This window comes from Peromyscus eremicus, chromosome 2 (genome assembly GCF_949786415.1).
Source record: "Peromyscus eremicus chromosome 2, PerEre_H2_v1, whole genome shotgun sequence".
NCBI classification, from domain to species: Eukaryota; Metazoa; Chordata; class Mammalia; order Rodentia; family Cricetidae; genus Peromyscus; species Peromyscus eremicus.
Window position 1 is genome coordinate 68,632,163 of NC_081417.1, and position 144,179 is coordinate 68,776,341.

The 144,179-nt window shown below is 43.2% G+C and overlaps 2 protein-coding genes, 1 long non-coding RNA gene and 1 pseudogene across 3 annotated transcripts; 3 read left to right on the forward strand and 1 right to left on the reverse strand.

Annotated features, from left to right (window-relative positions):
- Window positions 1–2,157: 2,157 nt before the first annotated feature.
- On the forward strand, window positions 2,158–85,375 carry Tmeff1 (transmembrane protein with EGF like and two follistatin like domains 1). Its single transcript, XM_059254338.1, has 10 exons — window positions 2,158–2,364; window positions 20,694–20,803; window positions 27,451–27,580; window positions 30,807–30,833; window positions 33,507–33,603; window positions 57,920–58,068; window positions 59,839–59,904; window positions 73,512–73,635; window positions 81,547–81,705; window positions 85,215–85,375. The coding sequence occupies exons 1-10, from the start codon at window positions 2,190–2,192 to the stop codon at window positions 85,297–85,299; spliced, it is 1,122 nt and encodes a 373-aa protein (XP_059110321.1). The 5' UTR covers window positions 2,158–2,189; the 3' UTR covers window positions 85,300–85,375.
- Window positions 47,831–48,410, reverse strand: LOC131904424 (Golgi-associated plant pathogenesis-related protein 1-like; annotated as a pseudogene).
- Window positions 85,376–86,492: 1,117 nt separating the features above from the next.
- Cavin4 (caveolae associated protein 4) lies at window positions 86,493–94,214 on the forward strand. The gene is made up of 2 exons (XM_059255754.1): window positions 86,493–87,221; window positions 93,378–94,214. Exons 1-2 carry the CDS (start codon window positions 86,814–86,816, stop codon window positions 94,035–94,037), a joined length of 1,068 nt encoding a protein of 355 aa, XP_059111737.1. The 5' UTR covers window positions 86,493–86,813; the 3' UTR covers window positions 94,038–94,214.
- A 37,138-nt stretch (window positions 94,215–131,352) lies between these two features.
- On the forward strand, window positions 131,353–134,706 carry LOC131904698 (uncharacterized). Its single transcript, XR_009377801.1, has 2 exons — window positions 131,353–132,604; window positions 134,531–134,706. It is a non-coding gene; the product is annotated as an uncharacterized LOC131904698 (long non-coding RNA).
- Window positions 134,707–144,179: the final 9,473 nt, after the last annotated feature.

Below are 144,179 nucleotides of genomic sequence, written 5' to 3' on the forward strand. Positions count from 1 at the left end.
ACCATGTTTCCAGTCCCCAGGATTTTCTTATGCACACTCATTAGTATCCCCTTCTCTATCCCATTACACATTAACCCAATCATCATCAAAAACTGTACTCAATACCTACAAAGACAATCATGCTTCAGGTCTCACTGCTGATCACTGGGGCTGTGTTTTACCATGACATAAAGTCTGTGATAAACATCTTTATTGATTCATTGTTGTGTCCTGTAAAACCATCTTTAAAGCATACATTCCAATATTTGTATTATTAGGAAAACACATTTAAAGCCCCCCCCCCCACACTTAGGTTGCCCTCCCTCCCAAACGTATTCACGAATAGTACTAAGTCTGTCAATCTTTTTAACTCTTGTTAATATTCAAAGGGGACATTTTTCTGTGGTTTAACTCTTTCCCTCTATTTCTAGTGACTTTACATCTTTTGTTTTTCGAGACAGGGTTTCTCTGTGTCACAGTGCTACCTGACCAGGATGCCCTCAAACTCACAGAGATCTGCCTGCCTCTGCTGGGATTAAAGGCATGTACCACCACCACAGCTGACTTTCAATCATTTTTTTAAAATAAATTTACCTGTGTGTAATGTACATAGGTGTTTTGCTTGCACGAATGTCTGCACCACGTGCCTACACAGCCCTTTGAGGCCAGAAGAGGGCCTAGGATCCCCTGGAACTACAGTTATAGAGGGTTGTGAGCTGCTGTGTGGGTTCTGGGAAGCCAACCAGGGGCCTCCGCAAGGGCAGCCAATGTTTTCCTGTTCGTCAGCTTTCTCTTCTTGACTTTTTTTTTTTTTTTTTTCCGAGACAAGGTTTCTCTGTGTAGCTTTGCGCCTTTCCTGGGACTCACTTGGTAGCCCAGGCTGGCCTTGAACTCACAGAGATCCGCCTGGCTCTGCCTCCTGAGTGCTGGGATTAAAGGCGTGCGCCACCACCACCCGGCCTCTTCTTGACTTTTATATTCAGTATTTGTCTTATATTTAGATTGAAACTGTCTTAGAGTGGCTTTTTTTTTGCATGTTTCTTAATTTTACAATGGGATTCTAAAATTCCTTCTGAAGTGGGTAACGTAATAGACAGAAAAAAAAAAAAAAAGCAGAAAATTTCCAAGAATTCGGCCTGTGATCTTACTGCCTGTGTCCGAGTAAAGTTATCACCTAGCAAGGGGAGGCAGACCCGCAAAGCACTCACTGGGCCTGGGCGCCAGATCGCTGGGAGACTCTCGGTCTCAACTTCCTCATTTGGGAAAGATCAGAATGAAAACTCCTTTGTAAGGCTGTGAAAAAGAACTGGAGAGAAAGCAGGCTAAGAGCTTCCTCTAGGCCTCGGATATAGCAAATCCGCTCTAAGTCTTTGCTATTACGTGTGGAAAGGGTAAGGCACTTTTAAGATTCAGCCAGGGGATGTAGTTATCCAGGAACCCGGTGGTCCGGTGAGTCTTGGGGATTAAGCCATTCCCCTGGAGAAGTGCACAGCTGGAGTGAGAACTCGGGTACCAATCCCGATCCTGCCCATTTCTTGGGATGGGACTGACCTTGGACAAGTCACCTTTGCCTTTACCTCCACCTGGAAAACACACGAAAGACCACCTGAGCTCGTGCAGGGTTAGAAGGCGCGTGGGAAAGGCTCACAAAGGGCTTCTGAGACTCGGGTCCCGGAGCGCTCTCGGCGGGCATCCTCGGCACCGCCCGGCCAGCCCAGCCGGAGGGATCGGCGACCCCGGCCCGCGCCCCCGCCCGCCTCAGGAACAATGGCTCCCCGGGAGGGGCGGAGCTCGGCGCCGGGGGTGTGCGCGGGGCGGGGTCGCCGCTCCCTCCCCGCCCGCGGCTCCGTCACGCGCCCCTCACCGGGCGGGCCGGGGTCTTTGTGACGCGGCGGCGACGGCCGCGCGGACACAAAGGGAAGGCTAGCCTGCGAGCGAGAGGCTGTGCCCGTCCCCGCCCCGCGCCCACCCCCCCCCGCGCGCGCCCCAGCTCCGTGTCCCCCACGCGGCGCGCTCCCTGTCCTCGCGCGCCCGCGCCCCTCGCCCGCGCCGGGGTCCCCCAGCGAGGCCGTCCGGAGCGCGGAGGGACGGGGCCTGGCGGGGATGCTGCGAGGCTGCCCCGGGCGGCAGCGCGGCTGCTAGGAGGCGGCGCGGGGCCGGTGCGCCCGGCCTGCCGCTCCCTGCGCTCCCCGCCGTGCGGCCGCGACAGCATGGGCGCCCAGGCGCCGCTCGGGCTACCGGCCGCGCCCCCGCTCGCCGTCTGCGGCTACACGTCGGTGCTTCTGCTCTTCGCCTTCTGCCTGCCCGAGAGCCGCGCGTCCAACCAGCCCGCCGGCGGTGGCGGGGACTGTCCCGGAGGCAGAGGCAAGAGCATCAACTGCTCAGGTAGGGGCGGCGGGCGCCCGCCCCTGGGGCTCCTCCCTTCCGCCGCTCTGGGCCGCGGGAGGACCCGGTGTGGATCTGCGTGCTGGGGAGTCCCGGGAGCCGGGCCGAGGGCAGGACGCGAGTTCGTGGTGCGGGCTTGGGGACCTGCGTTGGGGATGGGGAGTGGCCGTGCGTGAGTCCGTGGGTGTCGAGTGGCCGGCCGAGGGCGGCCCCTGCGGCGTGGTGAGCAGGTGAGGCTCCGCCAGGCGGAGCAGTGATCGTGGGTGTGCTCGTGGAAGCGCGTGTTGAGTGTTGTGAAGCCTCGAGGGAGGGAGGACGGCCAGGCTTCAAGGGGAGTGTGTGTGTGTGTGTGTGTGTGTGTGTGTGTGTGTGTGTGTGTGTGTTGGTGATGATCTGGGGGACTGAGGATAAGGGCCTGAGGACTGACCATGTGTTGGGTGGGTGGGTGGGTGGGGGTTCTTCCTTAGGGCACCCGGGGTCTCCGAGAGGTCATATGGGTAAAAGGAAGGAGTGGTTATGTTTGTCCTTTGGGTTGAGGGGCGCAGTGGTGCTTGCGCTGTCCACTGTCCACTGTGAATCTGGGCAGTAGGGAGTCCCAGGAGGACCCAGGAAGTGTTTTGTATGTTGTGTATGGACAAAGCCTGGGGCTCAGGTATCCACTCTGGAGTACGTCTTTAGGAGGGAGAGAGTCCAGTAGTGAACCCAGTTTGACAGAGGGAGGGAGCTAGGGAGTCATCTTGAGTGGGATTTGGGTATGAAAGGTAATTAGGTCTCAGAGAGTGCCCTGTGTTGCTAGTGTAACCCCGGGTTAATTAAAGTGGTGTCGAAAGAGAGAGAATGGTGCTGTGTGTGTTTTGCAGGGCGGCCTGGAGATTGGCAGCCAGGGGAGCCAGGGAGTGAGTGACCTCTCCCCTCTCTCCGAGGCTGCCTGCCCTCCCACAGCTGTTGGAAACAAAGAGCTTGCTGGGGTTTTAATGGATGACACCGGGGAGGAGGGGGCCGGGCAGTAAAACTTCCCCCATCCTTTCTGAAGGAGTCCCTGAGGAGCCAGGAGATTCAGGCCCCGGGGCAAGGAGAGACTTCCAGGTTCTCTTTGGGGGAGGGTAGGTGCTCCTGCAGCTGGCCCAGCAGACCTAGTCAGCCAGCCCCTGCTCACTTGGGCTTTCGTCTTCCTCAGCCCAGCACTTGTTCTTTTAACTGGGGTTGAGGTGGGGAGGAGAGCGCACCTGAGAGCCACTGTGAGCCTGCTTGCCTGCCTGCCAGACAGCCTTGTCCCTGGGGGTTCTGGAAGGGGCTTTGTTTATGGGACAGTGATTTAGGGACAAGAGGGTTTATGCTGGCCTGCTGTTTAGGTTTATTTTATTTTATTTTTTAAGGGGGGGAAGCCCAAACACCAAGCACCTTTTTAGTAATTTTCACATGGTAAGTTTTATGAAGGGGGAGGGGCTTGAGAACTGTTAACAATGGCATATCCATTAAAAGCATTTCCACCCATAAAATCTCTTCTATTTTTCTAATAGCCATTGGGATGAGATAATGCTTTATAGCAAGCAATCAGTCTTTATCTAAGAATATAAGCTGTTTGTAAATCAGAGTGGCTTTTTTGAGGCAGCAAATAATGGTTATCATTTGTAGGTGATCACACTATGTCAAAATATTTTACTTGTGGTGTGTTATGGTTATTTGTGTGTGTGTGTGTGTGTGTGTGTGTGGTGTTGACTAACCTCATTTGTCCTTAGCAAAGCATAGTATTTGTTGATGGGTGTTTTTGTGTGCTCTTTCGGATTCTTTAGTGCATAGGTAAGTGTTTAGAAAGGGCACAGGGGACTGGACACTCACATGGTGTGGGGAAAAGGGGCTCATCTGAAGGCCATAGCCATTGCTGCATAGCTCGCATTTGGGGAAAATTGCTTGATTTTTCTTAGTTTCTTAAATTAAAACAGACTTGGATTTAACAGCTTCCTTTAGAAATGTTTGTCACTGATATAAATGCAAATAAATTAGACTGTTCAAATGTTTTCATGGGATAGTGTATACTTTAATAATATTCTAGATCTAAAACTAGTTTAACTAAATGATATATGCAGATTCTTTTTTATGAACCAATATTTTATTTTTATTTTATATGTTTTACCTGCATGTATGTACATTATGTGCATGCAGAGCCTGAAGAGGCCAGAAGAGGGCAGGAGAAGATGATTCCCCTCAGCTGAGCTATCCACCATGTGGGTGCTGGGAACTGAACTCAGGTCCTCGGCAAGAGCAGCAAGTTCTCCTAATGTCTGGGCCATCTCTCCATTACATATTTGCAGATTTTTGTTACAACTGTCTGGGATGAAGAAAAGATTCACAAGGGAAATGCACATGTTAGTTGACAAATTTGAGAACTGTAGCAATCTAGTATGGGCACACTATACATATGTGTTAATACAGCTTGAGATTGCACACCCTGGTGTTATCATGTAAACTGTAGGGTATATTTGAGCTTTAAAATCTGAATACTGGCCTTGGACTCCCTGTTGTTTTTCTTTGGTCTCTTATTTCAGACTTATGTAATTTTTAATGGAGTCTGAGTCTGTCAGGCTGTATGTGCTGGGTTACTCAGAGTTTTGTGGCATTTGTAAATATGAAGATGAGTCTATTTTTTTTTTAATCAAAAGAAGTTATATAGATTATGGGAAGGATGGGGTCCTGCAGGGTTTTACTGGAAGTTTGTTGAGTGTTAGTTAACCCAACTTTCAAGCTGTGCATCCCCTTCGTGAGTTTAATAGATTTTCAAGCTTTTGGTGTTCAACATTTTCCATCTTGTTAGACTGTGCCATTCTCCATTTTTCCATTCTAGTGGAGAAGCAAATGCCCTATATATAGAACATGCTTTCATAAGGTATTTAAACGCCCCCCCCCCCATTCTAGAAAATTCCAGCATCTGGGTCACAAGTTTACCCAATGACAATTTTCTGTATCTGTGTGACCCTCCCCCTTTTTTAAATGGAGTGTGTGTTCTTTAATTTCTGGTCTTCTGGCTTCTTATTAAGATAGTGTAAATATTTAGCAGTATTTTTAAAGTATGGTCTGAAAGTTTTTCTCAGTATCACTGAGCGTGGTTGGTTTGCCCAGGAAATGTATTTTGGAGTGGGCTCTATGTTCTGTGGCTGTTCAGGGTGCATGCCACTTACCTTAGGTGTTCTCCCCTTCGTCAGAGTCCTAAGCTCGGAGCATGCTCCTTTAAGGCGGCCTGTGTGGTCCTGGGAGCATCTTCCCTCAGCTGCAGGCCTTTGCCTGGCTCATCTGTGTGAGCTCTTTTTTTTTTTTTTTTTTTTTGGTTTTTCGAGACAGGGTTTCTCTGTGTAGCTTTGCGCCTTTCCTGGAACTCGCTTTGGAGACCAGGCTGGCCTCGAACTCACAGAGATCCGCCTGGCTCTGCCTCCCGAGTGCTGGGATTAAAGGCGTGCGCCACCACCGCCCGGCGAGCTCTTTTTATTAGTCTCTGCACAGTGCTCCACTCACTCCGGACTTTAGGCTTTAGTGTTTTGTTTTTTCTTTGATCTTACATCTTTTTATTTATAGTTACCCTTTAAACATCTAATTTATGAGGAAGCTCTCTGTTTATCCAAAGAGAAAAATTGTAGCCATTATGTGACATTTGTGAAGATGAACTTAAGCTCAAGAGACTAGATAACCTTAGATAACATTTACCCCCCCCCCCCCCCCCCCCCGTACTTGTAATAGGAGCATGTGGTCCTTTTTGGCTTTGCGGGCTTTATGGGTATTTGGAAAAACACATGAGGCTAAGTATATGAAACATTTCTAGATCAGGGAGTGTGATTAAAGAGGGAGAAAGCACAGACCAGCAAGTCACATTCATTGATAGACAGAAGACAGAGAATTTGAACTGGGTGTAAAAAATGTCAGGAAAGTTAGACGTGGGTCCTCTAGATGGTATGTGGTGTAAGAGCCTTACAAATAGACTGCGTAAATGTCAGGTTAACAGAAGGGCCTTGTCAGTGGTCATTCAGAGTCTTGGGGCACAGACAATGAGTTTTCTAGTTAGTGTACTGTTTGAGGTCTCTGATATAAAATATGGTTATTAATTAATTAATTTACTTAGTGAACCTTGAGTGAGTCTGGGTAGTTTACATACCAGATATTAAGGGAAGTATATGAGAGGCCATCCCTACCCTCAGAGTAGTCAGAGTAGGGGTGATGATCCTCTTACAAAACATGCATGCTGGAAATTCCAACTAGTACATCTGGATCTACCTCTCACCCTGTCAGTAAGCATTTATTGACTACTAACACTAATTAGAATTAAAAAAAAAGTACAGTAAGAATAGTATAGTAACAAAATCGCCACTAATTCTGTAACATTTTTTTCATCTTGAAAAGAAACCTGCTTTTGACAACCATCCCCTCTCCCCAGCCACTGGCTGCGACCAGTCTGTGTTGGGTCACTGTGGATTTGCTTATTCTGGAACTACAAGGAAGTGGAATCACACCTTATGACATCCACTGTAGACAACTTCTTTTACTTAATACGGTCTTTTCAACATTCATCCATGTATTAGAACTACATTCCTTTTTAGGGCTGAATAGTATTCTGTCGTATGGATGTGGTAGCATTTGTGCATCCATTCCTGCTGCTCCATCTCTTGGGGGTACACTGGATGGAGTTGGTGGCTCACATAGTGACTCCTATCTTTTACTTACCGAGGAACTGCAAAACTATGCTCTGAAGTTTCTGTTCTCTTTACATTCTCACTGGCAATGCGTGAGGGTTCCAGTTTCTCCACGTGCTCCCTAGCATTTGCGTCTGTCTGTCTGATTACAGCCATCCTGGTGGGTGTGAAATTGTGTGTCTGTGTGGTTTTGATTTGCATTTTCCCAATGGCAAATGAGGTTAAACATCTTTTTATGTACATACTGGTCATTTGTAAATCTTATTTGGTGAATGGAAATACCTCTTTAAATCTTCTCCTGGCCTTCATTTTGACATCTCAAGTTAGCCAATCTCTATACTTAGGAAGGTTCACAACACACGTCCAGGTGGTAAAACTCTTTTTCATCAGCTGCATTTTTACCTGTGTGCTATTTACTTCCCTTGCCTACCAAGAATCAGGTCTGTTTGTTCTCAAACCTGTTTATACCTACAGTACATGTGAGTGTAATTTAATAACTGTTCCTCAGATTAAGAAGTACAGATATGAAAAGCTATTTTGTAAAATGCTTAGAAAGACTTGATAAAGGGAAGAGATGGAAAGGATTTGCCTTTGAATGAATTAGATTTGAGATCAAGACAACAGAAACAGTTTTGGATTCCCCAGGAAACATTACAAGTATTTTTCAGACCTCTGCTTTCCCCGAAAGGAACACAACATCATAGGTAACTGGATTGTTAGTGTGGTTTATTGAAGAAAACAGGGAACTATTTTCCCCAGAGTCCTATACAGAGAAGAGGTCTGGGTGAGCTGTTGGGAAGTGAATGCACGTTTATATACTTTGGTTAACACAAAACTATCATTGTTTACTAAAGATAGACTTTTTGCATACAATGTGTTTTGATTATAGTTTCCCCTTCCCCTTGCACCACCCAGTTCCTCCTCACCTGTCACTCTGGTGTGCCTTCAGAAAGGGAGGTCCCCCTGCACAGAATGCCTGGAGGAAGGTTTGCAAACAGAGCTGAGGAATGGCAGCCCTAATTGGTGGGGATTAGGGTGAGGGGCATTTGAGTCCGACCTTGACGGTAGGGGAAGGTCACCTGGAAACACTAGGGGCGCTTTTCCCTGGGGCCTTTGCTGTTGCTGTTCCTTTCCTCTGGAACCTTCCGGTCCCAGTCCTGTAGCCCCTCACCTCCTTCAAGTATTTGCCTTCCGACATGGCTGCCTTCAGCCCCTTCTGTAATCTCTCCCCTTCCACCCTATTGTCCATCATGCTGTTTTTCTTCCTTTATAAGTTCCATATCGAAGGTATTTTTGTCTGTTTTATTCACTTAGACCACACTGTCCCTAGAATGGCACCTGACATAGTTCAGTTGCCCATTGCATGTTTATTTGCAGAATGGTGTGACAATCAAATAAATGAGACATCTGAGGAGAGCTGGGAGGGGCATCTCTAGGTTGAGGGAATGGTTCTAGAAAAGGCACAGGATGGGAAAGTGGAGGTGGGATTTCAGGAGGATTGCCTGTGCTGTCCAATAACGATTGCCACTTTAGGAGACAAACCTGGGCATCTGTGAGGGGTTACCTAGGTTAGAGAGGCTCCTGGGTACTTGTTGGGATTTTCTCTGTGTAGCTTTGCGCCTTTCCTGGGACTCACTTGGTCGTCCAGGCTGACCTCGAACTCACAGAGATCCGCCTGGCTCTGCCTCCGGAGTGCTGGGATTAAAGGCGTGTGCCACCACCGCCTGGCTGTTGGGATTATCTTGATTAGGTTAATTGAGGTAAGAAGACCTGTCCTGAAGGAGGGAGGCATCATTTCCTAGAGGAGAAGGAAGCTGAGCACCAGCACTCACCAGACTGGAGATGCCTGTGAACAGCCCCCCCCCCCCCCCCCCCCCAGACAGAGTTTCTCTGAGTTTCTCTGTGTAGTTTTGGTGCGTGTCCTGGATCTTGCTCTGTAGACCAGGCTGACCTTGAACTCACGGAGATCTGCCTGGCTCTGCCTCCCGAGTGCTGGGATTAAAGGCGTGCGCCACCGCCACCGCGCATGAACAGCTCTCTTAAGCCTTTGCTGCCCGAACTTCCCCCCCACGACAGATGGAACCCTTGAGCTATCAGCCAGAATATATCCTTCGTTAAGCTGCTCTGTTGGGTATTTTGTTACAGCCCCAAGGACAGGAACTAATCCACTGCCCTAGATTGTGATGCTGGTACAAGGTAGGCACAGGTGGCCACCATGTCAGTTGCAGGCATTCAAGGCCTATCTGAAAGGTTGTTCTGAAGACATGGGAGTCTCATGAGGAAGTTCACATGGCCTTGTGGTTTTAGAGAGCAAAGCCTGGAATTGGCCAGGAAGACCTGGAGGAGAAATGGGCAGTATGGTAAAAAAAAAAAATATGTGGAGATTGAGACACTTGTTCAGCCTATAAGGTGTTTAAAAAAGTTGCATTGGTTGTTAACCGTTGAAATCTGGATTTCAGCCTCCTCTAGACTTGGAGATACCGGCAACTTAGGGCCCTCATTGCCACAATAGCCACAGTGGGTCAGCGGAGAAGGCATGGCACCTTCATTGTCCTTCAGCGGCTAGCCTGCTCGCTTCCTGTGTGTTGTCTGCCAGAGCCCCTGGATCTCTCCTCCTAGAGATGGATGAGTGGCGCACTTAATGTGGGATCGAGGGCCTGGAGGAGGCCGAGATCTCGGACCCTCCCTCTCACACCGTCACCAGGTTGGATGGAGATCTGCGTCTGCACTTCCCTGCCTGCACACCCTCCGGCCTGTGTGTGACCTTCCGTGTGCTGTGCGCTGCGCCCTTCACCCCCAAGCTAGCGTCCTCTCCTTACTCTTCCAAAGGAAGGAGTTGATTGTCAGTGGCCAGTGTAGTGTTTTCAGGGAGGTAAAAGCTTCGCTCGGGTTTTTTTCTTCTTCCTGTTCTTAACCCTTTTCTTGAATCCACCTCTTCTTTATCTTTGAAACTTACTCTACTATCTGGTTATAACATTTTCCTGAAAATTCCCTAAAGATAGTCTTATCATATTTATTTTCCCTGCATTTTCTTCATTTCGCTTTGGCACGTCCTCTTTTTACACTTTGCCTTTTCTTTTTTTCCTTTCTAAATTTGTTGCATTCCATTTTTTAAATACTAAGGCATTTATGGTTACATCCCACTTATGGTTATAAAGTACATGAACTTAGTTAGTTTGCTTAGTGATTTTGTGTTATGGTCTGAGAATGTGCTGGTGATTTTCTAGGTTTGAGTATATTAAAAGTAGGTGGATATTGACATCATGGTATGAAAACAAATTTTATGAAAGATTTACACTCTAGGAAAAGAAGTCTTCTCAGTTTCCATGTTAATTCTCATTTTACTAAAAATTCTCAGTTTCAGGAGGGGGAGTTGCAGGAGTGCACCCACATTCTCTAGCTGAGGTCTTACATCTTTCTGTAGTCACCCTCACTTTGTGTATTTGCTATTTTCTTACCAATTTTCCATTTGTCTGCCCTTCTGTCTCTGTTTTCTTTGTGAATCTAGCTCTGCTAAACTGGCTTCCCATAAAGGGAAAGATTTAATTTAGTTTTTGAAGGTCTGCTTTATTTTTGTTTCTATGTGTGTATGTGCACGTGCATGTAGGTGCCCACAGAAGCCAGAAGAGGGCGTGGTATCCCATGGGGCTGGAGTTACAGGCAGTTGTCAGCCTGTGGATGTGGGTGCTTGGAACTGAACTCCCAGTCCTCTGGAAGAGCAGCATGTGCTCTTAACCACTGAGCCATTTGCTTCTAATTCCCTCTTTGTAGTAGTCGGTGCATTCGTGTGTGTGTGTGTGTGTGTGTGTGTGTGTGTGTGTGTGTATGTATAGTATGATTGTGTCCATGTTCATAGGGACAGTCTGTGTGTGGAGCCAGAGGTGGATGTAGAGCGTCTCCTCAGTCACTTTCTGCCTAAGTGTTGAGACAGGGTCTCTGACCCTGGGGATCACTGGTGAGGCTGTGCTGGCTAGGTCTCTGCCTCTCCAGTGCAGTGTTACCGATACCCACCTCCACACCTGGCTGTTATGGGGGTGCTGAACCCAGGCCTTCATGTTTCCTAACTCTTTACTCACTGAGCCAGCCCCCCAGCCTCCCTATTAGTAACATATTGAAACCTCCACATATGACATAGGTCTTTCAATAGGAATTTTTGTTATTTTGTTTAGGAAATATACGTTAAACTTTGTCTCATAATTTGTAGTACTTTTTGCCTTTGTTTATAACTTATACTTTTTGTAGGACATTTTAATACCTTTTCTCGGGTTATAATAGCCAACTCTTTCTGGATTTATCTTTTAGTTTTTCTGAGTTGGGATTTGTTTCCCAGTAGGATGTGGATCACTCTGCTCTCTTAGGCCTCCAGCCTATTCACACTTGACATCATCAGTCAGGATGTGCGTGCTGCTCTTTGCCATTTGTGTTTTTGTGATGCCTGATGGGAAGGAGGACCCTGCAGGCAAGGTGCTCTGATACTGACTTACATGCATGAGGCATGGTCTCTCTGTGTAGCCAAGGCTGGACCGATTTCACCTCCCTGGTACTTACACCACTATGCCAAGCTGTCTCTGCCCCCCTCTTCCTTTTTCTTTTTAAAGTTTATACCCAGTTCTGTTAACATTGTCATCATTTTTGTCTCCCCCAAAAGAAACTTTGTATTTGTCAGTGTTCTTAGAATTTTAGGAAGAAAGCCCTGTTCTAGTAAGGAGATGAGCAGAGTGACCTTAATTAGCTTGGCGACACTGGGAAATGTAGAGAGGTTCAGTGACCTGGGTCTGGTTGTGAGGGGCAGTGGGAGCTTTCCTGTTTTATAGAAAAGGCAACCAAAAGGTAAGGGTTGGATTAGCGTGGCAGTGATGGGTGTCTGACCCACCCATCTTCCATCTCTTCAGCATTTTTATTTCCCCTTTTCTATTACAGCCAGCCATCTTCATTCAATTTGATATTTGTTATCTTAAATTTTTTCATACATATGTAGATTCTTTAATGGATTAAAAAAATTAAAGTTCTTTTTAAGTTTGGTGAGGTGGTGACTTCAACCCATTCAAGCTTCTTTAAATATGTAACAGAACTATTTTTATGCGTTACTATTAATTCTGTTATTAGCTTCTCTCTAGAGAGAGATCAGGGGTTTACGAACTTGGCATAGTGCTCTTGTATTTTAGAATTATATGTTTAAGTCATAAACTTTTTTCAGTCTATACATTTTGTTTATTAGGTGACTTCATTTACTGTTAAACTTCATTTCTATTCAGATCTATTTATTTTTTTTTAATGGTTAATCATGGCACTCAAGAAACAGAGGCAGGTGGATCTCTGTGAGTTTGAGGACAGCTTGGTCAATGTAGCAAATTCCAGGTTAGCTAAAACTACACAGTAAGACCCTATCAAAAAGTTTTCCCCCTCCTTTAAAGCAGTAAGACCCTATCAAAAAGTCTTCCCCCTCCTTTAAAGCAGTTAATACCATGCGCTCTCGTGCCAATTTGCAGTCTGTTTTTTTTTTAGATTTCTTTTTTTTGGTCTCTGTGGGTGAGTTCTTGGGTTCTGGCCACCCCCTTTTCTACTTAGTGTTACAGATGCTAAGGGACAGAGGTTAGGAATAGAACCAGATGCCAATATTTGTATGTCAGATTTACTAACTTTTGAAAAATGTTTGATGGAGGCAGTATATTAACTGCACTTGAAAAATCCTAAAACATGTATGTAAACAAATGCACTCGCAAAGAAAAATGAGAGTCTAACCATGTGTCATTTTTATCCTGCTTTTCTTTTTTTTAACTTCATGGTGGGTCTTGGTCTTTTTTTTTTTTTATGAATTATTTGCTTTCTCTCTCTCTCTCTCTCTCTCTCTCTCTCTCTCTCTCTCTCTCTCTCTCTGTGTGTGTGTGTGTGTGTGTGTGTGTGTGTGTATGTCTTTGTACCCATGGAGGTTGTGTGTGGGTGTCAGATCCCCTAGAGCTGGAGTTACAGATGGTTATGAACTGCCTGACATGGGTGCTGGAAACTGAACCCTGGTCCCCTACACAAGCCACAAGTATTCTTAGCCACCGAGTCATCTCTCCAGAGCACTGGTCTTTCACATAGTGTAATATCTGTGTAATTTTTTTAATCAGTCATTTATTTAATTAGTTCCTAACAGATGGATACTTTAGGTTGGTGTTTGAAAAGATGAGCATGTTTTGATGTTGAGGCACGTGTGGATGGACCTAGCTACTGGGAAGCTGTTGCTGGAGGATCACTCAAGCCTCAGAATTCCAGGACAATCCTGGCAACACAAGACCCTGTCAAAACACAACCAAAGACAACAGCAACAACAACAAAAATGTAGCTATGGAAAAGATTTTCCATATATTGTTTTATATTTTGATTTTCTATCATAATTTTCTAGAAATGAAATCGTTTGGTAAGAGGCTAAAACCAAGGTTTTAGTATAATGGCCGTGAGAGGTTTGCTGGATATTGGCTCATGGTTGGCTCCATGCTCTTCTTTCATATCTTTCCCAGCACAGATGCTAACAACAATGAAGTGTCTGATATTACCGTGGCATTTTGCATGTTACATGCTGCTCTAAGGTCCTTCTGTATCTTTAATCCTCTACCAGCATCTTAAGAGAGGCCCTGTCTCCCTTCTGCAGAGTGGTTAATTACTACGATCACACAGCTGATAAGTCAGAAGGTCGGGAGACTGCTGGAGGTGGAACCAGACTAAACGCCACATTGTAGTACTTGTTCGTGCTTGTCTCAGATCCCCATTTAAGTAGCATGATGGTTTAATCTGATTTACAGAAGGGTGATATCTTTTTTGCCATTTAAAACCTGCAGTTGAGTGGGTTTTATATGCCCAATATCATCATTACCTCCTATCCAAGAACATGTCCATCACTTCAGGGAGAAACCTGAGTCACAGTGGTAGTTCTGAACCACCAGTCCCATTAACCCCCCCCCTTCCCCTCATGGCCACAGAGGCATGGTTTCTGTGACTTTCTGTGTTCTGGACATTTTATATAAGCAGAATCTTGAATTATGTGGCCTTTTTGTGTTTGGCTTCTTTCTCTCAGTGTATTTTCAAGGCTTCCCTGTATTATAGCCTACAATATTTTTGATTTGAAAAGTAATATAAGGTCATAAAACTAAAAATAATATTCCAGAAAAACAGACTAATAAAGAAACTCCAGATCTCTCCATAAAGAATTGAACTTCATAGATTTCTGTGTGAGCGCACATTGATTTGTGTGTGGCATGGTTCGTTTGTGGAGGTCAGAGGGCAAAGTCAGGTGTCGGTCCTCACATTCCACCTTGTTTGAGACCTAGTGTCTTTGCTGTGTTTTCACCGTGTACACCAGGTGAGCTGGCCTGTGAGCTTGCAATTCTCGTGTCTCTATCTCCTATCTCAGTGTAGAAGTGCTGGGATCACAGAGGCTTGACTGTGTGTCTGGTTTTTATGGGCTCTCGGGGTCCAAACTCAGGTCCTCACTTGCATGGCCAGTGTTTTTACATAGTTGAGCCATCTTCCCTAGCCCTGAAAAAATTCTTCTATAGACATTACAAAAAATTGGATTAAAAAAAATTAGTTATTGTACACTTTTGGTGGCACTGGGGATTCGAACCCAGGGCTTTGTGCATGCTAGGTAACTGCACTACCATTGAACTACATGTCTAGTCTGCATGTTGCACATAAAAAAAAAAAAAGCCTTTAAAAAAGCTAAAGGTATCATGTCAGGAAATGTAGAGATTTGTCATCATTATTTTTAATAAACACCATCATTGATTCACTTTATGCATCTGTGAGAGGAAAACACACGTTTGCCAAGCTAGTGTCTGTACCCTGGAGATCAGCACCAGGAGGGAAGGAGAGAACATTGCTGGCCAGCATCCTTGGATTGCGGTCCAGCATCCTTGGATTGCGGTCCAGCATCCTTGGCCGGGACTGGGTGTTTTTACTGCTCAGCTTGGGATTCAGGTCTGTTCTCCCATCAGAACCTGCAGCGCTGTCCTCTGTCACCTTGCCTGGAACATCCTGACACAGGCATTTAGAACTGAAGGAGGCAGTGGGGAAAGATGCGGGTGTGGAGGTGGGGGACTGATAGGATGAAAAGTGTTGTTTAGCAAAGGGAGTTTGGCAGTAGCGTGCAGGATGCATGAAAAGTACTGGAGACAGATCATTGTACGGCACATGTGCGGATTCTTTCCTTTAAATATAGCTTAGAGAAGTTGTAGTCGTCTCTGCTGTTAATGCATTTTAATATCCATGTAGACTGCGTTTGCATTATGGAATACTAAGTTCATTTTCTCTGTCACCATGTCCTGAGAGAAAGATAGAAACTGTAATAATAATGTTAATTTAGCCAACAAGTTAAAGAAAATTTAATTTCTAGTTCTTATGGTTTGCTGGAACGTGACTTTAACAGTTACATCTATTTCTTGATTTACCCTGACTTATATTTTCAGCCATTGTGTCTTTGGAGGTGCCTCTCAGATGGGTTGGGAGTTGAAGTCACGTCTAGGGAGGGGGCAGATCTTTGCTGTGTACTGTGTCTGCTTGTTGGAGGCACTGATGCTTTGAACATGTTATCTCATTGACTCACAAAGGCCAAGCATGGGAACTTGGCCCTCATTGACCCCCCACATTCCTGTTTTGCCCATGATGTCGCAAACAGCCTCTGGTTTGATTTGAAATCACATTGAGGCTCCCCGACCATTAAATAATGACTACTATAGAAACCTGGAAAGGGGAACAGTCGCGCATTGTTGAACTGGTGGAAAGCAGTTGCTGTCACCATTTTTTATTTTTTTCCCAACTGGGTTTTCCTGTATGGGTATAAAAATATAATGACACGTAAGTATAGTTTTATGTTCTGTTTTCATTTAAACATTCACATAGTTACTATGAAATATTTGTGTATTATATAAAATAAATCTTTAAATTGATATATAATATTCCATGGCTGTACCACACTGTTTCAGGCAGGGGATATTGTAAATGTTTAACCTTTCCATATTTTTAATTTTCAGCATAGGTGGGGCCATGGGATTGCTTAGCTGGCAGCTGGGTGCATGTTCTAGAACATTATTTGGGGGCTGAAACTACCTATGAGGGGCCGTTGTTTGGGTGGCTGTGTTTTTCTGAAAAGGGATGTTTTCCCTGAATACAAGTAACACATAGACAGTGATTATAAAGCCGTTGAAATTGTGTTTCTGAAGACAAGGTAACATCTTGGAATATGCCTTGTGAGGAATGAGCTGGGACTCAACCAGAGATGAAGGGAAGCTTTCAGTGTTAATGAGGCTGCAGGAAGCATTCACATACATGCTTACCCTAGTTCTGCAGCTGGATGAAAACAAGGGAACTGGGCATTCCTAAGGTTGTGAAAGCTGTGCAGGTTTTGAAGTTAGCAGTGTGGTGGAGAATGCTGCCAGGGAGCAAGCCAGAAAGACGGTATGATGGATGGCCAAAGACAGAGTGTTTTTGTATGTGGTGGGAACCCTCTTGCTGTATGGTTCAGTGGGGTTCTGATATTTTTTTTTTTTTTTGAGAAAGTTTCTTTAAGTGAGGAATCACAAAATGATTCATGAATGTATGGTATATTTTATTTTAAATTGAACATATATACTTATTAAATGATATTTTGAAAACAGGTATAGAATTTTCCCCTGAGAATAGTTTCTTCCTCCTTGAATAAAGCATATTCATAATTAATTACAGATTCCATTTTTCATTCCTTTGAAAAGAAACCTAAAGATTTGTGGATACAGAATTGTAAATGTGAGTCCATTTGTTTTTGAAGTAGCTCATCTTTTAGCTTTCATGGGAACAATTGATCTTCACTCCTATGAAATGTTGAAGCAACAAAATTATAACAATGTGTATGTGGGCTTAACTAAGTTGGGTGGCATTGAAACATAAAGCCATCTTCCTGTGATGGGGGCTGATATGTTCCTGGCATTCTGCAGAGTGTCTGTAGCCTTGAGGATTTCTTGTGCCGTAGACCTTGGGTCTGTAGGCTCCAGAGAATGACATACTTTGATTAATCTCGGTAGTTAAGAATGCATTGCTCTGGACTTGACAGTATACAATAAAAAAAGGATTGATCAAATGAGAAGTGGTCAGAATTGGAGGATAATAAGGATTATTCTAGAATTGAGGGAAACTGTCATCTGCTGTAGAAGGATCAAGGAAAGAGTTGGAAGGTCATTGAGATGGCTCAGTGGGTAAAGGTGCTTGCTCACAAGCCTATGACACTAGAACCATATGATGGTTGTCCTCTGACCTCCCCATGTGCACTGTGGTATTCCCTTCCGCCCCCCACCAAATAAGTAAATACAAAAAATAAAAAAAAGGGAAGACTTTAAAAAAAAGCTGTCATATCATTAGAATGAAATTTTGTTGACTTTGAAGAAAATGCCAAGTCTGGTACATGAGGGGCTGAGGAAGCCACTTTTGCCGTAGTTAAGGCCTGGGAACTCTACTTTAAACCTTAACTTGCTGTTGAGTTGTATGTAGGTCCCTCTTCTGAAATGGCAAATGTTTCTAGTAATACACTAAGATCTTGGAGGTTACTGCTTATAGTGATTGGTGTTCAAGGTTGTGTCTTACTTGTAACTCATGGGATGCATGTGTCCCCAGGATAGCTATGAAGGTGGCCTAGTGTGGTTTATAGATGACATCATGTCACAGTGCTGAAGGGCTGGACACCCTTGTTAGAGAAGAATAAAGAGCAACACCATTGATTTCATTTTCACAGTGGTTTTCAACTGGGAGTGATCTTGTCTCCCCAGGCGACATTTGGTAAAGTCCAAAGGCATTTGGCTTGTCACAGCTGGAGTGATCACTGGCATCTAGTAAGTAGAGGCCAGAAATGTCACTCAATACTCCATCAATGCTCAAGATGGTGACTATCAATAATTTCCGCCAAACATCTAGCCCAGATTGAGAAACCCCAAGTTCTGCTGTCACATTAAGGAGTTAACTCCCTTTTGGTTCTCTATGACTGTTAGCCGAACAGATTTTTCCTCTGTGAGCTGGAAAGGTGCTAGCAAAGCCGTATCATTCTGGAGGGATGCGGGGTCCGGTCCTGGTTTGAACTGTATCCTGAACCTCTGAGTGATGCCAACAACCTGAGCTTCTGGCAGCGCTTGCTCCTGCAAAGCAGGGTTCCTGCCCCTCCTGTGCATTGTTTCCCAGCCTTGAAATGCTAATGAGATTGGAGACAGGTTTTTACATTACAGAAGTGGATGATGGGCAGATTGGTAACCAGGGCAAAGTATTTTTGTTTTAAGCCACTCTTCTGAGTGCTTTTTTTGTGTAAAATATTTTTATTCGGAGAGGTGAGTTTTGAGGATTTTAGTAACAGTGCATCCATTTTGCTGAACTTCCATTTTGGGCTCAAGAAGGTAGGTGTGTAAGCATCGTCGCCACTGACAGTGACCCCTTCTTGCCTGGTACTGTGCAGAATGCCTAAAAAGGACACTCAGAGAATCCTGTATTGAGTCTGAGGGAAGGCTTTGGTTAGCATGCTTGTTAGGAGGTAGGGACCCAGGAAGTATGGTGCTTTGGACAAATTCATACATGTATGAGGAAGCGTAAAAGATGTAAGCCTTTTGCTTAGAAATGTTTGTCTTAATTAAGTTTGCATGTAACTGTTGTTATTGGTATCCTATTTAATGGTTTGCACCTGTGGCTTAGCTGCTAAGAGAGGGCTTGATTCTTTATTTTAATGTATGCATTTGTTTATTTCCTACACTAATAATCTAAAGAAGTGGACCACTGTGGTGTGGTGACCTCATGATTCTTGGTACCGTCTTTCTTTCTGCATTCCTCTATGTGTGTATGGTGGCAGCTCTGACTACAGAGCAAGCAAAAACCACGAGAAGAGAGGCAGGAACCCAAGGCTTTCACAGCCCCAGGTAGAAGGAGCCCAGAACCAGTCTTCTGTAGGTGGAATAGTTTGTAGAAGAGCAAAACAATTGTATCAGTTGTCTTGTTTTAAGTGAAAAAATTTTGAACTTTAATCTGTTTCTGTGACCTTGAGGCCTATTTAAGAAAAAGGAAAAGTAAGTGCAGCCTACAGGTATGTTTTACACCAATGTAATGCTTGGTGCTTCATAAGGTCGATTCATGCAAGTACTGTTGACTCAGTTCCCTAACTGCCAGCTCTTAGAAGCAACGTGCCATGGATGCCCTGGCAGAGTGGTCCAAACAAATGACAAGAGAGGCCAGTGAGATGCCACTCGTGTGGCTGTCGCTGGACATCGGCGTCTCCTTAACCCGGTCCAGAAGCCCTGCTTTGAAAACCAGGAAAAGAAAATATTCAGGGATAGTGGGTTGCTGGGGACGTGGGTCTGTTTGCCAGGGCCGACCCGATCATGATGTAGAGTGCAGCCAGCCGGGGGCTAGCTTCGGCCTCTGGCTACTCTGGCTTACATGCACATGGCCGTGACTCTACTGAGATGGTTTTTAAGACAGACTCTGTTTACTGTTTGTGTGTGTCCGTTTGTGGTTGTGGCTCCAGTTCCCAATGGGGAGATAGGGAAACGCATCTCAGCGATTCTCACCCAGTCCCACTGGACTTAGCACTAACCTGGAAGGCACACATCGGTCTCTGAGGACGTTCATGCACTGCTTCCAGCGCAGGGGGGACAGTCCCAGAGCAGAAACAAATTCAGTGGGTGACTGTGCTTCCTGTGGTAAAACTAACTCAGTCCTTTAAAAGTTTTCATAGTAGAGAAATTTTAGATCTCCTTAATTTTGTGTTCATAAATGTTCCATGTCTACCTTTTGTATGAAGTTTGAGTTAATTTTATAATTCTTTGTAACTAAAATTGCCTAGAATGAATACTGAGGGTCTAAACTTTATTATTTGTTATCTTTAAAGTTAAGTTGCTCATCAAAGAATCTGAACTATCAAGACAATAGCAAAAGTATCTTAAGTGTCTAGCAAGCCGAAAATAGGAAAAAAAAATCCATAGATTTATCTTTGGAAATTATGTTAAAACCTAGCATTTTGAGATTCTTTTTGGGAGGTAAGTTCCTTTTAGGGATAGAGCTTAAGATTCTCTTTGGGGTATATTGGACATTTTGAGTCTTAAAAGAACTTGCTTTTCTATTTTTGTTCTTAAAGAATTTATGTATTTGTGTGTGAGTATGTGTGTGTGTCTGTGAGTATGTGTGCCTGTGAGTGCACACTCGTCTGTGCCTTCAGGCGGAAGCTGGGAGAGGGCCTTGGGTGACTCCTATCACTTTCTACCTATCCCTTTGAAGGTCTTCTCTACACCTAGGCTTTATGCATTTCTCAGTGGGCTGGAAGCCAGCAAGCCCCAGAGACCCCCTGTCTGTGTCCCACTTGGTGCTGGGTTACAGCTGTAGTAAGATGCCTGGCTGCTTGTGTGGGTGCTGGGATCGGAACTCCGGTCCTCATGTTTGTGTGGATGGTGCTCTTAACTTCCGGGCCATCTCTCTGGCACACAGAACTTTTTTTTAATTGTCTTACTATTGTACCAGTGAATGAGATGCATGCCCAATACATTTGTTCTTTTATTAATCTATATACATTATGTATGTGTGTGCGTTGTGTGTTGTATGTTTGTGTATGTGTGTGTGTTGTGTATATGCGTATGTTTGTGTATATACGTGAAACAATGTTTTCTTCTCTTACAGAGTTAAATGTGAGAGAATCTGATATCAGAGTGTGTGATGAGTCATCCTGTAAATATGGAGGTGTCTGCAAAGAAGATGGAGATGGTTTGAAATGTGCATGCCAATTTCAGGTGAGAAAACCAAAATGAACTATTTTGATTTTTTTCTCCCTATTTTATAATAATCCTACATTCTTCAGATAAACGGCACACAGCTCCTTGGGCCCCACAGGAAGTTCTCCTCACAGCCCACTGGTTCTGTCTTGCCAGGTGAAGTCCTGTTGTTACTTGTGCTTTCTGTGTTTGGTTCGAGAAATTAAAGGGGTCAGAGTGACTCTGCTAGATGTGAACACGGGTGGGAAGGATGTTCAAGTCATATCCGAGCGTGAGCTTTGCCACCGTCGGGAAAGGGCAGGTGCTGTAGCCGCAGCAGCCTCTCGGTGAGCAGGTTGGCACGATCTCCTTTTTCTGTTGGCCTGGCTCTTCTCCCTTTCCCCGTTAACCCCCCCCCCCCCCCCCATTGCTATTGCAGCGCTTTAGAACCAAGATGAAGTACCTCAGGGGAGTCGGTTAGAGACGGGCTGGAAATTGGAACCCTAACCCAAGAGCATGGTGCCTTAGCATTTCCTTCTGGAGTTGAGCTGTGCTGTTACTGTATGAAAAGCAAAAAAGAGAAGTGGAGAGTGTGACTTATTATTTTTTATTTCATGTGCATTGGTGTTTTGCCTGCACTTATGTCTGTGTGAGGGTGTTGAATCCCCTGGAACTGGAGTTACAGACGGTTGTGAGCTGCCATGTGGGTTCTGGAACTTGAACCCAGGTCCTCTGGAAGAGCAGCCAGTGCTCTTAACTGCTGAGCCATCTCTCCAGCCCTGTTTACCCATCTTCTTTGATTAAATTATAGTCTAGCTGTAGACTACCCTTGTTCAGAATTGGAGACGAGGTGTAGAAGGAGCTTGGCTGGTTTTCGCTGATAGTCTTGTTCTAACTAAGCGTGCCTTTTTGAGTTTTGAGGGGAGGAAGGGCTTCAGAAGGCAGGCCTACGGCTGAGTAGAGTTAGTGTTTCTGGTAACCCAGTGACCTCAGGCAACTGTGTGTCCTCATTTTCTCACGGGTGTTCCATCTGAACAAAGAAGGCACATTTCCTACATGTAGGGTGTAGTAAGAGCCAGAGGGTAAGAGCACATGTGTTGGAAACTTCTTTGAATACTGTACATCATCACGATATTCCACTAGAAGGAGCGGAGGATGGAAATGATGGGGAAGGGTAGCTGTGTATACTGCGATTGACCACCCAGTCAGGTTCTCAGGGTCAAAGAGGCGTTTCATTCCCTTAGACAGAGCGACACTTCTGTGGGGGCAGCTCACAATAACCACTTTCTTCCACGCTTGCGTCGCCTGCTTTGGCTGGCTTCACACCCTTGCTGCCCCTTGGCTGGGGACATCAGGTCCTTCTGTGCCTGCCTTTCCATGAGGCTCTTTCATTTCCGTGGAGCTGGCCTTATATTCTGCTTTCCTTCAGTTTTTGCAAGCCCTTGAGATTTTTTTTAAAGATTATATTAAAAAAAAAAAAAAAAAGGAGCCTTTTCAATGTCCTTGAAGAGCTAAAAAAAAAATCTTTCCGTGATCTGCCTTAAATCCTTTGGTTCTTAACCTGTGGCGAAGCAGGAAGAGAACGACAAGTGAGGAGGTGAGATCAGTAGATGCTTTTCCAGGCTTGCTGGATGCTGCGTTTTAGGCTGGATGCTAAAGATGTTTAAAGACACTTTCCGCGCCTTGTAGGGCAAACCGCCTAAGGGTTTAAAGCATGATTTTTTTTCCCCTCCTGCTGAGGAATCCTTCCTTTGACTGCTCTGCTGTCTTCCTATAAGATTATAGATCTGTTCATAAAACCCGAATTATTGGCAAGCTTAAAAAAATGGCTTGATATGTATATTAGGCATATCTCTGCTGTGTAAATATTAACAGTGATAATCAAATCGTTTGAAAGATTGCTTATAATTCTGCACGCTTTCCGTGCTAATACAAGCTTCTGGAGCATGATTTAAGTTCCTTTCACAGAAAGTAGAATTGTATATAACTGCAAATTTTGTTAGCTGGCTAATAAAAGCCAATGTCTTGCTCCCCATATAAACAAAGCCACTTACTAATTATATGCATAGTAAAATTAATAGTACATCTTTCCCGTAAGACTTAGTGCCTCTAACTTTCCCCTAGTTTTCTTTCTTCCTCGTTGTATTTAGGGTTCTGTGGGCTGTCTTCCTGTGTTTGTGTCTGTTTTTAATAGCTTACACGGTCTCTGTCTCTTACTAGACCTTTGTACTGGAGTTTTCCACAGAAATAGAAACAGCAGGATACCTGCACATTGTGTGAGAATTTGTGTGAGAGCGTTGGAGAAAGGGACTAGTGAGGAATTAGCTTATTTGATTATAGAGGCTGAGATCCCACAGCGTTTAGGGCTGAAGACTCGGGAAATGGAGTGGTGTGAGTCCCTGTCTGAAGACTGAAGACCATACCTCAGTCCAGCCAGAGGGAAGAGCATTCCCTCCACCATTTTGTTCTGTTTGGTTTCTCAACAAATTGGATAACGCATATCACCCGGGGGAGGGCAGCCTGCCTGCCTTCCTTGGTTCACTGATTGCAGTGCTAATTTCATTTGTAAATGCCCTCACAGACATATCCAGAAATAACTTTAAATCCCGGCACCCCAGGGCCCCGTCAGGTTGCCACATGAAATTAACCATCACAGCTATGTTCGTCCTACTTTCCTTGCTGTGACAGAGTACCCAAGCAGAGCAACGGCATGGGGAAAAGGCCCATTTATTTTCTTAGTTATTGGAAAGGCTTATTTTGGTGCACGTTTTCAGAGGTTCAGTCCATCATGGTGTGGCGGGGTAGACAGGGTCACATGATGGTGTCCAGGAAATAGGAGGAACTAGTGTTTGTGGGCTTCTTCCTCCCCGTCCTAGTCTCCTCAGGCCCCCAGTCTATTGGGTGGTACCACCATATTCAGGGATGGCCTTTCCTCTAAGGACATGTCCAGACTTGTGCTTTAGTAAGCTTCTAGGTACCTATCAGTCAATCAGGTTGACAATCAAGATGAACTCTCCCGGCAACCTACCTACTTTATTGTGACCCACATAGTTCCTGGCACACAGTAGGTGTACAACAAGTGCTTGAATCGATGTAGTTCCGGAGGTGTATAATGCTGTGTCTTTCAAACAGCTTCAAATAGCTGGTGGTATCATCACAACCTTAATAACAGAGAGGTTGCTTTCCCATCAAAGGTGGCAGAGTAGGGGTTAGAGATGGCATCAGTCTGAAGGTTTTAACATTGCTGGATCCCTTCATTTGTCCATAAGTTTACTGGGGGGGGGGGGCTCCGAGAGAGACCCAAGAATGATGACAGATCTTCTTTCCCATCTCAGGTTCACTCTGAGGTATGTGCTTGAGACTGATTGCGGTCATGTTAGGACCCTTGCTTACCATCACCAAGTGACTTATGGGTGAGACTGAATAATTTGTGTGTAGTGTCTAAAGTACATCACTCGGGAGCAAGCGTGACTCTTCCACTTAGTAGCTGTGCTCCTATGTCAGAACTCAAGACTTCAAAATGACAGCAACAGCAGCAACCACCACTAATATTTACCATGGCCAGATGTGAACGCCGTAGATAGCTTTCCCTTATTTATTTATTTATTTTTTGGTTTTTCGAGACAGGGTTTCTCTGTGTAGCTTTGTGCCTTTTCCTGGAACTCACTTGGTAGCCCAGGCTGGCCTCGAACTCACAGAGATACGCCTGGCTCTGCCTCCCGAGTGCTGGGATTAAAGGCGTGCGCCACCACCGCCCGGCAGCTTTCCCTTATTTAATCCTCATAACATTATTAGAGAGGATCTATAAGAGTTGCCTTTAGATGGCCAAACACCCTAATTGTCGTGCTAGAAACCCCATCCAATGACTGAGGGAACTTGATGCCGAGATCCACGGCCAGGCCCCGGGTGGAGCTCCGGGAGTCCAATTAGCGAGAAAGAGGAGGGTTTATATGAGTGAGAATTGTTGAGACCAAGGTTGGATAAAGCACAGGGACAAATAGCCAACCGAATAGAAACACATGAACTATGAACCAATGGCTGAGGGACCCCCAACGGAATCAGGTCCTCTGAATGGGTGAGACAGTTGATTGGCTTGATCTGTTTGGGAGGCATCCAGGCAGTGGGACCGGGTCCTGTGCTCATTGCATGAGTCGGCTGTTTGAAACCTGGGGCCTATGCAGGATCGCTTGGCTCGGCCTGGGAGGAGGGGACTGGACCTGCCTGGACTGAGTCTACCAGGTTGATCTCAATCCTCGGGGGAGGCTTTGCCCTGGAGGAGGTGGGAATGGGGGGTGGTCTGGGGGGGAGGGGAGGGAGGCGGGAGCGGGGAGAACAAGCGAATCCGTGGCTGATATGTAGAACTAAATTATATTGTAAAATAAAATAAAGTAAAATAAAAAAAAGTGGATTCTATATCCCCTTTTTTATTTTCAGAAAAAAAAAGATCCCTGAATCTAACCTCCTTTTTTTTCCTGACCATTATTCATAACAATTTGTAACCAGTCTCCCTAAAATGATAATAAATATACATAACCCATTTTGGGGGAATGTGGAAAAAAAAAAGAGTTGCCTTTAGACGGATGGGGAACATGGTGCTGGTTTTATAGGGGTGATGGGCCCGGGATTTGGGACTTCAGAGCCCTGGCTCTGACTTTGTCATGGGCTTCATTGGTTGTTTAATGTTTAAGTCCATAGGACATTTAAAGCTGCTGCCCAGTGCTTACTGGGATACTGTTTTATAAATGTTAAAGTTTCCAGTCCTATCAAACTCAAAACTCAATCACCAGTAGCTTATGTTCCATTTTTTTTATTATCTTTAAATGAAATTCATAATGTAACCCACATAAACACACGATTAAAGAAATGAATGTGGTACAAAATTTTAATATAAAAGAAAAATAAAGGTCATTTATGATATGAATATTTCATAATTTACATGCTTTGCAATGATTATGTTAGAAGAAGACAATATAGTACTCAGGCACTTATATCTACTTATAATGAAGTTAGATTAAAAATATTCATAAGCAGTTTCATATACAAAGCCTTCTAAATAAAAATTTAATTTTAATAAAAGTTTGTGTGAGATTTTGCTGATATTGAACATACAGTAAAACCAACTTGGTTGTAAGAGAGTTTGTTAGTTGGCCATTGCTGAATTGTACTGATATGCCGTATTTATATTTCATACACTGAGACCAACCACTTAAAAAAGTAGATAATAGTAAAAGTAAATCTTGTTGATTGCGGAAAAATTGAGACACACAGAAAATTTAACATATGATACGAAAATATATTGACACTTTCTTCTAGAATTTATGCGTATTTTTCTAAATTAGATTGAATGCAATGTATTTTCTTGCTACATTTCATTTTATATTATTTTGTAAATTTGCATTCAGTTTCACAGATAAATAATACTTTTTTTTAAAAAAGGACAAGTTGTGCATGATGGCACATGCCTGTTATCTCTGCACTGAGGGCAGGGGAGAGTTCCTTGCTAGCCTGGACTACATAATGAGTCCCTGTTTCAAGAACCTCCACCTCCCAATTCTCATTTTCAGTATACAACCCTGATTGCTAATGAAGGTCAATTTCTTTTATATATTACTTGGCTGTTTATAATATTTTGTAAATATTTTGTCCCATTTAAAAAGAACATTTGCACTACTTTTATTTAAGTAACAGTGATAGCTTGTATCATATTGTGATACTTTCCCCAGATTTTGAAAGTTTATTTATGCTATTTTAAAAAAGATATATTTAAAAAAAAATTTAAATTATGTGTGTGCAACTATGTCTCTACGTAAGTCTGTGCAGGTGCCCATGGAATCCAGAAGATATTGGATTGCCAGGAGCTGGAGTTACAGGCAGTTGTGAACTGCCCAGTGTGAGTACTGGGAGCTCAACTCTGGTCCTCTGCAAGAGCAGAACATGCTCTTAACTGCTGAGCCAGCTCTTCAGCCCCCCATTTGTGCTATTTTTGACAAGTAGACGTTCTAAACTTTTTTAAGCATGTAGAGCCAGTGTCACTTTTCACGTCTCATCACCATGTATCTTCATCCTCCTCATTCCTGTTTATCCTTCAGTGCACAGTTTGAATTCTACTTTCTCTGAGTAGGTTTTTCCTTTAACACCCTAGCTTTTAGAACTGGAGGTCAGGCATTGCACTTCCTGTCTGACTGATTGATTCTAAATCACGTGATTCCAAATGCGATTTAGTTTTGCAATTTTTTTTTTCCCTATTCTAACAACATTATAAGATCTCTGAGAACAGAGATTGTGGTGTATTTCTTTGTGTCTTCCTGTTCCTTTCCTGGGACTTTACTACTGGATGTATTGAGTAAAGAAATTTTAATGATAAAGTGACATCACCTAAGCAGCTCTTTATAAACACTGTCACGGCTTTCCTCTTAATATTTCTGTGGGTTTTCTTAGCAAACAAATACAGTAGGTTGCATTTATTGGCAATTGGTAGTTATTTTCATTATGAACGTGAGAAAAATCTAAGAGGCAGAGGCAGGTCCTCTTTGTTAAAAATCAAATACAGGGACAACCTGTGCTAGCAGTGGAAGAATACCATAGAATTATGCTTTGGGGTTCATGAGTGTCAACTATGCCATTAATATTCATGCCTAGTTCTGAGAGTGTATTTTTGTGTTTTTTTTGTTTTTTTTTTTTTGCAGTGCCATACAAATTACATTCCTGTCTGTGGATCAAATGGGGATACTTATCAGAATGAATGTTTTCTCAGGAGGGCTGCTTGTAAGCACCAGAAAGACATAACAGTGGTGTCACGTGGACCTTGCTACTCCGGTATGTATGATGTTAGAAATGGTTCTGCCATATTTTCCAAAAGGAGACTTGAGCCATAAGTGTTTGGCTCCCATTGCCGCGGGGATTGATTGTGATTGATGGAGTTTTATTCATATTTTATGTTACTGCTTCTTGATGGGGTGATTTTTGTATTGACTGTATGTCTGTTTTATGTGAGGATGTCACATATCCTTTGCTTGATAGCCCAAACATTGAACGTTGGAGTTGGGAACTGGCATGGGATAGGTTTATTTTTATTTATTTATGTTTTTGAGATGATTGTCTCTAGCAAGCCTCTATGAACATTTCAGATTGTAGTTCTTTTCCAAATTCTTTTCTCCTTTCTACCCAGCACCCCAAACCACCTTATATATGCATATATGTGTGCAGGTATACTCCTCCATGTGTGGATGTGTGAAAACCAGAGGGAGACATCTGCTATCTTCCTTATTACTATTTTATTTATGGGTATGAGTGTTTGACCTGCTTGTCTGTAAGTGTACCACATCTGTGCAGAGCCCTAGAATGTCAGAAGAGAGTGTTGAATCTTTTGGAACTGGAGTTGCGGTTGCTGGGAAATAAACTCAGGTCCTCTGTGATGGCAGTAAATGCTCTTAACCACTGAGTGGTTTTCCAGCTCCTGCACCTTATTTCTTTGAGATATGGTCCCACTGCATCTGAAACCCTTCTTAGATAGTTAGACTGGCAGGCCAGGGTGCTCCCAGGATCTGTCTTTCTTTCTCTGCCTCCCCAGTGCTGGTGTTACTGGAGCATGCTACCACATCAGGTTTTGTACACAGATGCTGGGTGTCCAAACTCAGATCCTCAGGCTTGATCGTGGTAGTGCGGCTGGCCCTTATCCTGTGCCCTGTGGCTGGCCCCCTCTTCAGTTCTCTTGTAGAACTTGCTCCTTATAGATACTCCTATCAGATATGCTCTAAATTACTGCCCAGAAACCTAGGTCAGATATCAGACTTCTTTGGACAAGGAGAACTTTTTTTTACTGTACACAAAACAATTAGGTGCGGAGAGAAAAAAAATACTGTGTTCTTGGGCTGTCATGTGATGTTGTTGTTAGGTGTCATGTGATGTCCGCATATACTTCTCTAAGTACATTGTGCTTCACAGGCTTGATCTAGATGTTTTTGCGAATCTTTCTGATGCCACATTAATCATTTATGAGGAGCACGTGCTTACGACACCAAGTGCTTTGATAGGCAGTGAATGTGAAACAGGAGGTAGAGTGATCTGTTGCAGAGAACCCTGGACTAGGAGTGGAAGGCCTCACGTTAAAGTTATCCAAACTTTTATTTACCATGGAACCTTGTACAGGCCACTTGGACTGTCTGAACTCCGTTTCTCTAAATCATCACATGGGGATTAGTCTTCTGGGCTTGTTAAGCTTGGGAATACCAAGGCCACGAGGTGCCGTGGTGGTGGTGGTTGCTACCTGGGCTGTGTTTTCATGTCACTTGGTCTCTCAAAGTTTCCTCTTCTGTGAGTTAGAACTATTTCCTCTTTCAGTTGCCGAGAAAAGTCTTTTCTTAGACTGGGTTTTCTCCATGTGTCCTCTGAAGTCTTTCTCCTGTGACATCTCTGGGAAGTGTGTCAATGTCTTCTATGTACTTAAGCATGTAATATGCAGCGTTTCATTTATCTGACATACTTGCCTACAGCCACGTAAGTGCTTTCTCAACCAGAAGGTGATGTGTCCTGTCTAGGGAAGCATAACACCGTGTCAGCGCTGAGATGGACTCATGGGTGTGTGTATTAACTGATAAAATTCTACAAGAAAAACGCTACTGTATTATCAGAGTGGTCATAGTATTTAATGTATTTAGGAATTCTTAATGACCAAGGAAGTTGTGAAATTTTTAATATTTATTAAAATTGGACACAGCTTGCAAAAAAGGTTTAGGGTGAGTGTCTCGTGTACTAGGAATGTGTCTTAATTATCTTTGTAGTCATAGCATTTATGCTCAGCACTTAATATGTATCCAGTTAATGTACGTTGAATGAAAGGGAGAAGGGTTAGTTTTCCTAAGAAAATATGGTCGTAAGTTTTTACAAATTCCATTCTCCTTCTCCTCCTTTTCCATTCCTCCACTCTTTCCCTCTTTCAGGAGACATCCTTAATCGATTGATTAGATCAAAACTGAATGCAATTGAAAACTCTCCACAGAAGCACACGGAGCTTATGCTCCTGTCACTGCCTGTGATGTGTGCTTTCTAATTCCCTCGGTTGCTGTGTATCTTGGGGTTTGACTGTATTACTTGACGGAATTTGGAGGGAAGGGACCAGTATTGTTCTGTTATTCAGTATTCCATTCTAGAGACTATTTGAAGAATAGAATTAATTCCCTGGAGCCAAGAGATCATTTCCCCTGCAGAGTTCTGGCTAAAGTGTCAAAATCTTTATCTGCTATCTTTGTTTTATTTTTAATTTTTACAGCTCCGTGCTGATGATATGACAGAATCCCCTATTTTCACCATGTGTTATATATTAGCTCTTTTGGCACTATAAAATAAATTTTATATTTATTTTAGGGTTTGGGATATGACTCAGTGATAGTAATTGCCTAGCATGTACAAGGCCCGGCCCTACAAAAAACATTTTAAATTTGTGCATTAATTACATTTTATGCTGTTTTCTCTCTGAGATTTATCCTGAATAGATTTCCTAGAGGAAGTTAATTTTATCAGTACTATGCAGATTCAACCCTGAGGTTCTCCTCGCTAAACCTTAGGGATTTTTTTTTTTAAAGCCTTTTGGCCTCTGGTCTGTATCCACAGATTTGATTAAGAAGACTTTTGGAGCCAGGCTCTGCTTTTATCTTTCTAATAAAAGCAGTTTGTTCAGTATTCCTCTCCAGCCCTAACAAAATTAAAACTTCCTTTTGCTTTTTAAATGAATGGGACAATGATTTCTGTTTCGCTGTTTATAGTACTTTTTAGTCATGGTGCACGGGATCTGGGTATTTCCTGGCCGTGCTGGCTTTGGAGATGTAAGAAATATATTCAGTATATAAGAAATACTGATGATTGTGTGTCTAGGTTACCTACTCAGTAGAGCCTAAAGTAGGCATATGAAAATAAACTTAGCTCTCAGAAATTTGAGAAAAGAAATATCATGGATGTAATAGTTTTATTTTTAATAAGAAATGTTAATATCTGAGAAGATGGAATTCCTGGGAGAAATGTTTACATTTGCTGTTTTTCTTCTCAGATAATGGCTCTGGATCTGGAGAAGGAGGTGAGTTTCAAATACTTGGCTATTTTGAGACAGTTTTCATTTCGTAGCTCAGGCTGGCTTGGAACTCGCTTTGTAGTACAGGTTTCTCCTTGACCTCACGTCGGTCCTCAGGTCTCAGCCTCTGAAGTGCTGGGATTCCAGGCATGACCCTTGGAGCCTAGCCTAGGTACATCATAAAGGCCTTTGTTTTCCTTTGATTTTTCTCAACAACTCTTAAGATACAATTCATACACCACAGGGCTCACTCATTTGAAGTTTACAGCTCAAGGGTTTTCAATATTTGCAGAGCTGTGGATTCATTGCCTAAACAACCTTGCAGGAAGCCCTGACCTCTGGCCACTGAGCCTACCCTGGCTGTCCCCTGCCCCCTGGCCACCTATGCCTACCTTGGCTGTCCCTCTGCCCTCTGGCCACCATGCCTACCTTGGCTGTCCCCCTGCCCTCTGGCCACCGTGCCTACCCTGGCTGTCCCCCTACCCCCTGGCCACCGTGCCTACCTTGGCTGTCCCCCTGCCCTCTGGCCACCGTGCCTACCTTGGCTGTCCCCCTGCCCCCTGGCCACTGTGCCTACCCTGGCTGTCCCTCTTAACTGCAGTCTTGATCCTGTGCAGCCTTCACTGAAGGTTTGTTTTCAGCCTAAAGGGAGCCCATCGTAGCTCCTGTTAAATTGAGGTTACACAAGCTAATTGCCGCACAGAATTGTCCACCCAAGTGATTTTTTTTTATCATGAAACAGTGTTTAAATCTCTTTTATTCTTTGCTTACAATTTTTGTTAATCTTAAGTTTTTTTTTTTTAATAACAAAGTTAAAAATTCCAGAGTAAGTTGTGCCTAGATGAGGGAAAGCTTGCAAGACAACTGGTGGAATTAAGAATTAAATTTAAACCTTTAAAACTTCCTGTGTCGGGCTGGAGAGATAGCTCAGAGGTTAAGAGCACTAACTTCTTCCAGAGGTCCTGAGTTCAATTCCCAGCACCCACATGGTGGCCCACAACCACCTGTAATGAGATCTGGCACCCTTTTCTGTATACATAATAAATAAATAAATATTTAAAAAAAAAAAAAAAACTTCCTGTGTCTTAAATAAAATTATTTCTCCTGTTTAAAAATGTCATATAATAGCATTAAAGGACCAGAACTGAGGATGACTAATCTGCTTCATAGTTTAATGAAGCTGTAAATATTACTATCTATTGCATGCAAAATATTTGAGGTACCCTGAGGATATGTTAAAAAAACACTCATTGGGAAAATTCAGTCCAAATATAAACCACAGTTATGATCCTAACCATAGAAACCTTGGGCTAGGCCACTCCTTCCTCTGTCTTTGGTAGAATCCTAAAGTTTCCGAGTTGGAAGGAACTTTGAAGGACTGTAAAGAATAGAACATTTATGGGGAAGAATTCAAGGATGGGAGTTGCAGCCAGAAAGAAAATGATAAAGGCGACAAACAATAGGATTTGATTTAAATGGATGTGTTAAGTAGGAGCTTTGTAATCATGTGTGAAAGCTAACTTCATGAATTTTAGATCTGAGAGCAAGGAAGGATTTTAAGAGATCATGTGACTCGGTCCCTGAGGTCATTGTTCTGTTAGGAGACTCAGATGTTCCCAAGATTTGCTAATACAGTACAGTCCTGGCTGTCTTACTGAGAATGTAGGTTGTTCTCGGCCCTCAAGGGAGCATGCGTTGGAAAGGGTTAGTGGTTTGCTCAGCCATTCTGGATCTCATGGTGGTTCTGAGGTCTCAAAATTATTTACCTTTATGATCATTGCAATCTGTTTAGGTATTCATTTGAGTTTGAGGAGTGTTTCCCGTCAGAAAGTAGGCAGATGGTAAACGTGGGAAGCTTAGGTGTCACCTGTGGACTTGCGTTTTGTAGTTTTCCACTGACTGGCACCCCGGTATAAAAGTCTGTGACATACCAAGTCTGGAGAGGCTGAAATCCTTCTTCAATTCTGACTTCTGGCCCTCTTTCAGAGAGCTGCAAGGATCCACTCTAGTTGAGGCCCACACTTACAGGATGCCCTTGTTTGGGGGATGTGAGTCCCTTTAGGGGCAATGACATGCGCTCCTTTTGTTGCTGGGAGATAGGAGACTCACAGATTTCTGCATCTGAGTATTTGAGCCAAGTGGGCCGAGTAGAGAAGGGGGAGGTGCTTTGTAAGAGCGCCCCTTTCCTGGTCCAGAATTGGAGACAAATATTTCTTTTAACTCTGGAGTTAGTTTTTATGTGTTTAGAAAATCTGGTGTGGAGCTGATGTGAGGGAAAGGTGATGAGTGTGTTCTAGTGTGTTCCAGCATGTCCATACCTATCAGCTTCTACTGGCTTCTTTAGGGGGAGGGTGGTCACAGACTTGCTCATGTTTTGTTTGCTCCTACTCAGTGTTAAATGGTAGTTCTTTAGAAATGCAGTTTATTAAACCTACTATATTGTTCTGTGCACACAACCCAAGAGGTTATTTTACAAATAGCGCTGCATCCCAGAATGGGTTGTTCAGTAATAGCAGCAGCAGTTTTGGACTTCAACTTTGAGGACATTTTAGAAGTGATTCCAGAAGCTTGGGTGCATTTTCCTTCAAAACAAGATAATGGTTCCTGAAAACTTGAAGTGTATCTGGAGAGGATCCATCCTAACTTTTGGTTGAAAGTTTACCTTTTCTGTTGAAACAGAGGAGGAAGGCTCAGGAGCAGAGGCTCACAGGAAACATTCCAAGTGTGGACCGTGCAAGTACAAAGCTGAGTGTGACGAGGACGCGGAAAACGTTGGGTGAGTTGTGGCAGAAGGGACTAAGTGCTTTTTAGATCCCTCTTCATCATGATGCTGCGGGAAGGCTTTCTGCCGGAGTCTCAGCTTCCGAGCACGTGTCCTTGCAAATCAAACTGTTAGTGCTAGTCTGATTGACTCTTTTTTTTTAAGTTGATGTAATACAATGGCTGTTTAAATAAGTTACGTATTCAGAAAGAGAATTCATTTAGTTTTTGAGTTTTATCTGTTCTTTAAAAAATAATTTTGTTTATATTAATATTGATTTGTTCATCAAAACTTGTTTTGAATTGTCCCATCCCACTCTGTCAGTATCTATAATGAACAGTTTGTTCTCTTGCCGTTTTATGCAAAAACTTATCTGGTTCAGTGCATTGAGAAAAATTTAAAAAATTTGCAAAAATTGAGCTGTATTAACTATTTTATATTATTGAAACTTACTCTTATAAATCTCAGTTGTATAGCTGATGTTGTTTTTCTCCTCTGTGTTCGGCCCTCACCAAGGCGACTTTAGTGGCTGACAGACTCATCCTGGAAGGAGTGCTCCTTGGTGGACTAGGACTCACACTGGCGTTTGTCAGTCAAGTTTGATTTTTCCTTTGGTCAGTGCCACATTTCCGTGGTCCCAGTCTCACTCTTCTGTTGCCCTGTGGTGCTTAATTGGTGCATATTTGATTTTCAAAGCTCTAATGCTAGCTTCAGGACCTGACAGCCAGATGTATCTTCTTCGTTTCCTGTTTGCTCTAGTGCGTATTCAGAAACACCCATTTTTAGAGATTTGTAATTTATTCCTTTTGTACATATTTTTGGTTTCAGGTCCTATGTTTTATTCAGTGCTTAAGTGTTTTTCATCAGAACAGTGTATTAATTAGCATTAATGCCCAGAGTGAGTTTGTAAGTCAAGACCATTCCATTTTCAGTGTTGGTGGCAATAATGTCAGCTGTTTGGGTGGCATTTGGTTTACGTAGTGTATATAAGATAAACAGATGCAGAAAAGTGACTTGAGAAATCTTAATGTGTTGTTTTTGCACACTGTTTACAGGACGGGCCTATGTCTATGTCCATCACAGTGGTTTGATGTGTGAGAACCTTTTGTTTTTTAATCCAAAGCAGACACTGAGAGAAATGGTAGGCACTTCCAGAATGTAGATACTGCAGTCTTTCCTCTGATGTTACTAATGATAAAGGCCTGATGAAACAGTAGTGTGTGTATGTGTGTATGTGTGTGTGTGTGTGTGTGTGTGTGTGTGTGTGTGTGTGTGTAATTACTCCTTTCATTACTTTTCCTTAGGACAGTTTTATAATAGTGTTCATAGACTACATAGCCGCCCCTGATTGATTGGCTGGGTATATTGGTCTGTTTTTATTCCTTTAACAATATCTCTATTCAGCCCTATTTTTTACTTTTCTCAGCTGTCATTTTTTTCATGCTTAAATAGAAAGAGATAGAAGATTTGAAACTGAAGCAGATTCCATTTAGTCTCAAAAGTGGCTCCAAATAAGACATCTAAATACCCACCTTTATGTGACTGCCGCTCCCTAAGATGCAGTATGTTCCCATCTGAGAAAATTAATTTTGTGTATCTTTTTATCTGCAAGTTTGCAGCCTCTGTATTTGCAGAGACTAGCTCTAAGCATAGGGGAGTGGGCACCAACCAGGGAAGGGTTTACCGACAGGCAGAGGAGCGCACGGAGCCGAGACCAGGCAATGACGGGACAATAGGAAAACACTGAGGGAATGATTGACACCTGTGTCCAGAAAACGAGTGCAGCAGCTAGAGTTCTTGATGCTACTGTAGATATGCAACAAAAGGAAATTTGATTTGTAGGCTGATCTTCTAGCCTGTAAACTACCACCAACTGTGGGTGTAACAATGTTGTTGAATTTTTCTAATTTACTTTTAAATGGGCTTTGATTCCAAGAGAGCTATCTGTGGAGGTTTTTTAGTTCCTTCAAGGCAGCTACAGAGAACTTCTGGTACAGAAAACTACGACATGCAGAAATGTAACAGTAGCTAATAGCCTTGTGTTTTAAAATATATTTTACTTTGAATTATGTGTATATGGGTGTATCTGTGTGTTGGTGTGAGAGCAGGTTCTTCCCTCACCAGAAGCCGTCTCCTCTCTCTCTATTATTTACCATTCTTAATTTATTTAGGGGGCTAGGAAAGGCTCAATGGGTAAGATTGTTTGCTCTGCAAGCATAAGCATATGAGTTTGAATCGACAGTACCCACGTAAAATATCTGGGCATGGCTGCATAATTCTATAACCTCAGCATGGCAGATGGAGACCAGGCAGATCCTAGGAGCTCACTGGCTAGCAGCCTTGCAGAAACAGTGAGCTTTAGACTCAGTGAGAAGCCCTGTCTTAGGGGAATAAGGTGGAGATTGATAGATGAAATAACCTCAGATATGGTGGCACACGCTTTTGATCCCAGCACCTGGGAAACAGAGCCAGTCAGATCTCTGTGAAATCGAGGCTAGCCTGGTCTACATAGCAAGTTCCAGGCTAGCCAGGCCTACATAGTGAGACCCTGTCTCAAACAAACAAACAATCAGCCAACAAACGAAATAAAACCAACTAAAAAAAGAAAATATCCCACATCCTCTTCTTGCCTCTTCAGATATGCGTTATGTGCACAATATGCCATCCACATACAAATTGTTTACACATAATTTCATATATTTACGGGGTATAAACTATGCAGCTTCAGTATGTATGTGCACCGTTTAAACCAGGTAATTGGCATTTCCATCACCTTGTCCTTTCCACGTTAAGAGCTTAGGTTTTATGCTCACCTTTTCATAAAATAATCTAAAGGTTGATTGGGATGATTGTGGTCCTAGTGTACTCTAGAGCAGTAGCATGGTGCTGAGGGGTGGGGATATGGACAGCAGCCAGTAGATTGTCTGTTGATTATTTTCCAGGCAGGGTCTCATTGTGTAGTCTAAGGTGGCCTCAAACTCATGATCTTTCTGACTTAAGCTGGCTTCAGCTGTGAACTTCTGCTCTCTGAAAAGATGAATCATGGTTAAGAGCTCTTGCATTTGCAGAGGACCTGGGTTTGATTCCCCACACCCATGTGGTGGCTTACATGTGTAACTCTAGTTCCAGGGGATCCAGTGCCTTCCTCTTATCTCTGTTGGCAACAGGCACACATGTGGTGAACATAAATACATGCAGGCAAAACACCCATACACATAAAATAAAATCTAAAAGTAAAAAAGAAATACACTGACATTGTTAACCAGCATGCCTTTTACATATTGACAGTGTACTTAAATATTTTGGTAGGATTCTGTGGAATGATGTTTACTTTTATTAAATGTAATGCATTGAAATATTTCTAATATTTTCAGTCTTATTTTCTTAAAGAAGTGGTGGTTGTGGTGGTTTGAATGAGAATGGTCACCATAGGCTTCTATGTTTAAATGCTTCATCCCTAGTTGGTGGAACTATCTGGGAAGGATTAGGAAGTGGTGCCTTGTTGTAGAATATTATTTTAAGCTGTGTTACTTTTGTTTATGTTGCATTTGTTTAACTCTGTGAAGCTGTGTTACTTTGCCTGTCAAAAACACCTGATAGTCTATTAAAGAGCTGAACAGCCAATAGTGAGGCAGGAGAGAGAAATAGGTGGGGCTGGTAGGCAGAGAGTATAAATAGAAGGAGAAATCTGGGAGAGAAGAACAAGTAGCCAGAGAAGGAGGAGGACCCAGGGGCCAGCCACCCAGCTACACAGTAATCCATGGAGTAAGAGTAAGATTTACAAAAGTAAGAGAATGGGAAAAGCCCAGAGGCAAAAGATCGATAAGTTAAGGAAAGCTAGCAAAAAAACAAGCCAAGCTAAGGCTGGGCATTTATAAGTAAGAATAAGCCTTGGTGTGTGATTTTTTGGGGAACTGGGTGGCGCCCCCAAAAAAGAGTAATAAACCAACCAACAACAGGGCCTTGTTGGAGGATGTGTGTTATTGGGGGCAGGATTTGAGGTTTCCAAAAGCCCCATGACATTCCTCATGATTTTGTCTAAAGATGTAGACTCTCAGGTACTGCTTCAGCCCAGTGCTCCCTGCCTGCTGACATGCTTCCCACCATGATGGTCATGGACTCTAACCCTCTGGAACTGTAGGCCCTAAATTAAACACTTGTTTTATAAATTGTGTTGGTCATGTTGTTGTGTTGGTCATGGTGTCTTACAACAACAGAAAAACAACTGTGGTAGTGGTTGTGAAGGTTAACTTGACAAGACCTAGAACCATATAGGGGACAAACATCTGGGCACATCTGTGAAGGAGTTTCTGGACTGAATTAACTGAGATGGGATGACCCACCCTAAATGTGGTGACATCATTCTTTGAGCACCAGCAGTCATCTCTCCCTGCTTCCTGACTTAGGATGCAGTGTGACCAGCCAGCTGTCTCAGACTCCTGCTGCCATGGGTTTCCCACCGTGATGACCTGCTCCTTAACTGTGGTCCAAATAAACCCTCTGCCTTAGTTACTGTTCTATTGCTGTGAGAAGACACCATAATGGAGGCAATTTATAGACTAAAGCATTGAATTGGGGCTTTCTTCGTTTCAGAGGGTGAGTCCATGACCATCATGGTGGAGAGCATGGCATCAGGCAGTCGGGTATGGCACTGGAGCAGTAGCTGAGGCTTACTTACATCCTGATCCTCAGGATGGCAGAGAGAGTCAGGGTGAGGAAGGAGAGAGACTGGGCCTGGCTTTCAAAGCCTACCCCCAGTGACACAGCCTCCAACAAGGTCACACCTCCTAATCCTTCCTAAATAATACACCATTTGGGAACCAAACATTCAAACACATGAGCCTATGGGAGACATTTTCATTCAAACCACCACACCTTCCTGGCTTAAGTTGCTTTTCTCAGGCATTTTGCCGTAGCAGTGAGCAAATAACTAATGCTGTAGTGGTCCACAAATTGATTTCATAATCCACTGTTTCTGTAATCTACAGTTTGAAAGATAATGTTCTCAAACATAACTATCATAGCTATATATCTGGCACGGTTTTAGATAGGAATATCCATTAAATGTTTTTATCTTTTCTCACTTAGTATCTTTCCTGTCAGAAGAAACGCTGCACAATCCATCTAGTTTCTTACACTTAAGTTTCTTTCTATTGTTAATCAATACACTTAAAAAAACAAACGAACAAAAAAATGGGCCTGGAGAGATGGCTCAGTGGTTAAGAGCACTGGCTGCTCTTTCAGAGGACCTGGGTTCAATTCCCAGCATCTATATGGCAGCTCACAACTGTCTGTAACTCCAGTTCCAGCAGATCTGACACCCTCACACAGACATACATGCAGGCAAAACACCAGTGCATATAAAATAAAAATAAATAAATTATTAAAAAAAACCCAAAAACAAAAAACAACAACAACAACAACAAAAAACCCCAAAGACTTTGGAAGAAGGAATCGTGCCACCATGGAAATTAATTTTCTTTTATTAAGAGAAAGAGCTATGTTTTTAACTTCAGCTACTTAAATGAAAATTTAATTACACTGTATAATTCCCTTCCCCTCTTTTCATCTCCTTTCTTTAAAGTTTTCTTTTCTTTTCTTTACTTATGATGCATGTGTGTCTGTATGTGTGTATGTGCATGTATGGATGGATGCCTTCTGAGAACACGAGGGTATTGGATCCTGCTTGATGTGGGTGGTCTGGTCCTCCGGTCCTCTGACAGAGTAGGAAGCACTCTTAACTACAGAGTAATTTTTCCAGCCAGCCACCCCCCACCCCCTTTGAAGTCTGTGTTTGTGTGTGAGATGTGTGTTTGGGTGTTTGCATACCTTGAGCCATGTGGAGGTTGGAGACAGGACAGTTTTGGGTGCCACCTCCACCTTGTTTCAGATGGGCTCTTGTGGGTTTGTTGTTTTTCTATGGGTGCATGTGCTTGCTAACTGGCTTTTAGCTTCTAGAATTCCCCTGTCTCTGCCTCTCATCTCATGGAACACTGGAATTACAGACCTGGGCTCCTATGCTTGGCTTTCTGAGGGTTCCGGGGATTAGAACTCAGGTCCTCACACTTGCTTGGCAAGCACTTTACCCACTGAGCCATGTCCCCAGCCTCCTTCCTCCTTTTTTAAGACAAGGTCTTACCATGTAGCCCAGCCTAGCCTTGAACTTCCCAGTCTTCCTGCTTCAATCTCCCAAGTGCTAGGACTACAGGCATGTGCCACCATGTCTGACTCTCCTTGCTTTCTTGAGCAGAATATGTACATTTTAACAGGTCCTTGAAGTTCCTTACCTGATTTTCCCACAAGCTTTTCTGGCTGTTAGCAGGAAGTCAAGGAAGTACTGTCTTGATTTTACAGGGGAGGGTGATCCCAGAAGCAGCAGAATTGCATAGGTCCATGACAAAGAATTTATCCTGTGTGCTGTGTATCTGTACTACTGGGCTGTTCTTAAAGGGTTCTGGTTGGCAGTTTCATTGTTATACTTGAAATGCTATTCTGTATTGTGTTTTGTGTTCTTATATTTGTTTTTAAAGTAATATTTTTGGAGGAGGCATGGGGAGGTAAAGTACTTGATGTGTTAGCATGTGGACCTAAATTTGATCCCAACGTTTATGTGAAAAGTGTGTGTGGGTGTGGTGGTGCAGACTTATAATCCTTCCCTGGAGAAGTGGAGACATGCAGATCCTTGACCTGACTGTTCTTTCATTCTAGACTAATCTGTGAGCTCTAGTTCCTAGGAAGAGACTGTCTCAGCAAACAAGGTGGATGGCTCCTAAGGAACAACACCTGAAATTGACCTTTGGCCTCCACGTGCACAAGCATACATGTATATGTGCACCTATAAACAAACAGATGCACCTGGGCACATGAACACACACACACACACACACACACACACACACACACACACACACACACACATGCACGCACATGCACACACACAATTTCTGGGTCTTGGGATAGCTTAGTTGGTAGAGTGCTTGCCTAAGTCCAGGGTTTAGTCCCCTGCACTTCACAAACAGAATATGGAGGAATGTGTCTGCAATTCCAGCACTCAAGAAATGGAGGCATGAAGATGTGATACACTGAATTTGAGACTAGCCTGGGTAACATGAGACTGTATAATTTTATTTTTTGCTCTTTGGGGGCCAGCTACCCAGCTCCCAAATAAATAATACGGAGACTTATTCTTACTTATGAATGTCTGGCCTTAGCTTGGCTAGTTTCTAGCCAGCTTTTCTTAAATTATCCCATCTACCTTTTGCCTCTGGGCTTTTACCTTTCTCTGTTCTATATATTTTTCTTTTCTTCTTACTCTGTGGCTGGCTTTGTGGCTGGCCCCTGACGTCCTCCTCTCCTCCTTTTCTCACTCCTCCCCTCTTCTCTTCCATTTATTCTCTCTCCTTGCCAGCCCCACCTATCCCTCTTCTGCCTAGCTATTGGCCGTTCAGTTCTTTATTAGACCATCAGGTGTTTTAGACAGGCAAAGTAACACAGCTTCACAGAGTTAAACAAATGCAACACATCTTTGCATCATTAAACCAATGTTCCACAACATAAATAAATGTAACACATCTTAAAATAATATTCCACAATAAGACTCTTGTCTTAAAAGCAGTCAACCAACCAACCAAACCAACCCAAAAAGCAAAACAGAAAGCTTTCTTCTCTTTTGCCAGGTTGCTAGCTGCTGCTTATGGGTACTGCCAGTGTGCCTTGTCAATGAACTTGACCGACGTTTGCTTCTCTTCCGCCTCAAACAGGAAACAATATCTGTGTGTGAACAGCATATAGTGTACGAATAACTTAAACGTCAAATGAGCTCGTGCTGTTTCTTCTTAGCAACACTTGTGACCTCTACTGCACGTCCCTCTTTCTTGCTCACTTGCTGGCTATTTTCAGTTATTTCTAACTTCAATTACTGGGGCAGGAGATGGCTCAGCCTCAGCAATTAAGAACACTTACTGATCTTGCACTGGACCCAAGTTCAGTTCCTGGCACACATGTTGGGTAGTTCACAACCACCTGTAACTCCAGCTCTAGGGAAATCTAACTCCCTTATCTGGCATCTGTAGGCATCTGCCCTCATATGCACATACCCACATATAAGCACACACACAAGTATTAATTTAAAAATAAAAATTCTCCAAATTGAATGACTTCTGAGGTACTTCTCCCTCTTCCTGAGGCAGACTGTGTTTTTCCTGGGGTGCTGTGAGCTTTGCATGTGGTAGCTGCATTCGTCATTAATTACCTTTTGAATTTATATCTGGAGGTATATAGGTAAGGTTCCAAAAACAGCAGCTCCCTTGTGAGTGAGGTTTTAGTACTCCAGTGTGACAGCTGAGAAGTGTAGGGACTTCTTAGGTGGCCGCCTCCACCTTAAAGCTTGCAATCAGCATGCCCTTTACAGCATTATATTTCTAAACCTTGTTCTTAGTATTACTCCCTGCCCATCTCCCTTTGCTCAGTGGCATTTCTAATTTGTCCAAGACTTCAGTTATTGCTGCAAGACAGCTAGCTACCAGCCATTTCTCTGAACAGTGTGGTTACTAATGATAGGACTCCTTCCCGTTGGTGCCTTTATGTACCTGACCCAAATCCCTGCCCAGGAATGGTCTGAGGCATTTGTAGATTCCCCATGCATGAAGCCAATACAGGTGAGCTATAGAAGTCCCTGAATAGTTCTCTTTGAGCTTTGTGTGCTGTGCTTTATGGAAATGGTCTCTGCTCTTCTGCTTCTTTGATGCAATCTGCTCTTTCCTTTTTACCCTTGCGTGATAGAAATATCTGAGAGCTGCTTGGAGAATTGTACAGGTGTGTGGTATGGCAGACAGTATTGATAGCAGCCTAATCCACCTGCTGTACATCTCTGTGAGCTGCCAATTTCTGTTTTGGTGGATTTCGGGCCAGTGTTACAGCATGAATACTCTCCCTTCTAGGTGCAATGAAATCTCCTGTGCTAAAAGAGAGCGATGCTAGGCATTTCCTTCCTTTCTGAAAGCTTTATGTATTTTTCATAATTTCCTTCTTCTTTTATGCTCTATTTTCACACAGAAATGACAGTGAGTATTGTCATTTGGCATTGCCTGATTCTGGAAATACAGAATAATAGACTTAAAAATAATTTAAGGGGCTCACAAGCCACCCCCCCCCATCTAGCTGAGGAGCTATTGGTAGTTAATGGCTGCTGGGTGAGAGGGAGAAGTGGCGGATTTTCTTCAGTGGTGTAGCCTTTGGTAAGTTGCCTATGATCCAGTAATAGCCCCACACCCATGCTCAGGCAAGCAACCCTAATTACACTCGGAGGTCATTAAGAAAAAGACACACAAGTGGGATGGAGCCTTCCTTAGACAAGGGCTCCAGAGGGAAATGAGATGGAGAGTGAGAGAGGTCAAGGGGATAAATACGATCAAAATGCAGTGTATACATGTAGGGAATGGTCAGCTGATAAAAGTCAATTAGTTTAATGAACTTCTACAGTTGCCCTTTAGATCATAATAGAAAAATAATTTTAACTTCTTTCTCTGCTGGTAATAGAAAAAAAATACTATTCAGTGGTATTTTGTGCGAGGTGCAGTCTGTATGCTAGCTAGCAAGGACGGGTTCTTTTCTAGAAATAACTTCTGACAGTTGCCAATAAAGGTTTCTCTTGATAGATTTGTCTTTAAGGCACAGACCTTCCTCTCTCCAGAGCCTCTTCTTGTCTTCTGAATGTTCCTTTGTAGTGTCCCTGGAGACTTTCTTTGCCTCACTTTGTTGCTCCTGGCACTCTTTGTCGGAGTCCCATACCTGTTTTTCTATTTTAAGTCATATTCCTCCTAGATTGAGATGTAGTGTGAATTAGGTAGACTGTCACCACTTCTTCTTGGAAGCATTTTCCATGGTCTCTATGAGTGCTTCCTTGGTCTTGAAGAACAACATCTGTGTGATGCTATGTTTATAGTGTGGGATCACTGGCAGGTTGTGAGGTCCCTGGGACCAGGCACTTTGCTATAAGGTTATTGCTAAGATAAGACATTGTGACCAAGGCAGCTTATAAAAGAAAGCATTATTTGGGAGTTACAGTTTCAGGGGGCTAGTCCATGACCATTATAGTGGGGAGCAGTAGCTGCGAGCTCACATTGTGAGACACAACCACAAGGCACAGAAAGAAGAGAACTAACTGGAAATGGTGTGGGCTTTTGAAACCTCAATGCCCACCCCAGTGACACACCTCCTCCAACAAGGCCACACCTCCTAATCCTTCCCAAACAGTTCCACCAACTAGGGACCAAGCATTCAAACATATGAGTCCATGGGGGCCATTCTCATTCAAACTACCACAGGTTGGGAGCTGAGGGTGGTCCTTCATTGTTTGTTAAGTTGATAGCACATGGTGGTTTGGATCTGTTATTCACTTAGAGCTGCTTGTGAGGATTTAATGTGTTAAGCTTGAGGCAGGCTCCATTAGATGTTTGTGAAATCTAAATCAGCTCACCTGAATTAATTTAAGTTAGAGTTTTCCTAACTGTTAACTAAACTACATTGAGATGGAGTAGTATTCTCTGCAGAGTTAGAAGGAAGAATGAAAAGGGTTAGATGTGTTTGAGTGATAGTAACAATGATGCCTTTCAAATATACATTCCATTTGAAATAATTTCAAAGGGTCCCCCCTTCAAAATCTTATTTGATTCTGTCAGCAGAGCTAGGAGGTATTGTTCCAATTTTAGAGACTGGGAGCTTCAATTTACCAAAACCTTAGCCCTAAATCATAGAAGTCATTTTATTTAGTCATTTATTTACTTACGTATGCAGGCATTTATCCCTTTGAAATTCACAGTGTTAAAAATTGAAAAGCTTTGAAAGGCTGCGCAGGATAAGATCTCTTCCCCTCCCGTGTTCCCAGTCACTCGGTTGTCTTCCATCATTGTGATTGGTTTTTGTTTCATCTTCCAGGGGTGTTTCATGCATGTGCAAGCAGATCCATGCACACATTTATTTTCTTTTATAGAGTTGTTGTGGTACACTGTAGCCCATTCTGTACCTCACTTGAAAATTGCATTCTAATATCTACATTACATCTATTTAGGGAACTCCTGTGTACCTGGTTATAAATAAAATAAAATACTACCAGCATTGTAGTGTCAATCACCAGGGAATAAATGGGCAATAGTGTTACTGTAAAGCTTGCAAAACAAGAAGAGCCTGGTTTTGGCTTTGTGGAGTTGACAGCATTGCTTCTTAGGACCTTAAGGAAGTTGGAGTTATTGTTGAAGCGCTCTTCAGCTGAGATATCTGACAGGATTCAAGTTTCAAAAAATTAAAAAAAAAGATTTATTTAACTTTATGTGTATAAGTGTTTGCCCGAATATATGTATGTGTACCGTGTGTGCCTCATGCCAGTGGAGAACAGAAAAGGGCATCAGATTCCCTGGAACTAGAGTTATAGACAGTTGTGAGCCACCATGTAAATGATGGAAACCTAACCTGGATCCTCTTAAAGAGCAGCCAGTGTTCTTAACTGCTGAGCCATTTCTTTAGACCCTCTGACAGGATTCTCATGTGTGGATGAATAACTCTCTCTCCCTCTCTCTCTCTCTCTCTCTCTCTCCCCCTCTCCCCCTCCCTCCCTCCTCCTTCTCTCTCTCCCGCCTGCCCCCATATGAAGCAAAATCTCCCCACACAGCCCAGGATGTTCAAACTCCTGATCCTCCAGCTTTAACCTCTTGAATAGCAGTGATCATAGGCATGCCCCACCTTGTACCAGGCACCCAGTGCTCACTGGTTTTCTGGCATCGTACTTTTGTTTATGATTGCCATCTTTCACACCTATGCATCGTAGGAGTATTTTATATAAAGGGAAAGTGTTTTTCTGTCTTCACAGGGACTCATGGGTTCTTCCTTAACTGGCTTTTCATTGTAGAGTGTTATAATTTGTTCCTTACTTACTGCTCTAGTTAGTTGGTGGTGTGAACCTGGGAGAGTAGGGTCTAAAAGTGAGGCAGACTAAAGTCTCATGCAGTAGCCAACTTTAATCAGAACACCCAACAGTCTATTCCCCGAGGGTTGAGAATGGCAACCTGAGTAAAGTTCTCCTGAATTCAAGCTGTATGTAACCACAGGGACAAGCTGCACATGGCACAAACATGTTCTTCCACAGAGGCACATGAATAATGACAGCTGAGGGAGGCTCCCGCCTATCTGCTATACCCGGGGGGAGCACAGAAGCACATTCCAAGAGCACTTCTGTGCTGTGAAGAAACTGAGGCCACAAGACTTTTGTTTTCTTAGAGTTTTCTCACAAGATTCTCACACGACTCCATTCTTGGACTGTGTTCTAACAGTTACTTTTTTTGTCCTCTCTGTGTGTGTGTGTGTGTGTGTGTGTGTGTGTGTGTGTGTGTGTGTGAGAGAGAGAGAGAGAGAGAGAGAGAGAGAGAGAGAGAGAGAGAGAGAGAGCGAGCTTGCTTATTTTGAAATACTCTTCCTACACAACCCAAGCTGCTTTCCAGGTTACAGTCCTACCTCAGCCTCTTGAGTGCTAGAACTTTGGTGTGTGCTCCCATGCCTGGCCGTATGGTGGCAGCCACATGTATGTGTATGCATGTAAAAGACTTTTTGGGGTAAACAACTAATTTAGTTTTTTTTTTCCCCTATGGTTATTGTATTGTCAACTTCTCTCTTTTTGGGGTGGGGGATCAAACTTGATAGTTGATATGTTTTTAAAAAGTTACTAATTTCACTTTGTTCCTCAAACTTATAACTGTAAAGTTGTTTCTAAAACCTTTATCATGTAAGTGTGGTCCTCACCGACTTCTCAAGTTGTTATGCTTTTCTTTTTTAATGATGGATCTTTTGGGTTTGTTTTTAAAATTTTTACTGATTTTATTTTGAGTGCGTACACGAGCATGCGCGGGTGCGCGCGCGCGCGCACACACACACACACACACACACACACACACACACACACACACACACATTGTGTATATGTGGAGGTCAGAGGACAACTTTCAGGAGTTGGTTCTTTTCACTCTGTGGCTCCTGGGGATTGAACTCGGGTCCTCAGACTTGTCATCACATACCTTTACCTATTCAGTCACTTTCTGGCCCCACTGTCTCTTCTTTTGATTACTTTTTAAGATTTTTTTTTCATTTGTGTATATGCATTTGTGTGTCTGTATGTGCAGGTGTTTGCAGAGGCCAGGTGAGGGTTTTGGACCCCCTGAAGCCAGAGTTTCAGGTGGCTGGGAGCCACTGTGTAGGTGCTGGGAACCAGCTCTGGTTTTCTGCAGCAAATGCCTTCTCTTCAGATCTTTTAAAAAAATTATTATTATTATTTTTAATTTCTGTATATGCTGTAGTGTTCTGCCTACATGTATGTCTATGCACCATCTGTCAGGTGCCCGTGAAGGCCAGAAGAGGGTGTTGGATCCCATGGAACTGGAGTGAAGGATAGTTGTGAGCCCCAGTGTAAGTGATAAGAACCAAACCTGCAAGCGCTCTTAATAAGTGAACTGTTTCCCCAACTCCTGTTCCAGACTCCTTTTGGTTAATTGAAAAGGGGGTTTTATATACATATGTGTGTCTGTGTGTATGTCTGCAGGGGGCACAAGAAGGGTGTTGATTCCTTGAGCTGGGGTTCCAGTGGTTATGAGCTGCATGATGTGGGTGCTGGGAACCAAACTCTGGTCCTAAGGAAGAACAGCTTTTTTAAAGGCTGAGCCTTCTCTCCAGCCCTCAACTGTTTTCTTTTCTTTTTATCTTCCTTGTTTTCCTGATTTGAGTCTTTTCAGAGAACTGACTTTTGATTTTATTGATCTTTTTTCGTTGTAACTTTGCCTTTTAGTGTGTGTGTGTGTGTGTGTGTGTGTGTGTGTGTGTGTGTGTGTATTTCTTTCTCTATTTTTCTTTCTTTCTCTTCCTTTTTTCACATTTTCAAGGGAAGTTTAAAACTCTTCAAAGTCTACCCAAAGGAGATTACAGTGCAGGATGATCGTGTAACATGAGCTCACTGCTCAGCATGGCACATATTCAGAATACAGAGTCCGAGGATGGATATTAGAAGTAAGAAAGATACAAAAAATGTCTGCTTAAAAACTAAAAGCCAAAAGATGTCATAATTGATCATACTCAAATCTAAGTAATTGTGGTCTAGGTAACCCCCTGGATATTTGCTTCAGATGCCCATCCTTTAACCGGAAATGAGCTCATGCGCAGCTGTCTAGAGTGTGCACAAGAGATGCTCAAGAGTACACATGCCCACAGGGACAGACGCTTGGCTGGCTCTTTGTTGTTCTATAGGCACTTTGTATGTGTGTCTCCACCTTCTCGTTACATTTGGAGAGTTACCTCTTTGGAGGTGGGACGTTTTCTTCGAAGAAGCCCTGGTTGACGACATTCCCTGCTGGGAAGTACCTGGCCACCACAAAGGAGGACCCATCATTTGCAGAGCCTTCCCCATGCCTGTCTTCTTTGTATTCTTCCATACCATGGCTGTGAAGTGTCCAGTCCCTGAAGTGAAGCCAGGCTGCTGGAAGTTGTAGTTCTTGATTTCACTGTACCACCTGTCAGCCACTTCCTTTCCTGTCTGATAGTAGGATGCCTATGCAAGGTTCTCCCCACACTGGCCACAACTGGACTCTGAGCTGTGCTTGAGGATTCTTGTGCTGGCCAGGGTCTCCGAATACTGCTGAGCTTCCTGGTTGAGCTTCTTGCAAAGCTTCAGTAGGGACACCATGCCGAGCCTGGTTTTCATTGCAGGCCTTCAGGACCTTGTTAGTAAACTGTTTGGAATCTGACTTTCCCGTGGCCAGCTGTGTGCACTCCTTGGCTCCGCAGGGCATGCGCTGTGCTGGGTGACCTATTTTCTTTTTCCTCCTTCCCTCCCTCCCTCCCTCCCTCCCTCCCTCCCTCCCTCCCTCCCTCCCTCCTTCCCTCTCTCCCTCCCTTTCTTTTGTGTGTGGTGTACGTGTGTGTATGTGTGTGTGAGTGTGATCACCAGCGTGTGTGCAGGCCGGAAGACGACATTAGGGTGTTTTCCTTTATAATTCTCCATTCTATTCTCTTGAGACAGGGTCTTCCACTCTGAAGTTTGCCCTGTTTTGGGTAGGTTGGCTGGTCAGCAAGCCCTGGTAATGCCCCTACTGCCAGTGTAGGGTCACAGCTGTTCAAGGATATGCCCAGCCCATGGGTACTGGATATCCAAACGCAGGCTCTCGTCCTTGTGTAGCAAGTATTCCTACCCATTGGGCCATCTCCTCAGTCCCAAATTACTTTTTTGTAACAGTAATTTCCTTTTCAGCCATTATTTTATGACTTAAGAAGAGACATAGAGGTTAGGGACTGAGCAGGGGGATTTCTCTAGAATAGTGTTGTGGGAGGAGAGAAAGCCCCTAGGCAGGAGTGCCCCTGGTGTATCAGAGAGAAAAGGGAGGCAGTTTGGTAGAAAGACTTTCCTAATGTGACCATGTGACAGTGTCCATGCTCTAAAATTCACTTTATGTGACAAATGAATAGAGAGCACGTCATCTTACACACTCTTCATGGATCTTACAGTGTTTTTTGGTTTCCTTTTGGCGTTTGTATTTGTCAGGATGAAATGATGTGACTGTCATGTACCAACACAGTAAATATAGTCAATGGTCGACACGTGCTTTGGAGTTTTCCCTCACAGTGATTTTTCATGCCTTCACCTCCTGGTCTCTGGGCATCACGCCCCCCCACTACTGTTGGCATCTGGGATCATCTGTAGCTATTATAGCCGGTTGTGTCTGTAGCCTTTGTGATTTAATATTTTCCTCTCCTGCTCATTGCTTCACTGAGCTGGCCTTTCCTTAAGATGCTAATTTCATTTCATTCCTTCGATGCTGCAGAAATCACTGGCAATGGTTTGTTCATAGTTCTTGGAAGTAGATGCAGTGGTTCCATCCTGCCGAGGAGCACTTGTCTCTGCCAGACATTTGTTCAAGGCAGTTCTGGTCGATCCCCATGCCCACCATAAACAATGACGCTTCTCAGTTGAGTAGTTGCTGACAAGATTAGCACAGTGTCTTGTCGCTTTTTTTCAGACCCTTTTCACAGATCTGAACAGGTCTTCAGCTCTCTCTACTTGCTGCCATTTTTATTTTATTGCTCCTTCAGTTTTTCCTCATTTTTGTCTTGTAAACCGGGCGTGGGCATACCTTTTCTGCTAAGAGCTAGATGGTAAGTCCTTCAGGCTTTGCAGTCTACATGTGAGCTGTTATGGTTACCCCTTTACAAATAAAAATACAAAAACCCTTCTTAGGGACTGGAGAGATGGCTTAGTGGTTAGGAGCGATTGCTTCTCTTCCTGACGATCAGAGTTTGGTTCCCAGCCAGCACCCATGTCTGGTGGCTCACAACTCCTGTAACTCCAGCTCCAGGGGAGACCCAATTCTGGCCCCTATAGGCACCCACATAAAATATGCACATACACACACACACACACACACACACACACACACACACACACTGGCCCCTATAGGCACCCGCATAAAATATGCACATGCGTGTACACACAAACACACACACACGTACACATACACACACACACACTAATATAGAAAATTTTTATTAGCTTGTGTACGTACAAAAAAGGCTTCAGTCTGCATTGACCCACTGCTGTAGTTTGGCAACCCTTGTTTTGAACTGTCTGTCTGTCTGTTGTCTGTCTGTCTGTGTATCTAACTATCTTTGGACAGACTCATATCCTAGGATGGTCTTGAATTCCCTATGTAGCTCAGGATGATCTTGAACTTCTGATCTTTTTGAATCTACCTCCCTAGTGCTGGGATTAGAGGCTTACACATTTTATGTGGTATTGGATATTGAACCCGGGACCTTGTGCTTGTTAGGCAAGAACTCTACCTACTGAGTTACCCTCCTAGTAAGACTATTCTTAATGCATGATGAGGGTGATAGTGAATAGTGTCTTCGTTTCTGTAGCTATATGCCCCCAACACACTTGGTTTTCATAATTTTTCCTTTCTCTTCACCTTCTTGTCCTCTGTCCATATTCTCCATCGGTCTGTCCTACAGGTAGAAAACTATTGCTTAGTGGAACTATTTGCTTCATCCTTTCCCTGGGTTGTTTCACTTCTGCCATTCTTCCCCCACACCCCAGCTGCTTCGTTTCTGCCGTAAATTTCCCTCATTCCTGGGGGGCAGACTGAAAGGAGAGAGCTCCCCCTTTTTGGATCAGTCGTTTTATTACCTTTAACCCAGTTTCCTTTTCTATTATGAGTTTACCAGAAAGTCCGTTACCTTTGCCAGATTGCTTTTGGGAATTAGTTTCATCTGTTCTCTTGGTGGCTCGGCCTCCTGTTTTCACTGGTTTTTCCTGTAGGTGTCTGTGTGCAGCAACTGTCCTTGGCCCTCAGAACAGGCATTTCAAGTGTTACTTTGCCTTGAAGGGTAAACACATGTACAAGAGTGTTTGAACTTGGGGAGTATTTAAAAAGCTTGTCTTATTTTCATATAGAAGAATACAGGGAGCATGGGCTGTGGTGGATGCGATGTTAGCGGACCAGGTCTGCATTTGTGCGAACAGTGAGGTATCTTACTTAGGGGATGTTCCCCACCACCCTCCTTTTTATGCTAAGCCTGGAGGAGAAGAAATGGAAAACAAGAACAAAGGGGGAAGGGGGTGGGGCACTTTTTATGATAAATAGTTTCACAATTAACTTAATACCCCAGGTTTTGTCCGAGTAGTGGGAAAGGCCTCTCGACATTTGTTTAATGGAAAAGCTTGGTCCTAGTCGAGTCGTGATCTTTGAGCCCCAGCGACTTCTAGCATTGGATTTCTTCTAAGTCCTCTGTTTCATTAACTTTGTTTCCGAGCACACATTGAGATTTCTAGTAACAGCATGGGCTTCCCAGGAGCAAGTCAGGCTCAAGCTAACCTTATTTTCTTTCTTTTTTGGGGGAGGTGGTAGTACAGTAAGATTTCCTGTATCAGGGCTGTGCAGAGCCTTAATTGCAGTATCTAAAAATCTTAGCAAGAGGTGTTTGCCAGCCCGAGGTGCACACGAGTCAGAAAGGAGGGCAGATGGTAGGTGCTGTCCTAGCTCGCCACTCCTCTGCTTTTTGAGACAGGGTCTCATGGAGCTCAGGCTGGCTCCAGCCTTCTGTGTAGGTGAGGATGTCCTTGAGCTGTAGGTCCTTCTGCCTCTTCGTCCCGGTGCTGGTGTTACAGGTGTGTGTCATCTCTGGCTGATGCAGTACTGGGGCTCAAACCAAGGGCTTTGGGGATGCCAGGCAAGCACTCTAGTAACTGACCCGCATCCAGAACCCACAGCTTTTGTTCATAGCTATTCAGCGGTGGATTGATTTTTCTGTAAGCTCTGAAGGTAATTTTCTAATGATAGGCTACGTGATTCTATCTTTATCAGTGTTTTATTGGTGACTTAGTAAAAATACGTAATATACTTGTCTGACTTATGACTGTCAGTCTAGGAGAGATTGAATGATAGAATCAGAGCCCAAACTATTTTTAGCATTCTGAGGTAACCTAAAATTTTGATAGAGATCCTTAGAGTCCTGGGTTCCAGAAGATATTACAAGCAGAAATGAATATGTTTAAGAACCTTGATATGAATCAAAGTTAGATGTAATCATAAGAAACATCGATGCCATCTTCCTTGTGTTTATTTACATTAGCTAGAATAATTAAGGTAATCATTTCTATACTGGATGTATGCTTTGTTTGTGGTCTCATAAGATATTGAATCTGGGTGGGGGGATGGGATGTTGGATACTACAGTAATGAGTGATCATTGAATAATCTTTAAAAAAAAAATTTTTTTTTTTTGGTTTTTCCGAGACAGGGTTTCTCTGTGTAGCTTTGTGCCTTTCCTGGATCTCGCTTTGTAGCCGAGGCTGGCCTCGAACTCACAGAGATCTGCCTTCCTCTGCCTTCCAAGTGCTGGGATTAAAGGTGTGTGCCACCACCGCCTGGCTAAAAATTTTAAGCTTTATTATAAAAATGTTGCAAATTAAAAGCTATCACATTGGTGTGTGATGAATAATCTTGAGATCCAATTTACAGAAGTGAAAACTCATATATAATATGATGATTATTATCTCTGAATTGATAGAGGGTATTCTTGGAAGATATTTTGAGGTTATTATGTGTGGACTCTGAATCCCATCCATCATTGCCTTTGTGTAGCTGTGACATAAACACCAGAGAGCAATTTCAAGAAGGAAAGGCTTGCATAGCTTATGGTTCCAGAGATTTTAGCCCACGATTGCTTAGCCTCTTGTTCTTGGGTAGAAAATCATGGAGGAGGTATTCAGGAAGGGGTGAGAGAGAGAGAGAGAGGGAGAGACAGGAGAGAGAATGGCAGAGAGAAGGAGGAGGTATAGTCATCGTGTGCATGCCTCCAGTATCCTACTTCCTGCAGCAAGGTCACACACACCCAAAGTTAATACCAATTCCCCAAATCTAAGATAGTGCCACCATCTGGGGATCAAGTGTTTACAGAGGAGCGTGTGGGGGACACTTCATAATCAAACCACATCAATGAGTCAAAGGTGGGAGACACTGGGATGCAGGTTTTGGGCCCATTCTGGGGAGAAACCAGTCAACTGTGAAGTGTACTGCCTGGTGAGATAGGAAGCTGACTGTCACTGCAAGTGGGCCGGCAGGCTGGGTGACAGCGCGTCAGATCTCAGGGGGACCCTGCACTGGATGCAAGATTGGGGGTAGATGGCTTCCTAAAGCCCTGTGCTTCACTGGCTTTCTGGAGTGCCCATTTTGTGTGTGTGTGTGTGTGTGTGTGTGTGTGTGTGTGAGAGAGAGAGAGAGAGAGAGAGAGAGAGAGAGAGAGAGAGAGAGAGAGAGAGGAGAAAGTGAGAACTAAATGTTTGTGCAAATGTTTTCACTCTCACGTAGTTGGCGGTAGTTCTCTGGACTTTTCTTCTGTATCTCTTCTCATCTCAACCTTTGCTGATTAGCTAAACTTCTAGGCACCCCACACTCTCTGGTTCTTTTCCCAACTCCTGTATTCTAGAAATTAAATAATGGCATGAGACCGTTATTATTACTTTACTTGTTAGTGGATATTGTTTATGAGTTTAATTTTGCCTTTTTCTCTCAAGAAAGCTTATATACTCGGAGTAGCACAAAAATAAAACAAGCTTTTGTGAATCTTCTGTCCCAACTAAGGAATAGAGTTTTACGGTGTTGTTCTAACCTCTGGTAAAACACCGAAGAAAAGTAACCTTAGAAAGCTTTTTGTTTTGCTCACTACTTCAGAGGCTGAAGTTTGTGGTCACTTGGCCCTGTTGCTATGGGAAACCGAGTAGCTAGCAGGTAGGGCCCAGTAGAGCCGAGCAAGCAGTTCACCTTACAGTGGATGAGAAGCGGAGAGACAGGAAGAGCTGGGGACAGTACGGATCCTTAGTGCTTCCTAACTCCCACGGTCACCTAGTAATGCTGTCAAATAAGAATCCATCAGTGGGTGAATCCATTGATGAAAACAACCCTCCTGATCCAGTCACGTCCCAAAGTCCTGCCTCTGAATCCTACTGTACTGGGAACCAAGGCTTCACACACAAGTCTTGGGGAGGTCCCTCCTATTCAAGCCATAATATTTACTAGTCCTGCCGGTTCCCTCTGACTCTTCCACTTCCCTAAAAGCCTGCACTTTGTGTAAAATGTGCCCTTGGTTTCTTTATAGTTTTATTCTAGGTGGTATATCTCTTAAAATATATATTACTTTGCTGTTGATTTATTTACTTTTTTTTAGTTAAGAAAATCTTTTCATTCATTTTACACACCAGTTAAAGATCCCCCTCTTTCCTCCTCCCGTCCCCCCAGCCTCACCCTCCCAACCCTCCCCCACTCCCCCTGACAAGAAGGTAAGGCCTCCCATGGGGAGGCATATCCAGTAGAGGCAAGTCCAAGCCCTTCCCCCTGCCTCAGGGCTGCACGAGGTGTCCCATCATAAGTAGTGGGCTCCACAAAGCCTGCTCATGCACCAGAGATGGATTCTGATCCTACTGCTAGGGCCCCCCCTCCAAGCAAATCAAGCTCTACAGTTGTCTCGCCATGCAGTGGGCCTAGTCCAGTCCCATACTTTTTTCCTTTAAAATTTTTATTTTATGTGTATTGGTGTTTTGCTGCCATGTATGTCTGTGTACCACATACATACAGTGTCTACAGAGGCCAGATGAGGCCATCAGATCCCTAGGACTGGAGTTATAGATGGTTGTGAACCACCACGTATGTGCTGGGAATAGAACCCAGGTTTTCTGGAAGGTCTTAGCCATTGAGACATCTCTCCTACCCTTTGATTTATAGTTTAAACTTTAGTTTTATGGAATGGAATTATGCTGGGTGCATTGTCTTAGCTTGCTTTCCATTGCTGTGATAAACACCATGACCAAAAGTATAGTCTTCTCGTGAAAACCACTGTGTACTTAATGTCTCCCGGTGCACACCTGTAGGAGACTTGGGAGCCCACTGAATAGTGATTTTGTTGAAAAAAATCCAAGTCTAGCTGTTCATGGGAATGAGCAGTCCCAAGGTGGCTTTTCCAATAGGCTCTCACCAGCACATGCTGTCAACTATGCTTGATATTGTCATTGTGACTTGGATATTGTGATTGTGGCCTTACTTCCCAACTCCGTGATTATTAATAGAAAACCTTGTTAGGTTGCACAACTTTATAATCTTGTGTTTATATACTTCTTCCATTCTTTGTTGTTTCTCTCCTCCTCCCCATCAACCATATATCCTTTTAGAAGCTGGTTTATAGTCATGTGTTCTGGATACTAATTTTTTGTTGGTTATATGGGCTATAATTATCCTTTTTTTATTTCAAAGTCAAATTTATCAGTTTTTTTTTTTTACTTTTAATCTTCTAAATCTTTTAGTCTTTAGTTTTACTTTTCACATCTGGTTGGTAGAGTATCAGGAATTAAAGGAATCTTCAAACACACAGGAAAGGAAAAAATATTAAAGTGGACCCTTCCCCATCTACCCATCACTCATCTTCAAAAGGCTAAGTTTGTTTCATCTTTTCTTCTCTTCTTAACTTTTTTTGGGGGAATATTTTAAGCAAATATCAGTGTGAGTATGTGCGTGCGTGCGTGCGTGCGTGTGTGTGTGTGTGTGTGTGTGTGTGTGTGTGTGTGTGTGTGTGACAGAGAGAGAGCATGAGTGATTGCTTTCATTTTCACTGGCGTTTTATGTTTGCATTATGAGTTACTGACTTACGTATTCTTCACAGTAGTCTTGTCAATATTTGCTTTGTAGATTTTGAGACTCTATTAGAATGTTAGACAATCTTCCTGATAATAAAATGGTTTAGTATTACAGGGGAACCTCCTAACTTATGTATTATGATCCTTTTTGTCCTGAGTCTTTTGTATATGACGCTAACTCCACCCACACCAAGTGTATCTCCTTCGTTGTTCATTTTCTTTTCTCTATTTTTATATCATCACATCTTAACACATCTCTCTTTAATCATATGTATATGGTGACTGTGTGGGTATGTGCATGTATGCGTGCAGGTGCCTGTGGAGTCCAGGAGAGGGCATCAGGCCCCCTGGAGAGTTACAGGCAGTTGAGAGCCACCTGATATGGGTGCTGGGAACTGAACCAGGGTCCTCTGCAAGAGCAGCATGTGCTTTTCAGAGCCTTAACATGTAGGCAGCATAGAGCTTGCTTTTGTAATTTTATCTAGCCTGCCTTTGCTATTTAATTGCAAAATTTAGTCTTCTTGAGTTTTCTCTAAGAGTGTGTGTGTGTTTGTGTGTGTATCCCTCCTTGACTTGTACTTTTTGTATGGCCTTTCTTTTTTCTACTCTGTTCCTATTTTGAATTCTTTTCTCTATTAGTGATGAAGTGACTTTGGAAGACACTGCTGTTATCTTCTATATTCAACATTTTCTTAGCATTACTTGCACACGTCTGTACCTTGGTTCTTCATTTTTTTGCATCTCAGCCTTCCTTTTGGGATCTTTTTTTCTTTATTTTGAATCCTTTCATTAGTCAATAGAAACACACTTAAGACTTTGTTTTTTCTAAAGTACTTTTATTTTCTCTTACTCTTTTATGAATTTTTATCTTTGGAGGGGTGCCTATTTTTCTCACTTTTGCAGGAGAATCACAGAGCCCTAGGATGCAGTTGGGCTTCTCTAGAGGAGATCCTATTTGCTTCTGTTACTTGCCCAGGGCCCATCCAGTTCTTAACCTCTTACTTTCTCCCAGTGTTCAGTGCCGTGGCTCAGGGCAGCCCTGTTTAAAAAGCATTTCCTGTGGCATATGGAAACTCATGCCAACTCATGTAGCTTTGTGAAGATCTCTGGATTCCATCCCTTAGGTGGGTCATTATAATGTGTCTCCTATTCATCGAATTCCAGAGCTGATAATTGGATCTGCCCATTTGGTAAACACCTTTAAGGTGAAAATCACCTTTAGAGAGGCAGAACTTCCGTCTGTCTTCATGTCACTGGTGTTTTCAACGTTGCTGGCTTTCCTTCCCACTTAGGGGGTATATCCAAGAGGAAGTTTGTTGTTGTGTTGTGTTGTTTTGTTCTCAGACAGGACAGGGTTTCTCTGTGTAGCCCTGGCTGTCCTGGAACTTGCTCTGTAGACCAGGCTGGTCTCGAACTCATAGAGATCCACCTGTGTCTATGTCTGGAGTGCTGGGATGAAGGCGTGTATCACCACTGCGTAGCCCAAGAGGAAGTTTCAAAGTGCTTTATCCAGATGTGTTTTCTGTAGGAGGGCAGGGACGTTTGCTAGAGACTGTGTGTCACCCCACTGTTAGGCTCCATTGGACTAGGGAGTGGTTCCATGGCCTGTGCTCCTGGCTTCTGGATGTGGGATCTGGATACAGGAAACGCTCGCTTGCCCAGGTAGATGTGTTGCTAGAAAGCATTTCGACATAGTTCATATCTACTATATTTTTAATGGTTCCAACTGTTTGGTGTAGGTATATTATCATCTATTACACAGGTGGGTAAAATAAGACTTTGAGGAAGATGCTGATACAAACCGTGACCTTTGGTTTAGAACACTGTCCTGTGCTCTTTCCATGGTGCTGTTTTATTTACTTTTTTTAATTAATGTTGACATTTGATCTAAAAATGAAAGTTCTAAAGACTACTGACTGAGGTAACAATATCTCCTTAATCCATACCTGAGAGACATTTTTAGTCGGGCGTTCAGTTCACTGGGGATTTATCAATGACATAGCATTGTTCTGCCTCATGTTGCAGAAGGCAGTGAGAACATCAGGAGTCACTGTTTGCTGTTGCTGTGCCGCCGTGAATCCTTTCTTTGTCCAATGCAGGTGATTATTGTCTTTCTCAACAGGTGTGTATGTAATATAGACTGCAGTGGGTACAGTTTTAACCCCGTGTGTGCTTCCGATGGGAGTTCCTATAACAATCCCTGTTTCGTTCGAGAAGCATCTTGTATAAAGCAAGAACAGATCGACATAAGACATCTTGGCCACTGCACAGGTAAAAAGCCCTTCTGTCCACCAAGAACCTGTCTTGAACATCACATGTTGGTACTCTGGCTTGGTAGTGTCTCAACCTTATGAAATGAATAATTCTTCAGGCGTGGTCTTTTTATTACTGCTTATCTTAAAGTTTCATCTGCTGTAGTTTAGACATCCATTTGTTTTCACCCTCTCCAGACATAAACCGTGTGTCTTGCTTGGTTGCTAAGCTTATCCTTGCTTGACGTGAGTGTATCTGAATCAGTTTGAGATGTATTTATAGTTTTAAGGTGACCTCAAATTCAATTAGAGCTAAAAGTTAGACTATTTTAATTACAGTAAAACTGTACATTTGCTGTATATATTCTCACTTTTCTTTGTAGCACAATGCCTTTATTTTCACAGAGTTCTCCCCCCCCATGTTATATGCAGTTATAGTTTTTAGTGTACAGTTACAGAACGTAAAGGAAAAATTCCATTTGCCCTTCTTCCTGTTTGTTCTGATTTAGGAAACATGAACCATATAATGGGTTTTCTTCTCCTACTATGAATGGTAACAGTCACTGAAACAGTGACAGGCTTCTGTCTGTCCTCATACCCTGTGGGATGGGTTAGTGAATCAGTTCTAGTAATACATGCAGGACAGACCCATCCTTGTGGACTTGTGTTATAGACCTTCCCTGCTGTGCTCGGATCAACTCCCTTTACCCTTGTTGTGGAGTGGGGTGGTGTGGTGTGGGGTGGGGGTGCTTACTAAAGGCATGTGCTTTTATCTGAGCCAATGCAACAAGGTTGTAAAGGTGAGTTTATTATTTTGTCTTAATAATGAGTTGTTCGTGACACACTTCTCATATCTGTTTTGAGCAGCTAGCAGATCCTCAGAGGCTTTCCAGGTAGGGTAGTCATGGGCATGATGGAGGAAGCCATTTCCTGGCAGAGAGATCCCATAGGTAGACATTCCTCTTAGCTTGTGTCTTGGAATACAGTTTAGTTTATTTCATGCAGTACATTTAGAGCTTAGGTGGGATGCTTGAATGCTTTATTTCCTTCCTGGAATATCCAGTTCAGAGCAATGGGCGAGCTGGAGAGTTTTAATTGAAATTTATACAGCTTTGATATAGAGTGGTGAAGCCTTAAGTTTTATTTTATTCCTCTCAGTAATTTTCTGTCCATGCCTAACTGCACCTCCCATTGCCTCTCTCACTGAGTGTTGGAGGTGGAAGCCTGCGCCTCTCAGCAGGTGTTTACGGTTCTCTTTAGTCTTCACAGTCCAGTGCAGTTCACATGACAAGGGTCTTCATGTTGTTTGACAGTATAGCCGAGATCCCATCTTGATTGTAATCTCATGTTCAGATAAATGTGGTAGGAAAAGAGAAATCTTGAGCTCAGTGGTCCCCTGGAGAGTGGGGTTCTCCAAGGGGTGTATGTTATTTCAGTTTACACAGGAATGACTTTTAAAGTAGGTGACATTTGAGCTGAAGTCTGAAGGAAATCTGTTCATCATGCAGAGATCTACCTGGGCTCATCGGAGATCTGAGACAGCAATGGTGGGACTGTTGGGGATGAGAGTGGTGGAAACTTTCCCACGGTGTTGTAGATGTCAAAGTATTATTCTTGTACGTGATAAATGCAGGCCTAACTGTTAGAAGAGTAGAATGTTTAAAAAATATGCATGAGCAGGGTAGGTGTACAGTTAAAAAGGAGCCAGAGCAACTGGGATAACTGTGAGTCCTTTGGTGTGACTTCAGCATCGTGGATTTGTTAACTTGACAACTGCTTTTTCTTGCAGACACAGATGATACGAATTTATTGGGAAAGAAAGATGATGGGCTGCAGTATCGACCAGACGTGAAAGGTACTGAATTACGATTTTCTAGATTTGAATCAAAATTTGAAATATGGCCACTAGCTGTCCCTAGTGGTTCTGTTTCCACTGTGGCCTCCCTTCAGCTTAGCTCCCTGTGGTAATACACTTGATACAATTGATTAGCAGTGTTTATTGAAATAGCTAAGGTTCCTCTCAGTTCAGAGAGTGCTCCCATGTATGCTTTTTATTGATTTAAATGATTCCTTACAATGTGAAGTTCTCTAGAATCTATGATTAACATTTTCCCTCTATGCCCAGGTCTTTGAACCTCATTCCTTCTATCTGGAAGTCTTCACTTCTTTGTCTGGCTGACTCCTGCTCATCTCCTCCAGTCTCAGTGTTGGAATCATTTCCTTTGAGAATCACTCCTTGACCCCAAATCTGGATCAGATCCCTTTACACCCTCCGCCATCTGAGCACTTATCCTGCTCTATTATAATTTCTCCCCTTTCCATCTGTGTCTGAGATCCTGAGTTCTATGTGGATTGTAAATAAGCCATCTTTACTCTGTGTTGCTAATCCTAGTAGAATGTGTGGCAAATTAGTACCTACTCCACACTCGTCAAGAGAATGGACGTGACTCAAAGAAGCCATATCATTTATTTACACAGTGTCTCATGTTGAGTAAAGATCAAAGCAGAGACTAGAATCCTTGAGCTTAATTTCCATTGCTCTTTCCTGTCTTGTGGTCACATGCATTATCTTATTTGAAACTTACAAGTAGTAATATGAAGAACACTTAACCAATGGCAGGCGTGAGACTCATTGATGTTAATCTGGTTAATCAGAGAGAAGTTATATCACTGGACTCCTAGATCACCATTTGTATATAATTGCCCCATCACAAGTACACATCCAACTAATTTGTAATTAAAGAAGGAAAGGTCATGAATTTGACAGGGAGTGAGGAGCATGGGAGGAGTTGGAAGTTAAAAAATACTAACAAAATGAATGTAAAAATGTTTGATGTTTGATATGCAAGACATTTTGGAGACTGAGGAAGGGGAATCATAAGGCTAAGGCCAACTTGGGCTGTGTAGCAAGTTCAAGGCTAGCCTGAGCTATGTAGTGAGACCCTGTCTCAACACACCAAGGGCTGAGGATTAGCTGAGCAGTAGACCACTTAACTGGCAGCCTTGGATCCTAACTGGATCCACAGACCACAGTAGGCGGAAAAAAATGTCATCTTCATTATATGTCTAATTTTTTAAGTGTCCCTGTTGCATAGAATTTCATCAAAGTTAAATAAGATTATTCATCAATGCTTAGAACAGAATCTAACATGTTTGTAAGTGCTCAGTAAATAGTAACTTCTGTAATTGAATAATATGTTACTTCCTTTACTTGAATTGTATTAAATCTGAATTTCTTATAACCCGTGAGGCCCTGAAAAACAGTTTTCTCTGCTGATACAAAGTGCTGTATTTAAAATTTGAAATCAGCTGTGTTCCCTCCAGAGCCATAGCAGACCAGCTCTGGTTTTATTCTCTCTACTGATATATACCCCAGGAAGACCATTTTTCAGTAGTTAGCAACTCATTTTTAAGGCAATTTGGGGAATTGTGTATACTCCAAACACTTGTGTAATGTTCATAAAATCACATAATAATATGACTACATATTGATAATCTTGTCTGTTCCACTTTTGAGGTACTAAAAATTCCATACACGTAAGAATTGCCATATAACTTAAATGAAATTAGAAGATATTATTTATTATAGACTTAATTTATGTCTGTCCTTTTAGCAACATTACTTGTGGAAGGATTACTTGTGGAAGGAAAGATAATTTAGTACATGGTATGTATGTATCTTTAGAGTGTGCACTATGGTATGACATGTGCTTAACCAGTGTCTGACAATTTAGAAATTAAATATTGTCATGCTTGTACTAAAGTTGGAAAGTGTTAATGGCCTTTAGAAAAGACAGAATGCTCTTTGGTGGGGGACCATGAAAGATGTGAGAAAAGTCATGGAGAAGACAGAATTTGAACGAAACTTGACCTACAGCTAGAGGATGTTTAGGAGGCTAAAAGATCATCAGAAGAGATGTGGACTCAAATGTTGTGGCAGGATGTATTGGAGAGTGCTGAGGGATTTAGACGAAGGAGGGGGAGGTAGGTGGGAAAAGTAGCTTGGGGCCAGATCTGTCCTGTTGGACAGTTGAGACTTTATTTTGAAACATAGGGATGTGGTAGTTTGAATAAGAATGGATCCCTCAGGCACATATATTTAGATGCTTAGTCATCAGGGAGTGGCACTGCTTGAGAAGGATTTAGGAGGTGTGTTGGAGTAAGTGTGACCTTGTTGGAGGAAGTGTGTCACTATAGCTGGGCTTTGAGCTTTCAAAAACCCAAGCCAGTCCTAGTGGCTCTCTCTTCCTGCTGCCTGTGGATCCAGATGTCAAACTCTCAGCTGCTTCTCCAGCATTGTGTGCCTGAAAGCTGCCATGCTCTCTGCCATGATGAAAATGGTCTAAAACTGAAACTATAAGCCAGCCCTAATTAAATGCTTTCTTATATAAGAGTTACTGTGGTCATGGTGTCTCTTCATAGCAATAGAAAAAAAACTAAGACAGGGATCATTAGTATAATATAATTGAAAAAGACATGGCTCCAACACTAACCACTTGAATGAGTGATACCTACAGGGACACCATGCTTATTGTATACATATGCAAAGGCAGAGAGTGAATTTGGCAGACTCAAAAGGGACAGGTTGTCTGCTTAGATGTGGGACAGTGAGAGTTAAAAATACCGAGACTTAAGTACAAAGACTTAGACGATTGGTTCTTTTTATAGAAATGATATACTGAGAGGGACAGGGAGAGTTGTCTGAAGTAAGGTGAAGGAGGAGTTGGTGAAGGTGATCAGTTAGTTGCCTTTTGGGATTTGATGTGATGTGGAATTCGTCTAGGATACTGTTCAGTGTAAATCTAAAGACAAACCATTGGTTCAGAGTTGATAACTGGACAGGATGGCCAGTAGTTTAACATGCTACATACAGAAAGGCATTCCAGGAAGAGGAGTCAGCCACCTTGAAAACAGTAAGGTCATTGGACCACAGTTTCTACAGAGTTAAGATGGAAGCCAGGCTGTGAGAGTTTAGTACTCAAACAGTAAGGACATATGTTAGACGGTAGCTCTGTTACATTTTGTTTTCTGTTCTCACATTGATAGGAGCACTAATAGGAGCCCTTGGTGAATACTTGTAATAGGAGCCCTTGGTGAATACTTGTAATAGGAGCCCTTGGTGAATACTTGTATCTGCAGTCCACAGCCAAGGCTGTGTAGGTAGGAGGTACTTCTGTGGAAAGCAGGAACACTGCAGAAACATGGAACTTAGAGGGGAATGCCCAGTGGAAAAGGTTTTTGTTTTTTTGGAGAGGGGCAACTCTAATTGGGTTGCTTATAGTAGCATTAGAAGATCTTGAAATCATAAAGGTCTGATGATTGAGTGTTGCAGACTTTCTCTTTGGGCCACCAACCAGCTCCCAAACAAAGACACGGAGACTTAATATTAGTTATGGGTGCTTGACCTTATCTTATACTAGCTCTTTTTCTTTCTTTCTTTTTTTTTTTTTTTTGGTTTTTGGAGACGGGGTTCCAAACTCCATGTAGTTTTGGTGCCTTTCCTGGAACTCACTCTGTAGCCCAGGCTGGCCTTGAACTCCCAGAGATCCACCTGCCTCTGCCTCCTGAGTGCTGGGATTAAAGGCGTGCGCCACCACCACCTGGCTATACTAGCTCTTATAACTTAATTTAACATGTTTCTCTTCATCTCTGTCTTGCCTAAGAGCTTTTTACCTTTCTTTCATTCTGTGTGTCTTATTTTTTTCTGCTTCTTCATGTCTGACTGGCTGGCGGCTGGCTGGCCCTGGGCATCTCCCTCTTTCTCCCTCATTCTTTCTTCCACCTACTTATTCTCTTCTCCTGCCAGCTCCACCTATCCCTCCTCTGCCTAGCTATTGGCTGTTCAGCTTTTTATTAGACCAGTCAGGTGCCTTAGGCAGACAAGGTGAAACAGCATCACATCTTTACATCGTTAAACAAATGCAGCATAAACAAATATAACACATCTTTACATCATTAAAGTAATATTCCACAACAATTGAGTATGAGGAATATGGAGTATAGATACCTTTAGGGTTTTTTTTTTTCTTTTTTTCTTTAGAGGTTTAATTTAACTTTCATTATGTGTATGCACATCCGTGTGTGAGTGTGTGTACTTGAGTGCAGATACGCACTGGAACTCAAGTTGCGAGGTGCCCAATGTGGTTGCTGGCAACCAAATTCAGGTCGTCTACAAGGGAAGTGCTAGTTCTTAACCACTTAGCCATCACTGCAGCCTTATTCTCAGTTTTTATTGCCATTTTTCTTCTATTTACTTTCAGTACACAGTATCAGCATGATTCTAATTATACAGTTTTTGAGATACAGGTTCAACCTGAAATGAATATACTCCATCGACATCACACAACCTACTGTGATTGGCAGTATTTCCAGCTACCCAGGAAGTTCCTTCATGATACAGACATTGTAATCCAAAGAGACCTTCATACAGCCGAAATTGAACTGTGGCACTTTAATTAGAAAGACACCCACACTTCTCATTCCAACCCTCACCTCCTCTTTGAACTTGTTCTTGAGAATCATTAGTCTTGATTGTGCTGGCCAGGGGCACTAGAGATGGCAAGATGCCATTATTCCTGAGTCTCATTTGCCTGATGACTGTTTATGTACTTCAATCCAGTGTCTTTTGATGTGCTCTTTTCAAGACAACGAGTCAGTGATACAGGTGCCTGAGTGTGTGTTGTGAGCAGGTGGAGAGTTGTTGGGGCTGCTCAAGGGCTCCTGAGAAGGGGCCATTTGTTATGGGGTAAGAGTGGAAGGCCTGCCTGGAGATAGTTGTCGCCAGCATGTCAGGGGAAGGTGAGGATGGAAGGTGGCCGGAAGAGGGGTCTAGGACGTAGAGTGGGTATGGTAACCTGAGGAGGATGGAAGGGCTTTTCCTAAGGGAATAGGTGAGGAGGTAGATGAGTTTATATAACTAGAGGAGTTGTTTTCCTGCCGTAGTTGGGGAAGGAAGGGTCAGGGTTGGGATAGAGAGCAGTGGATTTATAGCAGTGTGGGAGGTTTTCCAGGGAAGATAGGAGTGTATTGACTAGGTAGACACTTGCTCAATTCGGGATTTGAGGAGACTGGGGTAGGGAAGTCCGTAGAGGGATATATAAGTGTTGTAAAGGTTGAGATGTAGGGTGGTAGGGTGGCACAGTTTGGGAAGCAACACGCGATATTTAAAGTTTTAAGCTCTGTAGAGAGAGGGAACTCTAGAGTTGACGTCTGATGGAAGTATAGCTACAGCAGCTTACCCTGTAGGTACATTCTCAGTTGCTAAGATCAGTTCCTCATGCTTCATCTGGGTTGCCCACTGTGGACCAGGCTGGATGATTGGTAGACCAGTCCAGTGTAGATAGGCCACTTGATACTGTTTCTTATGACATCCTGACTTAGAATGAACTGTCCTTTGTGTGTGAAAATATGGCTGCTGATGGCAGATTTGTTTTTGAAGCTTCTGTGTGGAACAAGTCAGTGGGTGGCCAGATGTACTACTGTGTACACTGCACACACTTCAAGCATTGTTCTATACTGCACACACTTCAAGCATTGTTCAGACACCAGCAGTTGACACTGTTGTTGTTGGAGCCTGTCACCACTTACCTAAGGACATTGTTTAGACAGGATCCTCTGTGTCTACTTCTCTGTGCCAAGGCTGCATCTCTGCTTTGGTTTCGAAGTCATGCTTTATTGTGTCTTCAAAGCTTTTTTTTTTGTATCTTTCCCTTTTGGAGCGGTTCCATTTATTTGGTCTAGAGAGCAGGTGCTTGAACATTATGCTTTTGTCCATCTCCTACACACCTCCCAGGGAACGCACTGAAGTCGTAGTTTAATAGCCAAGAGCTTGTGCTGTGGAGTCAGTTACAGGTGAGCATCCCTTAAGGCTGTGAGACCCGCTTCCTCTGAGCCTCGGTGATCACATCCGGGAGGCAGTTGAGATCAGTCTGAAAAATCAGACACTGGATTCCTGGTTTCATTTTTTGATACGTGGTTATTACTGCAGTTTGCAGTTTCACTGTTGGTTGCTGACTGTGCTTACGTTCTCCGCATCTGTGAGCTCACCTGCCTTACTGATTGCTGTAGTGGCCTACAGTGTGCTCCTGTGCCTTTGAGTCCTCACAACGGCTATGCTATCCTCATTTTGCGTATGATAAAGATGAAACTGAGTGTTTTGTTCATGCTGAATGGGAACAAAGCTGGTGTCCCGAGCCCTGGTGCTCTTGTCCTTATCTGGTAAGAATCCTGTGTTCTCCAGCTGCTTTCCCTCCTGAATCTCCATCAAAACCCTTACCCTACTCTCAGCTGTTACCCAGGGAAACTTGCTCCCTAGTCTGCTCTTTCTCTTTTCACACACTCAGTTGCTTAGTGAGACTTTGTCCTTATCTTCTGTTTATTCTGCCATTGTCTCAAACCCCAGGAATCTACTATGATGCTGGGAACATGGTACTCTCTAAAAAGCACTTTTTGGATGACCATAGATCTAAGTTAATTCAGTTTACTAATCTCTCTCTCCTGGGCTGGACATCATTAGGCTCAGATTCAGAGACATTTACAAGATGCGCTATTAACATATTTAGTAAAGAGGGTGGCTCTGTCCTGTTAAATGTACTGGGTATCATTCTTTTAAAAAATATTTATATTTTATGGTATGAATGTTTTGCCTGACGTATGTCATGTACCTCATGGGTACAGTACCTGTGGACTTCAGAAGAGGGCACTGAGTCTCCTGGAATTGGAGTTACAGACAGTTCTGAGCCACCATGCAAGTGCTGGGAATTGAATCTGGGTTCTCTGCAAGAGCAGCAAGTGCTCTTAATCACTGAGCCAGCTCTCCGGGCGCTGGTACAAACAACTCTTAGAGATAGTTGTAAACCAAACGTGTTCAGATAGGAATGGGAAGTTTGACCTTAATACAATACTGGTAGCCGGAGGTAGTGTGTGAGCTGACACTAGGAAATGTGTACAAAGCTAGAGATTTCATCAGCATGAGAAATACGCAACAGTATCAGAACTTAACTGCATTCTGATGAGTTTCTCTGGAAGTGTTCTCAGGGCTGAACTAAAGGATTCCTGCAGCAGGTCACATGTCCTGTATGGACCCTTCAGGTCTGGGAATCTGAGCTCATACAGTTTGAACACCTTCCAGAGAGATTTACTTACTACTTACTTGTGCATGCATTTGTGAGTAGTATGTGGGGTATGTCCTACTGTTTATTCCTCCTGCACAACTCTGGCTTAGCTGTTCGTGTGTGTGTGTGTGTGTGTGTGTGTGTGTGTGTGTGTGTGTGTGTGTTGCTGGAGGTGGACTCTAAGGCCTATGTATGACAACTAAGTGCTCTGAGCAGCCACTTAGCTTGCAGGTCTTGCTGTGTGACCCAGGCTAGCCTTGAACGCTCCATCATTCTGCCTTTACCTCACAGGTGCTGAATTCACAGACATTTATTACATCTCACTTATAATCCACAGATTATTGATAAAGGAATTATTTATTAAGAAATTATATCGAGGAGAAAAACTCACTAAATAGGATAAGGCAAATCTGTTGCAGAGTCCTAGAAAACTGATGGCCGGTCCCACCCTGCTTCTGCGGCCCAAGTCAGTCCCACCATCCAAGCCCATGAGGGAGAGAAGAGAAGGGGCCTGCGTACGTGCCCCTCAGGTCTTAAGCTAGCTCAGAGGCCACAACCTACACTCACTTTTATTAACTTGTAACTCCGTTCTTCTCAACCTTCCTAATGCTGCGACCCTTTAATACAGTTCCTCACGTTGTGGTGACCCCCAACCATAAAATTATTTTCATTGCTACTTCATAACTGTAATTTTGCTACTGTTATGAATCATTGTGTAAATATTTTTGGAGATAGAAGTTTGTCAAAGGGGTGGCAACCCACAGGTTGAGAACTGCTGTACTTTTGCTCCTTGTTTGTTGCTGTCTAATTATTTGAATACCTTTATTGAAACATAATTCACATACAACATTAAATTCACCCCTTTAAAGCATAGGGTTTAGTAATTAAATTTTCATGCTGTTATACGAATATTTCCATAATCTAACTTGACAATATTTACATTACCCTCTAAGGCACTGGTTCTCAACCTTCCTAATGCTTCGACCCTTTAATACAGCAATTTTGCTACACTATGAATCATAATGTAAATATCTTTGTTTTCCAGTGGTCTTAGGTGGCCCCCGGGAATGAGGTTGTGACCCACAAGTTGAGAACCACTGTTCCAAGAGAAACCACGCCATTAGCACTTGGTCACTAGGTATTCCCCCTCACTGCTAGCCATAGGCAACCACCCTCAGGTGAATTTTATTTTACTCAAACCCCAGCTTTCATTGAGCTGCCCTCCAGTTAAGAGGCCTTGGGTGTTTTCCCCGTCTGTGTGGTTAAGAAAACGTGCCTTACAGGAGATTCAAGTTTTTCCATAATCTGGTTTCAGCCAGTTCCCCAGCTTTGATCTCTATGTACCCTTCTGCGGTCTGATCCCGTCCTTGCTCATGACTCGAGATGCTGTGCACACTGTATCTGCTCTTTGCGTCTGCCCTCCTGCTATCTACAGCTCCCTGCACTTTGAGGCCCTACCTTCAGTCCTACCCAGTCAACTTGTAGGTCCTTTGCAGTGGCTTACCTTGTGAATTTCCTCTTAATTGTAAACCACCCTACTGGGCCTGCCGCTGGTTATCTCTCCATGCATATGCTGATTCCTTAAGTTGATGGTAAGCTCTTGAGGGCCAGGGCCACATAAACGGTCCCTTTCCCTTCTCGGGGTAGCTGAGCCTGTGTACAGAGTAGCGTGGGAGGAGAGTGTATTGAATACTTTTGGCATGGAGTGGAATGCTGCATTTGGACTCTGCCAGCCAGACTCTCAGCTCTGTTAGATATGCCTTGTTTTCTACAGCTTCACCTCGTGTTTAGTGCAGGACCACTTTCCCTCATGAATTCATTTAATCCATCTTTATTGGTGTCACACTTTGTCCCTTAATTTCTCTGCACTATGCCTGAAATTTCCTGCCGTGTATGGGGCTTTCTTATGGTCTATTAGGACACTACCTGACCTACAGAGCCTCAGTCCCATTGTTACGCACATTACAGCATTTTACCAGGTAGTTGGTTTCACAATCTCACTCTGTGGTCTCAGGATTATACACTTTGAGAGTGTCCCATTACTTAGTTCCATGTTCTGAGAAGTGTGGTGAAGTGTGTGTGGGGGTGGCCTGTTACTTATGGCTTGAGAGGGAATGCTGAACCACATTTTGGGTTTAAAACTGAAGCAAGAAAAGTACATTTGTTTTAGTTTAGTTGGTTTCTGTTCAGCTCCTTCTCATCTGTGTTGATTGCTTGAGGCATGCCTTCTGCTTTGATCACAAGTGTTTGTAAACAAGCAGTCTGTTAATTAAGTTCCAGCCTGTGTTGTGAGACCCAGGGCAGGACTGCTAAAAGCAGCTTCTTTCTGAATGGGAATTTCAAAGTGGAAACCTTTTATTTTGTTCTTGGATAGCTTTTTAATTGGAAGCCAAAGATGAGTAAATCCATACGTTTATTTTTTTTCTTCTCTGTTGTTGGGATTGAGCCTAGGACTTCAAGCCTGTGGGGCAGAGGCCCTGCTACTGACGTACACTCCCATCGCCCGAAGCCAGATGTCTTCATACTACAGCATGTCAACAAGTGAAAGTCATAGTTCATGCCTGTAACATTTATTAAGCACAGAGTAACAGCTGGTAATATTTATTAAGCACTTACTATTTGCCAAGGACTGTTTTTAAAGTTCTGTGCAAGGGGCTGGAGAGTTGGCTTGATGCTGTTGTAGAGGACCAAGGATCTGTCTCCAGTTCCCACATGGTGGCTCACAATCATCCAAGTCACTCCAGTTCCAGGGGATCCAGTGCTCTCTTCAGCTAGCACCAGAGCACACATTTGATACACATGAATACATGCCAGTGAAACACTCATAAATAACTCTAAGAGGGCCTGGAGAGATGGCTCAGAGGTTAAGAGCATTGGCTGCTCTTCCAGAGGTCCTGAGTTCAATTCCCAGCAGCTATATGGTGGCTCACAATCATCTATAATGAGATGTGATGCCCTCTTCTGGCCTGCAGGCATACATGCAGACAAAACACTGTATATATAATAAATGAATTTTTAAAAACTCTAAGAGAAAATTGAAAGCTCTGTACAAATTCATCTACTATTAATATGCTAGCTCTTAACCTCATTTAGTCCTCAAATCAACCCTGTGAAAACTCGACGTAGTTATTATCTTCATTTCTCAGATTAGGAAGCGAAAGGCTGTGTCTTGAGGTCACACGGTTAGGGAGCGCTGTAACCAGAGTTCAGATCCAAACAGTGTAATGCCTGAGATGTCCTTGTACGTGGTACAGACTGCTTCTCAGAATTGGAAATTATACAGGGACCAACAGCAGGAATGTCTAGATTCCCAAGCAGCTCTGTCTTACGGGCTGATTTTAAAGTCCAAACAGGTGCTCCACTCTGTGGTGAGGATGTAGTGGGGAAGGGGGCTCAGGCTGTAGCATCCTAAGAGAGGTGCTTGTTTCTACCACAGCAGAAGGGTCATCTGGGAGCTGAGGGAGGCCCTGGGACCCCTTGCAGGTCAAGCTATGTCTTGTTTTATGTGTCCCTAAGACGTAGCATCATGTTTGGTCAATGGAAGGCGATCACTAGAAGATCAACCAATTTAGTTGTCAGTTCTAGACTGTTCAATGTGGGACTTACTAGCCATATGTGACTACTGTGACTTGGATTGGGGTAGTCAGAATTGAGATCTTGGAAACAACTGTAAAGTCTCAACTTTCATATTTATATATTGAAATGCTAATATTTATTAAACTGAAGGATTAAAATTAATTTGTTCCTTTTTTACTTTAGAATATGGCTAATAGAAAATAGGTTACATCTGTGTCTCATTGTGTGTCGGAGAATTAAATGGTGTTACCGACAAAGCAGCAGAGATGAGTTTAAGATTGAAGATTTGTGGTTTGAATTCTAGTTCATTTCTCTTTCTAGCATAAATTAAATTAGTATAGTGGTCGGGTGGCAGTGGTGGTGCACGCCTTTAATCCCAGCACTCGGGAGGCAGAGGCAGGCGGATCTTTGTGAATTCGAGGCCAGCCTGGTCTATAGAGCAAATTCCAGGAAAGGCTCCAAAGCTACACAGAGAAACCCTGTCTTGAAAAAACAAAAAAAAAAGAAAAAAAAATTAGTATAGTGTAGAATGTTCCCCCCCAAAATCTATATTTCGAGCTTAGCTTTCCCACTTGGCACTCCTCCCTCTATCTTCCTGTGTCCACACATGTATAGCCCCCATCTTCCTGTGTTCACACATGTATAGCCCCCATCTTCCTGTGTTCACACATGTATAGCCCTCATCTTCCTGTGTCCACACATGTATAGCCCCCATCTTCCTGTGTCCACACATGTATAGCCTCCTTTTTTCTTTCCCTTTCTTTTTATCACAGCTATTAAGCTTTATTTGTGAGAGTATATTCAAGGAACTTCAGGATAATTGATGAACTGGTACCCAGCATCCTGTGAGAGAGAATGCTGAAAGTCTTCTGTACTTAGAAGAGAATTGATGATACAGCAACAAAACATGACAAAATAAAACACAGTAAGATAAGGCAAAACCCACCACATTGAAGTTGGACATGGCAACCCAACAGGAGAGAAAGAGCACAAGAAACAGAGATCCAACTTGTTCACACACTCAGGGGTCCCGTAAAAATCTAAGCTAAGAATTGTAATGTGTACGCAGAGGACCTGGTCCACATCCATGTAGGCCCTGTGCTTGCTGCTTCAGTCTCTGGGAGCTCATGTGAGCCTTGCTTAGTTGATTTGGAGAACCTTGTCCTCATTCCCTCTGGCTCCTACCCCAAAATTCTTTCCGCCTCTTCTACTGGGTTCCCTGAGCTCTTAGGGGAAGGATTTGAAGGAGGCATCCCATTTAGACTGTCCGCATAATGTCTGGCTGTGGGTCTCTGCATCTATTCCCATCAGCTGCTGGAGGAAGCTTCTCTGATGATGACTGAATAAGGCACTGATCTATGAGTATAACAGAATATCAGTAGGAGTCATTTTATTGATACTTCTTAAATTTTTTTAAGACCAGTAGTGTCTGGTTTTACCCTAGGTTTCTGGGCTACCTAGTTTCTGGTTCTTGGCCACCCTAGCAGTGTTAGGTGTGGGTTGGGTTCCCTCTTATGGAATGGGCCTTAAGTCAAATCAGATATTGGTGGTTACTCTCACACGTTCCTACGCTACCATTGCTGTAGCTTTATAGGCAGGACAGATTGTAAGTCAAAGATTTTGTGGATGCCTTGGTATTTACATTCTCTTTTGATAGCAAAATACCTTTCCACACCAAAAGACACTAGAACATAGGGGCAGAGGCTCTGTAGTCCCCCTTCTTTTGGTCCTTCCTAATCTGTTTCCATTAACATTCTTCAGATTTTATTGCACTTTGTGTTTTTCAGAGATAAGCCCCTTACTGTTATGTGATGCGTCATATAGATTGCTGGTTATTTTATTGGCGTTGTACAGGCATTATTTATCTTATGTAATCCTTTCAAACCTGCATGAAGTATAGGCTGTTATCCCAATTTTACAGTTTATGAATCCTGAGGTTAAAGAGAGTAGAATGAATGATAAAGGCCACACAGCTAATGTGCAGAATCTGTAAGACATTTTTGTCGCATTCTGTTTTTTGAAGTTTTTTACAATGAACGTTTACTTTAAAAATACTCTATGAAAAAGCTAGCAATGGTGTCCTCCCCTCCCTTCTCTTCTCAATTGTCCCCTCCTTTCTCCTTCCCTATTTTGTTTCTGAGACCAGGTATTAACATGTGTGTAGCCCAGGCTGACCTCAGACTTGGACTAATTCTGCATCAGCCTTTTAGTGCTGAGATTATAGGTGTATGCTGCCATGCCTGACTGACACCGTTACCATTTGAAAATACATGTGCTGGATGGTTTTCATTCAAAATAAATCTTTCGCCCTAACACTTCAGAATCCCTTATCTTGCTCTCTGCCAATGGCGTTGTTCTCACAGGAATCTCATAGTCGCTGGGTAGATGAGTAGCTTCACCCCTCTAAAGCTGATATTGTGTGCGCCATCTCTGTCCCAGGGTGAACGTCCTTCTAGACCTGGCATTTACAATTTAGCAAAGATGTTTGTCTTTTTCAGATTGTTTTTAATATAGCCGTAGTTCATAGCAGTTATGTTCTGCAGCTATTTTTGTGTGCTTTCAGTCTAATTTGTCTGCTTGCTTCCTGTGTTTGTGCACACTGGGTGTTGCAAGGGACCTTAGAGCTTGCCCACCCTAGCTGGTAAGTCTCCTTTCTAAATTGCCCAGCTTGGTGATTGACAGGGTGAATTCATTTGTTTCTGAGCCTTTGGAAAGGTCTGGATTTTCCATTTTTCTTTTCAGTATTCAGTGACCTGGTTTGTGTTCTTTTAAGATGCTGGTGATCAAAGGGAAGATGTTTATATTGGAAGCCACATGCCTTGTCCTGAAAACCTCAATGGGTACTGCATCCACGGGAAGTGTGAATTCATCTATTCTACTCAGAAGGCTTCTTGTAGGTAAGTTGGCGACTCATGATCATGGTGAGAGTTTTTTCCTCCCCATCAGTGGTTGCTGCTAAGTAATACCAAAGAAATAGTGTTATCTGCAATAGATTAGTTTAAAATAAACCAACAAATCAGCCATATATCCCGAAAACTCTGGCAAGGAATATGCACAGATAAGGAACAGACTGTATTAGGGTTCGGAGGTTGTGAGCTTAACATCTTTATGATGACATTTTAATATTAATATGCCATATTCCAACACTATTTTGATCTTTCGACAATCTGTTGCAAGGTGGTTGAACGGCTGAAGAATATATTATGAACAGACAAGAAATAACTCAAATAAAACATATACTAAAATAGATTTCTAAAAATAAAGGAGTAGGGATGAAGAGCCCAGGTGTGAATTGTGAGAGGGAAGTGGAAAGAGTGTAAGTGTTCAACTCCTGTATTCCAGAGATGTTACATAACCTGCCCAAGGTCAACTGCAAGTTGGAACTAGAGCTGAGAAGAATCTAGACCTCAGATTCCCTGGCGCCCAACCTAAGGATCTCAGTGCTGTTTGTCGTTCTCTGTGTGTTGCTGTTGCCGTCAGTTGTTGTGCACTGTCTTGTGTCTGCTTAGCCAGACCAGGTTTCCACAGACAAGGGAGTCGGGCACTGCTGCCATCCCGTTCACTCAAGCTCCTGGGAGTTGGGCGGGAACCTGCTTCCCTCTCTCAGGCAAAACATCAAAACATGGGGAGGTGTTACATTTCACTTTTTCTCTATCAGCCTTCAGGGTAGGGACTCTTTGCTTTCCTGGATGTAAAAGGAAGCTATTGGCCCTGAGGTCCCTTGGGTCCCTCTTACTTAGCTCCCTTCCCCTTCCCTCCTGCATAAGATGAAAGGCAGAGCAAGTGCTTTCACTGTTCATGGCTGGAGAGCTCTTTGTAAAACCTTTGGCCTTTTCCCAACTGACCATTCTCTTTGTCTTTAAAGGAGCTAACATCTCTGTATGCCCCTCCCCAAACATTTCAGAACAACGACTGTATAAAAGAGAGTGGTCTACACAGTGCAAAGCACACATGGACTCTTTACGTTAGTCCCACAGTGGTATAGAAATCTTCACAGAAGTTCAGGTCCTGATGGCTTAAGATGGGGCCTCTTTTAAGATGTCTTCGGAAAATATTTAGCAACCAAAATACAGTGTGAACACTGCTATAATCTGTACATGTGCATGAGACAGTTTGGGGCTACAAAACAAAACAAAATATAGAGATAGCCGAGGGAAGAGGAAGGAAGGTGCAGAGTCTCCTAGGCTTCTGGCTGTGGCAAAACTGAAGAGGAGAATTTTAGAGCAGGGAAGTTTTGGGGAAATGACGTATTGAGTTTCACATGCTGGTGTACCATGCCTGTGGGGTATCCATTTACGCTGCTCAAGACAATCGATTTGAAAACTCATGGGAGGTAAAGCTGGAGAAGTAGGCTTGAGAATAATTCCGTCTCTAGCATATTCCCTCCATGTGGTTATCCCTCTCCCCACCAGGCCTTCTCCATCCTTCATTTCCTGCGGTTGATCTGTATCGCCTCTGTTCCTCTCTTGTTTCATGATATTGACAAGACTGCAGTCTAGTTTAGTCCAGCTTCCCCAGGACTACACGAGATCGGCTGCAGTCAGTCCTCTCCTCAGACAGCTGTCCGCACTTCCTCTCTCCCTCACCGGCAGCCGATGAGCTTGTTTGCAGGTGAACTGAGAAAACTGTAACGGTATGAAGAGGTCTTCCACAGGCTGTCACTGTTGCCCAAGCAATCTTTCCTCCCTTTCCTCCATATCACATGTCTTGATGTAAATGTAATTTACATGTTTATTTATGAGTACTTTATTTCTTCCGTGAAGAAACTCATCACATTCCTTTCTTTCACAGAAGAACTTGCGTTGTCTGTGGTCTGTCTCCAACTGTCATTCCTGGTCTCTCTTAAACCCACTCCAGAAAGCTGTTGTCTGCAGCATCCCGCAGAGCCTCTGAGTCGGTGGTCAAGTCTTAGTGTTAAATTCACATTCAGGTGGTTGGAAGCATTTCCCTTGTGTCCTGGGTTATCCTCTTGGCTTCTAAGATGAAGCTCTCTTGTTTCTCTCCCATCTCACTGACGTTCTACTCTTGGCTGGTTTCCCCTTTGCTCCCTGACCTCACTGTGTTGTAGTGCACTGCGATCCCGTCTTGTGCTCTTTCTAAGTGACTGGATCCACTTGGCGTCTTTTGTAGATGTCATCCAACTTACGTAAATCCCAGTCCTTTCTCTTGAATCTGAGGTTCTTGTCTGTGATTCCTTTTCATTGCCGGTGGATGTCTGGCTCAGTCTCAGCTAAACTAAACCTGTTCTGCACTACACCCTCCCCCTCCCCGTGCCCTGGATCCACCTGCAACTTTTTGCTTCCCAGTGGATGCCAACTCTGTCTCTTGAGTTGTACAGACAGGATACCTCAGGCACACCTCCGATTCCCCTCTTTCTCATGTTCCCCGTCTTATTAGTTGGGTAGTCTTCTTAGCTCTTCTCTTTCAGAATATATCTTAACCAGAATTTCCTTCACTGTTCACTGCCATCCTCAGTCCAGGCACGTCACCATCATGCATGCGCGCGCACACACACATTTTTAGTATTACTGTTTAGTTTACTTGTTATGCCTTTGGACTTCTGCTAGAGGATAAGCTCTTTTCGAAAAAAATAACTTTTTAAAATATTTGTGTATGTATGTGTGTTGACTGCAGGCATGTGCAGGCTGTGGCCCCCATGTAGAAGTCAGAGGACCATCTCAAGTCTCCTTTATCTTTACCTTTCACCTCCTTTGAGACAAGGTAGATCAGGCTAGCTGGCCTGAAGCTTCTAGGGATTTTCCTGTCTCTGCCTCCCATATCCCCATGGGATCTCTGAGAAACAGTTTACTGTGTCTGGCTTTATGTGGGTCCTCACATTTGCATGGCAAGTGCTTTACCCATGGCCCATCTCCATAGCCTGGGATTCTGTTCCTTTGTTGCCTTGTTGCCACGAGTGTGAAGCTATAGTACCTGAAACCTGGCAGTTACTCAGTAAAGGTGCTAGATGGATGAGTGGATGAATCTGTGTGTGAAGCCATGGGAGTGAATGAGATTCCCAGTGGGGCTGAACCCCTGGATCTGCCTTCAGTAGCAGAAGAAGCAATGGCAACTTAGAACTCCATACTCCAGATGTTTGCAGAGTATAAAAGTCAGTTGTGGAAAGTAATATCCAGGGGGATAATGTGAATGATATGTGGTCTAAAGGTCCTTTTTGATATTCTGATTTTAATCTTTGAATTAAGTTGGACTATCTGAGAGCAACCCATCTAGGGTATTGTTATAGCTCTCTATGGAGCTGTTTTGATTTTACTGAGCTTTGACTTTGAACCATTAGCCTACCATGAAGGACATTGTTTTAAAAGTCCCATGGGTCTTCATTATAGTATTGGATTTACTGCTGCTGGGTTGTTGAGGACGATATTCTCTATATTAGCAGCTGCCCTCTTTACGTGAGGACCGTGCAGGGAAGTTCCCTTGAGTTTAATAACAGTAGTAACTGCTCCTTTGAAATGACTTGTTTGATTTTATTTTATGGAGATTGCTTTTTGTGGCAGTAGTCTTTCCCTCTCCCCTGTCCCTCCCCTCTTCTCCCTCTTCTCTCTCCTCCTCTCTTTTCTCTTCTCTTCCCTGCCCCCTCCCTTCCTCCTCCTCTCCCTTTCTATCCCTCCTTTCCAATCCAATAGTTTTAATACAACACCACCACAATCAATTGTAACACATTTTTTTTGAATTCTCATGCACTTTACCCTTTGGTCCCAAATCTTCCTATTGACCCAAGCATTAGGCAGCCAGGAATCGATTTTCTGTCTCTATAGGTCGTTTATTCTAGACACTCCTTACTCTTTCTTGAGTCAAGGGCTTATGTATCCCAGGTGGGTCTTAAAGTCACTGTGTAGCAGAGGCTGTCTTTGAACCCCTGATCATCCTGCCTCTACCTTCTGAGTGCTGGGAAGCCATGCGCTCCACTGTGCTTGGTGTAGGTGGTACTGGGAATCAAACTCAGGGTCTCATGAAATGATAGCCACGTGGTCTACCCACTGAGCCACATTCTCAGCCCAATTTTGCACGTTTCGTGTAAATGCAGTGATATAGTATGGTCTTCCCCGTCTGGCTTCTTTCATGGGGAAAGCTGTTTCTAGACCTCCTCGGTGTTCTAGCTATCTGTCTGCACTTGGCTCTTTCCTGTGGCCAAGGAACAGTCTGCTGCAAGCACTGGATCACGTGTTTAAATCCACCTGTCAGCTGATGAACACTGGATTTATATCCACATTTGGACTGTTTTGAATGATGCTGCCCTGAGCACTGGTGTTTTTGTGTGGACATCTGCTTTGATTTACTTGGATAAATGCTTAGGAGTGGAATTAGTAGGTCAAATGCTAATCTGTTTCACTTTACAAGGACTGTAAGTCTGTTTCAAAGCGTCTTCCTGTTTCCCCTCCTCCACAAGACCTTCACTGGCATTTGTAGTCACCTTACTTTCTGATCCAGGCGGCGCTGTGGCTGTGCAAGGGTAGCCAACTGTGTGTGCTCGTTTTGTTTGAAATCCCCCTGTCTCAGCCTCCTGAATGCAGGGATTTCAGGTGTGTGCCACCATATTTGACTCCGTTTTTGGCCAACTGTATATCTTCTCTCAAAAATGGAGTTCAGATCCTTTGCCCCTTTCTTAATTAGTAGTTTTTTTTTTAAGGATATATGTTTTAAATTATATTTTCTTTAATTATTTTAGAAACAGTTATTGTGGGCTGGAGAGATGGCTCAGTGGTTAAGAGCACTGGCTGCTCTTCCAGAGGCCTTGAGTTCAGTTCCCAGCAACCACATGGTGGCTCACAACCATGCCCTCCTCTGGTATAAAGGCCTACATGCAGATAGAGTGCTCATATACATAAAAATAAATAAATAAATAGATAGATAAAGAAAGAAAGAAAGAAAGAAGAAAGAAAAAAAAAACAGAACAAGTAGTGTGTGTGTGTGTGTGTGTGCGCGTGCGCGTGCGCGCGCACATGCCCTTGTAGAAGTCGGCAGACAACTTGTGGGAAGGAGTCACCTCTCGCCTTCCACCTTGTAAGGCAAGGTCTCCATCGTTTCTGCTTCTTTGCTGTGTATTCCAGGCTGGCTTCAGGACAGTCTGTCTCCACTGCCTGTCAACTGTCCACTCATCTCCCTGAGTTACAGATTACAGATGTGAACCACTGCGCTTGGCATTTTCCCCAGGGATCAAACCTGGGTCTTCAGGCTTATGGAGCTATAGCTGGAGTCCCATCTCCTCAGCTACTTACTTGTTCTCTGCATGTTCTGAGTCCAAGTCTCTTGTCACATACGTAATTTGCAGTTGTAACTTTCTTTGTGTAGGCTGCCTTTCCGCTGTCTGGATAATGCCCTTGACTGTGAAGATCTTAGGTTTGAGTCAGCTCAGTTTGTCTTCGTTGCTGAAATGACGGTTTTTGTTTCAGTGTCGTGTCTAGGAAGTTATTGCCCCGTCTGCGGTCTGGGCTCCTGAAACCCTGCGTGTTTGTTTTTCTAAGAGCTCTCTTTGTAGCTTCAGCTCCCGCCTTCAGACTTCTGACCTGCTGTCTTCCTTTGCTTCCCATTGCTATGATAAAAGCACCATGACAAAAAGCAACTTGGGGAGGAAAGGGCTTAATCTGATATGGGTCCTCTAAATGTCAGTCCCTCATTGAGGGAAACCAAGGCAGGAGTTAAGGCAGGAACCTTCAGAAGCAGGGACTGAAGCAGAAGCCACGGGAGAACATTGCTTACTGACTTGCTTTCAGGCTCACGTTCAGCTACCTTTCTTATACCTTTCAAGGAATGGTACTGCCCACAGTGGGCAATCAGTCAATGATTAAAAAAAAGACAAGCCACACAACTCGTGGACACGCCATTCTGATGGAGGCCATTCCTCAACTGAGGTTCCCTCTTCCCAGATGACTCTAGTTTCTGTCAAGTTGACACAAACTAACCAGCACATCCCGTTTTAGTTCATTTAGAGGTTATGGAGAAGAAGAAGCTCAGCTTCTTCTTCTACATGTGGTACCCCAGTTTCTCAGCAGCATCTTTGGAAGACACTGTTCCTTCTTCACTGACTCACCCTAACACCCTGTCAAACAGTGGTTAGTTAACCACAGGTGTGTGGTTTACTTCTGGCTTCTCAGCTTGATTGGCCAATGTATCACCTCACTGTGTTGAATTTTCGGAGGTTGAGAACCCGGTGCAGGACGTCCTGACAGGAGTCCAAGAGCCCTGGAGAGTGAGGGAGCAAGCCCACGTCACACTGGCTCCCCGTGTTGCCCTGCACCTGGGTTTCTTTTCTGTGGCTCGCACTGTACCATAACACTGTTTCAGATCCGTTCGTAACAAAGTGTGGGACAGCAGTGAAACCACACGCTGATGCCCAGTGAGTTCACAACGGAGCCCCTACATGTCATATGCTTTAGTCATGGCTTCCAGTCGAAGCCTTGCTAATTTCCACCTTTCACTCCTGTCAGCTTAAAATAGGAAATCTTCTGTTGAGTATCTGAAGTGTTTCCCTATCAAATTATTATCCCCAGCTGATGATGGTGTCTTTATATTTACCTTTAATTGCAATTAGAAAGTTTCTAAGATTAGCATCTACTTGACTGCTTTGCTCTGTTTGTTTAATAACTTATTTTCACCTCCCCTGAATATTAAGTGTTTATGCTGCTCACACTGAGAAGTGTCTTGAATATAATGTGGTGCGATGTCCGTAGAATTGTGAATGTTTTTTCCTCTTAATTCAGTAATCTTATTCCCAGCTCTCTAGCCTAAAGAATAACTAAATGGAAAAGTGCCCATTCATTAGATTCTTTATCTTATTTGTAAGTGTGAAACCTGGAGATAACTGATGTATCTGAGAAGGGGAAATGGGTGTTAGTTCTTGGATGATTGTGATTCTAGTTTAAATGATGGTGATAAGGACAATTTAGTAACTTCAAAATTGTGGTTAGTACAGATGCAGATGATGATGTGGATGTGATTAGTATAGATGACGTCAAAACAGAAATGTAAAAGTATAGCACCCCACCCCATGGTGGTGAAGTCATTTCTTTACTCCTGTGTAAGTTATGTTGTTCTTTTGTGTTTTAATTTAAAAACCTGACAATATAAAATTTTGTAATTTCATCTAGGCATGGCGGTACACACCTAATAATCCATGTTCTGGGATGTGGAAGCAGGAAAATCAAGAGGTGTAGGTTAGCTTAGGGTACATACTGAGACCTTGTCTAAAAAAAAATCCTCATGTGTTGGTGGTGTGTTCTGCCATAAATGAGACACCTGTATCACACCCCTTTCCCCAAGGCTTAGGGAATGTTGTGGAAGAGAGCGTGGATAGATCAGAAGAGTCAGAGGTTTCTGAAGACGGGGTGAAACACATTGCACTTGTGAACTCACAGCAGCCGTGGTTGCCCACACAAGACCTGGACGAGAGCAGTACAGTCAATGCTCCAGGATAAAGAGTGGAGGGCTCCTGAGCCTGCCACCCCTCCCTGAGCACTGTTGATATTGATGGCTGCCAGGAGAGGGAGACTCAGTTCTCTTTAGGGCTGTATGGTCCCTGGTAGATCGATCATGTTCTAGTGATGGTCTCACACCCACGTGTATGGGCAGCACAAATTGAACCCAGTGGTTATTAATAGAAAAGAAAAAAGGAAAAAAAAAAAACCCATGAAGTTGGGAAGGGTTGGGGTAGATCTAGAAGTTAGGGAGAAGACCTGGGGAGGCTAAACATGATCAAACTACATTGTATGCATGGGTGACATTCTCAAAGAATAAAAATTATTGTATTAAAAATGTAATTCTCATAGGGATTGCTTTTGTTCCCCTTGCAGATGCGAATCTGGTTACACTGGCCAGCACTGTGAAAAGACGGACTTTAGTATTCTCTATGTAGTACCAAGTAGGCAGAAGCTCACGCACGTTCTTATCGCAGCCATTATTGGAGCTGTACAGATCGCCATTATAGTAGCAATTGTCATGTGCATAACGAGGTAGGTAATGGCCATAGAGTGTCGGTTTTAAACTATGCACTGCAAGGTGTAAACCAGAGAAAACCCTTAAAACCTATTCACCGGGCTAGGGCCCCGTCATCAGGCGCAGTTCTAGTGTCTAGTCCACTGGACAAAATTTCTACGTGGGTCTGACTTCTCCCCGTCTTGCTTCTTTAGAAAGTGTGTAGGAACTTGTAGCGGGAATCCTAGATGGGCTTATTAATAAAATCAAACCTGATGCCAATTATTGGGGTGAATGCTAGAAGATCAGAGAAGCAGAACAAGCCACAGCTTCCTCACCTCGCCAGTTCCTCAGCTGATCCTGTTTCCTCAGACTGGAAGCTTCTGAGTCCTCATCCAAATGGATCTCAGCTGAACTGTGCTGCTCAAAGCCTAAAAGCTTAACCAGCCAAATGCTTCTAGTTTCTGATCTTCATGCCTTATATACCTTTCTGCTTTCTGCCATCACTCCCTGGGATTAAAGGCTCACTTCTTGGGATTAAAGGCATGAGCCACCATGCCTGGCTGTTTCCAGTGTGGCCTTGAACTCACAGAGATCCAGAGGGATTTCTGCCTCTGGAATGCTGGGATTAAAGGCGTGTGCTACCACTGCCTATCCTCTATGTTTAATATTGTGGCTGTCCTGTTCTCTGACCCCAGATAAGTTTATTAGCGTGCACAATATTTTGGGGAACACAATACCATCACAGGAACTCATTCCCAGAGTTAGGGACATATCTGGGTTATAGGCAGAGGAGGTGTGAGAACAGTCTATGAAATCAAGGAGGCTAGGGATCTAGGAACTGTGTAGTAGGAGCTCTGAATTCAGGGAGAGTGGTTGTAGCAGAGTTTCTGGAACACGTTCACTGAGGAGCTGTGAGCAATGCTTTAAGTCTACAGAGTTGTTTTTCATGGTCTGAGAATATACTTTACCTGTAGTTAGTGTAGTAAGGAAGAAAACCATCAACTTTAAAGATAGCCTTCTCTGACTACATCCTGATTACAGTGGTAAGTAAAAGGCTTTCAAATGCTGTGTTGAAAATAAAAGCACAGGGGCCAGCAAGATGGCTTTTGGGTAAAGGCGCTTGCCCCCAAGCCTGACAGTCTGAGTTTGGTCTCTAGGACCCACATGGTGGAAGGAGAGAACCAGCTCCTCAAAGTTGTCCTCTGATCTACACACACGCACACGCATACACATAAAGTAAATGTAAAAAAAAAAATTTAAAGCATTTATTATATGTTAAAAGACTTATTTGCAGCTCAGTTGACAGTAAATGGGTGTTTCTCAAACTGAGTAGAAAGGTGTCAGACCAAACTGGAACTTTAAAATGCCAGAGCAGAGTGCCCTGCCCTTCCATCCCCTGTCTTACTTCTTCCTCACCTCTTCCCACCTCCTTTAAGTTTTGGTTCTCATGTTCCATGAGCATTATCTTTGTGTTCTCCTTCTTCCATGGGGGGCAGAGAGTCATAGCATGTCAAGTAGATATTGATAAGCTGATTGGATGTATAGGCCTTCCTTCTATCCAGGGCCTGGAAAAAGACCTTCAAGTAGTCCCAGCACCCTGGAACCAAAATAATAAATCTAGAAATGATGGAAAAACATTCTCTGAGTAGCTGATATTTTTCATGAAGTTTAGGCACTAAAGTCAGAATGCTTTATTCCACAGAACAGATGATCTGCCTTTAGGCAAGACTACCGAGCATAAAATTGGGCAGTAGATCAAAGAAGGGACATAATGGTGTAACAAACAGTGACAACAGGAAAGGAAGATGGGGGAAAAGCCTTTAACAGCCTAGCCAGCTGTGGCCGTTTAAAACAGGCTCAGAGGTTAACTGCTCTGCCTGTGGCCATTCAGCCAGCAACGGGAAGTGCCTGGGTTTGGAGTCAGTGCTGCGTGATTCTTCAGTCATTCCTCTTTCGACTGAACCATCTAGAAGCAGGGCTGTGCTGAGTCCTGTTGGGAATAGGTCAGCCAGATATGACTGCTGCATGGGGACAGGAACCAAACTTGCTTTTGTCGAGGTTTAGTGTGTTTGAACCATATTAAAGGTCATTTGCAGAACTGATTGGACTAGGGAAGATGTGTGATCGGGGAGACCATGTAGGACATCAGTAGAGGAACGCACAGTGTGACAAGGAGAAGAGAAACACTGTCCTGACATTTGTTCCACGTTAGGGCTACATTTGCTGCACTGTAAGGATCACAGCCTCTCCCCACCCTGCTCCCGAATGGCTTGCTGTCTTATATGTGGAGGATTGAGATTACGTTCTTGGACCACACCATTGAATTTTTGAGGCACGCCTCTCCCATGTAGTCCATTGGGGAACAGCTGTTCGTCCACAATGGCTGTTGCTTGTAAGGAATCTTCCTTTAAATGGATGTTCCTACTGGCCCACTTTTCTGTGCGTTGTGTTTTCTTCTTTTATGCTTGGAATCTTCTTTTGTGTTTTCAGACGCCTAGAAGGACAGATTGGCAGGGACTTTGAACATGTCTCAGCCAAATCCTTTACTGTACAGAAAAAAAAAATCCTTGGTCCCAGGAACCTGGAACTCCTCCCGTGCATGGTGGGTTAGTGGCAGTTAAAGCCGGTCGCTTGGCCTGTCAGCCAGCTCCTTCATTTATGAAATGGATATGATCCCAGCCCTGTCTACATCAGGCTATTTTTATAAGGATTAGTGAGAGAAAATCCTTTGAAAACCACCAGAAACGTTGTCATTAAGGCTTCTAAGTTAAGGCAAAGCAATCCTCTTTGAAATAGAATAAAAACATGGAACGTTAGAGCAGACAAACTCATTCCAAGACACTCTTTCCACTAAGGGGCATTGACTTGGCACAGGTGGCCACTAATAATAATAGGCAGTTACCACTCCTACCGGTAGGATCCACACTCAAAGCCACCCACATTCATTTCGGTGCCTTTGCACTCATTATCACATTCTCTTGTCCGGAATTCGTTCCATGTTAGGGCCACATTTACTGTAATAGAAGAGCAGAGTCCAGGAATCTCACTTGCAGGCTCCCAGTTTCCAGTGTGCTTCTGTGACATGCTGCAACTGGGTGTACACCAGCTCCTTCTGAGTCGTTTTCTTGAGTTAGAGGACTTCAGTGCCTCCTGTCTGAGATCATCCGCTAAGCTCTCCTTGTTGTTCTGGTGCCGTGATAACGCTCAGGGAAAGCGCCCAGGTCAGCATCTTTTCTACCGTCACAGTGATCCGTCACCGGAACTGAGCAGCTGCCAGGCCAGAGAGGCAGGCGTCCTTCTCAGAAATGTGTATCAGCAGTGTGGGCACTGTCCTCATTCACGAGTGTGATTTCTCCCAACTCCCAGCTATTTAGCAAAGGACAAACAGCCATTATGTCTGTCCTCATCTAGCCTGGAACTAAACAGTGTCTTGTTTCGTTTCCTGACTGGGTGCAGCAACGTGTGAACTGTGTGTTACTTTGACATAGTTTAAACGTCTTTAACTAAATGATTGTTTTCCCCCTTCTGTATTTTCATGCAACAGAAAATGCCCCAAGAACAACAGAGGACGTCGACAGAAGCAAAACCTAGGTCATTTTACTTCAGACACTTCATCCAGAATGGTTTGAACTGCTGGCTTTTGTATGCACACTGACCATGTGATGTACATTTATTATGTCTTTTTTTAAAGAATGGAAATATTTATTTCAGAGGCCTTATTTTTGGACATTTTTAGTGTAGTACTGTTGGCTCGTATTTAGAATATTTAGCTACAGACTGTTTAGTAGTCTCTGTTTTATGTTTTTAAATACAGAAATTGATTTCATGAATTTGTACCACATGGTAATACTAGGAATTGTTCTTTACCCGTGGAATGTAATATTTTTGCAGAGATGGATGGACCCACATCACAGTGGCCATAAAGTCAAACTTCTTTCCCAATGACCACAGCAAACGGCAGAGCATGAACTAAAAGTAAAGATGTTTACAGATTACTTTTCTTACAAAAAAGAAATCTAGAAGACACTGTGTTTAAATAGATATTTAAATGTTTTTTGAGATTTAGTACCTGATTTTTTTAGACACTGCCCCTACTGCATGAGCTGCAAAGCTGTGTGTGTTAGATGTAACATATTTATAAGCTGTACGGACTGCAATTGACAATTTCTCTCTTTGAAGATATAATTCTAATAATTTGAAAAGATATCTGAGAATTAATGATTGAACAGATCACTGAAAATAGATTTAGATATTGTCAAGATAGCCTGTTTAATGAGCAGATTGGAATAAAACCTTCATATCAGTTAAACTACTTTAATACACATTCATTTTTAAACATGATATTTGTTTTAATATGAATATACAAATTGTATCAGTGTTTGTGAATACAATGCAGAAATAATTGTTAATGATTGGTGCTCTGAAAGTGAGCTTAAAAATGACCTAAGACCTCTAATTCAAATTTGTCCTGTAGTAGCTCTATTAATAGATTGTTGGTGTTTAAAGGTCTAAAATGTGAGTAGAATGTATTGAAGTGTTTAACGTGTAGTTTAGCTAGTCAAAATTATGCATGTAGAATTTAAAGACTATGTTCAAACTTAAATATTGATTTTAATAATTTGATTTGGAAAAGCATGTTATAATATAATGTTTTCACTATATGGTCTGTTTTGTGTGTTTATTTATTGTATTCTTTGGTACTGGTCTATTAGTACTTGTAATAGGTGAAATTAACAGGAAGGGAAGATCTCGGTTCAAAATTTCTCTTTGCTTATACAAACTATTGCTTGAAATGATCCAAAGAGAAAAACTTTGCTCAGTGTTTGGAGCTCCTTGGCTTGTGGGCTTAGTATGAGTAGCGCCGTGGCTTTAGTGAACTTCTTCAGGGGTTTCCGCCCACACAGGCTTATTTGAGGCCCTTAGTCAGTCGGCAAGCATGTTTGGAACTGACCCCGGTGCTTTGCAAGGGCTCATGTTGCAGGGCAGTCACGGATGGGCATTTGTCGTTATAAATACTTGACCACTCTCCAGGGTGCGGTTTTCAGCCCTTTAAAGCAGCTTCGTTGCCTGCTACCAAGCCGACTTTTGGCTTCGAGTGTAGAATTGATTGCTATAGGGCATCTTTTGCCGAGAAAGAAGTAAAATGGAACACAATGGGTCTGCTTCAAATGCTGGTAAAGTCCACCAGAATCGATTGTCAAGTGTGACTGAAGACGAAGACCAGGATGCTGCTCTTACCATTGTGACTGTGCTGGACAAGGTGGCCACCATCGTGGACAGTGTACAGGCAAGCCAGAAGAGAATAGAAGAGAGACACAGGGAAATGGAGAACGCTATAAAGTCTGTCCAGATCGACCTGCTGAAGCTCTCACAGTCACACAGCAACACGGGCTACATCGTTAACAAGCTGTTTGAGAAGACCCGGAAAGTCAGCGCTCACATTAAAGATGTGAAGGCCCGGGTGGAGAAGCAACGGGTTCATGTAACCAAGGTTGAAACCAAGCAAGAAGAAATAATGAAGAAGAACAAATTCCGTGTGGTAATATTCCAGGTAAGCTTGCACTTGTGTTCAGCTTGGTGAATAGAATCTCTCTCTTATCCTTTGTCATCAAGTCACAGAGGTTTCCAGAGTCACGTCTCAGCCATGGTCTGTGGTACCTACCTACTGGAGCTCGCTGAGTAGCAAAGCCATTTTTGGCTAACCGACACTCTGTCATCCATGTCCCGAGCTTCTTACTGGTCATGTGATGTGAACTGTGGCTTGTGGCGCAAGCTGTTTTCTGCCTTTGAAACTTAATGCTGTTAGTTTTTTTCAGCATTTGAGTCCTATTAAGCACAGTGACCCAGTAGACTTTAGAATGCTGGAACTAAAAGGCTCCTAAGAAATCTCAAGTTTAAAAACGGTCTTTGTTACATAAAAGAAGGAACTGGGGAGGGTGGAGGATGTAGTTCAGAAGTAGAACACTCACCCACATGGCTGAGGCTTGAGTCTGATACACAACATCCCCCTAAAAGAAAACAGATTAGGAACCGGGGTGCCCACACAGTCATGGTTTTATTCTCATCATAGAGAGCCTGGAAACCCAAAAACTTCTCTGAACAGAATTTGCCCGTTGGAATTTGTTTTTGTATTAGTCACAATAAGAAAAGTTACCTGTTACTGAATGAAAAACCAGGCCATTTATTTATTTTTAAAGTTTTTACTATTTTTTGAGACAGTCCAGCTTGTAGCCCATGCTGACCTAATCCTCATTAGTCAGGCCTCAAACTATGACAGTCCTCTTGACTCAGCCTCCCAAGTGCTAGGGTTACAGACAGGAGCCACCACTCCAGCTTGTTTTACTTTTTAAAATACTATTCTTACAGTAATACAGATACAGAAGTCCCATAGGTAATTTCTTACTCAATTGAAAGGCTTTTTTACTTAGCTGATTTAATAGAGTGATTATGTGCATCGTTGCATTTTTTTTTCGAAGTTCCTATAACTGCTCAATACTTTAAAAATTGAAACCTACCCATGGAAAATATATAACGTCTACAGTATATTTTTTAAATTCTTGCAAATCAAAAGGGACAAGGTAAACTTTTCTCCCACATTAAAAAACGATGAGAGAAAAATTTATGAAGTACAGAGTAGATGAGAGCAGAACTCTCTCTCACCCATCTAAACAATGGCCACTACAGAACTGTAAATCCAGAGAGCCAACGTTAGAGAACAGCCCTCCCTATCCTGCTGTTGGGAGAATTAGCTGGCACAACGTTTTGGAAGACATTTTTGATAGTGTGTATTATAAACTTTAAAAATTCCCAAGTCTTCTGGCCCCCAGATTTCATGTTGGAGAATTTGTTCTAAGCATGAGATCATTAATGTGTGGGAATGTTCATTAGTGCATATGCACAACTCTGTGCTTTTAAAAGTGGAAGTCCGTGTGCACAGAACCCAGAAGAATAAAGGACACAGTCAGTGGAAGCACCAGGGCCCATAACCTTCACGTTCTCCGTGCGTTAGTCAGTGCCCCAGAGATCTCTGCTGAGTGGTCAAGTTACACTGGAAAGGGAGAGTGCCAGTTTTGGATCTGTTTCCAAGAGTTCACAGGTTATTGAGGAAAAAATAGGGAGGAGAGAGACGATTTATTTCAAAGATAGAAGAATGGACTGATGTCCTTTTCTGTCCTCCTTCCAGGCTCCGGGAAGCCTTTCTCTGGGCTTAAAAATGTCGCCTGGCTTCAGGTGTTGGTGAGCTGGACATGGGACTGCAGAATAAATCCATTCACCTTGCAGGGGCGTTAGCCATAGCCTGGGTGCTCACCCTTCACTCACATGTGTTATGTCAGGAAGTACACTTGGAGTCCCGCGTGTCTGGGTACCTAAAGCAAAGCAGTGGACCGGTTCCTCACAGGATCGACAGAAGCTACAAGGAAAAATTCCACCTGGTCCCATCTATTGACATACTTCTCTCTCTGACTCCCATTTAAAAGCTGTTTTTATTTGTCACTATTCCCTGTAACTTACTGGTATTTTCTCTGTCTTTGGATCCTATAGTTCCATAAAGGAACTGAGAGGTCCCAGTTAATGACAAACCTCTTTTCTTTTAAGATAGAACATCTTGAAGAATCTGTGAAATTTGGTTGTTCAAATTATGCAAGAGTTTGTCAGAAAAAAGCAATTGCTGTCTTTTATAAGCATACAGGGAAAACATGAATTCTAATATTATGGACATAGATTCATGTACTTGTTATATGTTAGAATTTACATTTATGATATTTACATGGCTATTTTTAGGTGTTAAAATTTGCTATAATCAATTCTTACAGTTATTTGAAGATTTTTCCCTTCTAAAATTATTTTGAAACTTAAGCTAGTCAGCTAAGGTATATCTTCATTTCCATTTGAGATTTTCCTTAAGCTTCCCCTAGGCATATCTTTTGTTGATAATCTTTTTTTTATTGGTAGCAAGGGATAAAAATAAAAACAATAGCAGATAAACAAAATATTGGTATCCTATCTTCTGCAGTTGTACATGGCTAAGCTTTTGCCAAATTCTGGATGTTGGCATTTAAATATTATGTGACATTCTTACCCCGGTCATTTCTCTTGGAATGCGTGTTCACCCTGTTGACCCCTCTCATTGTGCATGGCATGAACCACAGCATTATCTTCCCATATTTCCAGTTACTTGGTAAGCACAAGTCCGTGGTTACCAAGTAAGTTTTGAACATCCTCTAATTACAAGTACCAGAGCTCTGTGTATCCAAAATGTCCCTATTTGTGTTACTTTCATATTAATTCAATTCCGCTTTACTCTGACCCACTCTGTTACAGAAATGATACTTCAAACCAGGTGTGATGGTGCACTTGCGAGGTAGAGGCAGGAGGATTGGGGTTTCAAATACACAATGAATTTGAGACATGCCTGAGCTATGTGAGACCCTGTCTCAAAAACAACAAAAAAACTAATTTTAACTGGATTTTCATATACAAATGTGATTGTATTCCAAAGTCAACTATAATTTACCCCTACAACCTTCCATTATTAGTACAGTGTGTTTGCCCTTAACCTACAGTAGCAAGGACTCATAGGGACTGTGAGATTTTTCAGGCAAGGTCTTTTTCTAATCTTGCCTCTGTTCCCCTTTGTTTTTAAGCCTGCTTCTGCACGTCTGCTGTGTTTGAAAAGAAGGGTGTGTGATTCCTGTTTGCCTGTGTCTGGTGCCTTCACTGCAAGATTGTGGGGATTTCTACCTACCAAGCAATACCCTTTGGCTCTTTCCTTGTCTAATTATACCTTCTCAGGCCCGCCCAGCCCACACTGTTGCTGAGGCTGCTCCCCACAGCAGGTGCCAGGAAGGGAGAGGAGTAACTTCACTGCCTCTAACTGATTGATTCATCAGAGAGTTATGAGACTCCTGCCCACTTCTGCCTCTCTTGTTGGGGAGAGGGAGGATCATGGGCACTCTGATCCTGTAGCCAAAAATGTAATTTAAATTAAGGAATAAGATTCTAAGGATGTCTTCCCGACTATCAGGCTGGTTATATTTTAGGGTATTTGCAAACATCCTTCTTGGGTATTTATTGAATCTGCTTGTGGAGTCAACCTGGATCTCAAGTATCAATACTGGTTTGGTTTTTTGTTTGTTTGTTTGTTTTTTGTTTTTAAAGACATTGTCACTCATGGGCCAGTTTTTAAAAATCTGAATTCCCAAAGTTTTGTCTGCTGTGTTTTAGAAAGGATCTCTAAATAGCACTCCAGGTTCCTTTCACCTGTGCCCTGTGCTGGCCTGTCTTTAGCAGGTTCTCTTCTGACAGACTTGGCAGAGTTGGTTCTTCTCTTAAACTGCTTTGCCCTCGGCCTCTGGGGTCCTGCTCTCCTGGCTTTCTGTCCGCTTCACTGCTTGATGTTTTCCCTTTTTTCTTTCCTTTCTCGTGTGTAGGTTCAAAATCCCCAAACATTCTAAACTCAAAATCTAAAGACTCCCTCCCTCCCTCCCTTCCTTCCTTCCAACAGGGTTTTACTGTATAGCGCAGGCTGGTATTGAACTTGTGATCCTCCTGCCTCAGCCTCCCGAGAACTGGGGGTATAGTCATTTACCACCATGGCAGCAAAAATAAAACTTTTAAAATGACTCATTTGGCAGGAGACTTCGCTTGACATGAAGTCATTCCAGGAATAGTATATTATCTATCGTGGTTTCCAAAAGTCAATTGAGTTCTGAATTTCGGGGTACCCTTTGTCTCTGAGGAGTTTTGAATGAAACACCACTCTATCTTCTGTTATCTCTTCTGATTTCTTGACTGTGTGTGTGTGTGTGTGTGTGTGTGTGTGATATGCGTGTAAGTGTGGGCACAAGTATGCTATAGTATGTGTATGGAATCCAGAGGACGACTTTTGGGAACTGATTTTCTCCTTCCATAGGATCTGAACTCAGGCCATCATGTTCTTTGGCAAGTACTTTTTACCTCCTCAGCCCAAACGCTTCTCCTATGTCTTGCTTTTTTACATGGAGTTTGGGGGTTGAACTTAGGTTCTCACATGTGGCAAACACTTCACCAACTGAGATCTCTCTAGTGCAAGAGTGTCATGACACTTAATTTCATCGCTGTATTAATGGTTCTTGAATGCACATTTCTGGCCCTTACCTCCTGGATCCCAGTTGCTCAGCCTCTCTGTCTGCATACCCAGTGCCCATTCCAAAGACAGTGCCTCGCCCTTCCCTTCCAGGTTCCTCCTCTTGCTTCCGTGCCTGTCTCAGCTAATGGTGGATTCCTCCCTCTGTGGATCTAGCCACAGGTCCTCTGGTTTCTGAGTACTTCTGCAGTCAGAAGACTTCTCACCCCCACCCCTGCCCACAAACGCCCTCCCTGACTACCTTCCCTTTGCTTAAACTCAGTAGCATCCTGCCATTCTTCCTGCTTGTATCACCCTTGTGGCTTACTTTCAGCAGAGTGACCCTTGTACAGCATGGGTCAAATCCTGCCTCTGCTGTCCTTAAAACCTTGAGAAGTTTTCCTGTCAGAGTAGTAAGTACTGTCCTCACTATTGGCCACAGGGCCTCTCTTGACTTGGCCGCCTTAACTCTCTCCTTGCGTGTAGTTGGGACATTTGAATTGATTCTTGAGGAACGCTATCATTTGTGAAGCTAAAAAAGGTAAAGAGGTATTAAAGATAGACGCAGCCACATACACGAAGGTGTAGAGGGTGAGTGTCTGTTTGACACTGAGATATGACATTGCTATCTGCAAATGCAGTGGGTGACATCCATAGTTATCCTGGGATTTACGTTCAGGGTGGCATAGGATGGACTCCTCTTGTGTAGAGGGTTCAAAATCGTATGTGTTTGAGGATCTTAAGAATGGTGTGCGTTTCTGGGCTGGAGAAGAGGGAAAGGAAGATCAGGTCAGGAACTTTCTAAGCATCCCGCAAGGTTCGGGCTCTTAGAAGTCTTCAGTGGGCTATAACCAGACCGTGCTATAAAAACAGTTCTCAGCTGGGCAGTGGTGGCGCACGCCTTTAATCCCAGCACTTGGGAGGCAGAGCCAGGCGGATCTCTATGAGTTCGAGGCCAGCCTGGTCTCCAAAGCGAGTTCCAGGAAAGGCACAAAGCTACACAGAGAAACCCTGTCTCAAAAAACCAAAAACCAAAAAACAACCCCCCCCCCCCAAAAAAAAAACAGTTCTCAGGAATTTCTCAGATAATGGTCTGGAAGGAGAGGAAGAGATTGATGGCCCAGGTTCAGACCTGGGGTCTTGAGGGACTGAATTAAGACATGGGTGGAGGAGTGAGAAGTAAACATTATTTTTCAGTGTTACTCGTAGAACTTGATGATGAGTTCTTGACCATGGGACAAGAGGGTGAGGGTGTGTCTGGGGGTGACGTTTCTGAGGTCTCTGCCTTGGGTGACACCCAGAGGGTCACTGCTGCTGAGAGAGAGGGAAGGAAACGCAAGTGGAGAGCGCAATGGGTGGGCCTGGAGGTTTGCACCTCTGACCTAAGATGCCTGTGCTATGTCCACATGAAGAGGCTTGTCATCTTAGGAGTGGAGAAGCGAAGAAACAGTATTTGTGAGAAAATGGCCAAGGAGAGAGAGACCCTGAGAATGCAGCTTGGGGACAAACAGCATGGAGGAGGATTCTAAGGTGTGGCCCCAGGTAAAAGCTGACTCCCGCCATGCAGGAAGCACTCACGTGATTTGCTCTTCTGTCCTGCAGGAGAATGTTCGGTGCCCCTCGTCCCTGTCTGTTGTTAAAGACAGAAGCCTGCCCGAGAACCAGGAGGAGGAGGAGGAAGTCTTTGATCCCCCAATAGAGCTCTCGTCGGATGAAGAATATTATGTTGAAGAAAGCAGATCTGCCAGGTTTAGAAAGTCAGGCAAGGAGCACATCGATCATATCAAGAAGGCCTTTTCCAAAGAAAACATGCAGAAGACACGGCAGAATTTTGACAAGAAAGTGAGTGGAATTAGAACGAGAATAGTCACGCCTGAGAGGAGAGAGAGGCTCCGGCAGTCAGGGGAGAGGCTCCGGCAGTCAGGGGAGAGGTTCAAGAAATCGATTTCAAACGCAGCCCCCTCAAAGGAAGCTTTTAAGATGCGCAGCCTTAGGAAACCAAAGGAACCCAAGGCCGAGGGCCAGGAGGGAGACAGAGGGATGGGCGTGGACATCATCGCAGGTAGCCTGGCTCTGGGGCCCATCCATGAGTTCCATCCTGATGAGTTCAGTGAGACAGAAAAGGAGGTGGCCAAGGTAGGGTACATTCCCCAAGAAGGAGGGGACGCCCCAACTCCCGAGCCTTTGAAGGTGACTTTTAAACCTCAGGTGAGAGTGGAGGACGATGAGTCCCTCCTGTTGGATTTAAAGCAGTCCTCGTGAGAGGAATTAAGTGTGAGCATCAATCTCACATCACGTGGTCACAGTTTGAGTAGTGCAGTCATTTTTAGTCACCATAGAAAGGCGAATGGTACAAAAGCTTCATTTCTTACCTTTAAAATTCTAAAGATTATAGAAATATTACATACAACTTTCTTATAAGTTCCTTGGGGATCCTCTTTCCCCTGAGAATATATGACTGACAGCTTTTTTTTTTTTTTTTTTTTTTTTTTCCTAGTGTCACACTTTTTAGTGGCAGCTCTTGGCCAATTCGAAAATAATTGCATGGCTCAGGTCAGTTAGGTGCTTGGTCATCTGTAACACAGGAGGGACAAATCCATGCCCATGGTTCACCAGCAAACTGTAGGATTTGGGTCAGGATTAACAAGTCCAGTCTCAAAGGGGAGTAGCTATTGAGTGTATTGTGTTATCCAGATGTTCACATCTGGAGATTCATTAGTGAATCAGTAGCCATACCCCTTATGAAGTTCTTCTATGAGGGGGAAAAATTGAAGTTTTGGGCTGGAGCACTTAGCTGTGGTATCCTAACTTCCTTACTAGTGAGACTCGGCCAGTTGCCATCTATTTCCAATGACAGAAATGGAGAGGGCTTGCTGGCCCTGCACCTCTAGGAGGACTTGAGATCTGAGGGGGTGTCACAGAGTGTGTGAGAACAAGACACAGATCCAGTGGAGAGGCACAAACCACACTGGTGCTTCTAAACCAGAACTGTTACATCTGTGAAGAAGCCCTTGGTACCAGGCACCGGGCCCTGAATTGAGCAGAAACTGAAGTTGTACTTTGCAAGTCTTTTCATAGCCTGAAGAGTGAAAAATAAATGCTTGGATGAGTGCTTTTTCTTAAAGGCTGAAACCAACCTTGGATTGTTAGCCGGGGCCTAACATACTCCTTGGAAATGTGTCTCTAATTGCCTTTAGATTTGGATGTGGGGTAGACTAGTGCGGGTTTGTGAGCAGAGCTTGAGGCAGAAGTCTGGGGCTCAGTTGTGAAGTGGCTTTTTTAAGGTCTGCCCTGATGTGGGTGTAGAAATGACCCCCGATACTCCTGTTTTCCAGAGTGAACCCTTTAGGGCAAACAGTGCCCGTGAGCATGTGTCACAGCTACTTTGGAGGACATCAGATTCCAGTTAGCTCTTAGATTTAGATCTGTGATGTCAAGAAGTACATACTGCTGCTGAGGGAAAATCACAGTCTGCTCTTCCAGCACACTGGAATCTTTGGATCATTTTTGGATATGGAAGAGATGGCAGAATTTTTGATAAGTGTTTTACTCACATTCAGTTTAATTTTGAATAATCACCTAGCAGTTAAAAACATGCAGGCATGGGAGTGCGTGCCTGCTGCCCCAGCACTGACAAGGTCAAGACAGGAGGATCATGAATGAAGTTGAGTGAGCCTGGATTTCTTTATATATATATGATTCAGCATAATTTTCTTTTCACTCAGCCTGAATACATGTTCATCTTGCTTTTTTTTTTTTTTTTTTTTTTGGTTTTGGTTTTTTTGAGACAGGGTTTCTCTGTATAGCCTTGGCTGTCCTGGAACTTACTCTGTAGACCAGGCTGGCCTTGAACTCAGAGCTCTGCCTGCCTGCCTCTACCTCCTGAGTCCATGTGCCACCACTGCCAGGCATCTTGGTATCTTTTTATATTGTAAACTAAAGCATGTACAGCATTGAATAAAACTTTGAAAGAATAATTCCAAAAACATTTTTATAATAGCTTAGAAGGAGGTTGGGTGCCCAACAATAAATTTGGATGTGAAATGATGTTATTACAGTGTGAGGCTGGTGTTGTGGTTGTAAATCTTTTAACCAACGATGAATGGAAACAGCAATATGCAAATGAAGGGTGATGTAGTAAACCGAGGGTAGGAGGATTATAGAGAAGTTACAGTTGTTTGTTTCAGTTGGGCTAAAGTGTTTTTCTGTAGATATCTGGGGCTTTTGTTTACTGACTCAGGTCCAGACATCTTATAAAGCATTGCACCTGTAACACTGGACATCTTATCATCTTGCTAGGGTTTGTGTGACACCGGAAACAGTGAATGCTTCATGTTGCTGGAGGCTCATTGTAATCCCGTGCTTCCTTGTCACTACCAGGATTTTCCCTCCGAGTCATAAATAAGGGTCAATGTCTTTCCATGTTTAGGACATTCCTAAATTCTACACCCATAATTTCTGGTACCTTCACCCTGCTTTATTGGTGCAAATATAATGGACTGCAAAATCCACACATTCATCCCAGCACTCGGGAGGCAGAGCCAGGCGGATCTCTGTGAGTTCGAGGCCAGCCTGGACTACCAAGTGAGTCCCAGGAAAGGCGCAAAGCTACACAGAGAAACCCTGTCTCGAAAAACCAAAAAAAAAAAAAAAAAAAAAAAAAAAAAAAAAAAAAAAAAAAAATCCACACATTCATTTAACATAAGGAGTTTCCCAGTCAGTGTTCATTATTTTAAACGTTTTCAGAAACACCGAGTTATTTACTCATCTGTGATGCAGAGTTACATGTATCAGCCTTTAAATAATTTATTCAAGTCAAACCCTTAGCAGGACTTACCACCCTTCTCCTAATGAAACAGAGCAGAACAGCGGCCTCAGATGCCAGGGTTTGGGAGCTGGTTTCGAGCCTCTTCCAGGGGTGACCGGAAGTGCAAGCCTGTCTCCTGCCTGTGGTGATCCAGGGGTCCCCAGTGAGTAGTGGTTTGACTCCTGCTTACAGGTTAGAGGAACCACTGAGGAAGAATATTAGTGTGCATGGGCATTCAGCTTGCCCAGAGTGGGTGTGTTCCCCCAAAGCAAGCTTTCATGAATGAAAAATAGTAAAAATACAACCATTTTGACTTCATTCTTTGCCTTTTGTACGCATTAAAGGAGTTGCTTTGGAACAGGTCTAGTGGTCATGGTGTTTTTTTTTTAATTAAAGATTTCTTTCTTCATGTCTCTGTGTGTGAGTGTATACTTTGTGTGTGTGTGTGTGTGTGTGTGTGTGTGTGTGTGTGTGTGTGTGTGTGTGTAGGCCAGAGGAGGCTATCAGGTGTCCTCCAGTCACCTGTTCTTTGGAGGCAGGCTCTCTCCCTGAAGGTAGTGTTCCCACTTCCTCATCTAGGCAAGAAGATAGCAAGTTCCAGCGACCTTCCTATCTCTGCTCACCTTTACAGGTGAGCTGCTTTTGTGAGTGCTGGGATTCGAACTCTGGTCCTCATAGTCACAGAGCAAGTCCTCATAGCTGCTGAGCCATCTCCAACTCCTCATTGTGATTCTTATCTGCTGACGGGCATGGGCCATGTTATACACAGATTTTCTCAGAACCGTGTTAACAGTGCGTTCTGATTCAGTGAATCCCTGGACTCCTTTTACTTTTATTCTGGGACAGGTTTTCCGTAGCTTCTGGTCTTGAACTCTAGTAAGAAAATGTAGTTTCTGATACCCAGATAAGGGGAAGGGTCATCGTGTTTTCATTTTCAGTTCTCTCACTTCGGTGTGCCCGTGCCAGGCCTGCAGTGAAGGAGCTTCCTGCTCAGTTTTGAGTCGTTCTTGGGACCCCTTTGAAGGAGGTGATGTCCCAGTATTTACAGCTGCCCCTCCCAGATCAGGATCAGGTAGTGCTCGGCGGCGATCTAGACTAGCTGCTGTCTTGTGTGAGTCTCTGAGAACTCACTTGCCCACGCTGCTGCCGGGCTTCCTTCCCACTATGCTGCCCTATCTTCCGCACACCCATGCCCTTGAGAAGTTGAACAGCATTGTGGGCTGAAATCCACCGTCTGCCCTCCATTCTATTCTTTGTTCAAGGCCAGAGTTCTGCTTGCTTGTGTCCTGATTCTTAACATGGTGGCTTTCTCCTTGTGTATGGTTTGACACCTGACAGTTCCAGCTAAAGCAGAGCTTTGTTCCATGGAGATTGCAATAAAAGCTGCTGTAACCTGCTACACAGGCCAAGGCCGGGTACCCAGGCATGTGGTTGTTCAGATCAGCCTTGGTTGCACAAACGCCTCATTTCACTGTGAACTTTTGGTGCTTGTCACCTTGGATCTGAATCAGCATAATACATCAGAATGTATTAGGGATTTAAGATGCATTTGTACAATGTTTTCTTCCTCTTCCAAGTTCTCGCTGATGGAAACGCCATATGAGGTTTTCGCAGCCAACTGGAGACCAAAGTGGGATCTTTATTGCATCCTTTGCATGTGTGCAGGAAATCTCCCAAATGTCGGGGCAGGCAAGTGATAAATTCTTTTGGTAAAGGTAGCTTGTGGCCATGACAGGAGATAGGCCTTTGTGTCTCACTGGGAAACGGCATGCTCTAGTGTGACAGCAGCAAGAAAACTAGATTTGGAGCAGGACGCCCCGTTTCATCAGTTGGCAGTGAGACCTACGGGTCTGGCACTCAAAGCCATTAAGAGTGGCTGGAATGGAAAACTTCCCCTGTGAGGCTAACCCCAGCCCTGCCAGGAGGTGGGGAGGCAGGAACTAGGGCACAGAATCCACTACATATGAAAGTAGGGTTCAGCTTGAAGGTACAGACTGCTTTGTTTTCGGGTCCTAATATGCAGAGCTAAAAATGTAACCGTGGGGCTGGAGAGATGACTCAGTGGGTAAGAGTCTGTGCTGCTCTTGCAGCGTTTGGTTCCCAGCACCCGCAGCGTGGCTCAGAGCCAACCCAAACTCCAGATCCAGTACCCTCTTCTGAACTCTGCAGGCACCGAGGATAGGCACATGTACAAACACACAGGCAAAACACACACATAGAAAAATAGGTTTTAACGTAACGCAATGGGCTTGGCTGTTACTCCTTACCGAGGCCTGTTTTGGACACGCTGAACTGGTTCTGATCTTAAGTGAGGACCAATGGAGAAGAGCTGGACATTGTAGACCATAGCCTAGAGGTGAGACTGAGATATGCACGTTTTTAGGAGAGTGGTGGTATCTCATGTATACCAAACTAGCCTCAGACTTGTTATGTATGTAGCCAAGAATGACCTTGAACTTTTGATCTTCCTGCTTCCATCTAGGGCCTCATACATGCTCGGCAAGCACTATACCAACCAAGTTAAAGACCCAGCCTGATGTACTTCTTAAAATATTTAGACAGGTGAAGTGCGGTGTTTTCATAAGAAAATTCTGACAGTTTGAAAGGAGGGGTTTTCATAGCTGACAAAATCCCAAACTGAGCTCTTCTTTTGGGAAAATTGTCTGGTTACTCTTCAACGTAAATGGATTAGGAAGGGCAAGGAGTCTCAGACCCTGGTTCCTCAGCTCCTTCTCCCAAACTCAACTTCAAGAGGAGCCTGACATATGACAGTAGGTGTCACAGCAGATGGGGCTTGCCGAGTTCACAAAGGTGTTACACCTGGCTGGTTTGTACACTGTGTCATAGTATAAAACAGCCAAATTCCTAGTAATCTTGTGGGCCAATAATCATTTATTAGGATCCCATTAGACCTTTCATCAGAGCAAGCTTTGAATTGTCAAGTCGTGGTTATATAGATACATCATTTTAGGATAAAATAAAATGCATTAAAATGGGTGGCTACTTTGTGTTAACACTTTTGAAGTAGCTACATTTATTTGAAATATTTCCATAAGGAGAAGAAATAGATTAATGGAATTAGCATGGCATATTCTTGGTTCCAGTTCAAAGTGAAGGGGAAGGTTTTCAAGAGAGCATTGATGCTCTTGTCAACTGTCAAAATATAGGACTAAATCTTCTTTAATAAGAAATACCCACATAAAACCACAGATTGTAAATTCATGAGGAAAATGCACCAGAATATTCTCTAGTTGAAATTCATCTTTTTTTTTTTTTTTAACATAAAAAACCTCGTAGTTCAGAAAAATCTGTTTTTAAGAGTAAATTACCCAAGGTTACTCTCCCATATTTTTTTTTAAAAAAAAAATCATCTGGGGCCAGAAGCTATCTCTGGGTAAAAACACTTGCTGCACCAGCTTAGTGACCTGAGTTAGGTCTCTGCACCCTACACACAAGGGCAGGTGTGGTGGTGTGCATCGGGAACACCAGCACTCCTGTGGGGATCTGGGAGGCAGAGACAGGAGAATTGCCCAATAGCCATGGGCCGTCTGGTCTGGCACAGCAGCAGAAACAGAGACTTGCCTCAACAAGATGGAAGGTGAGAACTCTGGTGGTGTCCTCTGACCGCCACACGGATGCCATGGCACACCCGTGTCTGCACTCGCTCGTACACAGACATGAAAATATCGGATGGAGAGATGGCTCAGCTTGCTGTCCTACAGAGTTCCTGAGTTCAGCTTCTAGCACAACCACCTATGAGTTCAGTTTCAGGGAACCTGGTACCCTCCTTCCCTTGAATTCTTGGGCAGCAGGAATGCAGTTATGTACACACATACATCTAGGCAAAACACATTATTTAAAAAGTAAAAAGCCCAAACCCAAACCCACATTATACTCCCTAAAGAGCATTAAAAGATCTTAGCTCATTACATGCATGCAACAATAATCAATGAAAAAAGAGGCCACGAAGGAGCAAGGAGGGGTGTATGGGAAGATTCTGAGGGTGGAAAGGGAAGGGGGAAAGATGCCATTCATTGTATTGCAATTTTAAATAATTAAAAAGTAATTTTTAGCGAGAATCTGCTTAGGCTCCTTTTTTCTCTCTAGGCAGGGCCGGCTCCTTTTTCCTCTCTAGGCAGAGGGACTGGAAAATGACCGGGGTCCACAGGATCCTGCGATTCACTTCTATCATTTGATGGAAACTATAATGCATCCAACTGATTATTTTCTCTGACTTGCCAAAATTTTATTTAAAAGGGATGATAATTATTACATTGAAAAAATTCAGTGATTCCTATGAGATGCAGAAATGGGGAGAACGGAAAAGGAAACCATGAATCTTAGTCACACGGCTAAGTTTACATACAGCTCATCTGTGGAGTAAGGGTCAAAGCCAGGGCACTTCAGCTGCCTCTGTGCTGTGGAGAAGGCGGAGTGGTGCTCCACTGTCACTGAGGACCGAAGAAAGTAAGTTTCAGGTTCAGGAGGAGGGGGGGGGGAGACAAAGGCTTCTGCACCGCAGCTTAGGGGTGCCTTGTGGGGGGTTTAAGAACCGAACAGTTCTGGATTTGGAGACAGGGAAGTGAGTGAAGAGCTAGGGTGAATGCTAGCTTCCCATTCTCTGTTCCACAGTGTTTCTCAGTGGCTGCGGTGACTCCTGTGGTCATACAACTTGGCTTAAGTGCAATGGGACATTGTTTATCATGGATATGTCTCCTACTTCCCAGCATTCAATGTCTTTTTTTATATTAGATAAATATCCCATGTAGATGTAACCAACCATCTTATTAAATAAGAAACACAGAACCAATGCAAAGAAGAAAGCCAAGAGATCAGAGCTAAGAGCCTTACCCTTCCTGCTGAAGCTAGCCTCTTCAGCCAAGAGACCTCTCCGAAAGAGAGCTACTTCCTGTGTGTTTGTCTTTATATAGACTTCCTGTTCTGCCTTCTCATTGGTTGTAAACCTAACCACATGACCTCCTCGTCACTGCCTGTCTGTAGAGACTTCCAGGTCTTCTATGGTTGGTATTGAGATTAAAGGCATGTGTCTCCAATGCTGGCTGTATCCTCAAACTCACAGAGATCTACCTAGCTCTGCCTACCAAGTGCTGGGATTAAAGGCTTGCGCCGCTGCCACTGCCACCGCCGCCACCATGCTCTTGCTATGGCTCTAATAGCTCTGACTCCCAGGCAACTTCATTTATTAACATACAATTAAAATCATATTTCAGTACAAATACCACCATAATCCTGAATAGAAGTGCTTCTGAATTCTAGTTTCTCATGAAATACCATGAGTTAAAGTTAATTATTTTATTCATTTTTGGATATTGAGTTCTGTCCCAGTTAGCTTTACCAATCCAGCCTGAAATAGAGCTTCTATTGTGGGGTTGCCTAGATCAGACTGGAACGCTGCGTGCAATAGCAAGTGGTCCTGCCTTCAGGTTCCCACCCTGAGTTCCTGTCTGGACTTCTATCACTGAGGGACTGTGACCTGGAAGTGTAAGACAAGACCAACAGCCTGCCCCCCTCCACCTCCCCGAAGTCACTTTTGGTGAGAGTTGCTATCTTGGCAATAGGAAGAAAACCAGGACAAACAAACACCCATAACCCAGGCACTGTTCAAGGCTCAACACAGTAATTCTGGAGAGTACCAGAAGGTGAATGTAACTGAAGTTCCATCTAAATTTCCAGGTGTTACCAGGAAAACTTAGTTTAGGGTAAGGGAGTAATGTTACGGGTGAAAAGAGCCGGCCACAGCTGTGTTAGGGTGTCTGGAAGGTTTTCTGAGATGGTGGCTACAATGTCTTAGGTCTGTGTCAACCATGCAGGGATTTGTGAAGAGTTTCAAATGCTTCAAAGATCAGTGGCTGAAGTGAGTGACGATCGAGGCACCTGGTGTTGGGTGTTCTAGACTTCTCAGGGACTTGGGTTTTCTTCCTGTTGTTTGTTTATTGCCTTTTTACTTGTTGAAAAAAACAAATCACTCTGCTTTATACAGAAAGGTAACTGCCATACTTGGCTTAGTTTTTGTATTTTCAAGGAAACAAGCACACTTCAAATATTTTCCACTGGAGAGTTGAGCCTTACTCTCTAGCCTAAGAAATGCCTTTGCAACTCAAGTCTGACATCTAGTGGACATTGTGGTAGTTGTTCATAGGTCCGTTGCATCCCAGCCCTTAACTATTTGGAGATTACAATGTATTTGATCATTCAGGTGTTTGTACTTTTTTCAGCTTCTGCTTTGCCGCTGGATACTCAGCTTCAAGTGTCAGACATTTACTAACTCCAAGAACTTGGACAAGTTACATTCTCTATATTTGGTTTCCAAAATCCATTTTGTAAGAGTATTTTATTAAGTCAGGCAATTTATGCAAATTGCTTGACACACTAGTACTTACTCAGCAGTAACAGTCAGCTAATGTTAGTATTTAGAGGAGACCCAGATGGTGTAAGGGCTAAAATTAACCGGTAAGTCCCAGTTGCCCAAGGACAGATAGCTTCCTGGGATGCTGGGGGCTGTTGTTCATGTAAGATAACAAGCCACAGGTTTTCCCTTCAGTAAACAGGTTGGTTGCCCCAACGGCACAGGATGTGTGTGTGATCACATGTAGGTGGGAGATACGTAGACAGGAAGTATGTCAGGATGTGTGCTTGCCCCCAACTGGACAAAGATGGGAAGTACATAGTCTCGTCTGTTCTGCCTTTATTAACACCCAACTAACCTAATTTAGTGCCGTTCTCTGGAATCCAGGGTATGGACCTGGCCAGCATTAATAAAGTTTGCTTTAATTAGACCAAATGGTGGTCTAATTAAAGACCAATCTTGGATTTGGTTTTTCTCCTCATACTTTTAAGGTTTAACAGTAGCCTCTAGAGGAGTAACATTGTAATACCTGTGTTAAAATTTTGTTTTTGTCTTCAGCCTTTGTCATTAGCAGAATTTAAGGCATTTTATATATCTATTAACATATTATCCATTTGTTCTGTTTTGATGGGGCATAATTGTGAAGTCTGCTTTGCTAAGATATGTTGTTATAGTCCATAGGTACGCTAACCGGTCAATGGCTTTAGTGTCACATGATCTGACGTCTGCTTGCATCTCCACCTGGATCTCTTGTTATTCTCTCTTTGTTTCTGCGTCCCAGGCCTGCTGTCCGTACAGACCCATGGTCCCATCTCAGCACTCTCAGGACGTTTGCACTCCACCCAGGGCCCATGCACATACTTCTTAAATCCTGTTTATCTTTCAGATTTCAGTTCAAACAATATTTACTCAGGGACATTCTCCTGGCCTCCTTCCCAACTCTGACCAGGATAGTCTCCTGTTACATAGTTTGGGAGCACTCATCATTTTACGGTATATCTTTGGGTGATCCCCACTAGACTAGTATAAGCACCTTGAGAGTTGGGCTCTGCTTGGCCCATGCTCTGTCCTTGTCGTAGTGCCTCTGCCGCATCTCCTCACCTCCAGGAAGAGAGCCACCTACGGAAAGTCCTTGTCCAAATGGTCACCACTCCAGCATGCTGCCACTGTCCCACTTGGCCCAGGAAAACGTTGTTCATCACCACTCTTCTAACTAGGACTTGTGCCTAAACTTAGCATGATGGGAAAGAAACCACAAGACTGACAGCCTTGGTCAGTACTCATAACTAACACCTCTAGAAAAGAATATTGATGATATCAACTCTAGAGACCAAGTGAATGAACTTCTGGTTCATGGGGTTGGAGATTTAAAAATAGTTTATTGCATGTTCGTAACTGTCAGGTCCAAAGGAGACTCAGTTTCCCCAAATTCTGGCAGTTAGACAAAAACCAGCATTCCTCAGGAACTTGTGAAGCCAGCCTGTTCACCTCTACCAGAAGGAGCCATTTTCCTTATTACTGGCAGAAGGGTCAAGTGGCTAGCACCTGTGGCCTATTAGTGTACTCTCTTAGTTAGAGTTTCCATTGCTGTGAAGAGACTCCATGACTATGGCAACTCTTACAAAGGAAAACATTTCATTGGGGCTGGCTTACAATTCAGAGGTTTATAGTCCATTATCATCATGGTGGGACATGGCGACATGCAGGCAGACATGCTGAGAATTCCTCATCCACACCTCTTCCAATAAAGCCACACCTATTCCAACAAGGTCATACCTCCTAATAGTGCCACTCGCTATGGGCCTGTGGGAGCCATTTTATTCAAACCACCGGATTAGAAAATGTTACGTCACAGTCCATATGTCTATAAATAAACTCAAGATGGACCACAGGAGGATTTCTGGTGGTTAGATAAAAGCCAGCATTCCTCAGGCACTTGTGAAATGGGTTTTCCATCCCCAAAAGGATGTTCTACCAGAACAGAAATAGACATGTACCTGTGGTTGCATATCAAAGCCCACGCTGGTCTTCAGGCCCCCTCAGTTTCTACTCACAAGTATACATTTCAAAGCTCCCACACTCGCCTCTTCTCACCTTGCTAGGCTTTTTTCTCCCCACATAGTTGTCTGTTCTCTATATAGTGGCAAGGTTTCTCCCCTGCACACCCCCGCCCCCCCATCTCCACTCTTTGCTCTCCTGCACTGTCTTGCTTCTCTCACAGATAGCTCTGGTCACATCCCGTCTACTTCTTTCTCTCTTCTCTGTGTCATGTCCAAAGGAAACTCCATTTCCCCAACATTTGACAGTTAGACAAAAGCCAGCATATCTCAGGAACTTGTGAAGCTGCTTCCCCTCTACCCAAAGGAGCCGTCTCATTGGCTGAAGGAACAAATGGATACCTGTGGTGCCTGTCAGCATACCAAAGCACATGCTGGCCTCTAGGCACCCCAGTATCACAAGTACCTATTCCAAATTTCACAGTCTATATTGGCGTCCTGGCTCTTCTCAGCTGTCCCCACCTTCCACCCTAAACTTCTCCAGCTCACGGGCTTCCCTCCCTGCAGTTATTCTTTGTACAACCCTGCTGTTTTGGCTTTTTGCCATCTTGATCCTCTCTTTGCCTCGTCCCACCCCCGCCCCCAGACCCCCTCTGTCTACTCTTCTTTGGCTTCTCTTCTGGCCAGATCCAGTCCGATGGCCAGGTTCAGTCTATTACTTTCTCTCTCTGCTCTGGATTCTTCCAGATGCCTCTGCTATTCTCTCCCTAATATCTATGATAAAAACCTTCCCCATACCATGGAATAGTCATGTCATCAGTGTATGCACTCCAGACTCTTCCAAATGCCTCTGGATATTTTCTTTCTCTTATTCACAATACAAACATGCCTCCTAATAATGGGATTGTCTTGTCAGCGGTTTTCTTCCTTCTTCTTCTTCTTCTTCTTCTTCTTCTTCTTCTTCTTCTTCTTCTTCTTCTTCTTCTTCTTCTTCTTCTTCTTCTCCTCCTCCTCCTCCTCCTCCTCCTCCTCCTCCTCCTCCTCCTCCTCCTCCTCCTCCTCCTCTTCTTCTTCTTCTTCTTCTTCTTCTTCTTCTTCTTCTTCTTCTAATGAGACAGGGTTTCTCTGGCTGTCCTGGAACTCACTCTGTAGACCAGGCCTGCCTTAAATTCAGAGATGCGTCTGCCTCTGCCTCCCAAGTGCTGGGATTAAAGGTGAGAGCCACCTCCGCCTCGCATTGCCAGAAATTTCATATGCACAGAAAATAATATAAATAAACCTTGGGTTTATTTAAAGAGCATCAGTCAGGGATGGGGGGGGGGGTGGCTCAGTGGGTAAGAGTGCTTGCTATACAAGCATGCAGATCCAAGTTCAAATCTCTAGCACCGTGTGACAAGCTGTGTGTGGCTGGCCATGCATGCTTGTGTCCCAACACTGGGAAGGGTTCAGATAGGACTATTGCGTGAGGCTTGCTGATTAGGTTCAGTAAGGGACCCTTGTCTCAAGGAAATAAAACAAAGAGTTAGAGAACAGAACACTTGATGTCTTTCTTTGGACTCTCTACATATATACAACATATGCACATACACATATGTGCATACATAATGTGCACGCATGCACGCATGCACACACATGTACACACACACTACAGTAGCAGCAATTCTACTCCCTATCTACAGTCCCAATGCCCCAAGGGAGCATTTTAATGGCCTCTTTTGTGTTTAAGTAGTGAGTTGTAGTTGCCAACAGTTACTTCAACCCCGAAGTGCTCAAGTTCTACCACTGGTGTCGCCACGGTTTTGAGGCTAGGGGATGGGTCCTTTTGGGGGATGTACTGCGTCACTCTACTCCTCACCTGGACCCTGCTTCCAAAGGATCTGGAAACAGCTGCTGAATTCAGGCTGTCATGAAGCTTCAGAAAGCCAGGCTGGCTTTTTAAAAATGTCAGAAATGTAAAAGCACACTAAATTGTCACAAGCTATTTTTACTTTAGTAAGTGTTGAGGCACAAAGCACTCCCACCCACCCCCTACAAACTGGCGGTGGCAGTGTTTGTGTGGACTGGACGAAGCTTTCTGCTCCTGATGTCCTTGATAAGCCTGCTAAGCTCTCAGAGCAGTTCTGTTCCTGTGCGCTTCCTATACCAGGAATTGACTCCGCACAGCTGTTGCTGTCAATCGCTTGTCTTAGGAGTTGTGACAGCTGACCCAGCATGCTATTTTACCCATGCCCTCCGAGGAAGCTCTTCTTTGTAAGTCCAGTGAGCCCGGGGACATTAGCATATGAGCCTTGCTATTTGGTGTCCTTCCTTCAGTCCATGGGGACTTGGAGTAAATGAGTATTTTTGTTTACTGTTCTTTCTTTCTTTCTTTCTTTCTTTCTTTCTTTCTTTCTTTCTTTCTTTCTTTCTTTCTTTCTTTTTTGTATTTGTGGATTGTTACCACTTCCCTTGTTCCCTCTTGGCCTGCTTCAACACCCATAATTGGTCCATTTCAGCAGCTCTTGCTTCTCCTCCAGAAAGCTCTCCACATACAGGTCAAAGTGCGCTATGGAATAATCCAAAGGAGAGCAGAGTCAGAGAGAGACACCAGCCAGCTGCCAAGGAAGCAAGACATGCTAGAGGTCAGGTAAAGCCACGAGCCATGTGGCACTACATAGATTAATAGAAATGGGTTAGTTTAAATGTAAGAGTTAGCTAGTAACAAGCCTGAGCGATCAGCCAAGCATTTGTAATTAATATTTAGTCTCTGAGTCATTTATTTGGGACTGGGCAGTCTGGACAAGAAACATCCGTTTACAAAAGTGTGCTGGTCAAAAATGTGTGGTGTCTCAATATAAAGTATTCAACATCTTTACCATCTAGGAAATACAAATCCAAACTACATTGCAATTCCATTTCACCCCCACTGAGAGTAACTATGATAAAGAAAACAAATGGTAACAATGCTGGTGAGGATGTGGAAGGTGGAGACAGGAGACATTACCACATACTGTCAATGGGAATGTCAATTAGGCCAGTTACTATGGAAGTAAGTATGGAGGTTTCTAAAAGAGGTAAAAATAGAACTATCATGTGATCCAGATATGCCACTTCTAGGAATGTGACTAGAGGAATTGTCTTAGTCATTGTTCTATGCTGTGAAGAGGCACCATTACCAAAGTAATTATTATAAAAGAAAGCATTTATTTGGGGGCTTACTTACACTTTCAGAGGTTTAGTCCATTATCTTCATGGCAGGGAGCATGGCAGCAGGCAGGCATGGTGTTGGTGAAGTAGGTGAGAGCTACATCTTGATCTGTAAGCAGAGAGAGAAACTCTGGGCTTAGCATGGGCTTTTGAAACCTGAAAGCCCACCCACAGGGACACACATCCTCCAATAAGGCCACACCTCCTAATCCTTCTGATCCTTTCCAATAGTGCCACTCCCTGGTGACTGAGAATTCAAATATATGAGCCTATGGGGGCTGTTCTTGCTCAAACCACCATAGGAATCAAAATCAGCATATAATCAAGGTTACTGAGTGTGTATACATTGGCACTATTCACAATAGCCAAGCTGTCCACCAACAGATGCATAGATAAGGGAAATGTGGTATAACAATGGAACATCACACATACAGTTGTAAAGGAAAACAAAATCATGTTGATTCAGGAAAATGGATGGAACTGAAGGTCATCATGCTGAACAAAATAAGAAAGACCAAGATTACATACTTCCATGTGGAGAATATAGAATTAAAAATGACATAAATACATACACACGGACATAGTGAGAAGAGGACTTGGGCGAACTGGTAAGACAAGAAGTGTAATGGGAGTGAACACAATTAAGGTTACATTATATACATGTGCAAAAATGCCACAATCAACTATTAATTTGTACAATTAGTAGGTGCTTTAAAAGTTCATCAAGGGGCTGGGGGATAGCTCAGTTGACCAAGTGCCTGCCATAGGAGCACGAAGACCTGTGTTTGACCCCCAACACCCAGACTAGAAAAAAGCTTGGCGTGGTTGTTCATGCTTGTAATCCCAGCACTGAGGTGATGGAAATAGGTCCATGCCTGGGGCTTCCTCCTCATTCGGCCAGTTGATGTGGAGAGGGCAGGTCCCAGTGAGAAATCCTGTCTCAAAAAAATAAGGAAGTGGATCCTGAGGAATGATGCTAGAGGTGGTCTCTGGCTTCCATAGCACACGCACCTGCACACATGTGCACTCCTGCACAAATAAATACACACACACACACACACACACACGTACACACAAATACAAGTCATAAAAAAAACACAGCTAAATTTTAAAATTACAAATTTTGTCTGTCCCTGGTTTGTAATGGAGAAGGCTTTTATTTGGCATTTTAAATACATTGATAGTCTTTCACCTTCAAATCTACTCTGCCATTGCCTATTTGCCTGGGTCCTCCAAATACTTCGTTTTCCCCGGCCAATTGGTGCTATACTGAATTTTGTCAGTAGGGGGCTCTAGAGAGACAGCAGATGCAAAGTCTTCTTTCCTATTTGGGAAGCAGGACGTCATGTCAGCTCCTGAAGTATGCGCCCCCCAGTGCCCTTCTCCTTGGGGTATATTTTTGGGCACTGGGTTCCTAAGCTCATCCGTTGTGTATTGTGGCTAACCGCACCCTGTGGCAGCCAGTGCAGGCACTTTTATAGCAAAATGCTTCCAGAGAGTTCCTTGGTGCCCTAGAAGTTTTACTACCGAGACTTCTCTGCCATCCAGTGAACCCCGGCCAGGATTTCTCCAACTGCTCAGGATTTGGTACTGGGAACAGGAAGCTTCCCCTTGAATGGTGGCTGTCCCTTGTACGTGCTACGTCTTTCTTTTTCGTTGTTTCTGTTTTCCTTGTTGCTTGTGGTTGACTTCGTCACTACTCCAATCCTGTTAATTACTACATCCCAAACTTTTCCAGTTAGACTCGGGGCAGAGTATCTGACTCCCGATTCGGTCCTGGCTGACGCACAGTGTGAGCTATTTTGAAATGGGACCACGACTGTCTTTCCTCCTCGGGGCCGTTTTACAGTTTTACTCTATTCACAGTGTAAACGTGGAAAGCCCCCACGTTCGCTTGTGGAGTCCTTTAACTTCTGTCCTCTCTCTTTATCTCCTTTATCCCCTTTCCCATTACAGTCCCTCTCACGCCCCCCCCCCCCCCCGTGGGAATTTTACAGACACCATTCTCTCTGGAACCCTCTTCCTCCCTTTTTTTGGAGACGGGATCTCAATCTGTAGTCAGGCTCCCTTGGATTTCATTGTATAGCCCAGATTTGCTGCAAACTCTTGGCAATCCTCCCGCCTCAGATTTCCAAGTGCTCGGATTACCAGCGTGCGCCAACACCCCGGTCTCCCCTCTCCTTTCCCCCTGAAGTCCTCACTGGTATCAGGCCTCATTTTAATCATCTTTCCCCCAGAGAAGCGTTTGCGCCTTTGGACTGTTGGATCCCCTCTTTTACTCACTTCCAGAGCACGATTTGGCTCCTTCAGACTGTTTTTCACTGCTGAAATTTCATATATGTTCTGGTAATCTTTTGGATTGGTATCCATCCACCTTTATGTATCCACCCGCCTTTATGGACTATAAACTATTTGAGACAAGAGACTGTGGCTTCTCGACCCTGTGGGGTGCAGGGCCTACCACCTGTTACAAACGTTTCCCTTGTCCTGGTCCCATGTGGTTCCCCTGTCCGTACTCCAGTCTGCCACAAGATGGCAGGCTGAGACACGTTGGCGCTTGGTCTCCTAGAGAAAAACCTAGGGGTTTAGGTTTAAACGCCCTGAGCCAGAAGAGCATCCTTTGAAGTGAATCCAATGTCACAGATTTCCCTGAAAATGGTGTCTTCATCCTCCACTTCTTCTCTGCCTGCTGAGCACTTAGGAATATTAACAAGAAAGACAAAGGGAGACTCCCTGGGGGAACCCGAAGACGAGTATTACATTATTTAGAGATGAGCTTTAGGGAGTACATGAAAATGCTGAGCTCTGGTTTGCAGGGAACCAGAATTGTTGGTATTAGATAATAACAAGTGGTACTGTTACCGTGTGAAGAAAGGTCAGAGGCATGACAAAACCCGTATCAGAACTTTACTAGGAGTAAGGGGTGGGGACAGAAGAGAGCGTGGCCAGGCCTGTGGAAGGGACATGTGAGGAGGAGGGAGATGGGGGGGGGGAGGAGAGCAGAAAGAGGAGGGAGGAGTCTGGGTCTGACCTTTTTTTTTTTTTTTTTTTTGAGACAGGGTTTCTCTGCATAGTTTTGGTGCCTGTCCTGGATCTTGCTCTGTAGACCAGGCTGGCCTCGAACTCACAGAGATCCGCCTGGCTCTGCCTCCCAAGTGCTGGGATTAAAGGTATGCACCACCGCAGCCTGGCTGGGTCAGACCTTTTAAGGATTCCCCTGCACATGCTCAGGTGGGCTTATGGAGCTACACCGCTCATGAGCTGATTGCCAGACCAGTGCTGCATGCATTTGCGAAATCAAGCAGCGCACTGATGATGTAAGTCGTAAGACCCCTTACTTAGCTACTGAACTGCGCATGTGCAGCCATATAGCTGGAGTGGCAGAATCCTAACAAGAACACCGTGGCTGTATCATGGCTGCTCCTCAGCTTTGCTGTAACTAGGTTTTGGAGGGAAGGTCTTAGAGTAAGGGGCCCAGGTCCAAATCTGGCATCTGCCTGTCTTTGTAAACAAATTTTGATTGGAACAGAAGCTGCTACGGTGACCAGTCATGACAGAGATCATACAACCCTCAAAGCCCAAATTACTAAGTTACAAAATTTGTGACTATTTGGCCTAGATGCACGGAAACTATTTAGAAGTCCTAATATCTGGCTAGTGTTTAGCTGATTTGGTTGGCGTCACTGCTGCGAGGATGTGATTTCCTTCTGAGAAGCATACATGCTTGGGTAGAATGGTATGGGTTACTGAGGATGCTTAGAGCTAGAAATAAGAATTGTTTTTCAGGAATTGTGTACTTGCTTGGTGTGATGTATTCTCCCTCTCTCCGATCTTTCACCCCCGCCCCTCGACAGGGTTTTCCTGTGTAGCCCTGGCTGTCCTTGAACTTGCTGTATAGACCAGGCTGGCCTTGAGCTCAGAGTTCTGCCTTCTCCTGACTCTGCTGGGATTAAAGGAGTATGCTGCCTGCTTGGATGGCTTCCCCTTCAGTTTTTAAGGGAAGAACAGAGAGGGTAGGATGTGAACTCCTTGTAGTGTCTTAGCATGCTTTCTCAGAGCGGGCTGTTTGACTAATTACTTCATTTATCAAGATGGAAATCAAAGGCCCAGTAGCTATTTACCTTTCATTCAAGAGTATTCTTGGCACGGCTGGTACGGTCTAATCATGAGCATGTAAGTGCTCAGGCTTGGCTCAGTCAGGACTGCGTTAACTCATTTTGTAAGGTTTACATGATTAAATAGAGTCCCTACAGATCATCTTTCTGCCAAACCTTTTGAGTAAAGAGAGTGGCTATTTCTTATAGTGTTCTAAGCATTTTTACACTTAACAAAACCAGGGAAATGAGAAACAAGTTAATTATTTTAGAGCATAAACAGACAGGGTATAGCTAGACCCTGTTAGACTCCCTGTATTTAGGTAAATGATGGGTGTACCCTTGTGGGGAGGTCTGTGTCGGGGGAGAATTCTCAGCTCTCAGAATATTGGCTTAAAACACACACACACACACACACACACACACACACACACACACACACACACACAAAATAACCCAGGTAGGCTGTCTTCTTTTCCTCTTCATAGTAATTTTTTTTTGTAGGACAGTTTTCATTATATGAAATATTCCTTTTTATCAGATATGTTGCATGTCTATGCACACACACACACACACACACACACACACACACTCGCTGGCTTTTCAGATATGCATACTCCTTTTATTTCAAAGTAATTTGAGAATAGCATTTCTCTATTTACTAAGGAAGGGAAGTGGGTATGGGACAGCATTGAGACATGTCCCTGGTCAGATCTTCTCAGGTTTCCCTTCAACTATTGTAATTAATGTATTATGAAAATACCATTTTACAGCTGTAGTGTGGTAGCTCATGCCTGTAATGCTAGCACTCAGGAGGCTAAGGCAAGATCATATGTTTGAGGCTAGCCTTGACTAACTACCAAGACCATATCTCTAAAAAAGAGGCGTGCAGGCAGTGAGATAGCTCAGTGGGAAAAAAGCACTTGCCTCACAAGCCTGGAGACCTGAGTTCTGCATAAGCCTGGAAACAGGAGGAAGGGTTGATCTCCAGGGCCCAGTTAAAGGTGGAAGAAGAAAGCCAACTCCAGAGAGTTGTCCTATGACCTTGTCTTAGTCAGTGTTCTCTTACTATGAAGAGACACCATGACCATGGCAATTCTTATAAAAGACAGGATTTAATTGGGGGGCTGGCTTACAGTTTCAGAGGCTTAGTTCATTATCATCGTGCAGGGAAGCACAGCAGCATGCAGGCTGATGCTGCGGCAGTAGTTGAGAGCTTTACATTCTGATCCATAGAAAGAGAAAGATACTGTGGGCTTGGCATGAGCTTTTGAAATCTCAAAGCCCGCCTCCAGTGACACACTTCCTCCAATAAGGCCACATTGCCTAATCCTTCTAATCCTTTCAAATCGTGCCACTTCCAGGCATTCAAATATATGAGCCTATGGGGGCCCATTCTTCAAACCACCACAGGCTTACATGTTACCTTGACACATGTACCATCACACACACACACATACACACACACACACACACACACAACAACAACAACAACAACAACAAATTTAAAAAATGTAAAGATATCCTTTTAAAGTCGGTTTTGTGCATTTGCAACCTTAGTTGCAGTTATCTGTATAAATTTAAAAGGTGGAAACTAAAACAAAATAAAAGGCCTATGAGTTCAAGGCCAGCCCAGTCTACATAGTGAATTCCAGGACAACCAGAGCTGCACGGTGAGACACTGTCTCAAAAAACAACTCCCCTGGGTGGGGGAACAACTCCCACAAAGGTAGATACTCTCCTGACTTCCAGTCCAAGCCCATCATTTCTCTGTGTGATAGGAGGTTAGATTATCTGATGGAAGTGAGGAGGTTAAAGGAGGCTTGGCATTGGAAGAGAGTGAAGCAAGATTATAGCAGGGATCCTTCAAACTGAGAGCAAGCTGGCTAGGAAAACCTTGTGGGGATTTCCTTAAGTATGGTCAGATGCTACTGTTCATGCATGGAAGAATCCTCTTCTGCAGTATTTGGAATGCAAGAATGTCTTAGTGGACATGACAAAAAGAAGAGAGATCCAGCTGGATGCTCACTGGCTATCACACCAGAAGCCTAGCTGCTAGCTGCATAATGAGTGGTCCCTAACTTTTCACTTCCTGCAGCAGATCTGCCCCTTGAACATGCTATTTACCCCGGTCGGTGTTGGTGAGAACAAAAACAGAGATGTGTCGTTTTGGATGGCTTTCCTGTACCTGTTCATGAGGTGATTAGCTTCCATAACTCTCTGGGCCACCATGGTGGGCAGAGGGTCCAGGCAGTCTTGAAGCATCCTGTGTGTGACTGATGCTGTACTTCCTAAAGTAAACGGTGGTGGGTTCTGCTGAACCCGGGTTGCCTTTCTTTCAGGGTATTCCATTGTCTTATGTCTTCTTGTTCAGTTTGAAATGACATGAAATATCAAGAGGATCCATGATTTTCTATTAAATGCAATGTCAAATGATATCAAAGTATTGTAGAGCTTTATTGTCCATCAAAAAGGCAGTCTGTTGCCCTGGTGATGCAGGCCCATGACAGAAGAGCTGTTCCTGTGGTGTTCAGGACTCAGGTGACCTTGGGAATTACCTATATCTAATGGTGGATCTTCCCTAAGGAAGACCATTCCAGCTAAGCAAGGCATCAGCCTTTCTTATTTTATTTATTTAGTTTTTTTTTTTTTTTTTTTTTGTCAAAGTTGTGGGCACATGGTTGAGGTTATTTCTCATCATGATAAATCCTGATTGATACTGAAGAGGCAGGTTTCTCCTATACTTTCATATACTAGCAAAAGCAAGTAAATGTAATTATTTCTAAAGAAAAGGAAACCATTTTCAGTTTTTACTTGCCCTTTGGATACAATACAGTTCTTGGAAACGACACAGTACATATTTAGCTTATGAACCTTTGCCACGCAACATGCCCCACCAAAGTTAGAGTGGTTTAGTCAAACTGTTTTCTGTAGTTTCCACAATTCTTTGACAAGTAAGTTCTTCTGGTCCAGCTCAACACTCATGTAACTTTGGTCAGTGGTGGCCTTTTTCGTGTGTGGTTGTTGGCAGTCCACAAACCAGAGACACTGTTTTCTTTGTGTGGCTTCGAATCTTTAAGTAGGCCACTCTGGGGTTATTTACTTGGCATCCTAAGGCTGGGAGAGCAGCGGAGGGGCACGTCCTAGGGCCAAGTGGTTTACAGCTTTGCTTTTGTTATACATTTGGCAATGTCTTGTTAGCCAGATAAGATCTGTGGCAAGACTCCATGCAAAGCAATGGAGAGACTCCCTTTCGTCCACTCCCCTCTCCTCTCACCTCTGCCTTTTTTCAGACAGGATTTTATACATAGTCCAGGCTAGCCCTCAAACTCCCAATCCTCCTGCGTCAGCTGGGATTACAGGTGTGTGTCACCACACCTGGCTTAGATTGTCTTTCTCCTTTTGTCTTTATTTCTTTGTTCCCCTTTACTTCTTTTTTATTTTTCGAGACAGAGTCTCTCTGTATAGCCCTAGCTTGCCTAGAGCTCACAGAGATCTGCCTACCTCAGCTTCTTGAGTACTTGGATTTGTATTATTTGTTGGCGGGGAAGCTACAAAATTTTATTACCAGGGGTATTGACACCGGAAGAAATGAAAATCGCATAGCCATTTTCTCCCATTAGGAACTGTTGCTATGGGCTTTTAGTTTTTGAAGGTGACATGTTATTTTGGTTTTTCATGTTTTTATCTGAGTTGGGATTTGTGCTTCTTGAGCAATTTTGTTGGTTGAGTTTATCTTTCTCTTTTGTTCAAGCCCCTTCTTTCAGCTGAGGTGTTTACAAAGCTCAGGATGAGGTTAATTCACAGCATGATTGAAGTCTTGATTTTCTCTGTTTGTCTAGCATTTGGGTCCACTGTAGTCCATTGTCTTCATCAGTTTGCTCAAAGAGTCTTGAACAAGTTTTCCTTGGCACTATGAACTGGTCCTAGGTCTCAGGGTTGGATCTAGACGGAACTAGATGGAACTAGAGGGCTCCAGTTGGGCAGACACAGAGCTCTGGGATTCTGGATCAAGTATGGCTGGATCACTGTAGGGACTGGGCTGAGACCAGGCTGGTCCCAAAGTGAGGGAGACAGGTTGAGAGAAAGAGGCTGTTCCTGGTATATAGCATGGAACTTGGGCAACCCAAATCTTTATGGCTTTTTTTTTTTGTAATTTGCCACATTCTGCCTGTTGTCTCAACTGTCTATTCTGTGGTCTTCAACCACATGAGAGTTTTCTGATACACTTCCATGCTAATGGTCACATTTTCTATTTTGTAATATATATTACACCAGTTTATTGGTAAATTGAATACACATTTCTAATGATGTTTATATACACATATGTGTATCATCATGAACATTTCAGAGCTAATAACATCACTTGTTTAAAAAAAATGTCTGGGGGCTGGAGAGCTGGCTCAGTGGTTAAGAGCACTGGCTGTTCTTCCAGAGGTCCTGAGTTCAATTCCCAACAGTCACATGGTGTCTCACAACCATTTATAGTGGGATCTGATGCCCTCTTAGAGCATGTAGGAATACATGCAGATAGAGCACTCATATACATAAAAAAAATTTTAAAAAATGTTTGTTTACAGTTGGTGGTCACATCAGGATCCACACAGGTTACACAGGAATTTCTTTCCTTCTTCTCTTCAGCTGTAATTCCTCTCTTCTCCTCACCTCCTGCTTTGAAACCCAATGTTTGCCATGTGTTTATGAGCCTACCCATGGACAAGCCAAAGGAGAACAGCCACAGCCCTAAGCCAGATGCATTAGAGCCTGAATTGAATTACTTAAAAATATTATTATGTTATGACTAGTTATATGCTTATTTGTTTGTTTTCGTGAGCCTGTGTATGAGTGCCTGTATTCTATGGTGTGTGTATGGAGGTAGAAACAGCTATCAGGAATCCTTTCTTTCCACCCTGTGACTCCAGAGTACTCAACTTAGGTCATCCCCAGGCGCCTTTACCCGAGTTACCTTGCTGCCCTGGTGTAGATGACTTGAAATACATGGGTTAAATTCAAAGTTTTTCACTACCTCTATCCTTCCTAGAAATTATTTTGGGGTCCACAGAGGAGGGTGTCCTTGTAGCCATATGAATCTGTATAGCATACTTTCAAAAAGTGACATAAGCAGACTTCTGGAGTTTAAAGGGAGACTCAGTTATAGCCTTGGAAAACAAGAGAAATCAATGGAAAAAGATTAAGGATGCATCTGAAAGGAAACTCGAGTATAACTGAAAAGACACGTGATATTGCAGTGGTGTGTAACTTTTAGAATAAGGGATGTAAAACTCATTATTGTGGCCAGTTAATTACCTCATTGTTCTTCCTCTGAGCAAGGTCAGGCTTTCCAGTTCACATCTGTGAGGTTGTCAGCCTGTCATTATACCAAAGACACGGCAAGGACTTTGTGGTAGTTCGTTCTCTCTGCCCAGTTCCTGTCCACCCACCTCTGTCTTCTAGCTAAATGCTGCTCCAGAGTGCTCTTTTTCAGGTAACACATCAAATCACCCTTCGTTAGTGGATGTTCAGAATAAGCCTAGCATTTTTGGACTTGGCTTATAAAGCCAGGGTTGGCTTGCCCCCTGCCTGCCTCTCTGGCTGCTTGGGGCCATTTGTCTTTCCTATCTATTGCTTAGGGTACAGTGGGCCTGCCTCTGTTTCTACAGAATATACTTTTTGACTTTGTTCCTACTTTTGGGTTGAACATCCTGTGTCTCACCTTCATCTAAGTTGGGAAGCTTCTTTGTTAGTGAACATGTTCTTTTCCTGCCAACTGCTCATCCAGGTTGTGCATTCATTCATTCATTCACTTATTCATTCATTTATTCATGTATGTGATTATTGGCTAAGATTGTATTCACCACTCAGAACAGACACAATACAGAATAGGCAAATCACAGGCCCTTCAGACTGGGCCATGGTTGGGAAGTCAGGCCATGTCTGTATTTGCATATTATGTAAGGGTCTTCATGATACTTCTCTTTGGCCCTTATCAGCCTTATGAGGATCACTGTCCAAATTCCTCTGATGAGAGAGAAGCTAATAAGGGGGAAAAACAAACATCTGACAATAGGTTACGTTTTATGCCTGTAGCTCATGGTGGCAGGTCCTTGTGATCCCAGAGCTCAGGGAGGTGACAGAAGGAACAGAATTCAAGGCCACCCTTGGCTGTATGTACCCTGCCTCAAAAAACAAAACAAAAAAGAAGTCTTACATGACATTGCAGCTTTTAGGTTGAAGAACCAAGGATTTAGGGAAGACTAGACATTTTTATGCTTACGTTTGATGAAGAATGAGCAGTCATGTAGAAATGTGATTGGACGAAAGGACCATGACAATGTAGCAGGCCAAGATGGGGAACTCAATGAGGCTATTTGTTCAGATTTCGTCTTTCCTCACTGCATAATATTTCTTTCTCCCAGGTATGGGCAGGACTCCTTCTAGAATGAGAGTCTTATCATCTACTATCAGGCAAGGTAGGTCAGATAATTTCTTTACAGTCAGTTCTAAGACACAAAGAGGGGATGGTTAGAGTGATATTTTTAGGCTTTATGGCTTGCTTTGGGAAAAGGGGATTAGTTTAAAAGATCCTTAGGGAAGAAGAACTCTGGTTTCTACAACTGCTTTGGGGAGTCTCTGAAGGATAGGAACCTGGAGGACAGGAGAAAGTGAGAGAGAAACTGTGCCTCCGAGGACTCTCTGATGTGCTGCAGTTCATAGCATTTAGCATGCAAAGTGTCATATATTGTATTATTTTCCAAGTCTCAAAACCACCTTATACCCAGCACACAGTAAGAACTAACTCAACATAGATGGTTTTATGTGTGGTACTATCAATTAAACCCAGAGCTTTACACATACTAGGCAAATACACTACCTCTGAGCCACATCTCCAGCCTCAAAACATACTTCAATAAATGTTTAATCAATATTAAATGGCAGCTTACAACTGCCTATAACTCCAGTTCCAGGAAATTTAATGCCTTCTTCTGGCCTCTGTGGGCACTAGGAATTCACATGATGCATATGCAAAACACTCATCTGCATAAAACAAAAGTTAATAGTTTAAAAAAGTAAATCTCATATGCTGTGGATATCACTCTGTATAAATAAAATGCTGATTGGCCAGTAGCCAGGCAGGAAGTATAGGCGGGACAAGCAGAGAAGAGAATTCTGGGAAGTGGAAGGCTGAGGCAGAGAGACCTGCCAGCCCACGCCATGAGAAGATGTTAAGATACTGGTAAGCCACCAGGGAAAACAGGACCCCAAGAAAGACACGGGGATCGCCCAATGACAGAGAAATGGAATGAGATCTACATGAACAGCCTGGACATGAGTGGGGGTAGTGAAGGGCGAGGGTCGAGGGAAAGAGAGCTTGGGGGAGCGGAGATCCCAGCTGGATCAATAACAGAGAGGGAGAACAAGGAATAGGAGACCATGGTAAATGAAGACCACATGAGAATAGGAAGAAGCAAAGTGCTAGAGAGGCCCACAGAAATCCACAAAGATATCCCCACAACAGACTGCTGGCAATGGTCGAGAGATAGCCCGAACTGACCTACTCTGGTGATGGGATGGCCAAACACCCTAATTGTCATGCTAGAAACCCCATCCAATGACTGAGGGATCTGGATGCAGAGATGCATGACTAGGCCCCGGGTGGATCTCTGGGAGTCCAATTAGCGAGAATGAGGAGGGTTTATATGAGCGAGAATTGTTGAGACCAAGGTTGGATAAAACACAGGGACAAATAGCCAAACGAATGGAAACACATGAACTATGAACCAATGGCTGAGTGGTCACCAACTGGATCAGGCCCTCTGAGTGGGTGAGACAGTTGATTGGCCTGATCTGTTTGGGAGGCATCCAGGCAGTAGGACCGGGTCCTGTGCTCATTGCATGAGTCGGCTGTTTGAAACCTGGGGCCTATGCAGGGTCGCTTGGCTCGGCCTGGGAGGAGGGGACTGGACCTACCTGGACTGAGTCTACCAGGTTGATCTCAGTCTGTGGGGAAGGCTTTGCCCTGGAGGAGATGGGAATGGGGGGCGGGCTGGGGGGAAGGTGAGGGGGGCGGGAGGGGCGAGAACAAGGGAATCTGTGGCTGATATGTAGAACTGAATTGTATTGCAAAATAAAAATTAAAAAAAAAAAAAGATACCGGTAAGCCACGAGCCACGTGGCAACTTATAGATTAATAGAAATGGGTTGATTTAAGATATAAGAATAGTTAGCAAGAAGCCTGCCATGGCCATACAGTTTATAAGTTATATAAGTCTCTGTGTGTTTACTTGGTTGGGTCTGAGCAGCTGCGGGACTGGTGGGTGAGAGAGATTTGTCCTGACTGCGGGCCAGGCAGGACTGGAGAAAACTCCAGCTACACTCATAAGTTTCTATGACTCATTTGCATACCTATTTCATCCTCTTTCCTTGCATTTGCTGAGTCTTATAAAGTTAGACGAACACTGAATTAGTCAATATGGAGCCATTGCTCCCGGAGGAAACACAGGGTTAGATTCCTGTCAGTCTTTAGTTATACTTTTTCTTTTCTTTCCTTTCTTTTGTCAACCATTATATAATTAATTTTTATGTGCTTCTGTTCCAAGACATTTTATTTAATATTTTTGTTGATTTGTTAACATTGAACTCATGGCTGAAACATTATAGCTTAAGCCTAATGGGGGCTAATCACACACACACACACACACACACACACACACACACACACACACGCACACACACATGCACACACATAGTCTTAGTTACTATTATATTGCTGTGATAAGGCACCATGACCAAGGAAACATATAGACAAAATAATTTTATTTGGGGCTTATAGTTTCAGAGGATTAGAGGCCATGACCATAATGGCATGGAGCATGGTAGCAGGCAAGGCATGGTGCTGGAGCAGTAGCTGAGGACTCAAATCTTGAGACACAGCTACAAGGAAGAGAGTGAGAAAGACCGGGAATGGTGGGAGTCTTTTGAAACCCCAAAGTCTACCCCCAGTGACCCATCTCCTCCAACAAAGCCACACCTCCTAATCCTTCCCAAACAGTTTCACCAACTAGAAACCAAGTATTCAAGCCTATGAGCCTATGGGGACTATTCTCATGCAAGACACAGACAGACAGACAGATAGATAGACAGACAAATGGGTGGACAGGGACACACACACACACACACTGAGAATAAAAACCTGAAACAAGAAAGCAGATGCCATCTTGTTTGATATAAACACAGAGACTGTGGATGTGGAAGAGCTCAAAGTTCTTGCCACTTCAGTGGATGTAGTAGTTCATGCCTAAAGCACCAGTACCTAGGAGGTTGAGGCAGGTTTGAGGCCAGTGTAGGCTATATAGTGGGTTCTAGACCAGCCTGGGCTACAGTGTTGGATTCTGTCTCAAAAATCAAAACTCAAACCAAAATCATTTCATTGCTCTTATGTCCTGAGAGTGACTGGGGAAGGGCCATGCTCTTGGATGATCACAAATAGGTGAATTTGCAAATGTGAAAGTCAAGAACAATGAGGCTTGACTGCATGTGTAGATGCAATAACAAAATATGTACTGTATTTCACACTAAATGCAAATATATGACAAATATACAGTTGTTACTGTCTTTAAAAAGATTTATTTTTATTTTTAATAATGTGCATTTGTGTATGCCTGTGGGTGGGTATATGCACATGAATGCAGGTGCCTGTGGAGGCTAGAGGCATTTGTTCTCCTGTGGCTGGAGTTGTACAGGTGATTGTAGGCTGCTGTACATGGGTGCTGGGAACTGATATCAAGTCCTGTGGAAGAGCAGTATGTGTTCTGAACCTTGGATCCATCTCTTCAGACTTGCATGCATGTCAACAAATACTACAGAATTCCTTTCAGATGATGTTGCCCAGGCCTGTCTTAAATATGTATGTTTTGGAACATCGGGATTCACTGCAAAATAAATTTGGAAATGCTGCTATCAAGATTCCTTTATGCCTGTGGCACTGGAAGAGAGCTAGGGTCTGGATTCTTACAGCTGTACTTGAAAGGGTCAGGGTCGTTTCTTTAAAACAGAGACTAAATTCTATACCCATTTTGCAGCTGAGTAATTTGCCTGTCTTTTGTTCCTCTGCTTTTCCAAGCTTTCATGTTCTATTATTGTGTCTCATCGAATTGAGTACAATTTTATCTTTTTGATGTGTTTGTAGATTTATTCACAAGAGAGGTTTAATTACTGATTTTATAAACCAAATTTTACTAGCAAAATTAGGTTTGTCCCACCAGACTGCCAAAAATAACTTCCATTTGAAGCTGCTGCTGCTTCTCCCCCTCCTTCTAAACAGGATCTCACTATGGAGCACTAGCTGGCCTGGAACTTAGAATGTAGACCAGGCTGGCTTTGAACTGGTAGACATAGCCTGCCTCTGCCTCCCAGTCCTGGGATTAAAGTGTGCACCAACACACCCAGCTCTGGAGATACTTTTTGTGGAAGCTCCTGCTCTGTTCAAGTCTCAGTCCGCTTCTGCAGGAGAAATCCTACCTTCCTCACATCTTTCTCTAGGTCTTTAACAAGAGCTTTTCTTGACAAAAGCTCCGGCTATCCTCAGTTTCAATGATTTCAATCAGCTTCTCTTTTGGAAGCTTTGACAGTATCTGGACTGTCAATGTCACAGCACAAACAATGCTGTATGCTTGTAAAGCATGGGAGCAATTTCTGGTCCCGATAAACAGACCCCAGGCACTTGACTCCTTTCTCATTTGAAACCACTGAAGACCCAACTTCGGCAAGTGCTGCCTGGCACTGTATTTGTCTCATTTTCTGATGTCATGTCTAAACATCACAAATCACACCTGGTATGGCAAAAGCATGATTTGATAAAACTGATAATGGATGCAATATAATTTTAACTTGCAAAAGACCTCCAAAGAAAATGCATATGACTTTTGATCTTTGAGACTAATATTCTCCTTGCTCCCGTGTTTTTTTATAACTTCCGAATTCTCCACACTCCCCTCGCCCCTTTCTCTCTCTCACACAGACCTCTGCCTTGGGGCTTCTTGACCAGCGGTCTTTTCCTCCCTGTCTTCTGCTTGGTAAAATATATGAAAAAGCAATTTGAAAGAGCAAGTGCAGATGCCACTGTCTCTAACAACAATTGGTGCTGAATTAGCAAAGACAGAGATAGATACATCGATCTGCAACTTTCTCCTATTCCATTGGCAAAAAATGAAGAATATGTACGTGGAGAAGGGAAAATATGTATTTTCATGTTGTGTGTGGAAATGTAAGTGGACTCTCTTATTCTGAAGGGAACTTTGGTACAATAGGTCACAGGTCCCTTTCCATCTATCAATTTTACTTGCAAGATTTTATCAAGAAGAAATTAGGAAAATGTGCACGGGTGAATAAGGTTTTGCTTGTAGCTGTTTTCAGCTGGGAAGCAGGTTGCTGCACAGTCATTTAGTGTACTCATTGCTGTGCTGTTGAAGCATTCGTTTAGTCCAGGCACCGTCCTAAGCAGATGAAGTAGCTGTAAGATCAGTAATTGAGGCTGGGTGTAACAGTACACACATTAATCCCAGCAGAGGCAGGGGCAGATCTCTGAGTTTGAGGCTAGCCAGGTCTACATGTAGCTAGCCAAGACTACATAGTAAGAACCTGTCTCAAAAAACAAAAACAAAACCAAAGCAACTAGTACTCAAAAACTGTGTAGGGAGGGTGTGATGTGTAATTTGTTAAAGGTCACACAGTTAAGAACATGCAATCCTTTTCTTGCTACTGTTATAAATGTGCTAAGCCACTGAAGAAGTATATGTAATGACATAAGGAAATGTTTATAATATGCTGCTACACTAGAAATGGCTATATTTTGTTTTTCTAATAACATAGATACAGGACTATTTAGATTTAAAAAAATAAATCATCGTTTTCTAGAATGAGTCTGTTTCATTTATCACTTCCAAATTCATTGTTGTTGTTAATACCCCATTATATATGAGTATTTCTAGAAATGGTACTTTATGCTTTTTATGCCCATACTTCGGTTTTTAACTTTAGTTTATTGTTTTATGTTTTAAAATTTTATCCATTGAGAATTTCATAGGTATATACAATGATCATACCCATTCCCTATTTCCCCCTTCCAACTCTCTCTAGGTTCTCCTCAATAAATGTCCCCGCCCCCCCCCACCTTCATATCCTGTGCTCTTTTCCCCACCCCAGCATCTAATTAAGTGCTACCCATATAAGAATCAATGTGGGGTCATTCAGTGGTGCTCTGGCAACCTATCAGTGGCCACACCCCCCCAAAAAAATGGCTGCCTTCCCCCCAGCAACCAACAGCTGCCGGTAGCTCCTCAGGTGGGGGGGGCTTGTGAATCCCTCCCCATTCATGATGGTGGATTACCGATTGACTTGATCTGTGCAGGTAACCACAGCTGCTGTAAGATCATTAACTCTTTTTTTTTAAATTAGTTTTAACTTTTCTCTGGCCATCGACGGGCTTCATCTGGGTTTTCAGAGAATCATCCTATTCTTTGTTGTCCTCTAACATGGTTAATTTTTAGTCACTAAATTTCCAGTAGAGTCTTTATTGTCTCTTCTCTTTCTGTGGTTTTAATCTGACACTCTTTTGTCATTCTAGCTACTTAAGAAGTTAACCTTTTCTCATTTTTCTAATATGTACAGTGACAACCATAAATGCCCTCTTGATGTGATATTAGTTTTCACCTATAAAAATGAATATGTAGTTTAAACAGTATTGTTATTCTAGGTAGTTCTCACTTCCATGATCATCTTTGATTCAGGAGCATTTACTTATTTTTATTTACTATTTAAAATATTTTATTTTTATTTTACATGTATGAGTGTTTTGTCTGAATATCTGTATGTATACCACATCCATGCCTGCTGTCCACTGAGGCCAGAAGAGGGTGTTAGATCCCCTGGAATTGGAGTTGCAGGCAGTTGTAAGCTGTCATGTAGGTGTTGAGAACTAAACCTGGGCCCTCTGCAAGAGCAGACAATGCCTTAACCACTGTGCTATCTCTAGATCCTTGTTATTTATTTTTATTTTGTAAGGAAGATTCTTACTCCAAAGCCTGGTCAGGTCTGGAATTTTCTTTGCAGGCCATACTGGCTTTGAACTCATGACAATCGTCTTGTCCCCTGCTCTTGAGTGCTGGGATCACCACAGGTGTTAGTTACTGTGTCTGGCTTTCTGAGACGTTCAGAAGGGGATTGGTGTAGTGGGTAGCCATTCCAGCTTTGATCTGGAAGTTCCAACCCCCTTTGAGGCTTTGGTAACTGTCACACCTACAAGGCAGAGCCAAGAGAGGACCCCTGAAGACCCGAGATCAGTTGCCTTAATAATTTCACCAATAGATCGGTTAGCTTTCAAATATGAGGATTCTTTGGTTATCTTTTTTGGTATTAATTATAGCCTTAATTGAATTGGGTTTAGTCAAGACACAAACCACTAAGATTTGTCAAAACTTGATTTTCAGCTCAGATGTTGGACAATTTGTTAGATGCTGGGTGTTATTTTAAAATAATGCATATATGGTGCTGGAGAAATAGTTTAGTCGGTAAAGTGTTTGCTTTTCAAGCACGAGGAACTTGAGTTTGGTCCTCAGAGCCCACATTGAAAAGGAAACCAGGTGTGGAGTGACATGCTTGTAACTCCAGCACTGGGAGAGCAGGGATGGGTGGATCCCTGGGGCCCGAGGGTCAGCTTACTCAGAGCACTTGCTGAATTCTCAGGCCAGCAAGAGACTGTCTCAAAAAATGGATGACACCCTGAGGTTGTCCTCTGACTGTCACATGCACATGTGTGCATGCACATGTGCACATGTGTACAGAGAGAGAGACAGAGACAGAGACAGACAGAGACAGAGACAGAGACAGAGAAAAGAGAGGGGGAAGAGAGGAGGGAGAGGGAAGAAAGAGGAGAGGAGAAGGCGGGAGGGGAGGATATTTAACATTGGTTGGGTGCTCTGTTCTCTACTTGCCCATTGAGCAGTTTGTCAAGCTTGTTCAAATCCTTACAGATGTTTTCTTTTTATGTTCTGTGACTCAGAAGGACATGTCAGCAATTTCCAGCCATGATGTGGGTTTTATTTCTTCTTCTATTTCCAGCATCTTTCTTCTTCACATATTTTGAGACAGGGTCCTTAGGTTGATACAAAATCAACGTCTTATTTTCTTTTCAAAGATTTCCTTTTCTGTTTGATAAAATTTCCATCTTTGTTTCAAGCAATACTTCTGGACTTAAAGATTGCTTGGTCTTATAGTGAAGCTTCATTAGCTTCCCTTGGTTAGTGTTGGCATTGTAAATATTAATTTTTCATCTATTTACTCCCAGCCTCATCTGTTTAAAATACATCTCCTATGGGATTGAGATATTTGTGTTTTGATACACTCCCCCATTTTAAGATGGGGTCCCATGGCTAATCTGGCTTCAAACTCAAATTCACTATGTTGACAGTCTTCCTATCACCCACCTCTAAGTGCTGAGAATTATAGGTATACACTGCCATACCTAGTTTATGTAGTGCTGGGGACTGAACTTTGTGCATGCTAGGCAAGCACTGTACCAACTGAGTTAAGTCCCCAGTCATCTTTATTTTGAGACAAAATCTCACTAGGTTTTTCAAGGTGACCTTGTGTTTAAGACTCCCCTACTTCCATCTCCAGAGTCTCTGGGATCACAGCTCTGGGCCGCCAGGCCCAGTGGATGCCACTGTTTGTATTCACTCTGTGCTGCATCTCTGTGTTTCTTTCTGAGATCATTTTCCTCCCTGAGGGACTCTCCTTTATTGCTGAGCAGAAATGCTCTTATTGTTTTGGTATTAAAAGTATTGGTGCACGCCTTTAACCTCAGCACTTGGGAGGCAGAGCCAGGCGGATCTCTGAGTTCAAAGCCAGCCTGGTCTACAGAGCGAGATCCAGAACAGTCACCAAAACTACACAGAGAAATACTGTCTCGAAAAACAAAAACAAAACAGAAGTATTTTGCCTTAAAATTTGAAGGACATTTTTGGTGAACACAGAATTCTTTGTGGGGAGTTACTTTCTTTCAGCCCTTTGAAGATACTTTGATTTACCGCTCTTTATTGATGTTGAGGAGTCAGCTGGTGGCTTCGTTGCCGTTCTTCTAAAGCTAATACAACCATCCCTTGTAATGTGTGGAGAGACTGGTTCCAGGATCCCCACAGATCCCAAGACCTGCAGTTGTTCGAGTCTCTTATATTTTATCTATTTTATCTCTGTAGTAATTGCATATAACCCCCACAGATCCCCCTGTATACTTCGATCATGTCTGAGCTCCTGACACTGCTGAACACAATGTCAAGGGCCTGTGTAGCGTATTGTTACAATGTATCTTGTGCAGAGTCAGAACAGATCAGTCAAACCCAGGCATACAGATTCTTTGACTGGGGAGGGTTGACTATATCTTCTGCCTGATTTTATGATTTCCTCTTTGTCGTTGTTACTCAGCCGCTTGACTATGATATGCTTAGGTATTGATTCCTTTTTATTTGTTCTTTTTAGAGTTTGCTGTACTTTTTTGGTATTTTTGGGAACACTATGGCATTATTTCTTCAAATATTGTTTCTACTTTATCCTCTCCTCCCTTTCCCCCCTTGAACTACTTTCTCATCTACTGTGTGTGTGATTTAGCTTTCTGGATCTTTTCGTTATTCTGAGTCTGTTTTCTTCAGTACACATGTTTTCTTCTGATGCTTTGTTTCAGGAATTATCTGTCTATTAAGTTGCAGTTCATCTAATCTTTTTCTTAACTCATCGTTCATGTTTCACCTTGCCATTTGCAATCTTTGAGATCTAGACTTTATGTTTAACTTATGTCCTGATTTCCAAATCGATTCTCTGCCTTCTATTTAGTTGACTGACAGGTAATAGTTTACTTACTTGTCTTTGATTCCTTAGTATTCAAATCTCTTTTGAATTTGTTTTTATTATTTTCCCCCTTCTGGTTTCAGACAATATTCTCTTTGTAATCACGTTTCCTCCTCCTCCTCCTCCTCCTCCTCCTCCTCCTCCTCCTCCTCCTCCTCCTCCTTCTTCTTCTTCTTCTTCTTCTTCTTCTTAAGAGTGCCAGGTATTGTTCATGAAGAATTTTAAAGATAATCTGAGGCTCTTGCATTGTTTTTTTTTTTTTCCTGGCCAAGATTCTCATTAGCTTCTCTAGACATCTCATCTGGACAGATCACCTTAATCCTGTAAGGTGTTGAGATGACTCATGTCTGGGTTTAGCCCCTGTGAAGGCCAGTCTGCTCTTAGCTTAATCATATTCTTTGAGTGGAATTTCACTGAGAATGTTGAGTATTTCCCAGGGAGCCTTGGGCAGTCTTGGACTCAAATATTTATTACCTTGATCCCCTGAGAGGCTAGTGCTCACTTTCTTAGCCCCTCATTTGTGCTTTTCATTTTCAGCTTCAGCAAGTTGTCTTCAGGACTATAAATTATGGGTTACATCTGCCATGCTCCCTTCCTGCCTAGACTTGGTCCCGCAACTCCTCACTAATTTTGTAGTGCTTTGAAGCCAAAAATGTAACTAGGTCATCAAAATTATCTTATAAATGAGGACACCAATATCAACACTTATTGGTCATTTTTAGAAAAAAAATTAGTAATAAAATGCTGCCTATGACCATCTTATCTAAACCTTTCTTGGGAATTTTTCCAGTCCCTTTCTCTGCTTCATATACTGATGGAATGATGAACATGTTCGGTGAGTGCTCATAGCACTGAATCTTGATGTGCTTTATAAAATAGTAACCTGAACTCATTTATCTCTAATACCATATTTATAAATTCTGGTCTTGCTTTTTATAGAATTTAAATGACTTGCAAGCTTATAGATTTCCTCTTTATAAAAATTATATAGGTGAAATGTCATCTAAGATAGTTAAAACCATAGAAAACCATTATCATTAGAAAGGTGAGATACATCACCAGTTTACCAGTGTTTTTCTTTTAAATGAGAGGAGACATAAAGGGGCGTTTGCTCAGATGATTGCATTCGACTTTCCTGCCTTTAAATGCTTTCCTCTTTATTTGAAATCCATTTATGAAACTACAGATGTGGTTTCCTTCTCAGAAGAACACCCATGTGTCGTTCATGGTGACAGTATTGATTTTTAATAACACTAGGCTCTGAAGCTTGAGGTCCTTTGATAATATCGCCTCACACTGATAAACTCTTGGAAAAGACAAATGATCAGATTCATATTAATATCACTATACTCATAGGCATCTTCGTCAAATTCATGATAGCACATAAGGAAATTACATTTTAATTGAAGATTGCCTGTAAAAATGGAAGATTTCCAAGATTCTTGATATCTAGGTAATGTTAAGTAGCTGAAAATGGGAAATAAAAATGCGTTCTTTCTCTAAAATAAGTTTCAGGCACTGGAGAACTGGAAGGCAGTCAGTTCTGAAAATGGTTTTAGTGAGTCTCAGTCCTGTGACAACCATGGGCTCCACGCTGACTCCTCTGATAATGTGGCGACTGTAAGTGATGTTGTATACTTTATCTTTGGGAAAGTTTCTGGCAAAGAATTGTGAGATGCCAGCTCTGGAGGTCACAGAACTCTGGGTTTTTACTTCCTGGATACATCTCAAGACGTTATGTCAGGCATCGAGTTGGACAATTTCGTAAGCATTCTTAGAACAATTCTGCAGCAACTCCCTGGCCCTCCATGGATGGGTCCTGTGACCCTCCTGTTGCTGTGGGTTGCCTAAGGTTGTAGCTGTGCTTGAAGCTCTGCTCCATTGGGCCTTTTCCATGGCCTTCATTTGTAAAGATGAATCCTGTCAAGAACACACTGCTCTCTTTAAATATGCTTCTGTTTTGTGTGGTGGAAATTGTAAGTTAAGTACATGACCAACTCTGACAATGGTCAGGGAGATGTGCTTTGCCTGCAAGGAGTCAGGGCAAATGGTGAGGATTTACTCTTTTGCAGGGAAAGAAATAAATAGTTGGTGGCATTATGGGCTACAACACAACTGACACACATTTTACTGTCAATTCCTGCTCTGCAGACTTATAAAGTATTGGCTGTTGTAGAGTTCTTAGAATTTCATTTTGGATTTCACATTGTAAGTTACTTTCTGGTTGCCAGGGAGTTTGAGATGGAGCCACAGGAACTGACTCTTTGATCCCATTATTCTTCCTAAATTCAAGGATGCTCATTTTCCTCTGGGAACTGCTTGATGGAGAGGGACATTGTGTGCAAGACACTGTCTTCTGCCCTCTTGAAGACTAGTAAGTCTTCAGTTTAGTCACTAGGAAGTGGTTAAATATTACTGATGTCTTAGTAATAAGACAATAAATAACATTTGGGCTGCTGTTACTAAATAGCACAAACTGAGTGGTTTATAACTAACACAAATTTATTTTCTGTAATTGTGAAGTTCAAGATAATGACATCCTCAGATTTGATGTAGAGTGGGTTGACTTTCTGGTCCATGGACAGGTGTCTCTTTGATGTGTACTCACACAGTAGTAGCCAAATAATTGCTCTCACACCCAAGGACACTAATTCCAGGGCTTCATTCTTAGGCTCTAATAATCCCCTCAAACTCATCTCCTAATGCCATCATCCTAACAGACAGAATTTCAGACTATGTAACAATGAGTAGCCACGGGAATACGATGTTTCTACCAAGTATTCTTAATGTGGTGGCATGGGCGGGGAGAGATTGCCACCCCTACCCCCTAGGTCAGAAGTTATGTCTATTGAGTAGTGCACAAATATATTTACATGGAGAGGGGCGAAGGGAGGAAAGGAAGACCTCCAGCACCGTGTCAGTGAGCTAGCACATCAGAGATAACGTCAGAGGGTGCCTTGATGTCTCATTAAGGAATGAAAACAAAGTAACACAAGGCACCCTCTGATGTTACCTATGATGTCAAGCCATAGCCATATGTTATTCCCAATATTTATGGGATATTTATTGTTTAAAGCTGTTTTCAATTTGTTGGTTGATTACAGCAAATGATTACAACACAGATACACAGACACACAGACACACAGACACACAGACACACAGACACACAGACAGACACACACACACACACAGACACAGACACAGACACACTATTCTGGGTCAGGGGCAGAGTACATAGGATTAAAGCTATGCATTAGCTTAGTTGTAAACGCTGATTTCATGAGAACTGCATGGCACAGTAAGTTTGGTTACACTGTTCGCTTAAAGACAGGTTAAACTAACAGAGTGGGTACGCAGTAGGACAGCAAGTTCGTTTCACAGCCTATTGATAACTTTGTTGTGAGGTCTGCTTGACAGTTTAGTCTTTTAGGGTTCAAGAGACACTTTCATGTAAGTGTATCACTACACTGAACATAGAAAGAATCTTTTCATGAGGCTCTCCCAGGCCCCACCTTTTGTGCTTTTTGTTTATAGCATTTCCTGAGTCTTTCAATCATTTTCAAGTAATATTTAAGTATACCTTTCCCCTTTGTAGTCACAAGATGTATTTCATTTCTACCTAGTTCTCACCTAATATATCTTCCAGAGCTCACTTAGCAATTTAATTTGATTCTCTTTCTAACAGCACACTGAAGAGATGTTCACATTCAAAACCAGCAGGCTCTCTTCCTGTCAATATTGATCTTCAGTGAGATGAGGAACCACATAGACCCTGGCCATACCTTCCTGTCACGCTGTCACTCTGCTCCTGTTGGACCTCTGTGCCTACTCAGAGCCCCTTCACACACCTTCACCTCCTCTTTAAAGGTTGCTTCAGGGTTCGTGGAGTTGTGCCATCATCTCTGTTAATGGGTAGTGCTCTTCCTCCTTCTGGAAATCTGTGTGGCCCCCTCTCCATCTCCAGGCCTGTCTCTACCCAGAGAATGGTTGCTGGAGGAACTCAGAGGAGCCATACCACTCTGTACCAGACACGCGCACAGCCTGAGTCACCCCTGTTCACTTTCTCACGTGATAACAGATAATCTTCCAAGAAAAACAAATGTGCCTGCTTGAGGAGGTTACCCTGCAGGGCAGGGTGACGACCAGGGAGACAGAGTCCTAAACTGCAGAAGTCCTAAACAAGAAGCTCCCCGAGAAAAATGTTCCAGATATAGTACCTCTGGGATAGACAGGAATCAAGATTCTTCTGACCTGGGGCAACATGGGCTCCTGGAGGCAGAGAGGGCAGATGTCAGTAGACTGAGGAACGGACGGGCAGGTAAGGGTGGGGTCTGTGTGGGTCCCTCATGCACCCACCTTCTCACTCCTCATCCTGCAGGAGAATCACGAATGCAAACAGGAAATGTCCTTTGTTCAGTGTGCTAGTGAGAAGAGAACTTCATCAAATCACACAGCGTGAAACAGTACGGCACGTGGCTGAGGTGCGTATTGAATGTCAGCCTTGACCGAATAATGGTTTCCTTTGTATATGAGGGAGGGGCTGCTCCTCTCTGCCTTCTTGCCTTGCTGTGCTGAAGGACCGGGTAGAAGTCCTGAAGCAGTGACTTTCAACAGTGGAGGAGCCATGGCCTCCTTGATACCTTATCTGGTGTTCTCCTGAGATCCATCAGTATCAGGCAATCGCTGGTCAGGCCAATTACATTTCACTTATTTTTATAATACCCAAGGGTATGTTACTATTAAAGAATGCACCCATTTTTTTCCTCTTAATTGTTCTAGTTAGAATTTTTAGAGAGTTCAAGGCTGTACAGATGCACACACTCTGTGTTCAGATGGAACATTTTATAAAATTCTGCATCGTCTGAGTTTTTGTGATGGGGTTTTATTTGAAAGAAGATGACCTGCTAGCAAGTGGGTGCACCTGTGCTCGCTGTTCTGGGGCCACTCAGCACCTTAGAAGACCCATTCAGGAGCTGGTACCCCAAGCCGTAACTTCTCAGACTTCCCACATGACAGAGTCTGTGAACTTCTGTTTAGAATCCAGGAAATGCTTTACAGAGCTGCTCTCCAGACTGATGTGATGGCATTTTCTAATACTCCAGGGGGCTGTTAGACCCTGGAGTCTTCATTCTAATAAAAAGCATGCACTGTGTGGCAGGCTGCACGGTCTCAGGATACTGCAGAGGAATTGTTGGTTTTTATGTTTTCACGTCCATCCTTTTCATAGATTCCAAAACATTACCCCATTAACATGTACAATTTTTGTGTTTTTAAGTGCCAGTTAAAATTGATTTAATTTTTAAAAGGTTAAGAAGAGTTTCTACCACAGGGCTCAGTGGGGGAGCTGCTTGCTTTATAAGCATGAGTTTCTGAGTTTGGATCCTCAGAATTGACATAAAAGTTGGACATGGCTACTTGCACCTGTAATCCCTGTGCTAGGAGACTGGTCAAGAGAAGGTGGATCCTGGGGTCTCACTGGCCATCCAGTCTAGCTGGGACATCGAGGTTGAGTGAGAAGCCCCGTCATAAATAATATGATGGAGGAGCAGTTGAGGAAAATATTCCAACATCAGTCTCCGACTTCTATGTACACACATGTGCACTCATGCTTACAACACACACACACAGACACACACACACACACAGACACACACACAGCTCTATTATGAAAGAAAACAAAACCGAATCTGAACAGACAAACAACAGACTACGTCAACAGAACACGGCTAGCATGTTGACATCCATGTAGTTAAGATCCTGCCAGCGTTATCACAACCAAGTCTTCCATGGAGATGGTGCACACTGGAGCAAGGTCTAGTCTGCATTGCTCACCTCTCAGTCTGAGGTGTAGGAAGTGCTAAAGCAGCCATCCAGCTTGCATCCGCTGGCTTCTCTGTGCCTCTCTACGTTTCAGTTTAGTTTCTCCCAAGATAGTTGCCAGAGTTTTCAGTTGCTAAGGATGCCGGGAATAAGCATGTCACCATCTCCATCCTTCTAGAAGTTGGAGCCTGGGTAGTGGTTGTTTTAAGCACGTACATATATGGTTGCTTATTTTTAGATCACATCTTTTTTAGGTTCCTAGGATCCCCTTTACCTCGCTCCGAATTTATTGTCTCAGTGCTTTGGACCAAATTTCTTATGAGCATCTGGTTAGACATATGTGAAGAAAGGGTAGCAAAATATATTCTCAACATTTCTTATTATGAAAGAGTCTGGGTTTTCATTGTTTTGGTAACAACAATGAGCATTTCCTAAATGAATCTTTTGCTGGCTTCAGGGAGATCATTCTGGAAAGGTCGTTCTCAGGAGAGTTACTAAAGAACTAAACAAATTCTGCTGTTAATGATGAATGTTGTTATACATTCTCTTTCGTTGTTAATGACCAGAATGCCATTTGTTACTTGTAGTGACGTGGCAGTCGGTGTGTAGACAGACGGTGATGGCCTGGAGCCAGTGTGAGAGATGACTGCTTTCAGGAATTCTGCAAAGTGGTAATTAAACCTAGCTATTACTGAAAATTAAATTACATAAAAATTTAATAAATTACATTGTATTATAGAGGCAATAAATATTCAAAACCACGGCTTCCTAGTTTACTATTCTTTGCTATTACCTGTGCTCATGAGATTATTCATGTCTGTTGTGTTAAGTGTGTGTAGCAGAAATTCTATGTCATAGAACCCTGCTCTGCCTCTTCCCAGCTCGCCCCAGATTCTGGGTCTGGTGATACGTTCATAGCTTGAAATCAGTTCTGTGGGAGGATGCAAACTACACAATTTGGAAAATGTTCCAAACTGGGCTTTGCCCTTGTGGAGCCTACTGTTAAATACTTTAGACCATCCCTGTCTCAGGATAATTCTTATTATTCTCCAAAACTTCCCTATCTCAGGAACTTCTGGATTTCAACTCTAACTCAAGTGCATTGTTTCTTGACCTTTGCAATGCACAGTGGGAAATGGATCTGTGTTTTCTACTGCTCTGCCTTTTGATGGAGCCTTGAGGATGGAGCTGATGCTCTGTGAGCAGAAGGCACGGGGGAAGGGGAGATAAATGATGTGTTTTGCCAATACAGCTGCTCAGGCTATTGTCTTTAATTACACATTCCTGCTGGACTGATAAGGAAATTGGCCTCTGACAGCTGTGAGGAGCTGCCAACCACAAAGCCTTGATATTTCGTTTTGCACATAAACACTGTACACTAAGCAAACTAGACATGAGTTATTTTGACAGTCGTGATTAGCTATGTTTCTAGTATGCCAGGGTCTTTGATTTCTTAAAGTCATAGAGTCTTCATTTAGAAGTTTGCTACTATGGTCAGTGAAGAAGGGGATTTCAGTGGCTTGGATAGTAGATGCATCTTTTCTAGCTTTTCAGTGTCTTCCTTCCTTCTTTCCTTCCTTCCTTCCTTCCTTCCTTCCTTCCTTCCTTCCTTTCTTTTTCTTTCTTTCTCTTTCTTTCCTTCCTTCTTTCTTTCTTTCTTTCTTTCTTTCTTTCTTTCTTTCTTTCTTTCTTTCTTTCTTTCTTTCTTTCTTTTTGAGACATGGTTTCTCCATGTAGTTTTGGTGCCTGTCCTGGATCTCGCTCTGTAGATCAGGCTGGCCTCAAACTCACAGAGATCTGCCTGGTTCTGCCTTCCGAGTGCTGGGATTAAAAGCGTGTGCTATCGCCACCCGGCTCACCCAGTGTATTTCTTATTCACATGCTCTGTTCTTTGATATTAAGAAAAATATACTGATATCTGCTTGGAAACACAATTGGTAACTATGACTCATTCTTAGAGACTTTCCCTATCCAATTCTGTTAGATTTTCCCAGGTTCTTTTAAATATTTCAGAAACATGAACCAAAAAGTAAAGACATACGACACTATAGACATGTGTGTGCCTACACATTTAAAATGTGCAGTATTAGCCACAGAAACCAGGACTTTGCACTTTCTGGGAAAGCTCTCTATCATTGGACACATTCTCAGCCCTTTACTGTTTTATTTTGAGACAGAGTTTTAATACGTAGGTCAGGCTGATCTTGGGCTCATGTATTTTCTGCTTTTCTCCAGCCCCCTAGTGCTGAGATTACAGGCATGTGCCACCATGCCCAGTTATTTTTCTTTTGGTAGAGAAGAGTTAGCATGAGTTCATGCTTCAGCCCATTATCATTGTCATCCTCACCTCTATGGTTGTAAATGGCCACATGACAAAGCAATACAGATGTAATCCTGTCTGATCCAGGGAAGTATTGTCCAAGGGAAAAGGCACAGTGAAGCTCTTTCTCTGAGCTGCAGATTGAAATGATTAAGAAATGCATGGTTTTGTCTATTAGTGTTTTCAATTTAGAATCTACAAGATGTGATTTAAGAAATATGTTCTCATTACAGTATTCAAGAATAGCTTATAAAAGCTTGGGAGTGGAGTAACTGAATACTTTATATGGGGTTGGTGAGTGGTGTCTGAAAGGGAATGCTAGTCTTTTCTTGTTTTTGTCCATCGAGGGAATCATTTAAAAATACCCCAAGCTGGTATATACTCTTCCTGTCAAAGGAACTTTGAAATTTGCTAATCTTGCTGCTAGAGCTCAGTTACAGAGAAGGGGACAGAGAGCCCACACTGGGGAGCCCAGCTGTAAACTACCCACCTCAGAGTGACAGGGAGCTTGAGACTCGAGTATCTAGTCCCAGATTTACCTAGAACCTGTTGGAGGGGAGCAAAATCAGATGCCCAAGGACCTAGGGTATATATTAGTCATTTGCCTCCTTTTTTTTGTGACCAAATGCCTGACAAAAAGAAACTTAATGGAGGAAAAATGTATTTTAGCTCAGGGTTAAGAGGTATACAGCCCACCACAGTGTGGAAAATCATAGTGACAGGAGTGTGAAGTGAGTAGTCACATTGCTTCCTCAGTCAGGAAGTGCAGAGGAAAGGGAAGGTGGGACCAGTCTATAAAGCATCAAAGTATGCCCAAAGTGAGCTATTTCCTCCAACAAGGCTTCACTTCCATACCCACACCACCAGCGTGGACCAAGTATAAAGACATGTCTCTGTGGAGGACATTCAATAGTCAAATCACCCCAGGATATAAGAAAACAATTCCTTAGACTAAGTACTTAGACCCAAGTCTTGTTAGTAAGAGTCCCAGAATAATCTTAAAACATCTAAGTATCCCAACAGGGAACAGGCCGGGCTGGATGTGTCAATGTGCATAGTAGGGTGAACATATGAGCTCGGGAATCAGATTAACATGTTTATATTTTGGATTAATAAATATGTAACCTTGTATTTAGTAATTGCATTCACGGTTGAACCCTAGCTTTGCATTTTTTATATTTATGTGTTTAATCTGTAGTGACTATAGGGGTCAGGAAACTAGAAGGGGCCCATGAGGTTGAGAGAAAGAAGCTCAAGCTAGATGCAGTTTCAGCATGGAGGAGGGAAGGTGGGCACAGAGTTCCACCCCTAGTCAGAGCTATTAGCATTTGGCATTTGATTGCTGTGGGGTGAGGGAAAGTCGCTTTCTTTGGTGGAGAAAATATATTGACTACGCTCCAGGCAGGCCTCACGCCTAGAAGTATTCAGCCAATGCAAACTGGACTATATAACTTTGTCTGTGTGTGTGTGTGTGTGTGTGTGTGTGTGTGTGTGTGTGTGTGAGAGAGAGAGAGAGAGAGAGAGAGAGAGAGAGATTGTTGTAGAATATTATTTTAACTAGGCTAAGATGTGTTATATTTGTTTATGCTGCATAATATTACTTTAACTGTGTAAAAGTGTGCTGCATTTGCTTAATTATGTAAAGATTGGTTGCGTTTGTTTCACCTTGCCTGCCTAAGGCATCTGATTGATCTAATGAAAAGCTGAATGGCCAATAGCTGGGCAGGAGAGGGATAGGTGGGCTGGCAGGGAGAGAGAATAAGTAGGAGGAAAAATCTAGGCTGGAGAGAGAAGGAAGAAGGAGGAGAGAATGAGAGAGATGGCCAGAGCAAGAAGCCAGGCAGATGTCAGCCAGCCAGACATACAGAAGCAGTGAAAGTAAGATATACAGAAATAAGAAAGGTAACAAGCCCGGAGCCAAAAGGTAGATAAAGAGAAACAGGTTGATTTAAGTTAAAAGAGCTAGCCAGAAATGTGCCTAAGCTAGGATGAGCATTTAAAATTAATAATAAGTCTCTGTGTCATGATTTGGGAGTTGGCTGGTGGCCCAAAAGAAAAACACTGGTACAAGGGACTGTGAAGTTGGGTGGGTAATGAGGTAGGAGAGGATCAAAGAGGAGTTTGGGTAGGGGTATGAATAGGATCAAAATATATTGTATGGGATTCTCAAAGAACAAATAAAAATATTATTAAAAAAATCTGAGATTGGAAAAGTTTAAGCAGGAATGGGAGAGTAAGGGAGAGGAGAATGTGGAAGGAAGGACTGGCAAAAACTAAGAATGTATGAAAAAGATCTATAGAAAACTATTATTTGGAACATTTATTAAAAAATTTAAAAAATTGAATGGTTGCACTCTTCATGGGTGGGTAATGCAGCCTTAAGAAGCAAAAGGTTATTAAGTGAAAATCCAAGTATCAGATGCAGGAGACCTCTCTGAAATATTTGTCAAGGAGGTTCCAGAGGTCCTCAACATTGTAAGATATTGAATTATCCTTGGTTACCCATCAGAAGTAGATTGTTAGACTCTATTGCTAAAGACACTGCATACTTGAGTGGTAGGACATGAAGAAATCCTGCTGGAGCTGAGCTGGAAGTTTCCTCCTTGAGCTTTCATAGTGCTAGTTATGATAGGTATGCCAGCTGCTGGAGGAGAAGAGTCATTAATGGTCATACCCAGCTGTGGATCCCATTAGTCACAACTCACCTGCCTAGCAAGTTATGTTCACTGAAGTAACAGTGGCATGACAGCTGGTTATTGGGGTAACCAATAGCGTTCTGATAGGATCTGTGGCTTCCTTTACAGGAGGTAATTCATGCCTGGTATTACTTGTTTTTTTCTTTTTTTGTTTTTTTGAGACAGGGTTTCTCTGTTTAACTGCTCTTAAAGTCCTGAAACTCGCTTTGTAGACCAGGCTGGCCTCGAACTCACAGAAATCCACCTGCCTCTGCCTCCTGAGTGCTGGGATTAATGGTGTGCGCCACCCCTGCCTGGCATTGTAAACCTAGCCAAAAGCCTGTTCTGGGAAGTTTGCAGGCCCTAGGCAAGAAACTTATTACTGTTGTTCTGCTAAATGAAGATGCTGTAAGACTGTCTTCTAAATTTATGTTTCTAGTCATAGATTTTTACTATTCTCAACTTTCATTGGAGAAGCTTCTTTTTGCAGTGGGCAGTGATTAATTAAGACTCACAGCTGGTCAGAGTGTAGAGAATAAATGACAGTTCAGCTTAGCTTTTCCAAGGCTCAGGGGACATTGAGGAAGAGGAGAAGGAAAGAGTGTAAGAGCTGGAAGGTCAACATGATATGGCCACTGTACCCATGCACTCACGGCGGCTGTGGTTACCTGCATAAGACCTACACAAGGTTGGGACCATCAGCATTTCATCATGCGTGAGGGAGGGCCTTATGAACTCATCATCCCCTCCCTGAGGGACTCTTTGGCAGCTAATGGGTGCTGGAGAAGGGGGAATGCTTTTTTAGTACTATGGCCATTGCTAAGTTGCCCATGTTCCAGTAAGTAACTCCCAGATCATGCTCTGCAAGAAACCATTGTTAAATTTGGTTGACTAAAAAAAAAAAAAAAAAAAAAAATCAACACAGGAGGTAGATAAAACAGAAGCTTCTGTGGGAGAGGGAAGAACTTAAAGACTAATGTGAGTGAATGACCAAAATAGAGTATATACATGTGCTATGTTGTCAAATAATAATAATGTAAGCACATAGACTTGTGTTTCTTAGACTCATATTATCTGTCACATAGGAATAATGATAACCCATCACATGTAAAACACTCAGCAGAGTTTCTAGATCTAAGTAAATTCTCTACAGTGTTAGCTGTACAATTCTCATGCAATTATTTTATTACTGGTTCTACAGTAAATGAGACTGTTATTAGAATCCACTCTGTAATTATTGCCTTTCAATATACGAGAATATTTAGTGGGTGTTTCCCAGGCTCTTTTATCTTTATTGTGATGATCAAAGTATGTAATCTTTGGGTGTTACTATGCACTGAGTCCTAGTTCAGGTGGACTCTCCCTGACTATGGGACCAGTCAAGGTGGAAAGGTAGAGTCACAGAAGTAGCTCCCATACATTGCAGGCTTGCCCAAGCCTGTCCTGATAGGCGTCTGCTACCCGGTGATTCAATTTGCATCTTTAGCTGACTCTATGAACAGTGCAGATGTGGTGATAGGACAAGACACGGTTCTCTTACTGTCTATGATTTTATTCATTGATTTATTAATTGCTTGTTTTATTCATTCCACCACGACAAGTGGCTTCCTGGAATGCTCTAGCCGCTACTTACTCTATCAGTCTCATAATTGTGATTTTTCAAGGACTTTTTGTTAAGTAGTGGACACACACAAAAAAGTCACCTGAGAAATGAAATCCAGCTACTTGTCATGGATCATGATAAAGTCTCTTATGCTCCTCTTGACTAGAGGAGGGTGACTCCTAATCAGAAAGGCAGGTCCCCACATGTTTCATTCATCCAACAGACATTTATCAAATGCCTGCTTTACGGCAGGTAGTTTTCAGACACCTGGGCATACAGCAACAAAGAGGGCAACAAGCTCCCTGCTGTCGAGGCTTTTATATTCCCCTGAATGGAAACAGAATAAAGTCAGTGAAAATGACAGATAAGAACACGTGCCTTGCAAAGAATTAAAACAGGGAGCGATTTTGCTGAATGACTGAATAACTGCTTTATACAGGGCAAGATCTCTGAGCAGGTGACATCTGAGATAAGACCTACAGGTTGAAAAAGAAAATCAGGAGAGCATTTTAGGTAGAGAAAAGCCAGGAGACGTCCCATTTGTAGCTGAGCACTCCACAGACATTTGTTCTCAGCCCTTTGCCCAACTGAGAATCTCTCTGTTAGCTGCTGTCCTCTGCACGAAGAAATTTCTCTGATGATGTTTGACCGAGATAGGAACTCGGAGGGCAGTTTGATATTGTGTCCATTTAGCAAAATAATAGTAGTAGGTCCACTCCAGGGACCTTTGAGCTCAGTATTAGGCATGAATTTCCTCTTGGGCAACAGGTCTCAAATACAAGCAGAAAGTGGTTGGTTGACCCCATAATGCTATTATTTCACTTATAGGGATATCTTGCCACAAGTTCACTGGGTTCACAACTAAGTAACACTGTTGATGACTCCTTCCTGCCAGCAGCCTGCATAGTACCTTTGGGTAGGATGAAGGTAGTGTGCAAAGATACCTATATGACTGTCTTCGCTCTACCCTAGTCAAGACTCGGGGACCATCACAAAAGAGGGAACCGAAAGATCTTAAGAGCCAGAGAACAGGGAGGATCAGAGCAAAAACGTCTTCTGGTCATGATAGGAGTGCTGCACTCACGAACTCTCAGCAGCTGTGGTAGCTTGTACAAGACCCGCACAGGATCACTGCCATCAGTGTTTCAGCACGGAGAGGGGAGGGGCTCACAAGTTCCCACCACCGTCTAAGGAACTTTTGACAGTTGATGGCTTCTGGGAGAGGGCAGTGGATGGCCCAATACCTGTGGGTATATAGATAGCACCAATTGGACTTGATGGTCTATTTAAAAAAAAAAAAAAAAGGACAGTAAGTTGAGGAGGGTGTGGGTGTGGGTGTAAGTGGATCTGGAAGGAGATAGAGGGTGGGAGTGGAGGGTGAATATGATTAAAAACACATTGTATGCATGCATAAAGTGTGTGTGTGTGTGTGTGTATGCCATGGTACGAATTCTGAAAAGTCTTTAGAAACTCCCCCTAGTCACCTTTACTCGCATCTTATTGGCTGGCTTATATGCCAATCTCTTGCAGCATGGGGGAACCTGTTATCTAGGAAAAGGAAGGAATAGATATTGGGAAGGCAGTTAGCAGGGTGTCCTGCTGTCATACTTTCTAGTATAGAATTTCTGTGAGGGGAAAAAAAATCAACTACTTTGAAGAAGGTGGGTCTCTAGTGACTCTTTTCTGAAGAACTTTGATGACTGGTATCCTGTAGCCTTCACAGAAACCATTGGAACATTTGATTTATATGATGTCTTAGTCACTATTTTATTGCTGTGAAGAGACACCATGACCAAGGCAACTCTTTATAAAAGAAATCATTTAATCAGGGGCTTGCTTACAGTTTCAGAGGTGAGACGATGGGGAGAATGGCAGCAGCCAGGCTTGGTGCTGGAGAAGTAGCTGGGAGCTACATCCTGATCCATAGGCAGAGAGAGGGAGACAGAGACAGAGAGAGACAGAGACAGAGACTGGGCTTTCAAAACCTCAAAACCCATCCCCCAGTGATACACTTCCTCCAAAAGGGCCACACTTACCCCCCAAAAAACCCACACCTACTAATCCTTTGAATCCTTGCAAACAGTTCCTCTCCCTGGAGACTAAGGTCATTCTTATTCAAACCACCACATATGCTCAAAATTTTCTCTTTTGTCTCCGAATTTCCTCTCCTATGTGATCTAATCTCATTTATTTTCGTTCAATCTTCTGGAGAAATGGTGTAAATTCAGTTAGCACGATTTAATTACCTGGACCCTTGAAACAGTATGAACCTGTTAACCCTGATAAATCAGTGAGAAAAGGCATTTGGAGATGAAGTCTTGTCAGCTTATTGAGAGACTAGGGACATGGAAGTGAGGGCCTGGAACAGATAGGTCGCGTGAATTTCTATACAAATGGGGAGAAGTCCTCCGTATGTACCGCACGGATGAGGCTGGGAATCTGAACACTCATCAAAATGGAAATGTTCTAACTACACTCAAGGACTGCATCCAGAGAAGAGTGGTGAAGGGGAACTGGGTGGTGCCACCCAAGTGTTGGCCACAGGAGGGAGGAGGGACAGGAGCAGGGTGCCCAAGCGAAGGCATTTCTTTGCCTGAATTAACTGAGGTTGCCATGTGTCAATGTCTCCTGACAGCTGGTGTTTTGATGGGCTGCTGGTTTTGTCTCCCGTGTGTATGCATTGGCAGAGGGAAGGCTAATGCTGGGCAGCCATTATAAAAAGGGAACATTTTAAAATGCCATCTTCTGGTGCATTTTCAAGTATGCCTTAAAAGGGGGAACAAATGTCCTTTGAAAAATTTTCCCCCACATGCTGTATTTGGCCCATCTACTAGGCTAGAAAACTGCTACTCTCTTATCTGTTAACAATAAACGCCAATTTTGGAATTCTAAAAAATATTATAAAAAAATAGTTCTACAATGCCAGACAATTCTAGTTGGTATGTGACATTCTCCATTATGTTCCAACACACACACATACACACACACACACACACACACCCATGCTGCTCAGTGTTGCGTTACACCCATCCTGAATTGACTTATTAAGTGCTTGTGAGTCGGGGTGCACAGCGAGACACACACACAGACACACACACAGACACACACAGACACACATGCACAGACACACACATGCGCGCGCGCACACCTGTCACAGGTCAGTGAATGTCTGTTGGGTAAAACAGTGGTCCACTATTAGTGAAGTTTGCTCACTGTAGCTTCTTCTTTTTTTTTTTTTTTTTTTTTTTTTTTTCGAGACAGGGTTTCTCTGTGTAGCTTTGCGCCTTTCCTGGAACTCACATGGTAGCCCAGGCTGGCCTCGAACTCACAGAGATCCACCTGGCTCTGCTTCCCAAGTGCTGGGATTAAAGGCGTGCACCACCACCGCCCGGCTGTAGCTTCTTCTTAAAAGTCAGTGTGTATAAAATTTTTTTTTTGGACAGAATTTTTCTATGCGGTTCAGGCTTGCCTTGAACTCATGTACTTCCTATCTCAGATTAAAAAGTGTTCTGATTCTAGGCATATGCCACCATGCCCTGCTAGTTTTTTTAAAAATTGATTTGATAGCAGAACCTAAAGTGCCTGCATATTTGAAAAGGCAGAAAGGTCATGCTGTGTTGTGATGTGTCTCTCAAAGT

Excerpts from the sequence above, each read along its gene's own strand:
- Tmeff1 (XM_059254338.1), top strand. The coding sequence starts at position 2,190 with ATGGGCGCCCAGGCGCCGCTCGGGCTACCGGCCGCGCCCCCGCTCGCC. Across the intron at positions 27,581-30,806 it reads ACGTGGACCTTGCTACTCCG|ATAATGGCTCTGGATCTGGA; the intron begins GTATGTATGATG and ends TTTTCTTCTCAG. Across the intron at positions 30,834-33,506 it reads CTCTGGATCTGGAGAAGGAG|AGGAGGAAGGCTCAGGAGCA; the intron begins GTGAGTTTCAAA and ends CTGTTGAAACAG.
- Cavin4 (XM_059255754.1), top strand. The coding sequence starts at position 86,814 with ATGGAACACAATGGGTCTGCTTCAAATGCTGGTAAAGTCCACCAGAAT. Across the intron at positions 87,222-93,377 it reads TCCGTGTGGTAATATTCCAG|GAGAATGTTCGGTGCCCCTC; the intron begins GTAAGCTTGCAC and ends TCTGTCCTGCAG.